The 120,861-nt window shown below is 41.1% G+C and overlaps 1 protein-coding gene across 9 annotated transcripts; it reads left to right on the forward strand.

The window, feature by feature from the left end:
- The first annotated feature begins 46,127 nt into the window (after window positions 1-46,127).
- On the forward strand, window positions 46,128-115,640 carry mef2cb (myocyte enhancer factor 2cb). 9 transcript variants are annotated; one of them, XM_085425289.1, is made up of 13 exons: window positions 46,138-46,244; window positions 46,336-46,394; window positions 53,459-53,598; window positions 77,608-77,851; window positions 87,181-87,384; window positions 101,015-101,158; window positions 101,341-101,478; window positions 103,928-104,108; window positions 104,946-104,993; window positions 109,282-109,454; window positions 110,988-111,117; window positions 111,436-111,571; window positions 111,868-115,640. In XM_085425289.1, the coding sequence occupies exons 4-13, from the start codon at window positions 77,798-77,800 to the stop codon at window positions 112,214-112,216; spliced, it is 1,557 nt and encodes a 518-aa protein (XP_085281415.1). In that variant the 5' UTR covers window positions 46,138-46,244; window positions 46,336-46,394; window positions 53,459-53,598; window positions 77,608-77,797; the 3' UTR covers window positions 112,217-115,640. The 9 variants fall into 9 exon arrangements, with proteins under 9 accessions (XP_085281418.1, XP_085281417.1, XP_085281423.1 ...); XM_085425292.1 differs by having other exon boundaries at window positions 46,128-46,394; window positions 111,964-115,640; XM_085425291.1 differs by having other exon boundaries at window positions 46,128-46,394; window positions 103,931-104,108.
- Window positions 115,641-120,861: the final 5,221 nt, after the last annotated feature.

Here is a 120,861-nt window from a genome sequence, read left to right on the forward strand (position 1 = left end):
ATATAGATATAAAAGGACCCACACTTGAACAATCACGACCGACACTAAACATTAGAACAACAGAAAGCCAGGCAGATGCATGAGAGCCATTCAAGTTTTTGTCTCTGTACAGTCTGATAAAAAGTCCCTGTGTATGTGTGTCTATTCGTGTGTGTGTTTGTGGCTAGGCCTGCTACGGTGATACTAGAAGATGACCAGGTTGAAATGATGAATATACAATATATGTGGCAAACTACTACTGTATTTTAAATAAGTTACACAAAATAAAATGTCTTTAGGTGGAGAGGAAGTTTAAAGACAAAAGGAAATGACTGCCCCCATAATGTTGCCCTACTCATGAGAACTTTCCAGAAATGATTCATATAATACTGATGACGGTTTTTTAGGCTAATAGTTAGGCTAACACACTTACCTCTCATCTTTTTTTTCCTCACAAAACCGATAGATCCTCCACTTCTTTTAAGTGTCTCCCAGCGCAGTTCTTAGCATATATTGGTTCCTGCAACTGGTCCATCGGGTTATTGTCTCCCCAGAAACACTTCCCTTGTGCTTTTAGAAATCAGTTTTTTTTCTATGTCTATTTTGTTTTTTCCTATTTCTGTTGTCGTTTTTCCTATTTCCGTTGTGCTTTGTGTGCTTTTGCAGCATTTTTCGTATTGCTGGTGTTTTCTTAAGTTGCAGTCCATTTGGCCTCTCAGGGCCACTGTACCAGCAAGTACCAGAATGAAAACTGGATAGAAGTATACAAGAGAAGTCTGGCCCACAGTAAAAAAGATACAAACAAAACAAACAAAGAAAAAAAAGCATGATTGAAATCATTAATCACCTAATATAAAGTCCTTCAGTAAAAATTTCAAAGTAGAAGAAAATCTTTAAATTAACAGATAAAAGTGTAAAACTTAAGTTATGGTTGGAACGAAAGCTTCAGTACATTTTCGAAATGTATTTGTTTTGTTTTTTTGTTTTTGTTTTGTTTTTTTTTTGGGGGGGGGGGGGGGGTGACCAATAAGATTTATAGCTATTCCCTGTATGGTTACACTTTTGGTAAGGTTACTTAGCCCTGCACTAGCCATAGCTGTAGTGCTCATGTAAGAGAAGCATTGCTGCTTTTATAGTAGTGGAGCAGGTGAAATTTTAATGTCTATTATTTCAGCCTGTTTAGTCGAGATGCCTGAAGCTTTTTCTCCACGAATACACAGCACTGGTGAGTAACTGACTTAGCCGACAAAAGTAAGGTTTTGTGGAACACGGAAAAATTTGAAGAAATTGTGCCCGAATTGTATCAAAGTCTCGAAACAATCTGACATTCATCTCTGCAATGACACCTACGGTCTGCTTTTAGTATTGCCACATCTTACTATAACAATCATAGCATATGTATGTATATACTGTACGTCTGTATGTACCCTTAATGGGTTTTTGACCTAAACTTTGCAAGAAAACTCATCACACATGCTCCAATTATTAATATCTATATGTTTTTCTGTTTTTTAACATCTATTTAAAATCCCAGTTAATTTGATTTTTGTGTGTTACGTTGTCTGTTTGGACATTCAGCATATGTCAATAGTACATAATAGAGCAGGGCGATATGACCAAAAATATTTATCACAATATAGATTTGAAAATTTGCGATAATAATATAACTGTCGATATAACTGACACTAGAGAAAATACTTTACAACTCCACAATTTTATTAGTGCAAAAAAAAACCCCATCAATGTATTTTCACTTAAACAAGCAGCTGTTTTTTTACATTAAAGTTGTATAAAAACGTAACAGTGCAAATGCAAATTCCTTGCTGACAGTTTAACCAAAAGGCATTTCCAGTGGAAATTGGCCGACATATCCTCAGCATAACCATGTATAATATCCACAAAACTTAAAAAGAGGTTATACACACACACAATACGGTAATATTATGTTGAAGCACAGTACGTATCACTCCGCGAGGCACCTGCCTAATATAGCCGTAATGCTCCGACAATCCATCAAGCGGTGCGGGTTCGTAGCTTAGCAAAGTCGTACTAAAACATTTGACAGATTTTCGAGCGCCGTGTAGCACATAAAATCGTTTCGAGGTCAGTAAACACAACCAGAATCCAAACATAAGGCACACGGGATTATAAGGGGCACTGTCGATTTTCAGAAAAATCAAAGGATTTATTTTAAGTGTGCCGTATTTACCAAAAAACATGGTAATAACGACGGCCCGCTAGCATGCTCTACCAAAAATAGTGCTTTGTTGTGTATCTGACGGACGAAAGCTAAACCAGTTCCACATCACTGAAGTTGCAGCATTTTTACAAACCAATTCTGGTTCATCCGTTTCATTCAACGATCCGCTTTCGCCCTTCTCATTCTCCGTCGCTGCCGTGCCTTTTTCGCCATGTGCGTATGAAAACAAAGGCACTACTCATGCGCGTTTTACCCATATTCTATCACGATTTTTCATTTTCTTGTCGTTGCCCAACATTATACCGGTATTACCGTGAACGGTATGATATGGCCCAGCCCTAGTACATAACTTAGCGGACACCATCTGCAAGGGAATTGAGTTTTACTCACTGCTACTGTGAAATGAAGAAGTTGAAAAAGTGTTGGGGGCCCGGCAAAAACTGCTCATAGGGCAGATTTGTACTGGTCTTGATAATGCTGTTCTGTTAAACAACCACATAGTAAAGCATTTCACAGTTTTAAAATAAAATATATTTTTAAAAAAAGATTTTAGGTTGATTGTGATAACCACAGGTTTTACAGATTTGATTATTGCCTAGTTTGTGGGTAGGTTAACTGTAACTCAATAATCTTACTGTAGGTTACATTAACCTGGCTGTCTAAAAAGTTCCTACAAGCTGTCTTTTGCTGTGATTGTTTCTGCTGTGCTGGCTGCTGATTCTTAATTCTTAAATTTTTCAGGAATTTGAGGTGTCATCGGATGTGTTCTGAATTCCATCAATCAAACAGCAGGTGAGCCACCTACTGAAAACGGGTGTTGGAGTTTAGTAGACAGAGCACTTTTCCCTGACTTTCCAGATGTTCATAGAAGAATGATAACTTTCTCTTGTTGGAACTTACCCTTACAGTCTGACTACCTGAAGTGCTAGAGGGCAAAGTGTGATAATTGAATATAACCAGAGTATCATTTTAACATTGTTGTGCTTGTATTATGGTTGTCCATCCTCCTGGGTCTTGTTGTTCCTACCCATATGGAAAAGATATATATAAATCTTATAAAGTTTGTATCTGTCTTGTGTGAAACTTGTATGAAAAGCATACAAGAGTGAAAACAGATATAAGATCCCTTGAAAAATAATATAAATGAAACTTGTATGTTTTGGATACTTACTAAAACAATATATGAAAGTAATAAGAAAGTGGCCACTTTCATGAGTAAATCATATAAGCCTTATATGATTCACTATATGAAGTAGGCCACATCTTATGCAAGTCTTTTATAAGTTTTTACTATTGGGTAAGGTTTACTGAGAGCTTACAGGATTAGAAAAAGCCAAGTAGATTTGGGATGTCTGTGGCTCGGGTGGTACAGCAGGTCATCTACCAATCAGAAGGTCAGTCCCTAACTCCTCCTGTGTCATAGTTTCCTTGGGCAAGGTATGAACCCCAAGTTGCCCCAATGCATCTATTTTGAGTCAAAACTTTGGACAACTGGGCATCAAATGATAGACAACAGTGAATAGGTTATTGTTTTGGCCTATGGATATGAGGGATTTTATAGGATGCTTTTGTAAATCCTGCAATGTGTTAATACTAAAACATCAGGGTGTATTAAGACCAAATGTTGTAGACTTTTACCTACTTTATGTTTTGGCTTGAAATGTAACTTTGGAAATATAAATATAACTGCAGTTTAAAACACATAAAAGCATGGCAACCATCTTTATACTATGTAATAAACAGTAAAATAATAGATGCCTGCCTCTAACAGCTGGCACTTTTAGCTTTGTTTTAGCTCCAATTCTTCCAAAAATCTTGTAGCACAAATTCTGACGAGAATAAAAGCACATTTTGTGAACATGCTGGGAATGTGAGTAGCTTACTGAAATCAGAGAAATATGAAAATATTGCTTGATTGTCTATGAACATTTGTCAGCTTAGTGCTCACAATTAATTTACAGTCCATCCACTTACAAAAACCAAACCCCGTCTTCTTTTGTCATCCGCAGAAATCAATTTAGGAACCAGAGAATGGCCTCTTTGGCCCACTCATTATCCTAGCATACGATGTTGCATTTGTAATTCTCATGTAATCAAAATTGTCATTGATGTGTGCTCTCGTCCCTCTGGCAAGGCAATTCATGAAACACAGAGGTAATCACAATAACTGTGTAGTGACAGAATATGCTGATTATGTGATTAAGTGTGCATGTAATTGGCATTATTGTTATTTTTAGCTAGAAGTTAATTGCTAATGGAGATCCTAGTAATTGGATCACCGAATGGCAACACTGCAAATCTATTAGCTCCCAATAATTGCTGCAAAGTGAGAACAGAAAGAGTGGGTGGAAGGTGTTTATGGGGGGATAAGTATCTGTCTCTGTGTGGAAGTGGGGATACAGATAACTTGTTTAAAATGTACAGCAATGCACTTAAAGTGGGAAAGGTGTATAATGAATAATGTTAGAAGACAGATACCTTTTTTGTTGTCATTGTTCAATGTTTGTACTCTCCAGTAATATGTTATTGCGAATATGATCTGTGGCTAACAGCAATAAAAAGAGAAGGACAGAAAAAAAAGTGTTTTGCTCAGCATAGGAGAATGAATATGTATATTTCAAGATGGCAAATAGACGGGCTGAAGACAGAGGAAGGAAAAAAGAACTGAATAGAAAACAGAAACAGAGAGAAAGAAAGACAGGAGCCTGTGCTGTATCATTTGACAAGGGACCTCTCCAGTGCTATCAGATGGAGGCGTCAGAACGATCAGTCTCTCACACACACACACACACACACACACACACACACACACACACACACACACACACACACACACACACACACTGTCTACTTCCAGAGCAGGGACCAGCCGCTTGCTGATAGAACAGGCCCATTAGGATCCTGCTATCGCCCTCCGCAGTGGAGAGATTGAAAGGCCCAGATAGCTGCTCTGCAACCCTCAGTCCCAGGAAAATCATTCTGTATCAGTCATTGGATCCCTAACTTGAGACAGAAGGAAGAGAGGGAAGAAGCTACCACGCAGAAAGGGAAAATGAAAGGCAGGTTAGACACCTACTGAGAGTTAAAGAGGGAAAATTCGAAGGAGGGAAAGCAGAGGGGGAATGACAGAAGCTGTCAAAGAGGAAGGAAAATTCAGAGAAAGACAAAAGGAAGAATGTGCGGGTCTTTGTCTTACTGTCGACATAATGTTTACCAGAGGAGACAGCAGCAGATATCAGTAGTCTTTCTAAAGTCAATGCTTATATTGTCTGACAGAGATGAATCCCATCCTCCAACACAAAGTGTCCAACACACTGTGTCAGGATTTTATGCATCTCACAGTGACACTAAAGATTTCAGATGTAGACAATGGTGTGCTCTCCTCTAGTGCAGTAAGTCAGACTTCTAGTGCACTGGCCATTATCTCCTACTAGCTTCCCATAGGGAAAAACCAGTCATTTAGGCTGCAGGGCAGAGGGTCAGGCCAGAGCAGAGTGGAAGACAGGACAGGGGAATAGGGTACAAAGGCATGTCCTTTAATGGGCAGACACTTGACTGGCATGGCAGAGGCTAAGCTTGTGTATGTCCTCCTATCAGCTGGGACTCAGGAGCAGCTAGATACAAGGCACTTAGTAAATGACTTCCAGAGAAAAGGAAAAACTTTGTTCATTTGTGTGATGGTGTTAGGCATAAAAGCTATGTATGTACATTCATGTGTGCGTCTGTGAGTGTCAAAACTGCCCAGATACAGCTTAAGTGTGTTTTGCCTTTCTGTTTGTATGCTTCACCTGTGTGTGCGTGCATTAGTGGTAAAGCAGGCAGACTGAGGTTCATCTGAGTCACATTTCTGTCGTCAAGAAATTGGACTGGGAACGAATGACTGATTGACTCATATAAGGTGGAAACCAAAGAGGTCTGGAGGAACTGCCTATTGTGCATCTGATTGAGTGAATGAGTCATGCAGATTGAAATAGGCAGTCTGAGCTGGCGCTGACTTCACTTGAGCTGAGTGACTCTGGACATAAAAACAAAGTTTTAAAGTGCTGTGTGTGCACATATAGTGACTATGAATCTGCTGTCCTCTGTGTGGCAGGATAAGAGGCAAAAAGACAGTCTCTTGGATTTTGGCTGTTCTAATAACACCTTGCCATTGGGAGGCTAATGAAGCATGTCCGCTTTCTTTCCAGTGACAGAGAATGAGAGGGCGGACACAACCATTCACCAAAAGCACATGGAGTGATGCAAATTAAGAGCTCTCCTGAGGTCACGACAGCGAGTGTAACTTTTGCGCATCAACAATAGAAAGCAAGGAGGAGAGCCCAATCCTAGTGGTGTTCTTGCTTTGACTGTAAGGGTCGGTGGGTTTGTGGTGCTTAGACCTCAGGATGCCTTCTATTCTGCCCGGGGGGCCTCTTTAAAGAGCAAGAGCTGATGAGGCTTCACTTTGATACCACATAGTGGTTTAACGGTGCAACTAATATGCTCAATTCCCGGAGTCGACCCAGCCAAAGTAGCAATTCCATGGAACGGTAGATTTCTATTAATTAAATCATAATTGGGTTTTATATATTTATTTGGCGGCGACATTGGCAGGGAGTAAGAGTAAGATTAGGCAGAGATTTGCATGTAAAATGTACGAGCTTCATTACACTACCTTGGCAAAGACGAAATAATTCGCCTGCCTGCAGGGCACACAGATGGCTCTGTATGTTTGCTAATTTGCTCTCCTTTCAAGGTCATTAGTTCTGTTTGGGGAACTATCGAAAAAGTTTATTTGAGGTGGGTAAGTTCTTGAAATGCTTGCAATGTGACAGCTCCTTTTGTTGTAGGACTAAAGAGTAGAAACAAACTTCGACTTCACCGCAGCCAGCCACAGCGTAATACTTTTTTATGTATACCAGAATGTTGAAGATGAAGCTTTTTTGCACTGCTTTCCATGACTCAGTGGTCATATGCAATATGTTATTTTCTCCGCATTTTGTTCTCACCAACGCTAATGAGTGCTGTACAGACATAGTGTGCTACCTGGATGTTATCTAAACAACACCCAGTCATGTCTCTCAAGCTCATTACTCAGCAATGGTCGGGTAAGCTGAATCAATTTTTCAAAATACAATATTTACCATTTTCTCTTCCCTCTTTACAGAGGTCCTGTTTAGTTTTCTTGTGCAGGAAATTAGTTTTGACATAATGGGTTTTTGCCCTGCATTATATAAACGCTCAATGCACTGGCACAGACACAGCACGTGTTGCTAAGGCTTTGTTTGCCCAAAGACCTAGCGGCCTTCTTGTCACCCTTGAATGGTTGTAAATAATCTAGCATGTGTGCGTGTGTGTAGGTAGGTGTGTTCAATTTATTTTAAAAAAAATGGGGGGATGGGGTATTTTTTCCTCCTTTCCTTTATAGTTTCAGTATAAATCAATGACAACTTTCTCTCGCCACATTGTCTGAGATATTTAAGTGACTCCACGCTGCAACAGGACCTAAGATAAAACACAATAAAGCAACTTCATCCAAGAAAATCAAAGCTATGTCAGCATATTGTGAATATATGTACATATGTGGCTCTATATTTGGTCACGCCTTGTTAGTGGAACTGATTTATAAACCCAAGAACACAATAGGATTCCTTAACGAGAGAATGAGAGCGATAGTTATAGGCATAGATCTTTTGAGTATATGGCACTACTGTAAGTGTGATAATTCAAAATTAGCATGTCGAATTCTCTGTCTTCTGAGATAGGCAACATCACTGAGTCTTATAACACTGTTTCATTTAATAATGAAGCAGACAAGGGAAAAAGTTTAATCAGCCGGGTATTATTGAGGATATAGTGCAGACAGTCTTGCATAGTAGAATAAAACGAATCACTTTTATTACTATCTAACTGCAATTAGTTTAACCCTTTTATCTCTCACCATTTGTAACGCTATTTGCACCATTTCACAGAGCCTCGAAATTTGGGCAGTAACAGTGAAATTGATATAGTGCGGAAGATACCATCCGCCCAGAGGGAAGGGTCTGATGGGGAGCGGGGGGCCCTGCTTATTTCACAGTCTGTCCTTACAGCTTAACTGCAGCAATCCAGTAGTTGTGGTGGAGTCACTCTTATACTACACCATTTCAACATGCATAGCATTTTTGCGTTATTGAATCAAGGTTGGATGAATAGTATTTTGTATCACCACACACTCGTACTTGCTGTTACAAATTGATAAATAAACTTACAAGCAGGACCATCTCAGTGCCGTATGGATCGTATGTCCTGCAGTCCTACATCTAGCCTAAATGATGGTCTATGTTTGACAGGCCCTGATCTGAAACACCTCCTGTTCTTCTTCGTGAGACTCAGGAGATGGAAATTAAAATATTCTCTTTCCGAATATTAATATGACTAAGACATCTCATTAGCATACAGTGCAGGGAAGAAGTCTTTAATGAAGGTATCAGAAGGATCTTATTGTCTGGGGATTAACACTTTCTTTTTCTTAAAAGCCATTATTCAACATTGACTAATGAACGTATTGTATTTATTTGTGTTATTTTTGGTCTTTTCTTCATGTTAATTGGCTGTTTTCATATTTCTGCTTTTTGTTTTTTTTCCCTTTTTTTTCAAAATAGGGCATTGCAATTACTTCATTTTTTTCCTGTATAATTAGAGGTTAGAAATATTTGTTTATTTCACTGCTGCTTTAAACTTGAGATTGACAACAACTGAAAGAAATATATATCGGCGGTGTAGTTATTGATATTGACACTTTAGACCCCCAGTAAAATGAACAATTACAAACAGCACACTCTCCATAAACATATATCAGGTATGTCACCTGAACCGGAATTTTCTATAAATAATTTCAGATAGTAAAACAATCCGCTTTCATGCTAAAATCAGTTATAAAACACTGTACACAATCAGTTAGCCTGTGTTACTCCGACATTACCTCTTTCCCTGCTATTGATTAATGATTAGTCATGCATTAGTTTGTTAATATTCATGTTCATCAGCTCAACAGTAGTTCTAACTATTTTACAATCATACAAATAAGTTACCTTAAACTCCGTTTTTGAAACCAAGCTATCAGGAAAACAGATTTAAAAGAAAATTAAAACAACACAAATACAAAACCAGGTGTCATTGTGACAAAAAAATTTCCAGCAAAGAAACTTTCTTTCTTTTTACTAATTACTATCTACTAATTAGTAATTAACCTAACTCAGAAGTTCTGACTTTGAATTTAAAATAACTTACACTTATTCTGTCTTAGCAGTAACAGGAAACTAAGGCAAGGCACAAGCACTGCCCTGATAAAATCTAACTAATTTAAATATCTCCAGACCTCTGCTGTTCAAGAGGAAAGTGTGAGCTTAGATGTTTGGTAGTTGCACACAGATGACAAGATTTGCAATTCTTTCACTAAGTAAGGAGAATGTGTCTTGATCGTTGGCAGAAAAAAATGAGCAAGGCATCGTGCCACATGGCCAAAGACTGTGAGCCCAATGTTGGCAGCCTCAGAGGAGATGGCTACCTTCCAATCAACACTATGGGCTCCGTGGCTCATAAATCTTAAAGCAATATGAATTAGAAAATGTGAATTTGAAATGAAAAAATAAATAAATAAATATTTTTTAATAATTGCATCAGGTTTAAAGACATGTCATTTCTATTTTTTTTTGTTTAGAAAAATTCAGTGTCTGAAATAATATAGCAGATCTTTTCCAAATGCTACTGTGTTCAGTGCTTGAGATGGATTTTAAAATTACATTTAAGTCATTCAAAAACTACGTAAATTGAGACTAATTACTTTTAGACTTATTGAAGTCAGCTAAACTACCACAAACTCATCTGCCATTATATATATATATTAGTCTCAAAGCATTCGCGTGGATGCTGAAGCTATATTGAATGAATTGACGTGAACATTACCAAAACATAAAGTTTGGATAAAATTAAGGTGTCATGATTTTAAATGCCAGCTCTATTGCATTCAACTACATTTCATCCCCACCCCCAGCCTCCAGACTCCCAACCTGGCAAACCCCCTTTCGTCTGTTTTTCAGACCACAAAGAATAAAAGCGGTGGACTGGATCACTTCCACCCTGTACGTCACACAATAAACCACAACTGTCTATTACTAATTATTCTGCTTTTCAAAGGAGATTGTTCAGATACTATTGTGTAATCAGAAACGGCAAGAAATGAGCGAGTCATGTTTGTAAAGAAAAAAAAGGGGAGTTTTTGTAACCTTGTACTTCCTAAATATTTTAATTTTCCGCTTGAGAAACTCCCGAGACTCTCTGTGACTGGGGAAAATATAGTGCACAATGATTTATTCTTGTCTGGGGTCATATGTTAAAGACTGCACAAACTTCCTGGTTTGTGAGTGAACCAGAAAAAAACATAACTCTCACATACTTGTTGCCTCAAAAGGCTTTGGTGCAAATCTGGAAAAACACAGACTTCATTAGTAAAATGTTCATTACGTAAACCTATAGATTTCATACCTTAAACTGTATCATGATAATCTACAGTGTATATATGAGCTGTGCTTTGACGCATTTGTGTGCAGTTTTTCATGCCTTGTGTGTGTGTATGTGTGTGCTTGTGTGTCTGACCAGCCATGCTCTAATGGGTTTGTGTGTGAGATTGGCTTGACTGTACTGCTCTGAAAGCAAAGAGAGGATAACAAGGAGATGCAGAGCAGAGAGAGAAAGAAACATAGAGAGGGAGAGAGAAAGAGAGAGGTACTCAGACACTCATTAGCCACCAGACGCTATCTGGAGTGTGTCAATAGAGTCATGTTAGTGGGGTGTTAAAGCATTGACCAAGATACGCTAAGAGAGGCTGAGAAAGACAGGAGAGGGGGGCAGAATGGGAAGGATACCAAGCGCTCCCCCACCATTGCAGCACCTGTCACACCTTGAGATAATCATCCATCATGTCTCGCCAGTGACTGGAGAATGTGTGGTCCTTTTTAATGGTTGCCATTGACACAATTCGTCTTTCCACCACCCACAGCCTGTCACCAAATTGCTACTGTTGCAGCGGGGATACATTTTATTGCACCTGTGCTAAGATGAGATGTGTGCATTCTTGTCTCTAAGAAGTTTTGTGTAGGGGTGACCAGATAGCCAGCGGTTGGGGTGCAGATGTCCTGAGCAACGAGTCCTTGATTTGATTCCCAAACTGTGTGGCCCAGTTACTGAATGTTGTTAACTTTTTTACATTTACTAATGCTCTAAAGTGAGAAATAAATAGGACGTTTTGTCTAGAAAGGTGCTGTTTCTGTGAGGGTAAAGAAACAGCACTTTCTGTTGTCAAACCTGAGGCAACTTGGGCATTCCTTAACTGACAAATTCAATGTGTGACATAAGAAAAGTATTTGAGGTTTTCTTCACTCTACAGGATAAAGCCTGTAGCAATTCTTCATTCAACAAAAAGAGACAGAAAAATGGCATTTTGATGTGACAGCTTTTGATTTTACAGTCTGCTGAAAATGAACGAGTTTGTTCTTTTTATCTAAGTCATTACTTCTATAATGAACTCTTCAAGTAAAAACTAAAGTTACTCTTTTACTGCAAAAATAAATGGCACTTTGATGTGCAAAAACAAGCTCAGGAGACATGTTTGTAACCCTTGAGAGCAAATATATCAGATATCCAGGCTTCACATAAATTCAGCTTCATTTCTTTCAGACAGAGGCCTAAGTCACGCAGGCCTAAGGAGTGGTCTGATAAGTACCAGTCATGAGGGAAAAATATGTATTCCCTGACTGTTTTTATGAAACTTAAATGCGAATTAATTCTAGAAAGGACACCCTGGAAGAGTGTGTACGTCTGGAGGTTGTTGGCAGTGAGGTATATGGTCCAGTATCACAAACCTTAACTACTTAGGGTTTAGGGTTTCACTGTTTTTTTAAGTTTCACTACGGCTTGGAGAGTAAATGGTGAGCTTTTGCAGGAAAGTCTTCCATGCAAATGGCAAGTAATTGCAAAAATATGCTAGTGACCAACGCAATCACAAGCAGGTTTCTGCTGCAACACTTGTTTGCAATCACTTACATTACAGCCAGCAACCTACTCCATAACTACTCTGCAATCAGTTGGGGACTGCACATTTTTCAACAGGAAGTTGCTGACCAGTCTTTAGGCCTGTGTGACTGAGGCCTCATATATGAATTATCACAGTTCCTGTAAAACACTTGCACATACATGTTACTTTGTTGAGCATGTGTTAAGAAAGCAAATTAGAAGTATTGGTTCACATGTGCACATAATTTTGTGATAGATTGCATGACTTTGAGGATATATACCTCAGCAGGATTTCCCCAGGGGTCCCTCTGCACATGATGGTTGTTCCCAGTAAAACTGTGCAAAGGTGAGCTCAGACACTGGAAGAGTCATTACTAGTGCATCTAACACTACTGGATGTCCCATGGTGCAGTTGGGCACACGAACGGAAGGGGCCTACCTAATGGGAGGACCTCAGTGGGAGGGTGGCACACACCCAGGGCTTCTGGCGGCCCTTTAATAGAGGACCGCAGAGATGCCTGCCTGCTGTGGTTTCTGGGTTTCAGATGATTCTAGTTTCAGGTGACATGCCTCATGCTCTATTAGCAGACTCTTCCGACCACAGTTTTCTTTGGCAGCCTCACAGGTTTAGACTGCAGCGGCTAGGAGCAGGACTGGCTTTCTACACGCAATCTTTCTCCTCCTCAATCATATACACACATATGCATAAATAAACGTATGCAGAAACACACACGTGGGCATGCCAGCATATCCAAGTCAAAATCTATCTTTCACTGATATATATATATACACATGGAGACGCATAATCAAACATCATGTACAGACACTGACAGACAAGTCCTGCTGCTAGTCTCATTGGTAAATAGTCTGTCGGTGTACATATAGGGAGTCTGACACACAGACATCCATATATTTTGTCTGAGCCAATATTGTAGGTCAGCCCTGACATGGTTGCAAGACAGGATTTAGGCTCCAGTGGTGTTTGTTAAGTACAGAGCTGTGTCCAAACATCCTGCTCATTCCTGTGAAGTGGTCGGATGCCGGCCCCTCTCTCTCTGCCCTTTTTCAGCACCCTGGCATACATTCTGGGTGGCATCAGGTCTCAGGCCTCAGTGAAAGGGCTGTCTCCTTGGCTCATGCTAGTCTTTCTTTCCCTTTGCCTTCTCTGACCATCTCTCTGTCTGCATCTCAGTGGAGTCACACAGACTGTATAACTGTGTCCTCCTTCAGAAGATCCTGTGAGACTCAATAATGCCAAAAGGAAGCAGATCTTTTATCTTCTGTACTTTGCATGGCAATCTACAGAGAAATGTGAAATCGAGTTTTCCCTTCTGTTAGAGTGCTGACTTTTGTCTTTTGTCATTGTGACAAGTGAGTTATAGCCATATTTTTACATACACAAAGGCGTGCTTTGTACTGCTCAAATCACAGTTCTTAATGTTATTGTTCAGCGATATTACCAAGAGTTTTTCACTAGTTATATGTTAGTTATCATCTCTGTTGGATATTGGCACTCAACTGACTGTTGAAAACTGTATTGTCTTGACTCATTCAAATCATCCTCAGTCTAAATTTGTAAAACACATTTCCATCTGTTTAAATTTTAAAGAGCAACTTTATTAATGAAATCATTGTCGCAGACAGACATTTGCACAGTGAGTGCTTTATATCAGTTCGTGTAAGTCTTGCCCCAAGAGGTTTGGCTGATACACCTTATTAAACCAAAGGGTTTAGAACAACCGCTAATGGAAAGTCCTGTTGGTTTTCAAGGTGATTGGTACACTTTTTAGGGGAAAGACGTGAATCTATGTGCTTACACGTGTCAAAACCAAGACTGACTAAGACATATAATGGAAGGAGCAAATGAGTTAACAAGAAATTTGGGCAAAAAGGAAGGTTTCTTAACAACAAGCCATGATGTAAAATGAATAATCTCTAGTTAACACATTTTTCTAAAACCCTTTGAAAGACACTAAGGTCTTTGAATATGACCTGTGCATTAAATCCATGTCAGGCTCTTATTCATAATGGGTTCTGGCGTGCCGTGTATTGAAATCATGTATGTCAAAAGCTGATGAGACATTTATTTAGATTTTTTGATGGGAAAAGAGATCATTTTGACAATGATAAGTGTGTTTATGAATCAGTGCTCTCACATGTGTCTGTTTATGTCTGCCTGCTGTATGTTTGCTGTGTAATCCGCATGGAATCAGATTTTCAACAGAGGATATTTTCATCCGGGATGATCTGATTTTAATGAAAGCTTCTGTCACTCACAAGGCCAACCTGTGTAATTTGTTGCATACACTGTGACTTGAGGGAAAATGGCAGACAAACAAGCCCATAATGTTCAGGTGAGACCTAGCACTCAGAAGAAGCAAACATGTGCACACACAGATTCTGTGTTTGTAAAGACCAGAGCTGACTGGATTCTTATGGCTTTACATCTTACAGTTAAATGCCTAATACCAAGCCTTACTGAAAGAATCCTAAACTGCTAAGCTAAATCTAAGTCTAGTCATGACTCTAAAACCGAAATCAAACAAAATTATATAAGACGGCCATATAGCTGTAGCTATTCGTCTAAAGTGTTTTGAAAGGTCAGTAAGGCAAGAAAAGCATCATATAAATGCCAGTCCACATATTCACTGTGAAACCACCCACTGGTTTGTGGATTCAACATTTTTAAGTCCCAGTTTTAGTTTTATGGACGGTACCATTCTGCTTTTTTTAGATTCAGAAGTGACCTGATTTAGAGCTGACTTATATAGCTAAGCTATCAGCTAATGCTAACAAGATTAGTTAGCAAGGTGCAATACAGCCATATACTGTATGAACAGACACACTAGTTAATATTAGGTAACACTGAGTTCTTGGTTAGTCTATTAATACAATTAAATACATAGCAAGTTTAATTATTTGTAAGGAATTTGCATTAAAATGCTCCAAATCAAATGGAAAAGCTCTAGTTGTAAATGCTAGCACGTGTGTCCATGGCTACAAATGTACTCTGTGCACTTGATATAGTTATAATGCCAAAATGCAACAGTTTTACTTGCACAGAGGCCAAAATCTGTTTTGTTTCCTTTGAAACTGGCCACCCTCAGCTGACCAGAGCGGACCAGCACGCTCACGTGACAAACTTTTGGCCATGATATTTACATTCAGCTCATGGTGAGCTGTTTGCTGAGAGGGATAATTTGACAGTTAGATAAACAGACAGACAGACAGACGGATAAACAGAGTGTTGGCTATGGACAGAGATCTCACTGTCAGTCTCACTGCCACTCTGTTCCTCTCTCAAGCCCAACAGCCATGGGGCAATATTTGAGCAGACAGTCAGCAAGTCTTCCAAATATTGAACAACATGCAGTATCTGTTTTTTTTCCAAGTGCTTTTTGGACTCGCTTTCTTGGTTGTGTTCTCCTTCTCCTTGTGGCCATGGGTAGCTATGAACAGCTATCTCCTTGTTATTTATTACTTTTTGTCTGCCCTCCTTTTTAGCTTTTGAGCTTTATCATTTACGATTTTTCTTCTGTATTGATAGAAGCTGTGCCAAAAGGGGCTTACTTGCTGTCAGAATATGGTGAAAATACATTATATCCACAGTATTTCAGCTGTGCTTTTTCCAATTTAATTAATTCCTCTATATGATAGGATTGACGATCACACATATCTGTCTTACAGCATTTCTAGCGTCTGTTTTGTGTAGGCGTGACAGTTTAGCAATATCAGATGGTCTTAGTGCTCATCTTTGTCTCTGTCTTCAGAGTCTGCCTGTGCGCATGTGTATCCATTGTGTGGACATGTGTGTACTGTAAGGATTTGTGCGTTTGTGCACTTACATGTGTGTTCAGCATTCTACGCCTGCTGCATCCAGTGACGTTGTCACACCTCTCTTGGTGTCCTGCTGTGTTTCCCGCGGCGTCCTGAGGTCCTGGATGCTGTCTCAGTATCACTGCTAAGGATGGTGGGCGTCTGGCACAGATAACACTCTGATAGCTCTGTGATGGACAAGCGGGAAACTTTATTTTCCTGTTGATCTCCTTTCCCATACTCCACTGACACTATGACAACCTGCTGTAAATGTAGCTCAGAGGTGTCTGTATACGCCTGCATTTGCGTTTATGAGTGCAGTGAACAAAACACTCTTTCTGAAAGTCGCAGAAAAAAAACCCACAAATAAAAAAAACTTTTAATAAAAAATGAGAATAGGAACTTCCTTTTATTCCCCTCTTTTTTCCTTTGTATTAGTAGTTCTCTGTGTTGCTTAATTATACTATAACTTCACATGCTTCTACATAACTTGAAACATAAGTTTTCAGTGGCTGTTTGGTTTTACGCAAATGTCATTGGCATTCTTTGATTCTCCCCTTCTGGTGGCCTGTGGGGGAAAGGCTAATATCTTGTGTGTCAATTCACAGCATGAAACTTTTAGATCTATATAAGGTTACTCACTGCAGAACTTATTTTCTAAGAGAAAAAAGAAATCCATTATTTATGAACATATTCCCAGTCCATGGCTAATTGTTTATTTTCTTCACAATTGCTTTGATGTAACCAGCTAGACACTTATAGAAGTCTGTCGAAAGCTGAATATTTTCCATTACGCTCTCTTAATATATAATTATTGTGTGTCATTGCACTAAAGTTTATTTTAGCTTAGTGTCTCCCACATGTGAATTTGGAAGGATTAAGTAGATATTGTGTGTCTCGTGCTCTAAGATGTGCCACAATGGTCTCTTCCTAAAGATGTTCATTTTTTTTTATTCCATCCTGAAAAAAATATTTCTTGTTTTCTTTCACTGGTCCTGCTTGGCAGTATTACACCCATTTATTTCCTTCGGTTGTGCTTGTGGAAAAACATGACACTGTTTTTTTGAGTGCGCTAGACAGACCGTGCTATGTTTTTTTGTTGGGGTTTTACGCACCAAGTTGCCTGATCAGCATTCTTCACTCTAGAGGAATTTAAACATTCATAAAATCAGATTATTACTAATACAAAGATTATGACCTCTAATAATTATATTAGGGAAGCATAAAACATAAAAGAAAGCAGGGTTGTGTATGAGCACCCTGCCAATCAATAAATATCCACATAGTGCCCCGCAGTTGTTTTTGGATAGTAAGGGGAACTGAGCCATTCCAGTGTGCAGTAGTAGTAAGTATAAGGTGTTATTTTCTGTCTTTATCTATTTATTAATTCCATGTGAGATTAAAGGAAGTTTTGATAATTTTTTGCATATTTGGAAACAATGTAACCAGCATCACATGACACTATTTTTGCAGTGTACCTAATAAAAGCACTTTAACTGATGCCAACCAACTGCCCTGATTACTATCTTATGTTCTACATACAACCTTTTAGGCATGATCAGTTTCATACCAGCCAGCTCCACCTGTCTAGACTTAAAGTTTCCAGCTGGCAGGCTATAGGGGAATGGCCTTCTCGCTGAGGCTTTACACGGAGCAATGTCGTTCAAATGCCAAGGTGCCCAGTGGCGGGATCTGTAGCTCTGTTCTGGATATCAGCTTTCATAGGATCAAAGCACTGGCAGCGATATCCTCCCCCTCATCAGCCGAGCAGCAGTGCATATACCCAAGGGATATGATCGGTGGATGGGAGTGAAGAGAAGGAGTGAGGGAGAGAGAGACAGACTGATAGACAGAGGGTGGTGGTGGGGGTGCTGCTGAAGAAGGGGAGGGCTTAAGGAATGGGGAGACGAGAGCTAGGTTAACGGCCTGCAGGGCTGGGGAGAAAGGGAGTGGGTGAGAGCGGGTAGGAGGATGGAGAAAATGGTTGTTATGGATGTTTGAAGACAGCGGGGGGAAGTGCTGATGGGAGAGCGATGCAAGGAGGGTGCGTGTTGGGGGGGAGTTCGGTGGGTTGGTGGGTATGAGTTGGTGAAACGAGACAGATACAGCATTCTCATCAACGTATAGGCCCTGAGTCTCTAGATGGAGCCCTAACAGCTGAGTTTCCCCCAGCACAACAGCATCTGTGCACCCCCACCCTCCTCACCCCTTTACCCCATCCCTTGCCTCACCTACCTTCACCACTCTTTAAGCCCATGAGTCTATTTACTCACCCGTTTGTTTGCCGAGAGCGACAGCATGCTACCCCTCCTCCACCAACACCGCCAACCCAGACACCCTCTGCTCCTGCTCCTTTCCCCCCTTCTTCCTATCCCCTCTATCATCTTCCTTAGAGATATGAGGAGCAAGGTGCAACACTTTCCTCTTCCTGCTCTCCTCCCTCTCTCCAGGCGCTTTTTGATTTCTCCTCTCACCTCCTCTTTTTCTCTCCCTTTCATATCCCACAGTGCTTCTTTTCTTCTGTTCGTCTCTTCCGATCGCAAGTTCTCCTCAAGGTATCAGTGTGTGGTATAGAGTTGTGGCGGAGTCTTTTCTTAAAAGTGCTAGCTCATTAAGGAGTGAGAGTGTTTGGATATGCGTAGTTTGTATTTTTAGTGTGTTTGTTTGTGCCGCTGTGCCGGGGCTGTGTTCTCAGTTCACCGTGTGTGTGCCTGTGTGTGCATGTGCGTGGTGTAAAGCAGAGGTAGGAACAGTGCTGAGTCTGATTCTTTCTGTTCCACTGTGGCGTTTGGGAAACAGAAACTTTATTCCTGTACAACAATAACATCTGTTTACAGTGTTGAACATACCGAGCACCAGGCGAGGTGAAACAACAAGATGTTTAAAAATCTTACTGCATAATGTAAGGATGCGATGGTACAGTAGATGGTGTTGGATCAAACTTTGTTGTAAACCCAATTTCCTAATATAGATGTAGGCAACAGTGATAGTGCCGGAATAAAAAAAAAAAGAAACGTGCTGGCGATATGTTGTTTTTGACAGCGAACAATGAAAGACAGCTTGATTAAAATTAAAAATAATCTGATGGAATTCCTAATTATAATAAAGTAATAAGAAAATGTCAGAAAAAGTTTCATTTATGCAAGTTTGAATATTTACAATTCTTCTTACAAACAGGTACATTTAGGGCCATGGAAAGCTATAAAACAAAATGCATAAACAAAAAGTCCACCTAAGCTTTGGTTGAGTAAAAAAAAAACATTGCATAAACTTTCATTAGTATAAATAATATTTTTGAAATTGTTGACTCTAAATTGCTACATTTTATCTATATTTTAATTTTAAAAAACACTTTAAACAGGCATCCTCCACATATATACATTTTAATTACTACCGATTGACATCCTGTAAGGGGTTCAGAGAGAAGCCGTAAAATGTGTGGGAGACACAGCTGTAGCCTTATTAAAATGTGCTACAGAGCATATGCAGCATCGTGTGTGAGTATTTCATGTGAAAGTTACCACTCTCTCGCTACTAAAATGCTTTCCTTTTTATCTTTTTAATAAACTGTACATTGGTTTCTATGCATTGAAATTAAAGTTTGGGTGGTGGGTTTGGGGGAGTATACACATTCGACAGTTTGTCCCACACTCTTAGCATTGCTTTTAAATTTCGAGCTAAACCACCCGCCTTTGAGAAAATACCACATGATGACGACTGAAAGTATTTCTGTGGCATGGTGTCATTCTCACGAGCGGATACATTGGAACAGTGTTAGCTAACAAGTGCGCTACTGACGAGCGTATGAAATTCACTGAACAGGAAAGGGAATTTCTACATTCGAATGGTATAGAATGTTGTTGAGTGAAAACACTAATGTAGGTAATATGTAATTTACGTACGAGATAGATGCAATTCCTCTGCTTTGATATATAAAAGATAGTAAAACCACAGCAGCGATTTTAATAGGAACATCTGATGTTTTGTAAAAAATAAATATATATATATATATATATATATATATATATATATATATATATATATATATATATATATATATACATATATATATATATATATATATATATATATATATATATATATATATATATATATATATATATATATATATATATATATATATATATATATGTACTTAATTCACCCAGTACCTGACTATGTACATGAAAATGGACCTGAACTTACACAGATGCATAAATAACCTTGGGGTCTGTGGGTTAGGGCCGATGGTTTGTAACCATGCATTTGCAAGCAGACCCAAAATGGCCACGTGAGTGGACCCAGTTGCTGTCACTTCACGTCCTGAAAACAGATTATATTACGCACACACACAAACAGACACATACACATATACAAACCAGGAAGTTTAGCTGCTGTTGTAACGCTCAACCCAAGCATCAGGCTGGCACCTCCCAGTTCGGTCCCAGTGTGATTATGTGTGATTTTGTGTCTGTGTCTATGTGTGTATGATAGTCTACCCCATAAATATTTCAGCCTTGACCCAGTTCCCCAAAGTACTGGGATGTGTTGTCTTCACCAGAGGAGACGTGGTGTCATATATTCCAGGTGGTTAACTGAGTCACTGTGTGCGCTGTGACATTTCAACCCACTCTCACCTAATTCATTTGCAATCACTATTATATTGTGTGTTGACCAATACATGTGCAAATGACTTGAAAGAGTGTTTAAAAAGTCAACGAAAGAAAGTGCAATTATTTTCAAATCATTTTGTAACAAATCAAATGCCCAAAAGGGGAAATTTGGTTGTATGGCTGTAAATCTGATTTAATCTGAAAATTTAGGCTAAGGGATGACAGAACACTGGAAAAGTTGGGAAGTTGTAGGAAATCAAGACTGCTGAGGTTAATAAAACAATTAGGTATAAAAAGAGCATCCAAGAGAGACAAAACTTTTAGAACTAAAGGCGCAAGAGTTTGAAATTTAACAAAAAAAATCTTTCCCCAACATCAGATTGAAAGACATTCTGGTATTTCATCATCTATGGTACATAACGTAATTAAAAGACTCAGAAAATCCAGAGAAATGCCAGTAAAAAGGAATGAGACTGTTCCATTAAAACAGCAGAGGAGTGGAAATCACTGCATGGGCTCAGGAACACTTCCAAAAATCATAAACACAGTTCGTCACTGTGCCACGAATGCAAGTTAACTCCACCATGCAAAAAAAAACCCAAACACCCCAAACCAAAAACCCCATACAAACAGATAAACAAGAAACAAGAGACATCACGCAATACCTTTTTATCAGATGCGCTTATGTTCCACTATTATGCACATGATGTCCACCAGCTGCGGCAATATTTTATTGGCTAGAGATAACAGCACCATTTTAGTCCACAGAGAGGTGGCACTGGTCATAAGTTGCAGAGTTATGAGCCATGAGTCTGTGATTTGCCTGACGTTTGACCGTTGCGTTTCGCACTTAGTTCACTTTTTTTGTCACTCAATTCTGAGTCTCACACGCTTTTTACTTTGACTTTCACCCCCTGGTTAGGTTTAGGCACTAAAAGGTGCTTGGTTACATTTAGGCACTTAGAACCATACACTCGGGAACTTAGTTGAGAGAAGGTTTTGAAAAGAAGAGGGCATGTCCCCCTCTTCTTTTCAAAACCCAGCTTTTTTTTTAATGTGTCAAATGAGTTTGAGACCCCAGAGTGAAGATGATTTACAAAGTACATATATTGTACTTTGTATACATATATTGTATAGCTAGTATAATATACAGTTTACACAACTTTGTTAACTTGTCCATGAACACACACACAAGCAGGGTACAGTGAGACGCCTTAAGGTATATCCTGTACGTGCAGAGTCTTCCTGGAAAGAGGAAGGTAGCAGTAGCTGGCAGGCTCACTGCTCCAAATCAATACGGGACTGCTTTTACTGCTGTTTGTGGATGCCTCTTCACCATTGTGTTATTTGATCCTTCACTGAGCTCTGTTCATTTGTTGTTCATTTGCTCTGTTGTGTTGGTTCAATAAATCTTATATCATTTTTGTTTTCCCCTATTACAAATAGCCAGCTCTCCTCTGCCAGGTTCTCCACAGTATGTCTGCACGTTATTGTCTTACCAGCATTATAAGGCAGGCCCATCTGTGAGCTGGGAGAACAGATTTGGTGGAAGCATGTCATCTACAAAGAAAATCTAATTTGCACACGCTGAAATCACACATAATATTCACATATTAGGATTGTAGTAAGCAAAATTGGCGTTTCAGACCAAGCCCCTATTTTGTTCGTTTGCAGGCTCTGGCTGTGCAGCAAAGCCAACTAAAACTCAGACTCAGACTCAGTGTGTAGTGACAGTTAAAACGTTGGTGTTTAATAAAATTACAAACTGGTTTCCAGAGGGCTAAGGCACTGTGTTTACTGCTTTAACATTTTCATCCATCTGTAAATGTGATTTACACTCTGATAGAGTTGTGCAGCTACACCATGACCTCAGTGACCGATGATGTTAGATAGCTTGCCAGTCAGAGAAATATCTGGCACGTTTTCTTTTAATGTATTGAAATATTATTGGGAGATTAACAGTACATTTGGTATTGCCATTTCACAGTATCATGTCAGAGTCCTCTGTGTATGACTGACAGAACACAATTTACAGGGAGCAATTCAAAAATAGCAGCTAGGCTAGAAAAGGTGCAAAAGTATGCAACCCAAACAGCCCATTAGAGTCTGTGTAAATGGAATTATTAACGTCATAGATAATACAAACACAAACACACACACACATACTGTACAATGGCCGACCTGCCAGCAGCTCCATTTAGGTCACAGTCACGGTTTGCCAGACCACAGGTGGTCTTCCTGTCACAAACCAGTGGACCATGACTATGCAGGATTAGTGCAGACAGGTAATCATACTCATAGAACAAGACAGTTTATATTAAACAAGAGACTGAGAAGTTTCAATGAAAACAATAAAGGACAGTTGTCTGATGTTTGACTTTACAAGGAGGACAGCAGAAGAGAAGAGAAGAGACTGAGTTTCTGTGTCCACCAGGTTTTGTGCATAAGACTGTGCCAGCCATGCCAGGAAGCCTGTCACTGCTCTGAAGCCCGAGAACCCTGGTGCCACCCGCCTTTGTTTATGTTTTATTCCACTCCTTCCTTGCCATGGCAACCTTCTATGTTTTCTCCCCCCCAAACCATGATTCTTCTCTTTGGTCTCCTTTTCTCCACCTCATCACCTCTTTTTCACCATGTAAAGTGATTCTCCAGGTGGAAGTTGGCCGTTTAGGCTTGTGGACTGGCAATTGACTGGTGCGTGGTTTCTCACTGAACCCATGCTCACCCCAGGGACTGAAGCCCGAGGGGCTCTTGAAGCTCTGTGCGGCTGACGTCCAGCTTCTCCTCATCCAGAAGGACTGCCGCCTTGGCATACTTAGCGCTCCCAGCTCCAGACAAAGACTGCTATGTCCTGTGAATGCTGTCAGAGTCAGTTAGGATTTACAATGAAGCCTGATTAAACTGTGCAGATTATTTCCCTCCAATACTGGAGCCAAAAACCAAACTTGGATATGGAAAAAAATGCATGACCTTGCCATCATTCACAGTTTTGTGACATCTGTGTCTATACATCAATGTAACAACATGACATTCCAGTCTCTCTGTATGATGCGTTAGTATGTCTGCACACTTACATTGTCTCTGCGTGTGCATGTACCTGTGGTGGTGTCTGTTGCCAAAGAGAAGATCACCTTGACTGTGGTCAGTCAGAGAGAGCCATGGGCAGCAAAACTGAGAAGGTGGGGTTGTACTGGCTCCCAAAAGGCCGTTCTGTTCAGCACAACAGTCTGTAGCCCCCGCCCCTTAAACTCTCTCTCTTTCCTTTCTGTCTCCCCCTCCAGCTGGGAGGTCCCAGGAGATAGTAAGGCTCACTGACTGATTAGGTCCCAGGTAAAGCACTGCCCTGGAGCCTGTTATAAAGCCAAAGTCAATGATGACGTGCACAAGCACACGCACAGCTACAGTAAACCTCTCTCTATGATTTTTTTTTTTTGTAATAGAGTATGCAGACACACATACAGGCACACACATGAGTGCACACCTACTGTCTCAATCAGACAGCTGCTCATGCAGCCTGCTCACCACTGGGATTTCCCTGTGTTGTATATGATATAATGATATTATTCCCTCTATTTGCTGGGTAGTTAGGCACTATGCCAGGCGGCTCTCTTATAAAATTGGGGTACCATTATGATATTATTTCAGGATATGAAATGGCTGTGGAGTGGGTCTGTAGATATAAAGAGTCTTATTTAAAATCTCCACATCATGTTTCTATTTTAATTGCCTCCTTTTCAGTCTTCACATATCTTGGTTACTTTTCTCTCCGTCTCTTCTCGCCTCCAAGCATTCTTTGCACTAGTTTTGCCTTTAACAATAGCTTTCATAGCATTGTACCCACATTTATAAACAAGGCACCACAGTGCAAATAAGGAAGTTAGTGGACAATGGCGGTGACCCCCTCCAATCCACAGGCAGTAAAACGATAGCAGTCTCTGATTCTATTCTCTGCTCTCTACCATTTTACAGTCTGTCAGCCTGTTAGTAGCTCTGTAGTTTGAAGCTCAGACCGGAACCCTCCAATGCTATTTCCAGCCTGTTTCTGAAAACCCGCTATTGTGGAGGTATAATTACAGGCCTATACGCTGTGCTTAATTCTCAAACAATAGGGTATACTTTTACACAAGGACATGAAATTACGCTCCATTCAGAATGTACTTGACTAGACAACAGAGCTCTTCATGTTCAGGGGGACATTTATGCTTCTCTAACAATACTGTGCAAAAGCCAGACTGTAAGTTTCTTCCTGTTGTTCCCTGTTATTACTTTAATGTTCTCCAACAAAACAATGACAGTGGTGTTATCTATCTATCTCTCTATCTATCTATCTATCTATCTATCTATCTATCTATCTATCTATCTATCTATCTATCTATCTATCTATCTATCTATCTATCTATCTATCTATCTATCTATCTAACAGTAAGTCCTATGATTTTTCTCCGTGTGTTGCCCATCTCATAAACCAGCTGTTGTTTCTGATGGGCTACGGGACAAAGGCCATTGATGGGCTTTTGCGACACAGCGTCAAGCTGTGTTGCATGGAAGTTAGATCTCCCTCTATTTATGTCACCCAGTTCAAATCTGTGCCAGTTTTAAATTTGCTTTTCCATAAATTTTGCAAATTGCCGTTTGGCGTGAACACTTATTGCAGCAATGGTGTTGGTTCGCCAATTCTCTGTCAGCCTCCTCTGACAGCCACACAACTCCTGACTCTTAATGGGTGGAAATGCTAACAGCATACGATTCTGGTAAGATACTTTTTATTTATTTTTTTTGTCCGCAATATTAGTTATCCACACGTTTGAGAGCCATAACGTCATAACCTCAGCAACAGACTGGACCCTGGCACTGTTCTGGAGTAGCTGCCACTCAGCATTACTTGTCAGCCTCACAGAAGAGATGGGGCTTTTCATTTTTTTTTAAAAAGAAGCATTTTCAGAGTCAAATAAGATAATAAGCTTATTTGCGACGCCACCAAAACACACCACAGTAAACAGTCCTATACTATTGACTAATGTTTTAGTGGATGAATTTTGTGGGCTGTTAACTTTCTGTCAATACAATGTCTGTTGTGAAATGTCAGTATGCTATTTCATGTAATGCCATTTGAATTCCCAACATTTCACTGTAGGCTTCTGACAGAGAGTTTTATGTGTCTTATGTTAGTCATCTCCTCCTCCAGTCAGTACTCCTTCAATCCTTTCGTATTTAACGCAGCCATTTTATCGTTGTAAATAAATTGAAGGATTCATTTATAATGATAATGATAAAAATTGAGCCCAAATTTATCTAATCATGTAAGGAAATATTATCTTTCCTGGTTTGTGAAATAGTTACTATTTATTTCCATTTGTTTGCTTTTTCTACCCTTTAGTTTAATTTGATTAAATGTTGTAATTTGTAGACAACAGTGTAGACAAGATATAAATCCACTAGGCGCTCATGGTGATCATTTTTAAACATTTCAAAATGTTTTTAATTTAAAATTTACACCGAATAAAATTCCTCTACAAGTGCTTATGTGTTTAATAATAAAGCATTTGAACACACAAATCTCTTAAACTGAATTTTTCATGAGCTGGACAAACATGCACACATGAGAAAAAAAAATTGTAGGAATAAAGTAAACACGCATCGTGGTTCCTGCGAGATGGCATTCAGTCCACACATCACTTCGTATTTGCTGCTATTTCATATCCACACCTGAGAAAACACAATGATAGCCATACAGCAGAGGAGGCAGCAGAGGAGTAAACAGCATGAGGGCACCATTTTCAAACTGTGGTGACCAGTGGCTCCTGTCTGCCTCACAGCCTTGCCTCTGCCCCAGTGGTTCAATGCAGGTATTCACAAACTGGATTCCAGTGGCCACCAAACCATCTAACCCAAGTGGACACAGTGACTCTTCTCGGTAAATAGTGGCTTGTGCCAAAGTATAAACCATACAGTCTCCTTTCCTCTGTAAGTATCTCAGTCTCATTTTTTTGTGCTCCGTGGATTCGTTTCTCTCTGAACCCATCACAAGATTAAAAATGAAAATGAACATGCTGTTTAACAGACCTCACAATTCATGTCCTGGAATTAAATGCTCCCAGTCAGTAATAAATGTAAATGCTGTGTTGGCTCTATTTTCTCTCTAGAAAAGGAACTAATGATGGTTTGGGGGAAGGTTTACTTCAAAACTATATTTATAAAAAAGATTAAAATGACATTAAGTTGTAAAAAGAACAAACATGTTAAGCAGTTGAGAGTCATTTTCTTTTCTTTATTGAAATTTATGTAATTATTGTTCTGCACTTAATATCTCACCTAAGCAGCTGTGAAACATGCAAGAGACTTGAGGATTTGGCATGCTCTTGGTAGACACAAAATGCAAATATGGGCCTGCAGAAGAGCTCACTGGAGAACAAACCACACCACTGAGGAAAAATCAAACCAAAAGCACAGCTTTATGAAATCAGAAGGCCGTATCTCTGTGCACACATTGCGGTAGATAGTTTCCTTTTGTTGTTTACTTGCTGTTTGACTGATTTGTTTCTTGGATTCCAGTCAGTCAGACTCTCGGTGACACGAACTGAAATTACATGCAATAGTTTCAAGGAGTCCCTGTCAACCTAAATGTTGGTTTTGAGTTCTGCATTTTGCAGCTTCAGTATTTGGGTTTTTGCTGCTGCCATGCTATGGGGGTTTCTGTTGTTGTTTGTTTGTTTGTTTGTTTTACCTCATGTGAATGAAAGAGTGCAGTGTTAATTTATCAGCTAAAGCTAGGACACTTGGTTAGCAAGCTACATTCATAAATTTTTTCAGTGAAAGCAACAGACTGTTAAAAATACAATTTCAATCACCAAAACTCAAGCACAAATTCCTTGAATAGTCTAGGAGCTGATTTAGACTTCTCCAGGGAATCTTTGTAGAGTCTACGATGTAAGTAGCCGATGTTGGCGGCATTTGTGCTTGTGGGTGCTGGATTATGTGTTAATTATCGTGTGGTCATACCCTGGTGTTTTACATACGATACTGCAGGGGTTTTTTCCCTCTTGTTCCACCTCTTTGTTGTGGTTAGTTTCTTCAAGGTGGTCATAGCCCATTTCCACTAGTACCTACTCGGGTTAGCTCGGCTCAGCTCATTTTTTAGGGTTTTCCATTAGGTCGACATACCTGATACCAAGCTATCTGAAGCGATCTGAAAATGTGACGTCAACAGACTGCATGCCACCGATTGGCTAATCAGGGGCATCACTCGATGAGTAATGAAAGCATTTCTTTCACAAAAATCAAAACCGCAATTTTTAAAACCTGACAAGGAGGGAAATGGCTACATAAAAGAAACAAGGCTGTGGTTCCCAAGCCTGATAAACAGCCATTCACCAACCGCCAGGTATATCATCACTTAATGTCCTTCATTTTTGTGGTGTTCGTGTTGCATATGAATGACGTTACTGGACATTCGGCTGCGTTGCCATGATGACCCTACACAATTTAGGTGGTACTCGATTATAATGGAAAACGACCAAAAGAAAGTCGAGTCAAGCTGAGTAGGTAGTAGTTGAAAAGTGCTGTCTATCAGCTACAAGGATAAAATGAAACAAAAGACAACGCTCACCAGAGATGACAGATCAAGTTTCATGCAGCGAGTTTAATGCGTTTAGCTGTTATTGATGTTTCTTTAAACTTTATGTGATAAATGCAACCAATCATTTTTTTGTCCTTCCTTTTCTGCTTTTACTAAGTATGTAAAAAGAAAAAATAATAAATGTGAGTAGAATTAGAACCTCTTCTTGCATTTGCATTTGTGGAAAATATGACAGGTTGGCTTCTTGTACCTTCTCTTTTAGGGCAGTGCCTTCCCTATTGCTCTGTGTATGTCTCCTTTGGTGGGTGTAGCTGAGCGACTTAAAGGTGCAGTACACCTAAGCAGGTTGGGCACTGTGAGGCAGTGTTGCCAGAGCTTTTTGTCTTCTCTTAGTGTTTCTCTTCTTCCCTAGGCTGGCTGGCTGACAGAACGTTTGGTTTTCTCTTTTTATTTTTTCTTGCACTCACTTACTCATACACTTAGCACGCACATGCATATTGAACACATGCTAATTTGATGACATTTCTTCTTGATCTAATTAAAATACCTAACGTCATGTTAAGACTATATGCGGTCTCCTTTTTTAAATTTTTGAGCCACGTTGTGACCAAAAATGACAGTATGGAAAATGACCATAACATATTTTAATGAGCTTATATGCATTGTAATTTTATTATGTGCAAGAAGTAAAATCTGTTATATCAGTATATTGTCATACATATATAGTAACGTAATACAACATTATAGGCCTATTTTTGATTAAATTGTCTGCTAAAATTTGAAAAAAAGCTTTATTTATATGCTGGGAGGGTTTAACATTACAAGCTAATAAAATCCATATTTTTGAACTGTTAAAGAGAGTTTAAACAGAACTCTAGGTGGTGGTATTCATCATTAATTAACTGAATGCCATTGCCAGGACACACAACATCTTTGAAGAACAAACAACGAGAACAAAGTAATTCCTAGAATTTTGATAGGAACTTAAAGACCTGCAGTAGGTCACGAATTGTACTTGAATAAATATTTTTTTTCCTCATTAACCTTTCTACATGATTTATTGGCTGTGACATAAGTAGAGACCGGTGTATTTTTGCAGGAACCTAAGCATCATCTTGCTATGGCAAGCAGTGGTCTAAAGGCTTTCCACATTTATCAAGCATAATTGCTGCTTAAAGTCTTAAATTATTTATTATTGTGAGATCTGACAGTGCTGCTCAGAAGCAAATTGGGATCATCTTCCATGACCACCAAGGATTTGCAGATTGGAGGCAGAACTAAGTTTATTTCCTCAGCTCTGCTTTTATCCCTGCAAACGAAGCGTTTAAAAGGATCACCCGCGACAGATAACCACGTTACTGTACAGACGAATAACGTCGCTGCTCTTAAGATCCTGATTTTGTCTGTGAATTTTTTTCTCTCTTTCCTTCACCCTAGTCTAATTGTGCTGATGCTCTCCCCGTGGGTTTTAATGTTTGACACGGCGAAACGCTCTTAAATCCTCCTCAGTGCTTCCTCCCTTATGAGACCCAGTATCTTAAAAGCAAAAAGGATGTATGTCTAATTCACAAATTTATCACTTTGCAAAATGATGCATTAAATGAGAGGGGACACGCTCTGATTTGAAATGCTGACTTTAGAAAAGAAGTTGTGATTTTCAAAATTAGTTTAGATGGGCTCCCTTTCACCCCTCACCCACCCGGCTGCCTCCTACGTCCTCTTGCTTTCGCAGTTATATCACTCTTGACACTATAGCACACAACACACACTCAGTCTTGCTATGTATACTTGTGATATACATATATACATATGTATTCTGTACATGCATTTTTTTGTTTTTATTTTTTAAAGAATATTCTGACAGGATTGCCTTCATCAGATTATATTTGTTGTTGAGGACAAGCCATAATCTTGCTTTTCTAAGCCTTGAGTGCTTTTCATGTTTTTGACCTTGAGAAACTGCTCAAATTCTGCTTAAGGCCAGAGTTAATATTTCAGACTTACTGGCAGAGACTTCCCAGCTGGTTTTTCACTTATATCGTTCATCACAGACTTTCTTTCATGTGCCCTTCTTCATTCTTTGCTGTAATAATTGAAAAGAATTATTCACTAAAGTGCTACTCCGCAGTCTTAACCCTTGTGTGGTGTTCGTATTTTTGTTACTCAGCCAGTGTTCATGGGTCTGGTGGACCCGCTAGAGTTTTGGCTTTCCAAATTAACACTATCAAACAATTTTATGTTAAATTACTCAACAGATGTTTACTTCATCCCAATTACAAGACATATGAACAGCAAACATGGTTAATTTTTTCCCTTTACCTTTGTTAGATCACATTTATGAATTAATGTGCTTCTCGTTTTTCTTTTATATAAAATGTTATAAATAAATCAGTTATAATCAAGTGGAGTGAGTGGAAAGACACAACACATTTACCCGTGAAAAAATAATTAATTGTTTAATTTTTCTTTTGAAAAAAACTGAACACGGGTCTCACAGACCCGAACACCATACAAGGGTTAATAAAACAAAAGTGAAGTGATTTCATCAACAAATTAAATCTTAAGGTGCTGTGTATTTTTTTCTTTACAATTTTTTATTATTGTATGTTATAAATATATTACCATATTCTCATGTTTGGCATACGTTGGAAAAGCTGCTCTCTGGAGTATTTTGAGCTCCCCAGAGGTTGAAACCAGAGAAACCATTTTTGAATGCAGTTCTAAAAGCTTTTGAACACAGCTCAACTGGCTGTGAGGCACCCTGGGCTTCCTCTCGACAGGTCAACCTGCCAAGAAACAAGTTTAAAGAGAAGAAGAAAAAAAATCAGTGTAAAAGAGTAAATGTAAATGTCTGCTCAAGAGAGAGTGATCCCTGGAGATGTGTTAAAACAAGGGTGAGGACTAAACTGATGACAAGTTCATCCGCACAGCCTACACTGTGGCGGGAAATGGCATGACAGGCTTCGTTTTAAGAGCTTTTCTTTTGACAGTTATGTTATCACCTATGCTATGTTCTTTGAACGTGAGTTGCTAGTGGGCAAAAAAATAAATAAAAATGTCTTTGTATGCTGTGTTGTGTCGTCATATTAGATTAGTAAATACAAATACAGTTACACAAGAATACATGTAGATTAAAAGTACCAATTGCTGTTGTCATGTGTGTGTATATATATACACACACATGCACATTATTCCATATGCATGAAAGTGAGGCAATTTTCAGTGTTGCAGTGTTCCTGTCACGAAATAACACATTCTGAAAGATAGCATTTCAGTGAGAAAACCTAGCCGTGACACATGCTGCCTTCCTTTTGGTATACTACACAGTGTAGGCGAGTGGGTCTGAAAAATAGTGTTCATTGTAAAGTTACCAGGCAGTCAGAGTTCTTTGGCTACTTACCAGGCATAAAGCTGTAAATCAGAGGGAGTCAGCAGATTACTGAAGCGTGGCGCGTGGTTACAGGCTGACTGCAGGTGCGTGTTCTCAACACGAGAGACGAGAGAGAAGTGCAGGGAAAGCCAGAACAGAACTGAGAGCACATGTGGTCTATGGTCACTTCTTCAACTTTCCAGGTGCAGGATGGCATCACTGTTCTACCACCCCCTCCCTCACTTTTTCTTTATTGTGTATATAAGAGATGAAAGAAAAATGCACGTATCCATACATATGCATTGCTTGAACTAATTGGAACAAGGGCCGCTTCAAAATACTGCTGCTCTTGTGTTCTTTTTTATCATTTGATTAAGATGCACAGAGAGAGAGAGAGTGCGTGAGTGTGTGTTTGCGGGGACATGAGTACAGTATGTGTCCCAGGGGTGCATCATGCTCAATGTTACACACTATTTCATCCCTCATCATATGTGACTCAAAGACTGTTGTTCCTTCCATATATATATATATATATTTTTTTTTTTTAAATCCCACCCTCATTAGAGAAACACACACGCACACAAATGCATGTAAGCACATGTAAGCACTGGTGTAAGCACCAGACGTAACACACGCAGAGTCGAAGGTGAGGTTTGACTAAAGTAGCTGTGAAACTCCAGCCTCTATCAAAGGCCACATATAATGAAATACTCAAAGGAATAAACAGCTCGGACAGTTCTAGACGAATGTTTTACAGTAATGCACACAAAGGCACACAGATACATCCATACTTTCACAGGAATTTCACCTGTCCAAGACATTGTTACATCTGCTCATATCTTATAGATTTGCAAGTATACAGACAGCTGGTGTTTTCTCAACTTCATCTGAGACAAGGAGGAGTGCGATAAAAATCTACACAACCATTCTCCATGAACCCACTGGGTATAAAGAAGGGGTGGGGGGAGAGTTTGAAGAGAATGTAAAGGTGAACAGGTGAAAGAGAAAAGCAGAAGAGTGTAGCTTCGCCTGCCACCTCTCCGCCCTTTGTTGCTCCCCCATCCCTGCATCACCTTGCCTCGGGGGGTTGAACAACTGCTCTTGATGGGGGGGCAAGTGTTCTCTCTGTTCTTTCTCAGTGCCTCTGGGTGTACTACCAACTCTCACTACCCTGGCGATCTCCTGCCGCCTCACACTTTCAGAGTTTCACAAACACCGAAATACAAACACACATACGAACACACAAGCCCTGTGCAACATCTGAACCCTCTTCACTCTCTGCTCTCTCTCTCATCTTCCTATGTGGGGCTCTTTGTAGCTGCTGTGCCTGAGCTTGGTGAGGAGAACAGGGAGAACAAAGCAAGGGAAAAAAGAAGGATGGAGAAAAGAGAGTCGTGGTGGTGTTGCAGAAGAGAAGAAGGGAGGGGATGGATGAGAAAGCAAGGGAAAGCATTAATGTTCCGAACCTATTGAGAGTGTTGCCTGTTGTTGCTTGAAGAACGTAGGTCTGTGAGCCTTTGCGCACCACAGCTTGATTTGGGGGTTGTCCCCAGCTGTGCGTGGAGACAGCAGTAAAGAGATGTGGCAGAGACTCTAATTAGATGGGCCTAAGTGTTCTGAACTGAGGGAGAGCCCTGGAGTGCAAGCAAACGCTGCTCAGCCCCCCTGCAAATAGAGCAGGAGGAGACCCCCAGCAGTAATTACAACGTTTCACAAACCAAGCAAGACACATCCAGGAAGTTTTCAATCAGAAAAAAACCCCTCTTGCACTCACTGGGGAGCGGGAAAGGGGTTGTATTTCATTAGCCCTCGCCATAGGATCCTTTAAAAGAGGGTGCGTGGGGTTAAGCTTTGACTGCGGAGGTCATCCTGTTGCGTCTGCTGTAACGTGAATGTGATTTAGCACTGTTAGTTAAAATATATTAGACGCAGCATCTCAAGAGACGGCTGCAATATCACAGAAATACTCACAATGTTTGTATATAGGAAACCTGCTTTTTTACATACACGCTAAAATCTTAAAAAGTCGTATTAGAGTGAAGTCTGTTGAAAAGTTACATGGCTGCCTGGAAATTACCAACCATCCAATTAGTAAATTTTTGAATATGTGTTTTGATGGAATATTGGTGTCATGGGGAAAATAAATAATAATTAGTGTGACTTTGAGTGTGTTCTCTGATTGGTCAACTATGTCACATAGTCTAATTGTATTCAAATCAAACTCAAGCTACATATGCACAAATAAAAGTTGATTCATATGCACAAAGGAAATGAGATGATTATGTCATTTTGTTTTGTTTTAACTAAGCCATATGTGTTACTGTTCTGTGCGTGTAGCGATTGTGTAAGTATGCTTTTCTGTGTGACAAAAACAGCCACAGCAAAGGTGTGAAGGCACTCTCACCTGTCTAAAGCCGGAAGCATCTGAAACCTACACAGACACACACTCGCACACACACATACACAGATGCATACAAACACTGTGCCATGTGTCACCGAAAAAAAAACAAAAAAAAAACAGATGCGCTAGGAACAACACTGCATCAATTATCTCACCAACTTCACTCAGTAAATTAGAAAGGGATAATTATGTCGTACTTATTTTCCTACCGTGTCTATCTTTTTCACTTTTTTGGTTTTGGCATGAGAAGTGGCAGTTGTCATAGAGTGCATGTAAAATCATCTGTGCAGGTATAAAATGTCTAATCTATATTTTTCCTGTTGGGATTAGCCAAGGATGTCGTGCTATGGCTGTCACAAAGTATTAGTGAGAAAAAAAGAGGAACAGGAGCAATATGGGACACCTACAACTTTCCTGCCAGACCAAATTTGGTATATATATTTAAAGAAGAAGAAGAAGAAGAAGAAGAAGAGGAAAGAAAATACATAACATTCAATAACTCTTTGAATGTCATGTTGTTAATTCTTATTATATTAATTATTATACCAATAGCTAAAGACATTATGTGCTACTAAGATAAATGCACAAGTAACCCTCTTTTCACATATGTTTTCCTGTAAAATATTTGCTTACATCAAAAACATAAATATGTATTAGCTTTATCTTGTCTTTCTCTCTAAAATCCACATGCATTTACTTCACTGCAGAGATGGTAATTACAATCACACTAAATAGGCTTCAACCGTATCAAAAATTAATTTATATCAAATTTATTTGGGTTATCCATTGCTAAAACACATGGTTTTTGCATGCTAATGCCATATATTTTGAAACATTCCTGCAATTCAATTACTTGGGAATATCATTAAAGGCAACAAATTTACAGTTTAATTTGTGTGGACTATTTAAGACGCTCCAGAGCTACAGAATCCCCTTCCTCTGTAAGTGGATTAATTAATTTGAATCAATAAAGTCCCTTAGTCGGTTTGCACCACTCCCACAAAAAATAACTAACTCCACACAAAGCCTTATCAGTCGCAGTGGAGGTCCAAACCCTCCCTTTTCGGCTACAAAATGAAGTTTTGCTGAGACAATTACTGGCAGATTTCTGCACTTTATTTTGCTCCTTAAGCTTTTTGGAAAAAAAACAACTTTTTGAAATGTGTTAATCTGTTTCTAGCGTGAGCTTGTGTTTGCAGCACATTTTTCCTTTTGAATACCAATAATAACATGTCTGTATATATTTTTTTTAAAGTTGGTATTTAAATATTTTATCATCTATTTCTTTAAACCCAGGCGTTTCAAGCTTTTGTTTTTCTTGGAAATCATAATATAATTCAAAGAAATTATCATTTGAGATTTGAACACTCATGAGTGATGGATATGACCAAGATGCATCTGGAGGAGAAATTCGTCTCAAGTCTTCTAGTTTTATTTTTATTTGTTTATTTATTTATTGTTTGTTTGTTTGTAATACGCACATTTAGAAATGTTCGTTAGATGTGCAGGATATAAGCTTCAACTACCTTCTCCCCTTTCTGTATCCTATTACCAGCTCCACAGCGTGGCTGGAACGTTCAGCTTGTGAGTCTGTGTGTGTGTGTGTGTGTGTGTGTGTGTGTGTGTGTGTGTGTGTGTGTGTGTGTGTGTGTGTGTGTGTGACAGAGAGATCCTGGTAAATATTGATCCTGTTATACCTACCATATTAAGGACTACCACAAAGGTACAGTAGGTACTTTACAGGCCTGGTCTGAGAACTAATTACCACTGAATGTGTCCCATTGCAAGATAGAATTTGTAGTTTTACAGCTGCCTGGTTTATTAACAGCCCATGAATAAACAGTAGTTAGTTTTAGCTCAAAGAAAGATGAGGATGTTAACTGGAAATAATAGTTAACTAGCGTGTCACATACAACCCTGAAATGAAAATCTGCAATCCAAACACAGATGAAAATTCAAAAGTTGTGTTTTCATTGAATAAGAAATGGAATAATCTGGCTACCTAGTGGAAATGTAAGTTAAGCATAAGAATCTGTGGATTTAAAGAAAAAAAATCTCCATTTGACAGGTTTTGTGCAAAACAGCAGGAGACCGAGTTGGTTGATGAGTCACTATGACAACCCTTCAATGTAAAATTCATGTAAAGAACAATATTCAGCCTCCACATGTCAGTGTTAAACATTGGTTTTGCTGTTTTAGTGTCATTTTATATTATTGGAAATGCATAAAAGTGCAGCATGTTGCCTTACCGCAAAAAAGAGAGAAAAAAAAAGAAGCACCTCCAGTGGATTACCTCAATTTCTGTGTGTTTCCTTAAACTTGTAAACAAGATCATTCATGGTACATTTGATTCCTACTTTCAATTAAGGAATTAGTTCAGCTGTCTTCAAACATAAAGATTATAATGTGTGATTTGTGTCAACTTTCACTCCTGGCTTCTAAGAGGAATGCCCAGTTTAGTGTTCAGTTTTGAGAGCGCGTCTGAAAATAGTGCTGACAGATGACTCTTATTCATAGCAAGTTGAGAGTGTCTCGTTTTAAACAGGCTGAGAATAAAATATTCATCAGTGACAGGTAAGAACATTAAGAACATATTGTTCGCACACAAACACACGCCCATACACACACACACACAATGTCGGGTTTTCCTCTCATACTCACTTTCTCCCACACTCCTTTCCTCCGTCATGGTGAGGAATCTGTTGCAGAGGTGTTGCATTTCTGTTTGTGTACGTGGCCGTCAAAAGTCCGGTGAGGAAAATATGAACAGCTACACGTATAAAGAAAGCTGTTCAGCAAGGACAGCTTATGTTGCATGTATCAGTGCAAGAAGAACACAATGGTGTGATGCATATGAGAGCGTTACACTTGCATGACTTGCTCAAAATGATCGGTTTGTTAGTGTTTCTGTCTTCAGCTTCTCAGAACCTGTTGGTGAAGTTTGCGCAGCTGGTGAAATGTAATATCTTTCCCGTTAAATTTCCTTTTATTTTTATTTTTTTAGCTAACAGTAAGAAGTTTTTTTTTAATAAAAGTGTTATCAGTCGTTTTAGTAAAAACTCAGACCTTTGCAAAATAAAATGTGTCACTCAACAATATCACAGAAATGAGGAAAATTGAAGACATCAAATATAATATGAAGCACTGGATTAAACTGCTCTAAACAGATGGTGACAAAAGATGGTCTCTGTCTTTTAAATTGCCACATCTGTGTTGTAAAGCTGAAGCCAACACAGATTCTATCAAAGTCACAAGCTAACACAATTCAGAAAAAAAAGATTAGCAATATCTGTTTATTGAAAAAAAAAAAAACAAACTTGATTTTAGTTGTCTGCTGCTGCCCGCACAGTGGTTTGGTACAGATTCAGTTCAGCCAATGATGAGTAACCTGGAAGTGCCAACCTCTTTTTAAGCTTACTGAATGCAAAATAAATTTGTTTATTAATTCCTTTTCTTAAAGTTTTTTATATTTCCAACAGGTGAGATGCATTTGTTTCTAATGTTTATAAATGATGCTGAAGCCATGATGCCCATTAAGATTGAAAGTGTGACTTTGCATGAGGCAAGTATTTGAGCACCTTGTTTTAAAAAATGTGCCCATAATGTGTATTACACATTATGTGTATAACACATCATGGGCTGGGGTCAACAGAAAGCAGGAGGTTGACTGCTCACTTGTAGTCGCATGATAAGGTCAGGGTAAATCGGGAATGGAGATGTAGTGTCTGACAAGATCCATTCAAGCATTGGAAATTGGTGTCTGTGTCATTTTTTCAACAGTGCTAGTTAAAACTGAAAACGTAGAAGATGTCTTACAGGTGCCAAATGAGATGCATTTATATTTTTGCCTATTTCACTCAGTAAATACCAGCTTCAGAATCACTGAGGCTATGCATCACGTGGTAACGAGGCCTGCGAATCAGTATGAACACATAAGCATAGGAAAGGACGAAAGATAGCCAGGTGACAGCAATGGAGATCACGTGGAACACAACAACTACCATCACCACCGGATATACTCACCATCAAAGGACTCTCAGTCAGAAGTGGACAAGAATGGAAAAGTATAAGAGGAAGTGTGTGTTTCTTGCACACATCTTTTGAAAATTACTGTGGCACTCCCATTTAAAAATGTTTTTTTACATTGTCATTGTCTGGCAATGGCAACATCACCGATTAGATTTTGTATCAGTTTGCAAAGTGTAGTTAACTAGTGACACAGTCTTAAAACATTTATTTTTTTCCCTTTGTTTTGAATGTGCCACTAGCAAGTGAAACATGTTATGGAAATGCAGATACTATTGTGAGAGACAGGAAACGTGGATGTTATGTTTTCAAGTTCCATAATTCCATGATTCAGGTTCCAAGAAAAAATAAATAAATAAAAAGCACCATAACCATATGTTAGGAGAGTGGGCAGTTGGGCATTTTAACCTAAAACACTGTAATGGGTGACACCTCAGAGTTATACTCGCACTCCATGTCCATCTACTCAGAACAGCACTACCAGAAACTAAGCACAACCAAGAGCTGCCCTTTCAAAATGCTTTTACCCTTTAATGGCTCTACACAAAGGTACTAAGTTCTAGACTCGTAAAATGACAGAAAATCAATACTGAGGAGAATCTGAGCTACAGCAAGCCCAAATAATGTGTTAGACCAGAAAAAGTAGTCAACCTGGGTGATGCTAAACCTCTGTTTAACCTACTAACAATTTAGATGTAGTAGTCATTTTGTTGTGTGAACTGATAGTGCTCTATTTTTTTCCCTTTCTTACAAATGCTCTTCCAGAAACCAACTAGTTCGGCTTTGCTGTTATTTCAAAGTGGAATGCATTGTTGTTAACAAACAGAAAACAATCACTGGTACTTCCCATAATAATAACTAAAATCCAGCCGGATGTGACCATAATCCACCAGTGGTGCCAGGGCATATGGAAGATCTAGAGGCATGCCTCTCCATCCTGGTGGATCCATCTGTCAGTCTTTGCTGGTGCTTTGCTGCTTTCTCTGGCACATTTGACAGCCCCACGCATCAGCTAGATTAGAAAATTATATAAATGTAAGGTTGGAAAGGTGTAATTGAAGATGGCAAAAGGGCTGATTGGGAGACATTTAAATGATTATTCTTTAGTGTTCAACACGGAGGGTGTGTGGCAGAGGCCGCAGTGAGAAATACTTTGAAATTATTACCGTTCCTGACAGGTGGATGACAAGTCTCGCTCTATCTCTTTCTCCTCCTGTGAACCTATGCACAGTATCAGTATGTACATTTATATAAGTTTGTGCTCACAGTGCCTGAGTTTCCGTGCTCCGCTTGTAAGCGTGCGCTTGTAAGCGTGTTGTATAAATGTCTTTGTGTGTCTTTGTCTGCATTCACTCATCAGGATGTGTGAACTTGGATGTGATATTGCTGGCAGGCAAGAGTATAAGCCCTGTGGAGCTTCTTACTCAGAGGCACCACAAAGCAGAAAAGCTTTACATCAGACGGGTTACAGTATCGCTACAATGACAGCATCTAATGGAAGAAATAAGACACCTTGTAATGAAGATGCTAATTTAAGAAATATCACACTGTTCTCTGAAATATAAATCAGAAGGACAAATATAAACCAGACGCAGATGCAACAGTGGAAGGACGACTTAGCCTGAGAAAAGGGATGTTCCACCTTAATTAGGTACATTTAATATTAAATATGAAATAAATATTTTTCAATGAAACCTTAACATATAATGCCAAAAAAAGGAAAATGAGTTGTTTTTTTAAAATAAAATTATGATGAAATTGTAGAGCTCGACTAATGAGGGGTTTTTCCAGCTAATACTCATATTTGGAGATTTAAAAATCAGATATTCAGAATCAGCTGGTTGTCGTGACATAGACAAACTATGCAACATCAACACTCATAATGTTGCTGAAGGTCGATTATCTTGTTTGCTGTGACAAATGTTAATAGTGATAAATTAAAATTTTAAATGTTTAAATGTTATTTTTTACAAATCTTTTAATAACGTTGTTCAAAGGGTATTTATTGTACTTACAGGAAAGTTTTATTGTCATCAGCTGGTTGTTTTGCATAGTATCACATTCAGAGCAGATTGTAGATTATGTAGATTCTCATAGATATTCTGATTCCAATATATATCATAAATCTGTATGCTTTTGATTCTGCAGACCTCTACTTGCAGAAAGGTTTTTTCCTGTCTCCTGCGTCTTGATGATACACACACCCATGTTTACCAAATGGCTGAAACCAACTTACACTAAAATCACGAACTGTGCATCATAAAATTGCCATTGTTAGTCAATCATGAGTTTTGTGCAACAAAAAAGGACTTTTATCTTGTAAGTATGTAAAGAAAATACCCTATGCATTGCATCGTCCGAATCATTGTAGAAGAATAAGATTCTTACACAGGAAAAATTATTCTTAAAATTAGAGCAGGTTAGGACCTTCACTCTGTTGCATGCGTGGCAATCACACAATGCCACAATGAAACAACTGACATATTATTTTTTCCCCTGACATAGTCAGACGTTTTCTATCTCTGCGGTTTGAGTCAAAGTTGTGCTCTGTCATGTTAAATGCAGTTGACAGAAGGGGCAGGCAACACCCTAAACCTCTGGTCTGAGACTTTGTTTTCCCTAGGCACCAAAGCACAATACTTAATCAGACTTTGGTCTGTGAACTGCAGACTGTGGCTGTTTAACTGTAGTCTCTCATGTCACGTTTGCCATATTCTGAAAGCTCGTAGGAAACACCTTAGCCAGATTACTGGACTTGCTAGAAAAACTGAAGTAGTATACGGGACTTTAAGAGTGTTGAACATGAAAAGAGGAGTATTAGTGATTCTGATTTGAATTTAATGATGTAAAAATAGCAAAGACAGCTGTGAACAGTTTGTGTTTATCATTATGACTAAAAAAATATATATGACTCAGTTTGGGTATACCACAGTTCAAATGACCCAAGACTGAGCTCAATAATTAGGTCATGAAGGTTTGGTAATGAAAGAATCTGCATAAGAAGATAAATAGGTTGATTTTGGGGTTTTTTTGTTGTGTTGGTGGTTTGCTAACTAAACCTTAACTTTTGAAAGTGATATATCCCCCCCAAATAGGAGAAATAACAGCTTAGAAAACTTGACAAACAGAATGAATTCTTTGAGGTGTTTATATCCGAAAAACAAGATACTTTTTTGCACACAAAGATCACAAATTCTTTAGTTTACCTTTATGTACCTAGTTTACCAGGTACATAAAGAATGTCAACTTAACTTAAGAAATGATTAGTTCATTTATTTATTTATGTATGCTTTCACACTGATTAAAACTTCAGGGTTTAACAAAATGTTATAAAAAAATGTTGCTATTTTGTATATTGACATCCAGAAAAAGTGAGCATATGTAAATATACGACATACGCTCATAGAAGCAGTGTCACTTCAAATAATGAGGTATCCTACTTAAAATGCAGTCAGTAAAAAAAATAAACAATTAAAGAGACAGTCTTACTGTCTAAAGTAAGAAAAACCTATCTTCCATTAACTGAAACAGCAGAAGTATGGTATGCACTGCTCTGAATCTACAAGCAAAAGACCTGCTGTTTATGCTCATGCTTAATACAGTATAGTCTTAGAATGGGGGGGAGAGAGAGGGGGATGCCCTCTTCCATTGACTTAAATGTGTGAATATTAATCAAGTTTACATTTGTGATACTGTGAGTTTGGTCTGATCGACTGGTCTGAAAGCTTATGAGATCTCCCTAATCAAGAAATAAATCATCCCATTTTCCCGCCTTTCTTACTGCGCTAATATCTATGATGTTATCCCTGCATTGTAAATATAGGGCTGATGTCCTATATTGGACCACATGTCACATTAGGCTGATTTAAATCTTCTGCCACTTGCAATCGTCATACAAGTTCAAAAAGCATATTATATATGTTTATTTTACAAAATGTATTTAGGGTGAATACACTGTACATTGGCTACAGTAACAAGAAAATAGCCTTCCTTCCCAATTTACACTCAGCCCCATGGAAACAGGGTGAAAAACGTGGGGGAGATTTATGTGGAAGTTAAGGCAAATACAGAGCAGTAAGTGCAAGGAAAATTGCTTTGCTTTGTTACCATGGCCACCTGAAAATGCTTTGTGTTTTTCTCCAGCACAAGAGATGATGAACAGAGAGGGGAGCGTGCGGCAAAATATGTGTTCATGACAGATCTGAATGTTAGTTGATTACATACAAGATTAACTGTATTATGCGTGAAGATATTTTCATTTATTTCTTTCATACAGATTTAAGTGTATTTGACATTTTTAACTTCTGTGCCTGATTTATTTCACTCATTAAACTGAAGATCATGACTACATGTGATGTATATTTTGAATTCCTTACAGTAGTAACAAGACTCACATTTATTTCATGTACAACTACCCTTTTGGAAAAATGTCAGACTGGAATTACAGAAGGAACAGTGTGGGCTAAAGAGTTAGCCATGGCACTGGGCATAACCCACCTTTCAAAAGAGCCAGATGGAAAGGGTAAGGTTTCAGTCAAAATATTGTTTTTGGATTGAGGTGTGTAAGTGTTCCCTCACTCTTGCACTCTTTCAATCTCCCTACGTCCTTGTCTCTCTCAATCTTTCTCTCTTGTGCTTTCCAGCACTCCTTCAAATCCTCCTCCTGTTGTGTTTTATCTGATCTTGTCAAAGGTCTCCCCTATAAAACCAACGAAAGCTCATCAGAGCAGACCTCTGGAGACCCGGCTCGGTAAGTCCTGGTTAGGTTGCGTTCAGCTAATATTTATCAAAAATGCCAGAGTGCCGAATAAAAAGTCAGCACTTCAAATCTTTTTTTTTTTCGGAGTGATTCACGATGAAATGTATGGTGAAAGGCACCAGCGGTCTTAAATCAGCAGTTTTACTCTTAGACGCTTGATAAACATGCGGCCCACAGGTTTGTGTCTGGCCTGATGGGGCTGTGGGGCAGAAAGGTATGTGCTTAGTGGTGATTGTGTGCCATGGCCTCCCCTCATTCTCCAAAGTCGAACACACACAGAGTGACCTTGTGTGGAGCAGAGGGGTGGGCAGACACACTAAAATCAGCTCACGCCACGCAGTACTGTTGGCAAAAGAAAAAGATGATCCTTCAGGATTACACACACACCCACAATTACTCACTAAAAAGCATTAGTTCTACCCGACTCTGCATTATTATCTTTTTTTTAACTAACGCTAAATACACTTGCACGTATTCCTACATGATTCTCATAATCATCAGCTCCAAGTGAGACTGCAGGGTTGCCCCAGACTACTGTGGACTTGTTATACAAGCACCCATAAATCCACCCAGAGTTACATAAACCTGTCAGTGAGTTCATTACAATAATTATTTTAATTTTCTGTTGATGATTTAATGATAAAGCAACAGAAAAAAATAGAGAAAATAAAAAAACAGTGAAAGCAGTTTTCAGAAGAGAGGCCATGCCATGTTTCCTGTTGAACACTTGTCGCCTTCCAGCTGACAGAACACTTTGTGTTTCACTGCTGGCATAGCCCACAGTGCTGTGAGCCATAGCAAAGGAACACCTTCACCCTCACTGGCACGCAGTTAGAAGCATATACAATATATACACAGAATATATGCTTAACAGTCCACATGCATGAAAAAGCTATGAAAACATCATCATCAACCCAGCGGTGATGCAAATTAGGATTACCATACTTTACTGTTAATTTAAATAAAAATAAAAGCAATACAAAAAAAAACCATCAGTTCCTGGGTGAGAATACTTAAGTCAGACCAACAAAGAATACCAGCTCAGCACAGACATCTGCAGCCTGTGCATACAACTGATTAGCAATTATAAATAACGTTATGAAACCACCTTCGTATAGCCTTACGAGAATTAATCAGAAAAATATAATAAAACTCAAACTTAAGCATCCACATGCAAAAAAAACAAAATCAGAACATTGTCATATAGCTGCAGTGTGCAATGCTGTGGGGTTTTTCAGGTTTCCCGATAAAACTAGCACGGAGTTTGTTAGATTGTTCCAAAGGTATTGATGAGGGCTTGTCAAAATCAGAAGAGAGTTAGTGCAACATCCAATGAAAGTAGAGGTTACTGGAGAGAGTACTGCGATACCTAAAGGAGACATGCAACAGCTGCACATCACGAATTATGATTTTGTTCACTTAGCATAACTGCTATGATTGAGATATTGCTAATTTTACCCGTTCAAATCTAAGACGACTGTCCTTGACTTCACTGAATTGTTGTGGGGGATGTTTTTGGTACTTTAATCAGCTGCTTAATCTTTACATATCTCCTGACACTCACTCAGCAAGAATAAACATTTAGCAGAGTATCTTTCCAAAATATCCACCAGTGCAGAGAGGTACCCTCATTCAATCACACACAGCTTCCTCTCTGCCTGAGCAGCTGACACGTCCTCATACAGTTTATTATAGCTTATAAAGTGACTTTTGTTTTTACTCTCCCACAGATATGACTTTAAATAAGGTAAAGCACAAAGCTCAGAGAAAAGTACAAACTGTTTTTTTTTTTAAAGAAATATAAAAATTTCTAAAATTAAAACTGTCTCATTAGGACAAGATACACATGTAAGGGTTTTGTGATTGTGCTACAGCTTTACTGGTACTTGTGCTCCTTTCTTACCATTTTTCTCCACACTCATAATCAGACAACCAGGATTTGGTCATCTGTAGTGCACTCTATTGATATTTGGGGGGGTGTACTAAGGGGAAGTCTTTAACCAAAATACACAATAATATAATACAGCACGGTCATATCATCTTCGATCAAGACACTGAATCCCTCATAGAGGTAGGTCACAATTAAATGAGCTCCCCCCAACAACCCGCTCCCCACCCAATTCCCTTCAAAAAAGATTAGTGAATTCCTGCTCATGATGTCACTGCAAATGTACCGATGTATAGGTACCCTGGATTGGATAGGTGTACAGGTAGTCATGGTGACAGAAAAACTTCCCCAGATAAACAGATTAGTTGATTATCTGTGCCCAGAAACATGAAAACAATACAACTAGATCAATACAAACCATATTTCACTGTCAGGAGTGTGAACACCTATCATCCAGGGAACACCACTGTTTTATCTCGTGTCTCAGTGGATCCACTCTTTTGGATGTATTCTGGGAAAATACCAATCTATAGTCTACTCATCTTTCCTTTGTGCCATCAGTCTCCACATTAGCAAATTGGTTGACTTAAGAGGGATATATAAAACACTAATTTAGGTGTATTGTTCTGTCATTATCTACATTAGATTTTGGCATCAGGTATGAGAGCGTGACTGGAAAATTTGTGATAAAATTACAATTACCCCTGTGCCACCCCCGCAAAACTCAGCTAATGTACAAACAGTCACAGGGGATGTTATGATTTAAGCTTGTTGATTCCTACACCCTACTGAATGTATCATTTAGAAGGGAAAATGGCTTACAGTCTGGATGCCAGCGGCTTTGGGAAATTCAGAAGTTTTCTTTTGGATGAAGATGTATGATTTTTATCAGGTAGCAATGAAAAGGAGAAACATTTCCTGAGTAATATGTTTCTTTTAAAAAAAAACCAAGACTGTAGGTGGATTTTAGTCATAGATAAACTCAGCTAAATGAGCTTATAATTACGAAATTATAGGTGTATACCACTGCACCTGGTATTTTGACATTGGACAAGATGCTATCAATGCTGACAAATCCCTTCCAGTGGCTCATTTATTTGCACAATTACACAGATTGGTTATGCAAAGAGTAGGAGTATTTGTTATGTAAAGTTATACTGTATATGTATATATACGCATACTTTTAAGAAAGATTAAAAGAGGATATTGAAAGTTTGTGTGCAGCAGAACTGTGGATATGTGAAGGGGCAAAAAGGGGAGTCTTTTTTTGCCACTGTGGAGGTGGCAGCATTCTTGGTAGGGCTTATATGCCAGTGCTGACAAAGGTCTGGGGCATGTGTATGCATCAGGGGAAATGGGGGGTGGGGGGTGACACTGATCCCTCAGAAGGCTATATTTACCCAAGAGTGATAGGGGCAGGTGGATTCAGCTGGGATAGAGGGGTAGGGGTGGTAGAGATGGTTGGAAAGAACCGGACCTGGTTTCAGTTCAGTCAGAGACCGGGGGCAAACAGACAACCCAAATTGGGGGTTCTATTCAAAGCCAGCTGGTCTGGCTTTATTACATGCAGGACATCTATTTAAGGTCATTTGTGGCCTTTTGTTTTCTTTTTATCCATTATCACGTTTGTTTGTTTTTTTCTCTTTTTCAACTTTTTTTTACCTGTTTGATTCAGTCGGGCCTCAGCTGGTGCTGGAGGGTGTAGCTTCCTGGAGAAGCAGAGAAAAGGCACGGGTGAGTTTATAAATTACACCTATTCCACTTTTTTTTCCACCCTCTAGTCTGAATCTCATTCTCTTAGTGGAAAACCTGTCTCTGTCAGAACTTCAAACACTTTGCACAGCAGGTCATGACATGTTTAACAGATTAAGCCATAATTTGGATATCTGAGCTGCACAATTTAAACCATTCTGAAATTTATTTTGCAGCCGCATTGCCTAATTGTTTCATTATAGCTTCGCAGGATTTAGTGAATGATGTCTTTGTCATGTAACCCAACACAGAAGTGCCTATACCAGTATGAACAAGGCTAGAATATCTACTTAACTGCTGTTTACATTTAGATTTCCCTGCTCCTGAAAAAGTAGAAAGACACCAAAAAAAAAAAAAAAAGAGAGAAAAAATCTCAAACAGTGTTGTAGGAGGAGCGAGGTCCCAGCTGGTGCCAATCACCTCTGTTGAGCACTTGGGGAATAGCTGATTGAGGCTCCTGGAAGTGCGTGTGTGTGTGTTTAGTTTTAGGAGTGTACATTTTTATGTCTCCAAGGCAAGAAAAATGGTTAAAGTCAGTAAAGTGGAACTTTATATTGTGCTGTTTCTCAGTTTCTAATTCTTCACAGTCAGTTTAGGTTACTTGTACCGTTATGGGTAATTGCTCAGAACATCTCATTGCACGATCTGGAATTATCAGTGAAAGAAAGAGCGTGGCCTTAAAGTGTTGTTTGCTTTAGAAATGACTCATTCCCTCAAGGTGGCTGCACTAGATGCAAATACATACTTCAGATGAAACGTGTGTTTCCCATTTTGGTGTCTAAGGAAGACATACTGGACAAACTTTTGATTGACAGAAAGGGAACTATTCGTCACCAGGGGATGTAAGAATATGTCATTTGTCCCAAACTGCGTAAAAGGCTTTTATTTTTTAAGTTTGTTTCCACATTAGATTTAAATTTGTTGATGCTTATAAATTTCATATCTTTAAATTTGAAGTTCAGGGTATTTTAGACTATTTATTAAAATCGTTACTAAGTCAACTGTTGACACAGACAGTGGATATAAAACTTTAATATACTCCTACTTGAAAATGAAAACAGTTTTATTTTTCATTTTTAATATACATCTAAACTTGAGAAGTACACATGCACACATGTCATATTATTCACCCAAAAAGCAGAACAGTAGAAACTTTGACCCAGTTTACAGGAACAGTGCAGTCCTTACTTTACTGCTTCTCTGCCCCTGAATTCCATGGCTTTGATGGTCAGCGGAGTTGAGGAAACGCACTGTTTTCTTTCTCCGTAGGGTGGTGAGCGCTCTTGTACAGTTGCCTCTCTGCCTTTGAAACTCACCTCATCCTGTCTTTCCACCTTCCAAGTCAGCTATTGGTTTCATTGTTGCTTCCAGTTTTTTGTTTTGTTTTGTTTGTTTTTTATGTTGTATGAATAGTAAGTAAATTATAATTATTAATACATTTTTAACTTAAATGGTAATGTCTCAAATGTGAATGTCAAAGTTTGGTCAGTGATAATACGAGCACAAATTTTCCCTAAAAATGTAGCTTTTAGTTTCAGTGTTTCACTTTGTCTGGTGTTAAGTGGAAGGTAATTCAATGCAGATATGCATTTTGTGGTTTCCACTGTGTCACAGTGTCTTTGTATAAATTAGAGGGAACGTTAAGATACACTGTAGAAGTAATTTGCTGATTTGTTGTTACTGTGTAGCTGCTGCTGACAGAAAGCATTGGTAGTATTTAGTTTCCATGGTTATTTTGTGGCACCACTGATCCAGATGCTCCCGAGTTACTGTAGAAAGTGCATTTCATTTTTAAAACAAATTAGAACTGAACCAAGACCAATTACACATATGGGAGTGATTTCAATTGTGATGCATGAAGTACCTTGGTTCTGTAATGGCTTACAGTAACAGCGTAGTAATTCTGCTCTTATTTTTTTCCTTTTCATTCCCCTTTTTATTATCTTTATTATTTAATTTTGGAAGACTTCCAGCAGCGGTCCATCCTTCTGTTTAAAAACTCTGTTTCCTTCTAACCCCCTGAGCACTGTCAAGGCCAGAAAACAGTATGACGCTCCGCCGCCATGATACAATGCTTGTGTGCCGGGGCCGCCTAAATCTACAAAACACGAGCGCTGGCGCTAGGCAGCTCTTTTGATCTGCAGCTAATCTCAGTTGCCTGCCTCTCCTCTGATCATGTCTGAATAAGAATGAGTTGGGGGTGATCCTGGAGGCACAAAGAGCTTTAGACATCACCGCTTGTCTGCCAAGCTCTACTGTGTAACACAGGTCTGCGCCGATGGTCGGCCTCGCTCTCATACATCTGAGCTGGGAAATCCTCGTTTAGATACGCAACGTATTCCATTCTAGTTGCTTTTCTTCGCAGTGAGACACTATCAGCTGCTTGGTGAGAGTGTGGGAGAAGTTGCAGAGCCATGCTGAATGATTGTTAATTGTCAAGAGAATTGGCTGAGGTCAACAGCTGCAGGAGGGACTTTTGCTGTGTAATAGTTATTATGGGAAATCAAAACAAAGCTAACTGCAGACTTTTGTGCTATAGTTGGATGCATTGCAGCTGGTTTTTGTTATTCAGGAAGTGTAAGTGCAACTTTTTACAAACGATCATCTTTATATTACTCTTTATATTGTAATATTCTGTTAAAAATAATGTAACTTTACTTATTCTTCAGTATTAAAAACTGCTTTTATTGCTCAGCATGTAACTATATTGCTTCTGCTGCCTCTAATTAAACCACCAATGCCAGTGACCCGTATTAATGCTTTCTGATTTGCCTCCTTTGTCAGCAGAACAAGTTTTGCCAGTTCCTTTCTAAAATGCGCTTATGTTTAGGGAGCGATCATGGATGTGGTTTAAAGAAACCATAGTTGATGGTTAAATAAGAAAGAAACAGCTGTCTCCCATCACATGTTACGCTCAATATTATTTACAAATACATAACAAAGCCAAACTTCAGCTGTAATTTAAGTCTGCATTTCTTCTTTGACATGTTGATCATGGCACTTTGCTCAGACGTGGGCTCTGTTCCACTGCCGCACATTTAACACTAATAATGTTGTTTCAGAAACAGCTTTTGCACCACTTCAGGAAACACCGGTGGGCACCCCTTGAACTGAGACATAAAAAAAAAGTATCACTGGCATCTCTCTTTTATAGGCACAATTAGAGAAAGGGCAGCAAGAACAATGGAATAACTGTGCCTTTGTTGGAGCAGTTCATAGGGAATTACTTTCCAACCATTCAAAATGAGGAAAAATCATTAGCAGAAAGTGAGTTTCTTTTCCCTCCCTCCCTCTCGCGAAGCAATCTGCTGGAGACAAAGAGAACTTTGAGCCCTTGATATACAGACAGTAAGCGTGGCAGTTAAGCACAAAGAAGACACGGGGAGAGGAGGAGGTGGGAGAGAAAAAACCACCAGGGATTAGAATAATGAAGGAAGTAAATTAAAAACAATTAAAATATTTGTGGGATAGCGGTTAGAGATATTTAATATTTGTTTTGTTTTTTTTAATACTTGGCTAAAATGCCTAAACAGACGACCGTGTTGAAGTAGTTTAGGGTAAAAAGTTGGTTAAACTTTGGGGCACAGAGAACACCTCCAGTGAACCCCTGTGCTAAACTTCTCCATTCCCCTAAGAAGGGTGCAGACCTCCCCTGCAGGCAGCACACTTAATTGCAGTGCCTGTACACTGTGTTGTTCATATATAGCAGATGGCACACACTGATGGCACCTGTCACATTAATGATATATGTGACATTAAAGCATTTTGATTGTAAATAAAATAAGCAGGCAGTCAATTTGCAGGTATCAAGGCTGAATAATCCCCTCTGTAGTCGACGTGAGCTATTTTTATTTTCTTCCCAATGTGATCATCTTATTGAAATTGTTTATTATCATCCATTCGACAGGTGGCACGGTTAGTTCTTCGAATTAAATATGTGGAAGACGTGCTTGCTTTGTGGTCTGTGTCTCTGCGTGTCGAAAAGCCCACGTAGATGCAATATAACAAAGCGAAGAAGCAACAGGTCTGATTAACAGCGCGCCCAGCATCGCTGTGTCTCAGTGTGCCAGTGCAGTCACAGACAGGACCATGGAGCTTTTCCTGTGATGTAACCAGAGAATCAAGAAGAACAAAGGGAGAATTTGTTGTTCAGCTTGTGCCTCATCCATAATGCAGGAAAGGTGTACAGACAGAATAGTGTTGGTTAAACGCAACACATGCAAATCACCCGAGCTGTCCCTGACTGACACTGCTTGTTAAGGGCTTGTTATATAGCCATTGCAGTTTTGGATGATAGATATTATTAAAGATGTAGCCACATGGTAGAAAAAAAATGTGTTATTAAAATTAAAACCGTATACAGTTTCACTGAAATATATCAGGTCACTTCTCTTGTTATTTATTACATTTCAAGATATAACAAGTAAAACTACAGGATGTAGAAATATTTGACACAACAGTTTTTAAAAATCTGTTTTCTTGTAAAGTGATACAATAGTGACCTAAAGTTATGATGTAGATGAAATGAATATATGATATGTGTATCTTGATCAAGTCTTTTTACATTTGCATACAACTGATTCTTGCAGAGGCAAAATACCTCGAGGCATGAGTGCCAAGTTAAGGCAGAACTGCGTCGCTGCTTTCTTTCAGAAATAAAATGAACAAGGAGATATTGCCTAATAGCTGAATTGCATGTTCACATATAAAAAAAAAAAAAACATTCGTAAGTGCAAATAAATACTTCCTCATGGTTATATGACTCTCTTTGTTTTATATATATTATAACAAGGAGAAATATGATTTCAGTTAATTAAACCTGATTTTCTAACCTTTGCTCCCTTAATTATAAAGTACTGTAGTACAATTCCTTCGACTATAATTACTGATGATATTGCCCTGTGAGTTTCATTATAATACTTATTAATAAGGAGCTTCAAATGATTTATAATACCACGCTTTAGATGACTTACCCAAAGACCAAACACAGATCAGCAGGGGAATGTCTCTCATTTTCTAAAGCAGGTGTGTTTTTCCTGAGAACAGAGCCCAGATGTTGAGGCTGAGTGAGAACTGTATGGCTTAGATACTAGGAGTTCAAATGAACAAAGAATGAATGACGTTATAGTTTAATAATTGTATAAAATAACGGACCATGTTATGGATTCCTCGATATTTGTGCTCTTGAATGTATACTGTCACATTACATACACATAACACGTGCAAATGATTCACAATTATGAATAACGTTTTAATTATTATACAGTTTTTTGGGTTTTTTTTTCCAAATTTCTTTAATCAATCTAGGTTTGCCCTAACCCTAACTATAATGATACATAATATGTGATGCATTTCAATAAGGCTGAATAAGAATAATAAAAAAAAATTTTTTTTAAATAAATATGCATTGAATTTTTAGCATTATATACCAAGTCAAAAAATGTTGCTGTGATTGCCCTTGAAACACCCATAAGACATCTCCACCTGCAAAAGGGAGATCTGTGGATTCCCAGCTGAGCATGTGAGTTAAATTGGCCTGCAGGTCTTTCTGTGCTTTCTGTGAAGCCTTTGGTCGTCACATCATGTAGCATCAATCTATTGTCAAAAAAACAAACGTGTCTAAAATTCATTAGGGAACGAGTGCAGGAAGAGAAAGCGGTAAATACCAAATAAAGCTGCAAGCATCTTCAGACATATCCGACATACAACAAATACTCTGCGTGTTTCGTAGTGCTTCTGTAATCGCTGGCTAATTCTCAGGAGCAGTGAGGCAGAGCGCTTGACAACATCATCTACTGTGACAGGCAGATTGTGTTTTCACGTGAGCATGATCGACAACAGATTGCACTGAGCCCGGGCTGTTCTTGTTTGCCCTGGAAATGTGTTTGTGTTTATCTTTTGCTTGAGAGAGGCATTTCTTTCTTTCTCCCTCTGTTACCAAAAACAAACGGGCGTGCGCGCACACATACATTTTTAGGCAAGCTGTTCTGCACGTGTGCGTTCGGTGCGTGCGTGTGACACATGCTGTGAAGTGGCTGCCAGGAGAGGCTTAAGAAACAATCCAACCAAGATCAATATCAGCAAACCGCACTTATATGTTTGACTTAAGATCCAGTCGCAGTTTCCCCTGTTTCACTTTTTATGCACAGCCGAAGCCAAACCTCACGAAACTGAATTTACCCGAAAGCCTAAAGTCTGTGTTTATGCACACTGTGACATATTTTGAAATTACATAATTGTTTGGCAAACTCTTAAACTGATTTTTTTTCCTCCACCAGGCTTTGATGAGACTGTCAACCCACACTCCAACACACTCTCAAACACACTCCTCAGAACACAAGTTCAGGATTCATGTAGGAGGGAGGGACAATGGCTAATGAGTAGGTCTGGGAAAGTTTCAGATGGCAAGAAACTAATAATTTCGCTCATTTTGATTAATGAGAAAATAGTTTGTCTTAAGATAACACAAATGCCAAAACATATAATATTTAACTTACGACGCGCTCTGCTTATTTGCACACAGTCATTGTGTAACTAACTCTAAATTTATCAGTTTTAATAGCACAATGTGGCACACCTTCAGCTCTGCAATGTGGATTAATATCAGCCTGGTTATAATGCTGTATATAATACATATAGATATAGATATTTAGCCTTAGCCCTGTGCTCAGTAGTCTCAAGAGCAAAATATACAGCAGGTCTTCCCTATTTTGCATTAAATGTATGAGAACTGAGGGAGGCTGTTAGTATGGTTTCACCATAGGTTTATCCCCGTAGACAAGTCAGTCATTTATGAATAAGCATGAGCCAGTGTTTGCCTCATTTAATGATTTTTCACCATTCAAATGTATTCCACATCCCCCCATTTTTTTCTCTGTTTCACATGGCTATCATACACACACACACACACACACGTTACACAGATGTTAACATAGATCTTTGCACACTATGTGCAAGTGCCTACTCTTACACAGAAGCAGTAAGCACTTCACTGGCAGGTTCACTCTTCTTCTCACCGTGCCTGCCTACTTTGCTTCTCCTCTCAGGTGCTAACCAAATGACGACCTCAAGCACTGGGAACACTGAAAGGACCTCTTCAGTGAGCTTCTCGCAAACAGCATAGAAAGCTACAAGAGGGAGGGCACGAACAGAAGAAGAAGAAGAAGTAGAAGGAACACTGCATGTGGTATGTACAACCACATAAGCACCCACAGCTATCCATATATTTTGGAGACTTACTGCAACTGTCAGGTGCGAGCACCAGAAGAAGTCTGAAAGGAGGAAATCATGTCTGTTGAAACTGTGACTCTGTGAACTCGCCGTTTCATACATGCTGACATGTAACGCCGTTGATATCTGCCGTGTCGCGTTTATGAACTTGCTGTGTCCAACAGCGCCTTATTGATTAGTATGGAGGTCTAGGGACCAGAGGAAATGCTATTAAAGATTAAAGGGTCAGGTGATGTGAAGGTGGCATTCAGAGTCATCAGACACCAGCGGCTTCGGTTACAGGCTGTAATGTTCACCCGTCAAGCAGATTAGCCAGCTTGATTTATTTATTACTTGATGTCTTACCATTTCCTACCCTCACTGACTGAATAACTGATTGACTGGGTGGCTGACTGCTTGCATAGCTTATGTGTCGTAGGTGAACTTCAAAAGGGAAGATTATGGAGTCACTCGGCGTCTATTTACACAACACGCAGTCTGTATTGCTTTTACAGTGCAAAGCTAATAAAGAGAAAGGGGTTTGCTGTTTAACTGTATATAGACCACAAGTGTTCTTTGGGGGGTTTTTTTTGGTTTGTTAAAATATCAGGATGGAAGAAACTTTTGGAAGCCTGTGATAATGTTTTCCCTTTTTCAATGTTAAATTGATATAAAGTCAACAATGGGGCCTAACGGTGTATTGTAGCGTAACAAGCTCCATTCAGGGCAGCCATTAAAAATCCTAAAACCGTGATACGGCACCCATATAATGTGAGTATAATAGAACTCTGGTATTATGAGGCCTATCTGGTATACATCTCTGTACAGAGAGCCAGTGCACTGCCTGTCTGTGTCTTATCTGAAGTGGCAAACTTGCTGTTCTAATTGTTATCTTCACACTAATAGAGTGGATGTTTTGAAATCATTTGGTTGGACGGATAAAGGCTTGGCAATTCCCCAATGCTTACTGTCTCTGTCAGGGCTTATCTGTAGGAGATAGCTGGGTCCCTAAGAATGATTGGCGGGGTGCAGCATGTGCAAAAGTGTTGCAGTGTCTGAGAAAGGAGGCAGAGCAGACATCCAAGGAATTGTTGAGAATTAGAAAATGGCATTATTCGGGAGTTGCTAAAGTTGCTCCTACTTTTCCAGCGAAATCGCATTGAGGGAAGAATCATGTCATTTAATGTGATAATTAATCTTAAACTCTTATTGTTAAAATAATGAGTGATGTTGGATCATCTGTGAGTGTGTGTTTGTAGAAAATGGTGTCTTTTTTGAAGTATTTCTAAAAAAAAACAAAAAACTAAAGGTGCTGAAACACGCTGAAGTGTTTTGCTTCTTGCTACGACAGACTTAAGTTTTGGTGTACTTGGCATCTGATGTGACTCGCATGAAACAATTGGCTGGAAACTTAACCTGCCTGAGCGAAACACAACTTTCGCGGTACGGGTTTCATCGCATGCTGTCGCCTGCAGACCTCGGGGTGCTCTCCGTGACATCATTAGTTAAAGAACACATGCCCCATCTTCATCCTCCTCCTCCTCTAGCGGTCCTCTCTCAGCACTAATTGTGTCCACTCCGTCGGGCCTGGCGCAATAATAAAGCGTTAAGAGCCTTGCCTCGTTTATTAAAGTGGAGTTGGGAAATGTGAGACCGCCCCCTTTCAGGAGTTTTTTTTTTTTTTTTTAAAGAAAAGGGGTAGAGAGGAAAAAATCGATTATTTCTTCACGCAGGAGAGCAGAAGGTTTAGGGAAAGACTTGGTCGGGATTGTGGGGAGGAACAGAAACAGCTTCGCAACATCACTATTAAGCTTCAGACGTCCAGTACTAATACCGGCACCACCTCCAACACAGCCGCTCCACCGAGTCCCTCGCCGCTCACCGGTACTACGCACTAGCAGACCAGACGGTGCGTCCTCAGCGCCTCCTGAGCGAGCTCTGTCGGATCAGAGAGAGAGAGAGAGAGAGGAGAGAGAGAGAGAGAGAGAGAGGGGGGTAGTTTTCTCTGACATTATAGGGACTCATACCACGTATTGTAGGTTACTTTTTTTTTCCTCTCGGCGCCGTCCTCCTGCTTAGTTGCGCTCCTGGATTTTAAGTGCGTCTCGGCGAACTCCGTCCCCCATCAAGCAGCGGCTCCAACCTTCCTGTCAAACGGCCGGACCAAACACCCGGCGGACCGCTTGTTGTAGCCTTCTCTCGCTTCACTCGGGACAAGATTTCAGATAAAGTAAGTACCGCACTTGCACCACTTGGCACTCACTGGCAAACACCTCACTCCATCGTATGGTTCTTAAAAAAATTATTATTTATTTTATTTGAAATGTTCCGTAAGGGGAAACTTGAGGGTCTAGTTTGATGCGCGTTGTCTCCCCTGACAAAGTACAGCAACTGCGTGTATTGATTTGTTGTGACCCCCTTTCGACTCGTGCCGGTAACAGCAATGTAATATAGTTACCGAGCGACATCAAATCACTGGTTATGGTGTATTAGGAGATCCGTGTGGTGATTTTAGGTGTCACTGCTGTGTCGACCTTGTGCAGCTTTCTCGCGTCCACATGCAGGCGCACAGTCCAGAAGCCAATGAACAGGCTGGTCACATTAACACTATACTTTATGCCCTCTTTTTGCGCCTTTGGGCAGGGTGGCATATGAAAAGTTACATTTGGGTTGTAAAATGTAGCGTTCAGTCTACCTCAAACAAAATTACAAAGGCAAAAGGAGATGCACAAGTTTTTACATCTCAGATTTCCATCAAAGCAACAGATTAGGGAAACAGTGATCCTAGTTTGTGGATATTCTTTGCGCACGAAATAAACGTTCTAAACTGAGGTGAACTGATGGCAATTATGCCGTGCTAAACTTTAAACCGGTATATTATGTAGGAAGCTTTGATAATTATTAAATAAATAGCTAATCATATCATCGCTGCAATACAGGGGAAAACATTCTTTTACACTTATTTGGATGTAAATTTATGTAGATGAGCGACACGGCGGACTGTGCTGTAAATCAGTGTTTTACAGGAGGTTTGGCTGTTCAGGCTCAACTATAATTTCTTCTCTGTGCCTTTGTGACTGAGACTGACTTATTACAAGAGAGCAAGTATGATTAAATTCATATTGCGAGTTTGGTTAAGCCTCACGTTGCTCAACTAAACCTGTTGCGATGAGAGGAAAAATCACGAGGCTACAATTAACTTGTGGCAACTTTTCTCAGGTTTCAGCTTTGGAGCTAAAAATGGATTCTTTGTTTTACACTTAAAGTGTACGGACACGAGGCCCACCATGTAATGTGCAGAGAAACTCGGGCTTGCAGTGACATTTAAAATTACTATTATACATTTCATTTTCATTTAGATAGATTTTGGGATTGAGTTGGCTGTGGACAAAAAAACGTATGCCAAATGTGAGGATAAACGTTTATCTCTTTACTTATATTGAGCTGAATTAGTTCTTAAGCTGAAACACAGTTTTGTCTGTGAAATAAATTATATAAAAAAGTAAGAAATGAACAGGGCTTTAATGTAGTGATAACTGCTTGAAATTAAATATAATTAATGTAACTTTTAGAGAATATTTTGAGATTCATTAAACTATTAAATTAATTTTAAAATAACAGCTATGTAAATGAGGTATTTTAAGGCACTTACAGAATGGTAAAAGTGTTTCTGTGTGTAGCTGTATACCAGCTTATTTAATGTGTGCGTTTAAAACACACTGCGTACCGCTTGACTACATTTCTCAGTTCACTTTCAGGAAAAAAAGAGAGATGCTCCGTGTTTTAAGACGTATGTAATTTTTAAGATTTTTAAGAACTTCTGAAGGGAACGTGGTGTCCAGTTGTCCAGTAACCCTTTATTAAACTTTTATGTGAACTTTTTAGTCTTAAAAAAGTCAGAGTGCATTCATTTATATTTTTTTTAGAAAACAACATCATAAGTGTGGCTTTCCTTTTCTGACTATCGTCAATGAAGTTGTTCTGTGTGGCCTGTCTGGCCTGTTGCTCTCTTGGGATTTAGCGATAGGTTAATCCGCTCAGAGGAAGGTGAGCACTTGCATGTGGACCCACGATTACACACTGAGAAGTCTGTCAGCCAAGCTCTGTAATCTAAGAGACCCTCTACACACACACACACACACACACACACACACACACACACACACACACACACACACACACACACACACACACACACACACACACACGGACACTTGTATGCAGTCGTGCGCAAACACACACAGGTGCACAAAAGCATGTTCTGTCTCCTTTCTCTCTCTCGCTCTCTCTCTCCCTCCTTACACACACACTTTTACACACATGCATCAACACCCACACTATTTGGCCTGCGCTGCTTTTGTTTCTCTTATTCTCTTAAGACCTCTCCATCTTGACAAATCATTTGGGATTTTAGGCGCTGATTCACAAAACCAACAGCGACAACACACTCTTACCCTTCTCACAGAGAGGGATTAGAAGGTCACGTGTCTCTGTGATTGGCCAGGGCATTGAGCCGATTGTCAGGGCACTTTGCTGTACGCCAGGGGCTCAGTAAAGCTTTAGTTAAGTGAAGGAAGGGAACACATTGTATGCCACGGTCAGGGTAATTCCATGTGTTTTCAAGGCACTGCAACAAAATCAGCATAATTAGCAAATATTTGTCATTTGAAATGCCTAATATATTGCTTATAAATGTGTAATTTAACACCCATAAATTAGTTTTACTGGTGGTAACTTCTATTCCTGCTACCAAGTTTCCATCTTCAGGGGGGGAAAAGGTGTAAACTATACCACTGTGCTCCCTGATCTCTGCTCACATAGACATTTAATACTGTACAAGAGGCACATTTCAAAGATCCCCACCTTATGGAAAACCAGATCTATGAAAACATTTTTCCTTAATGGAGACAACCAATGTATTTATGTTTAAGCAAACAGTTTAAAAGCCCCTTTAGCTGTGCTTTAAAGTTTTTGTTTTTTTTCACTAATGGCTTCAAATATTTTGGAAGAAGTTTGCAGAGTTTACTCAGTTAAACATCAGTAAAACATTCATTTGCAGATTGCCGGTTGGCAAGATCGTGAGGTAGACATTGAAGAACTCTTAAGTGGACTTCATGCCCTTTGGCTCAAATGAGAGGCTGATATAAGACTCAGATGTAGACATTTGTATTTGCCTCACATGCAATGCTTCATAACGTAAGAAAGCGTCTTAAAATGCTGCGAGACGACCTTGTGTATCCCGCATGTGAAAACGTTTAATTGGTTTAGCAGCATATGTAACGCAATAAAGTGCAGGCTGTGTGTGTAGTAAAATTTGCCTCACATAAATAACAGAAATATTAAGGCATTTGTTGAGAAAACAATTCTTCTTGCCAATTTCTAAGCAGATGAAAATGCTTATGTTTTATAATAACTTAAAGGCTTCTTGCATTCCTGTTTATTGCACATGGCAGGTGTTCTCTAGTTGCTGCATGGGAGGAATAGTCTCCTTTTTTTCTCTTTTTTTCTTTCTTTTTTTTCTCTTTTCATACGTTTTATAGTAGCAGTGAAATACGCAGGGCTCAACCTCACCATGTGTTTATTTACTCGTCTTCAGCAGATCTCGCTTTCATTGTCCTAACTGTTGTGCGTGTTAGAAATGTTTATCCAAATGCATCTTTGCCTTAGGAGCACTGTCTGTGTATCTTCTCATAAGAGCTGCAATTACTCATAAAACTTACCACACGCACACGCACACACACACACACACACACACACACACACACACACACACACAAAAATCAAAAAGTAAATAATGCAGTCCTTGAATGGTTTTTTGGTGGATTGAATGCATATATTTGAATATGTCCTGGTTTTTGCATAATGATGCAAAGTATTCTTCTGTCTCTATCTAGTAATTAGCAGTGACGTTCAGCAACTTTCTCTGTATGCTGTAAGTGGATGGGGGTGTGTGGGGTTTGTTCACTGGGGTGTTAAAGATCACAGAGGAATATATCAGCCTTTGATGTTTAATTGTATTGTAAAACACACTTTAGAATATTTCTGCATAAAGTAGACTTCTGGCTGTGCTGTGCTTTGTGCTTGCTGTTTCTTTTGTGTGTTTGTCTGTCAGTGTGTGCTGTGTGTCTGGGAGTTGTGTGTGTGTGTGCGTTTTCAACTTTGCGTCTTGTCTCTGTGTATTCGTGCGCTGGAATCTTTGTGCTTTTGTGTGCGTACGTGTTTTTTGTTTTTTTCCCTTCGTCTGAGTTTTGTGAGGTTGTTGCTGGTGTATATTCAAATGAAAATGCTTGTTTTTCTTTTTCTCCTTTATTCTCACACTGAAGAGGGTAGGATTTGATGTCTGCGATGATGGAGCAGTCTGGAAAACAGTGTCAGTGTGAGGGCTGAAAAGGCAAACTGAGAAGACAGATGCACATGAACACAGAGAGAGATACGCGCGCAGAGAGAACGCAGATGGAAATTTATTTGAGCAGAGGTTAGTTAAGAGCACGCCGACAAAGTGTTCGGCCTCCGCTCAGGTAACCCTCCGTTAAGATGTCGATGCGTTCGTGATGTCATGTTTAACACAGTGATCTAGATGAACAGGATGTCCTGCCCTTCTTCATCCTGTTTCCTGTTTCCTGCCTGGCCTGTTGGCCATTATTACGGCAGCAGCCTGCTGGGTGGTCTGTGCTCGGCAGTGCTGACCGCACAATCATATCATCAGCTGCAGCCCACCTAAAGAGACACCCAAAACACCTCACCATACTTGAGGCCTGCTGTCTGAAATATTTGGACAGGGAGAGAGAAAGAGAGAGAGGCCCGGGAGGCGAGAAGGCTGGAGGAGTGCAGGAGCAGAGGAGTCTGAATGATAAGACAAAGAGAAACATTTAGAGTAGAGCAGAGTTTGGGTTTCTTTGTCCAAACATGAGATCATTCCAATTAGGTTGAAAGCCTCCAACATCAAGACTTAAATGTTCAAATGAGAGTTAAATAAGAGTTTTCAGGCTTATAAACTGGCACATTAACTTCCCAAGACTTACCCAACTTTCAATCCTGAGAGAATTTTTCTTCTTCTTTTCCTGCACAGTGCAGACAGTTTTAGGGGTAACGCAAACATGACATCTGTAATGCTGACTTGAACCGTTACGTGGCGAAACCAGAATTTATCTGACAGATTTTTTAGAAGCCAGTTTGTCAGAGAAGTGTTTCCTGTCTGTTTATGGAAATGTAGCAGCCAAAGGCATTTTCTTTGATTAAACCCTGCTCCTGACCCGTAAATAGTTAGGAGCAACTTCTTACGCCCTAATATTATTTCAGAGAGAGATGCCCCCACCCGCCTTCACCATATTCCTTTGGTGTGGGACGCATTTGGAATCCACCCAATGCCAAGAAAAAAAAAAAGAAAAAAGGAAAAAAAAAAGAAGGTGTAGGGATGGGGAGAGTGAGGAAAAAAAATGTAGAAATGTTTTCCAGTCGCTGTAATTTATCTTTGTCACAACTGCAACATAGCCGAGTCATTGTGCAACAGAGTCCTGTGAGACGCACAGAGGTAGCTCTGTGCCTTGGCCTCACACAAGCTCGCATCCATCTGAAACCCCCTGCTCGCTCGGCTGCCACAATCCGCGCCGCTGCCGCCACCGCTCCCCATCCGCGCTGCTGCTGAGCGTCACGTCGCGATCGGATATTTATAACAGATCTTGTGTTCACACCGAATTCAGAGGAATTAGGACTTGAATTCTACCCCGTCAGGCTTTTTATGTGAAGTTGCTGTTTTTTTTTTCCCAATACAACAACGCAACAGTAAATATCCAATAATAGATGGCACGACTGATACGTCTGTCTCTCTTTTTGTGCTCCAAGGAAGAATATCGCAGACTTTTTTCAAATTTTGTGCTTGTTTTTCACCACAGCTTTAGAAATCTGGACAACCTGTGTAAAATAAGGAGATCCTCTGTGTCGTTGAAAATGCTGTTAACACTTTCTAAGTTGGGGAATAAATAAAAAAAATAAGAATCCATGCTCTCAGTGCTCTCCCTTTTCTGCAGAGCACACTGCTTAACCAGCCGGTGTCCTGCCAAAGCCCACACCAGTGTTTCTTTCCACTGTCATCTGTGCCATTCCCACACCAAAGGCCAGCCTATGAAATAATGTGCAACACGGGACTGTTTCGAAAACGTAGTTTACTCAGCTGACCAAAGAATTAAGGAGAAAGCGGGACAAAGAAATGCAGAAAAAGCTGAACAATAATAAAAGTGTTTAAACTTTTTCAGCTAATGTGCATCTGAAGTCAAACTTAATAAGACACTATAGCACACAGTAGGAAAGGCCCTGGAGGCGGTGAAGAGTGAAACAGCGTAGACCTCACGCACTCTTTTCTCTCTCTCTCTTTCTCTGTCTTCTTCTTTTTTCAGCCCGGTTCCTTCTGCACTGTGATGTATGGCTTTTTCCTACAGTGGCTCTTCCAAAGTGCAGCTCGTGATGTCATTAATTTTATTCATACTTTATGGATGCTCTGTCTGGAAAAAATGAGAGAAAACGAAGAGGGCCGATGTGAGAAGAGAGGGAAGAAGATAGAGGGAAAGAGAGAGAGAGGCCTGGAGAGGCAAAGTGAGAGAGAGAGAGAGAAAGAGAGAGAGATGTGAAGAAGATGGCATTGCGGAAGGAGATTTTCAGTGCAGTTGCATGTATAATGAATGAGGGGGCACTTTGTTTGAAACTCCAGCCCGGCGCTTCACTTCAAGGTTTGCTGGGCAGAGTGAGGCCTTGTGCTCTCACACCAGCCACTCTCTTTATCTTGCCAATAGATGCTTTCACCTGCCACTGTGGTTCGACCCAGTGGAAAAACAAATAACCTTGGTGTGTGTGTGTGTGTGTGTATATAAGAACAACACAGAGAGAGAGCGAGAGAGCAGTGACAATGGAACAAGGGGTTGGGTGGAAAGGGTGAGGAGCGGGCGAGAGAGGAAAGAGGTGAGTTTGTATAACTGCAATGACAGCCAGACGATACTGAGGAGAATACTGGCACTTTGCCCGCACTTCCTAAATAGTGCTCTCTACAGAAATAGCTCAGCCTTGATATTGACTTTTGTCTGTTGTGTATGTGCGGATGTGCACATCTGTGTATGCTCAATAGCAGGACATATAGTTTCATTGTCAGGTGAAGACCTTTTTCACTTCTTATCTGTTGTTGTTTGTTGGCGGTGTGCGTGGATACTTTTCTGTTTCTCATATTCGCGCGCGCGTGTGCGTTAACGTGTGCGAGTGAGGGATCTTTATTTGCTTTTATTGTCATGGGCCAAAATGGCCTCTGTTTTATTTTTGGCCCATCTCCGGACTCGTGGTTTTAAAAATAGCTGAGGAAGTGCGGGGGATACCTGCCGTGGCTCCAGCCTCCCCACAGCAGAGTCCCAGTTCCTCCACGTCACATCCATCCACCGCCGGCCCACTCCAGGCTATGACAGAGCAGCCCCTCTGGGGCCCGTGCAAACAGGATTGGACTCAGAATGAGGGTGTGAGAAAATCAGCCTCTGGAGTAAAGCGCAGAAAGGGCTCGCAGTTTAGTGCGAGAAGTCTTAGCTGACACTGTCAGATTTTGTAACGTACAGATTAGAAACCCTACAAGCTAATTCCCCTTTTTTTCTTTTCAAATGTAGTCGAGAGTAAAGATTTTAAGGGGAGTGTGTGAGAACTGGGTTTTTCCACAGTTAGTTCATGTGTGGAAGGGCACTGGCTGGCTTGCTCTCTTATCTGTCATCTGAATGCCGAGTTGTCTTGTTGATTTCATTTCTATGTCTTGCCTATGGGGCCTAACTTTGAGTCTGATCCTCACTCCCTTCTCATTGTACTCTCAATTTCTTATGGAATCATTCGACTGCAGATTTGCGAAGGCAACGAGAGCATTTAATAAATAGGGTTAGCTATAGGAGCAGAACTGGATGTTATTTAGATTTTACCATTTGACATTCATTTATTGTTTTCAAAGATTCACATTTTCCAGGGTCAAACTCATTTTTACTGTCTCACTTCTGTGGGTGGATGACTACATTTATTTTTGATTAATTCGGGTATTCTTTACAGGGCATCGTGCTCCTCAAGCCCATATCTAATTGTTTGCTTTTGAAACGACATTATTATCCCGAGATGCTCTTTCATCTGTAATTCTTTTAAACACGAGTGTCATCACTGCTACACTCTAACCCAAGATATTGTTCACCCTTTAAATGAGTGACACTCTGCATCTTGGCCCCTCATAATAGGGACCCCATAATCATATTATAAGTGGGACAAAAAAAGAGAGAGGGAGAAATCTTTAAAAAGCTCCACTGCCCTTGGTTGACTGTCTCTTTACACAGCGAATGAGAAATCTTTTTTTTTTCCCGAATGCGCTTTCACCCACCCCCCACCCCCACCCCTTTCTCTGTGAAGAGAATTGTGCTGCCTGTTATTAATGTGCTTTTGACAGCTTAATTTGATAAGCGGGGTACTTGTTAAAGAAACCTTGGATTGTTCTCACAGCAAGAACGTGTTTTTTTTTTTCCCCTCCCATGTTCTTCAAAATGGTGCCGCACAATCTGTCGATGACCCAGTTCTGAGAGATGGTCGAAAACAAGGAAGAGCAATGCAAAATCCACAGGGAGAAGAACGGAGAGAAGGCGAGAGGGTAGCAGGAGACAGAGAGAGAGAGAGAGGGAGAAAGGATACTATAACTAAGAAAGGCACTTGTGGGAAGTTAACTTAAATGATTTTCTTTCTTCTCTTACCCTCTCGCTCTTCCTCCTCCTGCACCGACCAAGCAACCTACCTTCTTGGGCTCCACTTCCCTGTAGCCTAATCAGAAAAGGAACGCTGGGAACGATGACGGGGATTAGCCTCCACTACTCGCCAGTTCCCCTTGGTTAAATACACGTGTAATGAGTTGTTTATAATGCACAGTAGGTGCTGCAGAAGGCCAGAACTGCCCTCGCCTCCCTCCGCCGCCGCTTACGTGCACGCACGCGGGCCCGCAGCAGATAATACATACATATAGTGAACATATAGCCCAGCCAGTTATGCAGAAATATAGACGCAGCATATGTGGTGTGAACACTGACGTGTCCAGGTATGTGCTCATACATACATTCACACACTCAATCCTCCTACAAACACACCCTCCTACTCAGATTCCCACACACAGCTGTGATGCAGGTCACTCGCTGTGGCAAGTTGTACAGAGGGAGAAAAATGGGCAGTTGCAGTTAAAGGGTTCATCTAAGTGTGTGTGTGTATCTGTGTGTGCTTTCTTGTGCATGTTCTCAGGCCTTCATTGGGTCATAAGGCTGGGGGATTTTTCTCAGGGCAGAGAAGGAGTGGAGGGGTGGAGGGTGGGTGGAATTGAATGATATGAGAAAAAAAAAATCAAGGGAAAAACCTTAAGAAGGAAAAAGGGGCATGTCGTGCCCGTTGGTCTGTGCATGCATGTGTCCAGCGCTCTTGAGGGCGTGCACAGCAGAATATGTGTGTATGTACGTGAAGTGGAAAAAGCTGTTGCCTTGCGGAGGGGACGTGCTCTGCTATCATTAGCGGAGGGGGTGAGGGGCAGGGGTAGGGTGGGAGGGGGACATGCGAGGTTATGTGAACGGTGCAGCTGTGCTCACAGCAGAGGGATTTGAGTGCAGGGAGTGGGTGGAGGGGTGGGGGTGGTGGTTTCTCCAGGCGGCCAGGTCCTTCACTGATCCACCAGCTCGCGAAGCCGATGAGAGGAGAAAAATTCAACCAAGAAACAAGCCCAGCGAAGCAAAACACAAACCCGCCTCTGCCCCTCTGTTCACTGTCCCTCCATCCCACACTCCTCTGCTCCTCCGCTCCGCCACTTTAGCCCATTATTTCCCCAAATAGGAAAAATAAATAAATAACGACTGATGGTCGATGGCAAGGATAAGAGTGCAAAAGAGAGAAAGAAGAGAGGGGGGGAGCAAGTCACGATTTATATAGAATGCCTGTTCTGCTTTTCTGCCATCCGTTTATGCATTTTCATTTCCGATTTTCAATTGAAAAACGAGATAATAATGATGAAGATGATGATGATAAAAAATAATTTATAATTAAATGTTCTCAAGTAACTATACAAGGAGTAAAGAATTGTTTTCTGTCTTTTTTTTATTCAGGGGATTTCCCCAACAACTTAACATTCAAATTTGTTTAAAGCTAACTCCACACTTCTCTTCCTTTCCCCGGTGGAAAACGAAAAGACAAAAAACAAAAAAAACTTGAAGCCCACGTAGAGAAAAAGATGGCGACGCAGACGACGACCCAAACTCGCTTGTCAAGACGTGTGATCAGTCGCCGCAGAGAGCGAGACAAGGCAGAGGTGGCTGAAAGACGACAGAACACAGAATGGCATCAGCGCGCGCTGCTAATGCATTCAGCATGCCACCGTATCCAACAACAAGGCAGAATATCACACAGCTCACTTCACAAGACATCCCCACAACAACAACAACAACAGACGCATAAACGCGCGTGCGCTTGCCGAGGCGCAGTCATGCAGCCGCACACAGGCATTCACACATGCATAAATATCGGCGCGCTGCACGTTTTAAAACCAACCATGAGGAACAAGAATTTGAAAGCAAACAAACAAGTCAGAATGTAAGCAACTGGTATGAGACTTTGTGACAGAAAAAGAAGAAAAAAGTATAAATGAAATAACAGCTTTCGTTTCATGGGAAGACAAAGAGTTAAAAAGGACAAAAAAAAATTCCTGGCAGAATCTAGCGTAAGTGTGAGCTACGTCAAAGACAATGGTGAGCGCTGAGCTAAAAATAGAGTGTGGTCAAACGGCAGTGGCGCTTTGGCGGGAGTGGCCAGCTCTGTGCGATAGAGCGGCCTTCGCAGTCGGCCACATATTGAGAGCAGAGGCACTCTGCCAAAGCTTGTAGATTCACAGCAGTAATTTAATATTTGTTTGTCTCTATTATTTCATTCTTCCCCTTTCTCCTTGTCCCTCTCTCTCGCTCTTGCTTATGAGGGTTAAGTAACAGTATGCTTTATCAGATTACTGGGTCTGAGGTCTCTTTCAAACCTCACTTTGCCATCTTGATGTTGTGCAGCTGTGCAGACTCTTTAATCACACGCTATCTTTTTTCACTCACCCTCTCCTCCCTTCTCCTAGTCCTCCCTCCTCCCTTAACATATGTTAATTGGCTGCTTTCTGTGACAAATTACGAGCGCTCACTTTGATGAGGTCGGTTTGTGATGGTGCTGGGAGTGGAGTACAGTGGAACAGCCAGACCCTCACCAGTTCCCCCTTAACCACTCCAAAAAGGAGCGCGGCACCCAGCCGATGACTAATGAGAGGCTTGGACTGGGTCTGGCCTGGCTCGAGCCTTGGTGGGGCCACTCCCCTAAACAGAGGCTGATCTGTAGGTACCGTATGCCGCCACACGCCCTCCACACTCCATACAACCTTTTGCCTCATGCACCCCACCGCCACCACCCTTCCCCTGGGAACTGTAACGCTCTGTGAGAGCAGAAGAGTTCAGGCTGTGTGGTGGAAAAGACTCGCGTTACGCAGTTGTGCGCGTTACACGTTATATATATGTATGTATTGTTTTTCTTTTCTTTATGAGACTGGACACATTTTCAGTGCTTTGTTTCACTTTTGCGTTTACGGCTGTCTTTACGTTCGAGGCTTAAAACAAAAGCCCAGTAGTAGCATAAATTATAGATGCGGCACATACAGCTTGTGTCTCAGGTTTACATTGAGCAGCGTGTGTGTGTGCATGTGTGTGTGTGTGTCTGTGGTGAAAAGGCAGTGCCTGGAAACATTAAACCAGCCATGCTTAAACAAACACTTACAATGGAACAATCTCTGTTTAATGATGCTCAGCATCAACAGGGAAACAATGCTCACCAATAATCAGCACAATCAGCTTGCGGTAACAAAAAGAAAGAAAGAAAGAAAGAAAGAAAAAAAATGACATCATCCAAGTAGTGTGTTCTGTATTCTTTTTTTTGTGTGTGTGTTCTTAAGTGTTGTTAGTGGTAGGGTGTAATAATGTGGCTGTCTCCTGCCAGTCTGTCATGCAGTTTCGTGTTCTCGGTCTCTTTTTCTACCTCTGTCTCTCATTCTTACTCACTCTTTTTCTCCCTACTTTATGATCTAGGTTACTTGGTTTCCTAGCAGAGCACAGGGACCGGAGGAAGAGAAAAAGAAAAAAGAAAAACAGAAGGTCGAATCTATGAAGGACATGCTTGTTGAAGTGTGCAACCTTCTACTTCTCTGCAAATTACCCACACACTGTGCATAGAGTCAAAGCGGAGCTGTGGCTCCCATTTCAGCTCCGCAAGGCTGTGACCATGACATGTAACGCTGCTGGGAGCATCGCAGCTACGGGAGAGGTGCCGATGTACCGTCAGCTCCGGCGCTCGTTCGTCGCGGAGGACAAAAATATAATCGTTTTATATAATGGTATCGTTGTGGACTCTAAATTTGCTGATGAAGCGAGAAAAGGAAAAATAGTAAATTCCACAGCTTCCTCATAGGTCTGCCTGTCTGTACATGCTGACTTAGTTCCAACAACCTCAAAAAGGGAAATTGTTCTATTTATCTCTTCCCATCAACAAAATGCAAAAGAGATAACAGCCCATAAGCGACTTCTCATTTCCATAGCTACCAAACTGAAGCACACACACACACACACACACACACACACATATATATATATATATATATATATATATATATATATATATATATATATATATATATATATATATATGTACACACAAACAAACTGGGTGACAGTATGAAGTTGGTGAACAAAACTGCACTCGGCCCCTTGCAGTTGCGTGAGGGTTAGCCATGTTAGCATTAGCCTGAAGGCCTTAATTGAGGCCAGGAGGGAGCATTTAATAATTGCTGTCACAAGATCAAATTTAATTCTCCTCTCTTCACAGCCACCACTGCTGTAGGGTAGAGTGAAACAAATTGTCATCAGAGATTTCTAAATGAACAAAGCTTTTAATTAGGGTGATTAGAATACTGTGGCATAGAGGAAGACTAAAGGGTGGGGGGTGTGATGAAATCATCAGTGGATTGTCTTCACCGTGATGTGTGGCTTTGATACAGTGTGGGGTGAAGAGTTGGGGCACGCGACTGCTATGGGAAGTTGTCTGTATCTTATAAGTCAGCAACTCGTGTCGCCCTAGAAATTATATCCTATTGGAGCAAATTCTTTTACCGCTTTCAGTGTGGAGCGAATTAAATCTAGCTGTTCAAGAACTGTATTTTTTTATGAGTGCTGCAAGAGCTCCTAACCGGCGCTGACATTTTTTCTGTTCAACCAGATCGATACGTTTTGCTAGTATCTAAAAATACACATAAAAAATTATTAATGTAATATTTCCTCAATTAAAAGAGGATGCTCTATTTAAAGCCGTGCCTCTGTGTCTGCTGAGCGGGCACCGCCGCAGACAGGAACAAAGGCCGAACCCAGAATGTTGGCCGGCCGTCTCTCACCTTAATCTTGTTGCATGTTCACAATAAAAGCCTCAGTTAAACAAAGTAAATAAATAATAGGTTGTTTCTATTAAAAGAACTTTTAATTTGAAATGGCTGCATGATGTGTTTAAAATTAAGCTGGCTGCTCTGTGTCGTATACAGTTCAGCTACAGCTGTTGTGTGAGCGTGGGGGCGATCGTGGCTCAAGAGTTGGGAGTTCGCCTTGTAATCGGAAGGTTGCCGGTTCGAGCCCCGGCTTGGACAGTCTCGGTCGTTGTGTCCTTGGGCAAGACACTTCACCCGTTGCCTACTGGTGGTGGTCAGAGGGCCCGGTGGCGCCAGTGTCCGGCAGCCTCGCCTCTGTCAGTGCGCCCCAGGGTGGCTGTGGCTACAATGTAGCTTGCCATCACCAGTGTGTGAATGTGTGTGTGTGAATGGGTGGATGACTGGATATGTAAAGCGCTTTGGGGTCCTTAGGGACTAGTAAAGCGCTATATAAATACAGGCCATTTTACCATTTTAGGTCCCTTGGTTGATGACCGTCTCTGTGTTGGTAGAGATAAGCGAGTGCCAAGTACTCAACTGTTTTTCTGAGTTTTATCCAGAATGAGTCACTGTCCTCTAACAGACTGGTGAAGTAACTTTAACGTAGTCAAGGGAAACGAAGGTTTGTCTCATTAACAAGCCTGCTTCAGACAAAGACCTGTTACATTCTGCGGCTGAGATAAATAAAGGAACCGGGTTAACTTTCAAATCTTTACTGACATGTCCAGCCAAACAGACACTATTTCTTTCTTATGATTAGGGGCAAAATTTTCTTCAAAATGTATTCACTATTAGAAATTACTTGTATATATAAACCTCAATCCTAGGAGACAGGGTTGGAGTAAGCATAGCCCCTACAGTAATGAGGCCTTAGCTTCAGTTTGAAACCTCTTGACTCAAAACACACATACACACAGTTTCTGCCCTTCTCCCCTCCCCTCCGACAGGAGAACATTGCTAACATCCCGAGACATTGTCATACTCGGCAGAGTACATAATTGGGTGAATATGTCAGTGCTTTGTGTTCTTAGTGACATGACTCCCGGCTGTTCCTGTGGGGGGCTGGGTGTGCTCACTAAAGGGGTTCTACTGCAATTTTGTTACATTTGGCTTATTGTTCATTATGGTTTTACTTGTATTCTTCTAAATCCAGATAAGCATGTAACTCCTTATCCGTGCACGCAGACCTTGTCCTGTGACAGTGTGGTCATTTAAGCACGTGTGTGCATTAATTTTCTGTTCCTGTACCTTTAGTGTCAGCAGTTGGTCGCACCTGGGTCCTTCGGTAAACGTGGAAACATGCGAGTTGAGACAGTGGTTAATGCTGACTGAAGGGCGAGAGAGGGGGAGAGAGAGATGAAGAAGAAGTGAAAGAAACTGTGGTGGTGATGATAAAGTGAAACCTAGTGAAGTTATTTGTGTTTAAACATCAGATGTGTGTATCGCCACAATCAGCACCACTTCCATATTCAAAACCATTTTGATACCTCTAATTTCAGCCTCTCACACTGTACACTGATCTGTCGGGTACTTTGTCACCTCTTTTAAGCTAATCTTTCTTTTTTTTAAATATATAACTTCTATCTATGCATTATGCTTTAATTCAGCCATTGTCACTTCTTATGCTCGAGCCACGGAAAGACTGAATGTACGAAATGGTGATTCACTCCAGTCTTTCCGGGGCCTCTCCAAAATGTGGCTTGCCTATGCTTCTGCTTTTTCTTCTCTTCTCCTTTTTTCACTGATACCATTTTTTCCAGCTTGGTTCAAGAGTATGTTTGTGGCGAGCCGCGGTCCTCAAAATGTATTTATATATCTCTGATGTTCGTAAGTCACAGTCACAAAAAACAAAAAGCTGCTGAGAATTGAGCCACAACAGCCAGTCCATCTCCCTGTTGCTGTCGAGCTAGCTTTACCTAGCTTTAGTGTGGGCCTGTTTGCTCATCTACCTTTGGCCTAGCAGCTGCTGCTTACAGCCCTTGGCCTCCTTTCAAACAGAGGGGTTGACGCATCGTGTCAAATCATTTTGTCCTTGGGGCAGGCAGCATTAGGTTATGGAAAGATGGCTCTCACCTGTCTCCGTACTGGCTCTGACGGATGGCTACCTATCTGCGTTGCAGCTCTGATGGCCCAAGGCCTGCATTTCCTGGTGCTGAGTGAGACGTACAGCTGCCCAAACGAAGGGCAGACCTCTGTACACTGTCGCCTCCATTTCTATTCACTCATCATATCAATGTGATACTTTAAAATTTTAGAAAAATGCAAAAGTGATTATATAGACACATTACTTGTGGGAGCGTCCGTAAACGCTTTCACAATTAAACATGTCTGTAAGCTTTCTTGTAGTTTACACGAAAAACAGACACATCATCATTTATGCATTAGTCCTCCAATTTACATTCACTCTCTAAATTATTTTATAATCCTAATGCCTTAATTTAATTTGAAAATGTTTGGCAAAGTTTGCTGCTGTGATGAAAGCCACAGCAAAGTAAACAGAGAATGAATAAAGAAGAAGAATGACGTTCACCGCATCAAGGTACTTTTCTTCATGGGGATATTTTGACACTCCCCTCACAGGTATGCATTTATCACAAAAGATGCTCAGATGTGTTCAAAAGTAAAAAAATAAAAAAAAAGTTTAGGGGGGTGTGCAACCAAGAACAACTAAAAATGCACTCATAACAAACCTGACAAATTCTTTTGTTCAAAAATGTTGAAACCAGTGAGTGTTTTCGTCTGATGCGTCACAGAAAGATTATGATTTCAACATTTATTTTTTTGCCTTTTGCTTTGATTCATGAGTTCCTGCATAACCCCCCACCCTACCCCGCCCCCACACTCCTTCAAAATATGTCATAGCCTTACAAAACCAAGAGACACGTTTTGAGGAACTAGAAGTAACTGAGGCCTGAAGTATTTCGTATTGAGAAAAACATGGTTTCTGTTCATTTGTCCTCTGGAAATGAGAGGGGAGCGTAGCAGTTGAGTTTTGAACCCTAATTCTTACCCTGCGATTTGGGGAAGGAAAGACCTTCAGCACCTTTGATTGTCTATGTCTGCTGATGTCACATCCTTCCCCCTCCCCGCGTATCTGTGTTTACTTCCCGTCTTTCCGTCGTTCGAGACCAGGCAGTGCTACTGTTGTAAAAATCAGTTTGAAGTTTGAAATTCAGGTATTAGGTTTTAAGTTAAAGTGGGGTTGGTAAGGAATTGAGACGTCACCTTGAGGACTTATTAAAATATATTTATAAATATTTATTTACTTTGTTCTATAATGTCTCTCACACTATAAGTTGCTGGGAGAGTGTCTAAAACTTGTGCCAATCAGAGACTAGTGGCTCACTTTGCTCCTCATCAATAGACGGGTGTCTCAGTTCTAAGGCACCTAGAGATTGAAAATAGAATACATGAGAAAGCGTCCCTGTCTCGGTAATGATACAACTAAACCATGATCTAATAGAGAGAGACAGGTGAAGACATATCCTCCAACACACATATACGTGCACACTTACACAGCAGCCTCTCAGTTTCAAGTTTAGCTCGAATGCTCACTGGGAAAAAAAAAAGAAGAAGAAAAAAAGGAATGAACACATTATAAGATGATCCACCGCTATCACTCTAATCCCCAGATGTACATGTTGCTAATCTCTTTAGCTGCTAACATGTTAAATTAGCCCTAATATCTGCTGAGATTCAAAACCATAGAGGCCCACCTACGTGTGGGCTACCGCCCAGGTTTAGGTCACTCGCCTCCCCCTTCACTCAAAAAAAGATACAGACTCTGGAGGGAGGGGGGGGGTGGCAGTGATAGCCATTCGTCACCCTGCCTATCTTGCTCTGACAGATGGGGAGTGTGGCGTGCCACATAGAGGAGTCACTGCCTGTAATGACATTAGAGGCACAATGAGACCTGATACACATTTTTTTTCCATCCTGCCTAGCCATCAACTTGCTCCTTTGCTTGATTCTTCCCCGCCTCTCATTTCTGCTGCTGTTATGCCTTCTTCTCGCCTTACAGAAGATAAAGTGTTGTCTGCTGCTATTTCCAAATCAAAAGTACAAATGCACAAAGTGCACATTTAACATGCAAACATGCACATAGCTGCAGCAAAAACACAAGAAAGAAACCTCCGAAAAATCTACACTGAAAAAATGAAAACAGTTTCTGAGCCAAAAAAAAGAGTTTCCTACATAACAGAAAAACTCGCGTACAAATCGAGCACCGCGAGTGTGTACTGACGTTGAGATTGTTTTGTGTAAAATGGTATTAAAACATTTTTTTTTCTATCCTCGTCTTCCAGGAAATGGGAGTTTATTTAAAAACGAGAGCGTTTATTTAAATGTACCATACACCTCCTAAAAGGTTTACTTACTGCAGTGTAAGATGTTATTTCAAATTCTCACAACCACATTTCCCATGAGGGACGGAGGACACTGGCATTGCACTTGTGCACACAGTTCATTTACAGTTGCCCCAGTTTTGTTTTTACGTTTCTCACAGAAATTCTCTGAATGCAGAAATAATCTCAACAGATGGTTGTGCACAACTTTAGTTCTTGGAAGTGGATCGTGTGTTCATTTCTCCTTATTTATTGCCACGTCCATCCACCTCATTCACAGAAAAAGGGGGGGAAAAAAACACAAACTGAAACTGTCTTTCAAAATGATGAATTAGCCCTGAGCATGAGTTAAAGTAAAGTTCCTGTTTTTTGTTGCCCCCTGATTCAAAGAAGTCATCTTCAGTGTATGTCCTCAATAACAAAGCCACATTAACAAGCACCCTACAGACGTCTATTAGAATGTGAAAAAGTGCCATGTGCTGTATATTAGTTTTTAGTGACTAAACACTTGGGAGAGGCGACCTAGAATCAAGCCTTGTGGTGCACTGAGTGTATATGTTCTCATTGTCCTCTCAGCTACACTTCTGAGACACAGAGAGAAAATGCTCATTAGATCTATGTGCTGAATTGCTCCTCTCTCTCCATCTCTCCCATCCTCCCCCAACCTTCATATCTCCCTCTCTGGCTCTCTCCCTCTCTCTCTCTCTCTCCATCCGTCTGCTTAACAGATGGGAGGGTCGTGGGCACAGCTCTTCCCCTCCCCCTGGAGAGGCCTGGTGCCTGTTCAAAAGATCCCTCTTTATGCTTCTCTCCATTTCTCTGTTTTTCTCCCAGTGCTCTTCTTCTCTTTTTATTGTCACCTTTAAAGCTCGAAGATACGATAAAACCGGCAGAGGCATAACCGTCGTCCTTCAGCACGCTCGGTGCCGGCGTGCCCTCTGACCTTAGCATTTGCCCACCCCGGCCTCCTTCCAGTTACCACACATTAGTGTGAATACAGGCATACCGCTAGTCAACAAGTCTACAGAGTATAACGGAGCTCTTTTGTTTATTCTTCATCTCCCACAGATTCATTCCCTATTTGCCTGCTTCGGGATTAGTAAATTGGCTTAATGTGCAAGTTTGCTAGGTTGGTTTTTTTTTTCTGCTGTCTTGCACCATGTGTCTTCATTTTTTTGTTTTGTTTCTTTCTCATCCTCTTTGCCCTGTCAAGGTCAGATGTCAGTGTCGCTGCCTTGCAAGACATTCCTGCCAAGGACAACTGTGTTGTCCCACTTGACCACGTTCACTAAGCAGTGCTTATTTCCTGCTTTCCCCTCCACTTCACTGTCTTGGCGTCACGAGGCTAAATTGGATTTAGTGATTCACTGCTAATCTGTTAAGTTAACCGATGATCTCTCCAGCGCTGGGGAAGGGAACGCAATGGGGAAGTGGGCACTTGTTCTTTTTTTTGTTTTGTTTTTTGTTTTTTTTACCCAGGAGCTGCCTGGCACCCATAAGGGACGGGGGTGGGTGTGAGGAAAAGTGAGGGGTGGTGGCAGGAGTGGGGAGGGGAAGTGGGGGGGGCAACTTGAGTTGTTGTTGTTGTTGTGTAGGAGGAGGTAAAGGAAGCAGGAAAAAGATGGGATGGGGAAGGAGGCTGGGTGAAGTTAAGAGGCACCAACATGGGGGTAAGCAGCAGCAGAGCTTCACCTCAGGGAGCGTTGGCTGGTGCTCAGAGCCAAAAGCGGGGATTAAATGTTCAGGACACGAGCTTAATCTTAGTGTTAATGTTACGTAAGGCCTAAGGTGTTGCCCCAGCGGGTGTTGACATTGAGAGGTTCAACTCTGCTCAGCGTGCTGTGGGAGGAACACGGAGGAGGTGCAGGCCAGGAGGCAGGGATCATGAAGGTAACGCCTCCTTGTTTGGAGCGATGCCCGGACTGGGTAGTGTTGAGTACAAAGACTGGGAGGGGATGATGCTGTCAGCCTGTGATTGAGGTACGCTGGCTTGATTGATATCCTTGTCTGGCTGTCTTGTGCCAAGCGCCTTAGTGTTGGCTTGTAATCCTAGTTTGTCTGACAACATCCTTTTTTGTTTTCTTCCACAGGGCAGCTCTTTGTGTGTCTGTCTACGGATGGGTGTGTTTGCACAGAGCAATGCTAAAATGTTTTGGATAGCCTCTTCAGAGCTGCCACAGAGTTATTTTAGATCTTGTTATTATTATGATGGTGCAGTCCGGCTGTTGTCCTAACTGCCAAATGACGCATTTATGTTCGTATCTCAGTTCTTCCATGAGTGGGTGTATTCCAAACCATCATCTCAGGAAGTTTTTTGTCATGCATTTCATTATTGTTGAGACTGTATTGTCTCACTTTTTTCAGTTTTTGTGTGATGGACATTTTTGGCAGGCAATCTTATAAAATCCATAAAAATCAATGCAATGCTGTTTCTTTAATACAATGTAATATACTTACCAAATCCGTGTTTCGCATACATACACTGAGAAGGCCTCAATTATAATGCAGGATTCTAAATTTTGAGTCGTGAATAAAGCACAGAGCCTGCATTTCATGCTGCAAATGGAAAAGATAGCTACAGCCTTGCTTGCGCTACAGGCCTTGGTCTGTCATTAAGAGCCACTGCATCCCTGGATGTCTCTATTATGAGTTTTCATTATCAATGTCCTACTCTCTAGCACAAAAAGGTCAAGTGCATAGCAATGTGCTGCATTCACCTGAGGGGTTCAGATCTTTCTTGTGCATGTTACTCAATAAATACATGGATTCAGGTTAGCAGGAGGTAAAAAAAAAAAAAAAAAAAAAAAAGGAAAGGAAAGGAAGTGCATTACAATGTGCAGGTATGTGTGCAGGAGTGCGCAAAGGAGAGAATATGAGAGAGTGAGGAAAAGAGCAAGGGTGTTTGAGAAAAAGGAGAGAGAGAGAGAATGATAGAGAGAGAGACTGAGACTGACATGTCTTTTGGTGAAGCGGTGTCGTCTTCCACATCAATGTCTGATGCTTGTGCTGCCAGGTGCCGGAAATCTGGTTCAGAAAGGAGAGAAGAGAGAAGAAGGGGAAAGTAGAGAAAAAAAGGCAGGGTAGATGGAGGATTTTTTTATTTTTTTTTCATGTGACGGCGTTGACAGCTCCCCTGCATTGCACTGAGCTTAAATAATGGGATGCTCATTTGCATAACGAGGGACGTTATCACCTCTACTGTCAAAAGAAAACACAACAACAGTTCTTCTGCTCCTCCCTGAGATAGATTGGGTTGGCCTACTTTAGCACTCTGGAGAGATGCACTGGAGCTCTGGCTTAGCCAAGCTCACACAAGAGCACACAGTTATGCGCACGCACACACACAGATGTACATGCACACGTGTACACACACACACAGTCGCTCAGTCATGCAAACTTTTCAGAGCGCAACTCTGCTCTTCCGCCCATTCAGTCCGGCGCTTCAGCTGCTGGCCTGCACCTCTGGAACACAGGTACACTCACATTAAACTGTGCACGCGTTTATTGGCTACTCCGATATCTTCCGGACATGCAAGGGTTTTTTTCTCCAAGAAACCATTGTGTATCAAACTGTTATGTTGCCACATTTTACTTATTTTTACAAAGGCTTTGTTTTACCAGAACATGGCAACACTCTTAGGTCCTCGTTTTTTACATCTGTATACTATCCTAGCATATCGCATCTGCCATTTTGGAGATGAGCTGCAGATAGAGTAGAAAAAAGTCGCGGCTGGCAGCTCCACTGTCAATACAGTGCAGTTTCATGGGAAGAAACAAAATGTATTTCTCAGTGTGGAGGTAATGTTACAGTGTTGGTGATTAGAGCGTTTAAGTTAGCGGCACTTCCAAAACACTGTCAAACTCTCTGTGAACGAGGCGAGATCCTGACAGTGCTGTCTCCTCTCATAGTCGGTGCCTAGGAAGAAAAAAAAATGCAAAAACTGATTTGCATGATATCGACAGTGAAAAACACAGCGGTTCTCACAACATTGTTGACAGATTCTTTGTCTTTCTTCACCCTCCCTTGTGGCTGCCACGATGCCACTTTTATTATTTTTTTTTCCCTCTCAGTATTTTGCCATATTTCATTTCATTTAATGCTTATTCTCCCCGACCCCTCCCTTCTGTCTTGCAGGTACAGATGCTGGAATCTTTGAGTTGATTGAAACAAATAGAAAGCAGGAAAAAAAAAGAAGAAAAGACAAAGCAAAGGAAGAGCTGAAACGTGAAGAGAACCGGAGAGAGAGAGAAGAGAAGAAGAAAGAGAAGAGAGAAGAAAGCTTGAAGTTCTTTAGAAAGAGGAGAGAAAGAAAGAGACGGGGACGATGGGGAGGAAAAAGATTCAGATCACGCGGATTATGGATGAACGCAACAGACAGGTAAGTCCCGGGGGGATGGGAGGATGGATGAGTATGAGGATGGGGGAGAAAAGGGTGGAGGAGGGAGGAAGGAGAAACACCCTACACCCCACATAGCTCTTAACAATGAAGGTTTCTGGGAGTCTGGGCAATATGCGAGCTGGGAGACAGAGCAGTCCTTGCAGGGAAAGTACAGATATTGCTTTTGGTGGAGGAGTTCCATCAGCTTAGAATAGCAATGTTTGTTTCCCTTCAATCTAACAATCCAGTGTGAGGACACGAGGAGTGTACAGTGTTTCCTAAAATGGATTTTGCTTTAAAACTGTTGGGATTTTTAAAGCACATTCTGCATATCGCAGAGAAGTCTGAGGGGTGCAGCCTACGCTCAACTGAAGCACCCTTCACACACCCAAGCCCTCACACCATGCCACCCTGTTTAGCTCCCTGCCAGTGGAATATTACCGGGCAGAGGGTGGTACCACCAGTGAGGCAGGGTGGAGGAAAATATAAACAAACAACCAAACAGAGGGTTCGGGATGGTCTGAAATGACACACTGGGACGCAAACACTGAAATGCTATTTTTCTCGAGCTAAATCAGTAACAGTGGAAGTGCTGTAGCTTTCCTCTGCCTAGAATAATACACATTAATTTAAAACAAAATGTCAACAACCAATGTTAAGAGTCAAAGAATCCTCTTAACGACAGCTGGCATCACTTGAGACTTGGGATAATAAATTGTGGACACTACTGTCTCAGGCAGGAGACAGAGCTCTCTCACTGCCCTTGAGGCCCACAATCGATCACTTCCTGTGGCATAGCTGACCACTGACACTTTGTCAGCTTCCTGGCAGCCCAATTGGATCCATACGTTGCTAATGTGGCCCCCGGATCACAGGTCAAACACACACACACCAGCACACACACAGTTCTGAACACAATCCGTTTCAATGCTGCTTGAGACTTCTACACCGCGTGACATTCTCAATAGTATTTCTGAGCCATTTCACAATGTGCTTGTTTCAAACAGTCATATGTGGCCGGAGCAAAGGCTCGGTGAATTGATTGGAGTGTGCCGGGGGAGTAATTGAAGTAGATGTTGGCCCTTGTCGTGACTAAGCTCAAGTGTGTTTGCAAGAAACAAGAAGATAATAGGAAGTGTGTAAGAAAGTTTGCGTGCTGGACTCGAAGAAGGTCACATCAGAAATGTTGTTTCTCAGAATCACAGATGCAGCATAAAAAGAAAGAGTGTAACCAAGAGTCATGTATAGAGACAGTTTTTGAAAAGTATGGAGGATGTGAGATGGTATATCTTTGTTTGTTATTGAGAGAGCCAGACGGACAGACAGGCAGAGAAACAAAGAAAGAGCAAGGAAGAGGTCACCGAGTTTTAGATGAGGACTAAAACTATCGTGTTTCAGCAGCACCCACACTTCCTCCTTGCTGTTATCTCAGCCCTCCTCTCTTATCCCACCTAAGAATGGGCCCGGGCTCTTCGACTCCTGAGGAAAAGGAGAGAAAGAGGGAGACAGGAAGGACACCTGAGGGAAATCGATGCCTGAGATATCCGGGCTTCACTTACAGGGAGAGGAGAAGGAGGCAGGAGAAGAGACTGAGGAGAGAGAAAGGGTTCATTGGGAAAAGAAAATCAATATATCGCAGGATTTTGTTGTTTTGATCCTTAAAACCATAGAGTGCTCGTTGATATTATGTACTCATTGTTGCTTTTAAGCGATTTCGATTCCTCCTGATATTATATCATCGAGTCATGTGGAAAGCACCACATGTTCTGTGGAGCATAATGTCATAAAACCTACAGCCTAAAATAAAAATGACATCACCGTGTTTTGAAGAGGCGGATATCACAAGACAGGGACGGAGACAGACACAGAAACTTAAATTTTCTTTTTTAAAGAAAAAAAACCAGAAGCTCAAGCTTTACATATTTTCACTTCCTTTTTGAGGAAATGTCCCAGAGCCTGAGCCAAATAAACACCAGAGGACTTTTTGCAGTGTTGCTTTTGACCTCACATTCTTCACATACTTTCAGTGTTTTACGTGTTTCTGAAAGCCCTTCTACAGCCTTAGCAGGTTACGATCTTGTTTGAATATTGTTATAAAATAAAATATATTGTTATTTTCCATAATATTCATTTCCAAAAGTTTTGGGAGTTGCATAAAAAACAAAACAGGATATGGCGCAATTCCTACATTGTCCTTTAATACAATATATAGAGCGACTGTAACATTTCCTTGGTTATGACACTCTTTCTAACGCAGCCGTCTTTGGAGTGGCACCACTCTGTGTAGCTGTCAACGCTACCTTTCCACCTACAGGGCTTTAGTGCCTCCTCACCCCTGCTCTCCATGCAGCTGCACCATCATATTGGGCACAGGGCCTGGCTCTCTCTGGGCGGCCACTTTGGGCTGCCACCTCCAGGCCCCGAAACACTTCCCAAGAGCAGTGGCAGAGGGGCCAGGCCTCCCTGGCGTTGACTGGCTGCCCGGAGTGCTGGACAGTGGGCAGCAGTGTGTGAGCCCTGGCTCCAAGCCGCCCGACCACTCAGACCCTCTCCTAGCCTCGGGCACATGAAAGAGCCCCCTGTGTCATAAACTCATGGGCTGTTCACAAAGAGCAGACTCTTGAGCCAGCTTGCAAACGCGCACAGATGGACAGGCGCACACAAGTTAAACGTACAGGTGTGCGCACGCGCCCGCACGCGTCGACACCATGGGCGTAGACCGATCGTAGCACACACCTTAGACGGTTCATTTGGAGCCTTTGTTAACGCAGCAGTGACAAACGCATATGTGTATGCACATGTACACATCTAAAAACACATCTATCTCTCTGGAGCCCGTGTTGTGCATCGACTAATTTGTTGCAATTGGCTCTAATTAGTGTTACCTCTCCAGCCAGTCTGCTCAGTGGGCTTAATTTAGGATGACTTGTTTGTGTGAATCATTGTGTTTGTGTGTGTGCGTCTTTGTGTCGGACATATGGGTTTCATGGGGGAAGGGACCCGAGGCCAAAGGTTAAACATGTATCAGGTCATCAGTGACAGGAAGTAAAACACGAGGATCTCCCAACTCCCCCAAACAACAGCCATACCAGCACACACTCGGCCAAAAGAAGCTTTAAAAGTGCGGTGACTTTGTTTTTTGGTGTGTTTTTAAAAAAAATTTCTCTCTGGTGAAGAGAGCCACGTTAACTGCACCGCTGTCGCTGTAGTAAGAGGGTCTTTTTGTTTCTACGACAAAGCGTTCTTCCCTCCAATCAACAGTACCAGGGTGAGAAAATGTGCGAGTGACATTAACAGCAGGAAAATAATGAGGCCCACAGGGTAGCTCCTCACCCCTGCACCCCTCCTCTAATTCCCTGTTTCCCACCTTCTACCATCTCGTTCATTTACCACACAGAGTGGCACTCCTTTCTATCATGTGTTCAGCTAACCTGTGGGCTCGCTAAGCTCTCACCTTCACTTTGTTTCCCCCATTTTTTCCGCTCATTTTTTTTTTTGTCTCATCCGCCAGTTCGTCACTTCACTCTAACCACTCTCCCCACTACAAAGCATCAATGTTATAGCTTTCGATAGTTCCTTTCCTTTGTGTGCTCTGGAATTCATCCCTTTTTGAGCTATTAAAAGAAATCTGTGTATTAATGAAAGCATATTTTGCTGGATAAGTAAAAAAAATTAAAAATAGAGGGCATACCATAAAAAGTTTGTTGCTAATGACACCAGCCTTTTTATTTGGCCTTGGTTTTATTCTTTTTTTTTTCATCTATAACTTTCAGATGAGCTCGTAATCTGCAGATCATTTGCACTCTCACCAAAATGTTCTCATGTATTAATAAAAATAAAAAATAAAAAATGGGGTAATGTGGTTTTCTTCCGAACTGATTACCGGAACAATCAGACACACATGTAGATAAAGTGAAATGAGTTTAAACCAATTAGTTCCCTGTTTTTACTTATTTTCCTATTGCGAAAATCTGCTAAAAGTAAAAATAGCATCCTTGCATAAAGTATACAGCCTCGGCCTCAGTGCCACACTGACAGTTTATACCCTTCAAATGGATGACAGCAAAGTTATTTTTGTCTTTCTGACCACTAACTTGGGCCTTGCAAATGTGACATCCCCTTTTTTTAGTCAGCGGGTATATCCTTTTCCAGTTGCGGTTTTTCAGCATAAACAAGAACATGCTGAGATGTAATTACTTGCTCGGCTAAGAAAAACAATCTAAACTGGCGTGGACTTGAAGACATCTATGGTTGTACCTGCCATTATTAAGCTATCACCATTCATTTTCACACGCAATTTTTTAACTAACGTGGGATTAAGATACAAAACGTTTGGACCACACTCTCTCCCGCTCTTCGGTGTACAGTGCACCCTGTGATAGGATGACGAGTGGGGTTTTTGAGGAGAGAGAAGAGCACGGCATATATTAGAGGTGGGACAAAGCCTCTTTTGTCGTAATGCCTGTCTTAACAGCGTCTTGGCTGTGAGGCAAAGTTCAAGCCAAGGTCTTCGGCTCCTCTTATTCCTTTTGCGTAAGCTCGTGTCTTCCTGCTCGGCCCCTGACAATGGGATAAGTGTTTGTTTCAAGTCAAATCTCGCTGCTCCATAGGTGACTGACATCTATGTGTGTGTGTGTGCATGTGTGTGTCTTCACATGGCCATGTTTGGTTTGCTAACCAGCAGTTTTTTGGTGCCTGTCTCCCCACTCCTCCTCTTCCTTCGCCTCCTCCTCCCCCAGGGAAGCAGGCAGGAGGTGGGAAGCAGAAGCGAAGCCATTGTGAAGGGGAAGCCACTGGCCTCTTCCTGTTATGAGAGGAAATGCATACAAATGTGCTTCCTGTGCGTCCGCCCCCTCTTTTCTCCTCCGTCTTTCCCCTCGTCTTTCTCTCACCCATGTGGCAGAGATTCAGCCTCTCTCCCCTCCTTTCTCTGTGTCCCTCTGCTTTTCCTGGGTGTTTCTCTCCATGTGAGCCAGATCAAATGCAGCAAGCGGAGAAGAAATTATTAAATTTTTATACATTTGTTTGAATTACTTTTTTTTTTGTTTTTTTTTCACCAGTCATTTTCTGGTGATAGCACACCAACTCACAAGCTGACAGAAAAAAAAGAAAGAAAAACAAAAACAAATTAACTCAAATTTGTTCAATAAAAATTTACAAAAGAGAGACTTTAACAGGGCAGCTAATGGTAACGCAGCTGAGTGGTTGCTGGGTTGTCTGTTTGTGTGTGTGCATTAGTCTAAAGCTCTCCTGGGATGGGTTTGTGGAGGAGGATAGGGGTGAGTGAATAAGATGTGTGTTGCAGCGAGTGTACAGTTTACGAATAGTTTAGTTCATGTAAATAAATGCCCAGAGTAGTACTTAATAATTGTTTGTAGATGCTGTGGAAGTGTGGGGATGATTTAGTGTCCTTCACAGGGTCTTTTGAAGGTAGTCGTTGCCGAGATCTCTTCTATAACTGAGTAATCTCTTAGGAGCTTAAGCTTGTTGAAGTAACATTTGGACTTTCTGATACTTGCGAGGTTCCCCTGCACATGCATTCATTCAACCTTTGCAAGGTTCAGGCCAAACTTCCTAATTCTGTCTTTTTCTTTTTTTTTTAATTGAAGAACGAAAATCAGAAAGCATCACGTTGAGACATCACTGAGATTTGAGTTCTGATAAACTCGTTTTTTGCATATTTTATGGGAAGAATTTATGTGTCAGGGTTAGAATTTGAATATGGTTAGACTAGCATGCCAAGACATCTGTAAAGTAATGTGTCCCATTCCAATTGGTTTAGGTCTTTACCTTCAACGATGACCAAAAATAGTCAACGCATTTTTCCTGCGTACTTGTATGTGTGCTTTTATGTGTGTGAAGATAGGTTTCACACTCTCGTTACCAATATACTGTGAAAAGACACAGTTGGGTTCACACTCACACACTCGCACTGTTCCCTTTTACCAGCATGCACGGCACTGTAATGTCATTCTCTCTGTTATTAACATAGTGATGTGACTAACAGCACCCACTGACCAAGGAAACAAAGATTAAACCCACACTGACATATGGGTGGTTTACAAAATGTTTTGTGTTTTAACAGCAAAGACAGAGGACTCATTGAGTAAAAGAAATGTATCAGATTTCAGATCCATCCATTTGCATGTATAGCAAATGTAAATGTTTATGATTTTTTTTTAAAGTGATGATTTGTTCAGTCCATACAAACTTAGAAATAGTAACACAAGGTAAGGTACATTAGTGTTTGGGTTACAAATTAAGCGTATTGTTCTGATCTTTGGTTACGAATATAGCATGTAAGTGTTTAAATATTGCAAAACTTCATCTTTTATCAAGTTTCTTCAAAAGACTGTAAACCAATGACACCTCACATGGATTTAGTTTTAAGTACTTGGAAAACAGGTTCATAGTACCTGTTAACCGCTTCTGTTTGGGCCTAGTGAGATGTTTTAAGCCTGCACAGGAAAGACTGGAGGTGACATAAGCAAATTGGACGTTGATAGGCTAAAAGTATTGCAAGATGACATCATATCATGCCAGGAAGTCACAACAGAGTTATCTTGAAAAGTCAACTATTGAGCTTCAAAACCTGCATTGATACGGTGCAAATCAGTATATCCTCCATGCCTTGTAAGACCTTTGCGGACTTTAAGCATTCACTCTCTTTACTTGCGTGCATTTGTCTTATATTCGTGGATGTATGCACACAGCGTAGTAGTATGTGTTTTAGAGGTAGCATGTTGTACGTGTCAGGTTGAGATAAGGCGCGGGGGGGTGTGATGTGATATTTATGTAGGTGTTATAGTTTGGTCAGTTAAAACTTTTCATAATCGCACCCATTCTCTTCCCTGTGGTGCTGTTGAAGACAGACTATGTGTAAATTATAATATGTGCGAAATGCTTCTGCACGCAGTTCCTCATTTAAAGCATGAGGCTAAAGACAACTTTGATTGAATTCCGCTCTTTGTTTTCTGCATTTTGAGCTGAGAAGCCGAGAATGCGTGTCTCTGAAAAGTACATTGAAGCATTTGTATGAGTGCGGTGAAGCTCGCGGCAGTCCTCACCTTTGAGACCGGCTGATCTGGACCTCTGAGACCCACACCCCTTCCAACTGTGCGTCCCATCTGCACTTTTTTTTTTTTTTTGAAACATTAATGGCCCCAGCAGAGTGAGTGACTGAGTGAGTGGCTGATAACAGAGCTTGGCCGCCAGCTAGCTGTGTCCTGCGTCTGCCCCCGGTGCCCCATGCATCAAAACACCAAGGGAAGACAACACTCTGCTTGTCCTGTCCCTGAAAAGCACGCCTTGACCTTATGTTCTGCAGTCCTGTCATCTTATTTACCTGCACAACTTGTACTTCAGCCTCACTCTTGTAGGGCTTGCAGACCCTCTTTTGGGGTGCTCACTTTTCAGTTGTGAATAAAGAGCGCAGAGTGATTTGAACATGACAATTAATCCTATTGTCACAAGATGCCATTTGATCTTAGACTATAAAAGTGAGGCTTGTTTTTTTTTTGTTTTTTTTGTCACTTTTCAGCATGCCTGTATAAATGTCAGCATGGTATTTAGAGCCCAGGGGAGCGTTTTTCTACACATTTCGTCAGTGAGTCACACGTGTGTGTACCGAGGTATAGAACCTGACACAGTGCTTTGTAAGGAGGTAGCACGCCGCATGTCCGTGTCTTTGGTTTCAGCCTCTGTTGTCTGACGAGATAGTTTGGCATGAGGCGGTGACATCAGTGGAAAACTTTAAGATGGGGTGGGGTGGGGTAATGGGGTGGCAGCGACAGGGTCCAGGATAAGACGGTCCAGTCCTGGTAGAAAGGCAGAGCAAGAGAAAGTCAGGGTGGAGGTTAGGGATGGTTTGATGTTCCGTTCCCCTGGTGCATCCTGGGAGATATTGTTTCAAGAAATTCAAAACTATCTATCAATATCTATTCAAGCCTATCTCCTCTTTCAGTTGTAAAAAGAAAATGTGAAGGGCAAGGCATGATAGGTAAATGCCAAAAAAATATATTCAGGATCTATCACAAGCAAGGCTTTCTTTATAAGGGCCTTATAACTGTATTCGGAGATTGTATTTGTTCTGCATTCATCTGGTATCTTTGGCCCACTTAAGTGCTAGAGTAGAATGGGCAAAAATGCAGTTAATCAACAAACTGAGATTGTTAGTTACCAGCTGGGCATAGTTCTGGCAGAATTTCCTCTTTATTAAAAAAAAACAAAAAAAACTTTGTCAATACAAGTCTCCAATGTAAATAATACACACAGTCACAGAGGAACACAAGAGACAGTTCTATTAAAAAAAAGGGGAGGAAAGAAACATGATGCTGTGTTAAGAGAGGCAAGCTGGCAGTGGAGCATTTTCTCTTTTTTTCCCATTCAACTAAAGAGTGCGCACACATGGCTTGGAAAAGAAACCAGGTGCAGCTCACTGGCATTAACTCACTTTCACTGTTCTAGTTTTGATTCAAACAATAGAGGAATAAGGCTGTTCTATTTTGACAGTGTTGGTCCTTGTGTGCCTGTATTACTAAAGGTACTTGTCTTGGGCTTCACACACATACACACACAGATATATATATATATATATATGAAGGAACAGTAAGAGAGAGGGGAAAGAGACACTTTTTGTGGTTCAAGTTAAGCGCGTTATCACGATCTGTGCGCTGACTAAGTGCTTTAAGTATGGTCGAGGAAGCTATCTGTTATTTATATCACTGCTTGTTATTTGCTATGAGACTCGGTTAATTGGGCAAGACAATAACCGAGCTAGTGTTAATGTCGCTACATGGAAAACGGTTAATCTCAGCTCATTTTTAGATGAAAATAGTGTGTGTTTCTTTTGTGCAGAAGCACACATTCGGACCATCTGAAAAAAAGACAATTTAACTTGACATATGTTCCAGGATGAGACTCTGTGTGCTTTGATGTACAAGCAATAACTGACCTTCTTTACCGTTATCTGACTGAGACAGAGTATTTTCAGTTCCTTAAATGCAAGCCCAGCTTCTTTTTTTCCTTTTTCCTGGTATAGTGGATAGACTGTTACAGTCAGTGGGTGTTAAACCATTAGCAGACTTCACTTTCCTTTAATGCCATTTCCCTGAAAACTCAAAATTTTTAAAGAGGAAAGTTGCGGTGTCAAATTCCTATTTATTCTCTCATTGCAAGCGAAGCGGTTGAGGGTGGGGGATTTTTTTTTTTTTGTCATAATCAAATTCTTATAACAAGTCAGATAAAACAGCCTAGTTTGATTGTAAGTGTGCCACAAAAGTAAACTAAACACAAATCCCTCTTCTCCCTTCTTCTCTTCTTTCACTCAGGTGACATTTACAAAGAGAAAGTTTGGCCTGATGAAGAAGGCGTATGAGCTGAGCGTGCTGTGTGACTGTGAGATTGCCCTGATCATCTTCAACAGCACCAACAAGCTGTTCCAGTATGCCAGCACAGACATGGACAAGGTCCTGCTTAAATACACTGAGTACAATGAGCCCCATGAGAGCAGGACCAACTCTGATATTGTGGAGGTAAGCTATGAGAAAACACAGACGGCACACACACGCGTGCACGCGCACAGACACACAGGAGCGCACGCTCGGGCGCAGACATGGACGCTCATGCAAACGCACAAGCAGACAGATGGTTACAGCATTTGTGACTCATTCAGCAACCCTTACTTCTCTCTTTTAGTCTTCACACCTAACATAGTGTACAAAATAATTGCTCCCATAGTTTGTCACTTTTCCCCAAGGGTTCAGTACCACTATCAATCACTGTTAGAAAAACTTATTTTAAGACTCACAATAAGTCATTAATTTCAAGACAGTGTGTTTATTCAAATTGTTTTCTTGTGTCGCCTGCACTTTGCAGCATAAAAGAAGTAGCCTATCATTGATCTGGGCCTTTTAGACTGTCACCTGTGGTGTGTAATCACCACGCTGTGCCCTTGGTGTCTTGTCACCATTGATGTGCCTGTGAGAGGAGGATGTTGATCGGACTTGCTTTGGACACATGTCGCTAGAGTGGCTCAAGGCGATGTTAAACAGCGCTGTCAGCCACGCCACTAGGCAGGTAGATAAAGCAGGAAATGACGCTAGCACCCTCCTGAATCCTTAAGCTTTCAACGTGAACCTGTTATGCAACATTCACTCTGGAGCTCTGACCTCGTGGGCCACACACAAACATGAATGCAGTCATGTGAAGTTTATCCCTTTCCCCTGCTCTCTCTCTTAATTACGCTCACACTGTGCTTTGCAAATGTAAGTGTGCCTGCCCCACAAAGCAATCCTGAATGGATATTACATATATGTATATATATGAACATTAGAATCCCTGCTCTTTGTCTTTATTGTTACACAGAATCCTTAAATATATAAATCCAGATTTAATTAGACTCATTTTACTACAACATTTGCTAATTCCATACATTTGCCTGCTAACCAGAATTAAAATCCTCTTTATGTTTGATGTTTCCAATTCTACCCACCGACCAACACAATAGCACAAGTAGAATAATATGTATCCCATTTTAATTTTAGAGCAATCTATTGTGACAGTAAATACTACATAAATACTGTTTAGGACTTTGAGGTTAAGAAATGAGTCTGTGTCCATATATAATCCCCTATTTTTAAATCAATTGTTATTGTAGAATACAACTGATTCACAACATATTTTGCTTGCAAATGATCAGTCACCTGGTTATGTTCATGGAAGATACACAAAATAAATAAATAAAAACATTAACATTATGAAGCGGTTGGCCACTCTAACACAGGACAGAACAGTATGAGACTTTTTCCATATGGCTGTTACTGGGCTTCATGCCCATCTAACATCAACTGGTGTTCACATGTACATGTACATATTGCCCACGTTTTCTACATGTCATGTTTGGAGTTAGCCAAAATAAATTATGTGGTAAGAAATGCTGTACTACTGTTGTACATTAAGTGCATTAGGCATTAGCTAATGATGATCTTTGTCAAACACTGTGTGTAACCACAGCTTATTTTTTAATGTTACTAGAAATACTTATCAATTGCCGGAGTTTCATACTCCTTAATTGTATGCCTTTAGTAATTTTTGCATACTTTTATCACCAGTTTGCCTCTCAGCACAGGTGTCCTTTGCTCACCAAGTCTTTCACTCACTCTGTAGTCAGTTTATTATCCTTCCCCAGCTGAACCCATGAAGAGAGTGATGTATAACTAGTGCTTGTGACAAGAGCTCCCTGCTTTGAAGCTCTTTCTCTAACTGTCTCCATTAGAGAGCAGAGGATAGCTAACGTGTAAACAGCCATGTCAGGGGGAGATGGTAAAGAGCCTGGTGGGGGGAGAGTGCTATAAAGCACTACATATAATGTGATCCCTGGAGAACGGAAGCTCTGCCATCTCTGAGAGACTCACAGCAGGAGAAATCGACCTGAAGAGGCCTTTAGCCTGAGCTGCGGTGTGCTAAAGGGATTGGCCACAGGATTGACACTAGCACGTTTAGCGTGGGTGGGAGGGAGGAGGGGGGGGGGGGTGATGGGGGGTACAGAGAGGGAGGGGGAACAAAGGGGAACAGCATGGTCAGATCTTTTCCTACAAGCCATGTGTGCCGACGTCAAAGCTGCAGTAACATGGGTGGCGTGTTGAGTTTTAAGTAAGGAGCAGAGCAGACTTCCTCTTGAGATGGCAGGATGATGAAAAGGAAAAGAGGAGGTTCTTAACAAGATGAGGCGCTGATTTTAAAGTGTAACAAAACAAAGCAAAAAAATAAAATAAAAATCTTAAATATGAAGTCGTATATATGTCAGATTTAATTTCAAATTTGTAGAAAGCTCTTGTCTCTGCCACTATGCTCAAATGCATGCATCTCTCTTCCTCTGTTGCTGCTGTGCCTGAAGGTGTAGTGGGAGGAGAGGCAGAGGTAGGGGAGCGGAGCTCAGAGTGTGGGCGGCTGGCATAGAGGCCCGCTACATTAGCAATAAAGCTCTATGTAATTAGCATGTCTTTGGTTGATAATTAGCGTTGTTGAGAGAGTGGCACTGAGTACGTTGCACAGCCTCTCTAGCAACAGCATGTTTACAAGAGGCTGGAGGGCTTTTCTCTCTACCTCTCTCACTCTAGTCTGCCTTTCTCTTCTGTATCTATTTTCTCATTGGAGTCGCTAAGCTATTCTTTTTTTTTTCATTATTATTATTATATAGAATTTATGTTTGGGTCAGTGGGTTTATTTATTTGAAAGACAGAAATAGGAAATAGAAAAAAGAAAGAGAGGAGTAGTAAAGAAGGTCTGATGACTCACCGCAAAACCGTTTCATCTAGGAACAACACTTGTTCAAATATATGAGAAAGCAAAAGAACAATAAACCAAAGCTAACCCTCCTGTGAGAGAAGTGGTGAAACAAAAGAGACATCACTAATGGAAATTATGTTCACAGTGCACAGTGTCTTTTATTCTGTCTTTCTCCCATCACCCCCAATCTGCTCCTCCCTCCCTGGCTCTGACAGAGGTTTCTTCCTGTTAAAAGGGAGTTTTTCCTTCCCACTGTCACCAAGTGCTTGCTCAAAGGGTTTCTTAGACTGTTTGGGCCTTGCTTTCTATTATTGTAGTCTTTATCTTATAATATAAAGGCGACTTGAGGCGACTGGCGCTATATAAATAAAATTGAATGAACTGAAAGACATATACTAATCAATAGAGTAGCAATTAGAAACAAAGTGAGGATTTTTTTTTTAAGTTAGTCTTATACACTCTTCAATTTAATCCTATTTCATGTAGGACCTGTTAGCCCACTCAGACTCCAGTGACTGGATTAAATAAAAACATAATATGTAGCTCTTCCATAAAAATACGGAGAAGTCCACTTAATTAATGCTAAGTGTTCAAAAACACATCCAAGCTGATCTCTCTCTAGTAGCTCGATGAAAGCAAACACAGAGGCAGACCCTCCATCATTTGATGTCCGTGCAGGTTCCAAGTGTGCCGTCCTGGCAGGTCTACAGCACACTCTGAGTCTGGCTCCGGATAAAACAGTCAAACATGCAGATAGATTTCCTATACTCTCTGTCTGCCAGGCCAGTTTCCTGTACATGTGAACAGCATTAGAGGAGAAATGGTAAGCTGTGTTGGGAAATGACAATAGAATAGATTCATCACTCGCTTTTTCGCTGGTTTTATTCATGCTTAAGAACAATCACTTTGAGCCGTTACTGGTGATTTATATTCCGGTATGGGGGTTGTTAATTGCAATAGCACATGAAAGAGTCCTTTCTTCCCCTCCTGATGATTGCAGATCTATCCCAAACCTAAGAAGCATTGGCTGGGTCTTGCTGTGATCGAACAGCCCCAAATCCAACAACGCACTTCGGCTTTGCCAAATCCCTCTTCTACAATGTGCTTGTTTTCCCCCGCTGTTGAAACAAAGAACACAGGTTTTTGAAACAACTGAAGGGTTAGTGAGTGTGTGGTGATCTGAAGATATATCACCTCAACACCTAAAAAAAGAACCCAAAAAAACCTGCAAATGAAAAAGTGTTTGTGTGCCTCTATGCACACTTATAGCATATATGTGCTTAAACACACAAAAACACAGTAATGTGTTTGCTGTGTAGGTGTGCTCTCACAGTGGCCTCACTGCATGGGTGTATGTGTGTGTACATACACAGTGACAATTGGCTCAAACCCTGCAGCACTAATGGCATTGTGATGACCTCAGCCAGGGTCACACGCTCCGATGCCATTGGCTCAAGTATCACATGGAATAGCACATGGCTCTTGGTACTGAAGTGACCTGCATGCTTGCCTACCTGCCAGAGGATGGCCACTGGCCAATCCCATTTCCAGCAGATTAACCTAATCTGAAAGTTCAGCTCACCCTGTAATCTTAAACAGCAGCAGCAGGGATCTGACTCCCTGCCTATCCTCAACTCTTTTTTTTTCACTTTCCCTCCCTCTGTCCTTACCCAGAAAAAAAGCTATTGAATGAGAGGGGGACGGGAGGGACAGAGGGATGGATGAGTGTGAGAAGGAGGGAGGGAAAGAGGGATGGCAGGAGGAAGGCTGGTAATTATTTCCAAAGGTCATTCTGTTAATGACTACCTGCTTGGCTAATGAGATTCAGCAAAGCTCCCTCACCATGTTTCACCCTGCGTATGTTTCACCCGTGTGCCGAGATGTGCGAGAAGCACAGGTGTGATTTCAGCCCAGTGACAGTACACTTGAGGGAGGGAGAGTGTGAGAGAGGGGGTGGTGTGTGCTGCTGGAGGGGTGTAAATGAAGAAACATAAAGAGAAAGTACATCAAGCAGGTATATGCATTCCAGCTCAACGCTCAGCCATTTGGAAAGAACATCACATTACCATACATTCTAAGCACTGCTTAGCCGATTCGCCATCTCCTCAAAAAATGACTTACTTTCTCAAGTTCTCCAAGCCAACCAGACCTGAGCTCCCTCTCTGAAGTGCTAGTATGCTCGTGTTCTGCCTCGCTCTTATGAAAATATTTTCCAGCTATTCTGCGTGCTTATTTGGTTTCTAAACAGCAACGAGAACATTAGCCTTGAGCGGTTTTTCGATGCTGATCGGCTCACTGAATGGCTTCTTCTCATAGCGCTTAAAACTGTATTAATTGCTCCAACAAGAATGCAATTTATACCCTATTGCTTTTGCGTTGGTCGCCTCCAAGAGAAATAAGGCCGTCGTATCATATCTTGTGCTTTGGTTGTCCACGGTAATTGAGTGTGCAGTCATTTTGTGTTTTTTGGAAGAGGTTGCATGTGGTGTGACATGGGAAGGGGTTGTCGGCACGAGGCCTCGGTGTTTACCGGGGATGAAGCGATTGACAGCAAGGCTTGTTTGTCCTGATGAGCTAAGGATTAAGTTCTGAAACTGCTTTGAGGGACTAAGTAAATTAACCTTGTGACACTGACGAGCTCGTAGTAAAGCGGTTTGTTAAAACAAAGGCTCCCAATGACAGACTGTTTACATGCTGTAGCAGGTTGTCAAAAATTCCTTGTATGTGGGGTTGAGTGCATGTTAATTAACGTTGAAAAGCAGGAAAGAGAAATTGTACCACTTTCAATACTGCTTCACACATCTCTATCATCAGTGCATAATTCATATTTACAGTGTTAGCAACAATTCATCTATTAATTTACAAGAATACTGGACTAGTGTAATAGCCTGTTGCCAGATGTCTCTGGCCTCCTTTGAAATCAACAAAACACATTGCCTCTTTATTCATTCAGTTACGCAAGACGTTTTTTCAACCCGAAGCTTGAGATACAAAAAAATATTGATCATTAAATGTACGTACTTTCAGCTACTCCACTCCTCTAAAATGTATCGAGCTCACCACTTAAAGCAACAGCCTAAAAACAACCCACCATTTTCTTTAAAATACCCATTTCTTAATAAATTCCTCAAAAAGTAGTTGCTTTCTAAAAATAGTCTACGGTGAAACTAAATATAGACGTCTAGCTGGCGGTTCTTGCTGTGAAAGAATAGAAGAATAAGACTGTCTCTGTCCCCCCCCCCCACCCCCCCCACCCCCCACCCTTGTGTTTTAAACAAGGCTGGGTGGGGGTTGTTTCTGAAACAGAGGAGTGAGTAAGCAAAGTGTCAGGATATTCATCCAGTTTCTCTCTCTCTCTCTGTTCTTGTTGATCAGTTATGAAGAGTTGCCCTCGGCGACCACATTCATAAGACCACTGGTTTGAGACCCTGAACTGCCTACAAACATTTGGTCCTTTGAATGAAATAGTCTTTTTTTTTGTTTTGTTTTTTAGTGCAATTCTCTTGTTGATCCACCGCCTCATTCCACCAAACAGAGCCTTCCTGTCTGCTTTTCAAAAACTTTTCCATTACAGAAAAAGGAAATTAATTTCTCTGAATTGCTATCATATGTTTGGGCCGATCTGAGTACGTTTTGATCAGCAGATCTGCTTTACATACAATTGATCAGCCCGGAGAACCCATATGTCTGTGGCTTCCACCCTGCATCAAGGCACAAAGAGAACAAATTCATGCCCACCCACCCCTTTTTTGAAAAAGTGGTTAAGAACAAGATTTCAGATAATACAGCATATGTGATCCACAGGCGTGGCACTTTATTCCACATCACATGCCCGCTGACCAGAAAAGCAAAAGCTAAGGCAAGAAACTATATTTCTTAGATCGCTGTCAGAGGTGTTTTTTTAAGGTCAATACTGAAACGGAAGTCTGAAGTACTCACACAACAACAAAAGGTTTTTAAAAATAGACTGTTTGAAATGTGCCAATATGTGGTCCCCGTGGTGAGGAGCAGTGAAAAAGGCAGGCCACTTCTGAGGCCACGCTGCCAAAAGGCAAGACTTTTCCACTACACACAGCCCAAAACAATTCACGCCAGCCATTAGGATGAAATGATGCCTTGTTCTTTGAAACTATTTGTGGAAAATTCAGAATAAAGATCTATTTTTACATATGGCATTCCCTTCCCTGCCTAGAGCTTCCTCTTGGCCCTACCTCCTCCACCCCCACCATGGTTACTGCTTTGGGCAGGGTGTGGAAACTCAAGGTCACTATAGAGGTCAGCCGGCTGGTCATTGTTACTGAAGGCCTCCCCCCGGCTCCCTTTTCCTGCTTTGGCACCACGCGATAAGAGACAGAGAGACAAAAGACGATAAGTGACGATTTGTAGTGGTTGTCTTTTTTTGTTGTTGTTGTTGTTGTTGCTAAAGGGTTGGGGGTTAGGTGGAGTTTCAAGAAATGAAAAAGAGGTTGGGCGAAGGAGGCTTGAGGTTTGTTACCTGATGCTAATTTAAAAGTATGTTCATTTTTGATATGATTCATGGTGTAGTACAGTCACATGATGACTGTGGCATAAACAGGCCACGTGCAATTTCACTGTACAAAGTATGCAAAGCTAAATACGCGTGGAAAACGCACAATTTAACCATTGCGAATCGATTTCTACATTGCACCAGAAATACATATAGACCTGCACTCATTTCTCTCATTTGAATAGAGAAGCGTTATTCAACTGCAGTGTAGATGGGGATGAAAGATGGCTAGGTTAACAGCGCAGACATAAGTGCCCTCTTTATCCAGTTTCACTGAGCTGGCATTGTGTCTCATTATGTCTATCTGGCTAATTATACAGTGTGGTGACAAGTCTGAATGACCACTTTGTTCCCAGGGCCGGGATGCTGCTGTAACAAACAGTGTTGGATTCTGACATGTGCTTAGTGTGTGTCTCTTCCATATGGGAAACACTGCACCATCTGGTATTCTGATGTGTACTGGCTAGCTAAGGTTGTGTGTCTGTGAGTGGGCTCTCGTCTGCAGTGGGCTCTTCTTAATAGTGATTTTAGCACATGCACCATCAAAGTGGCACAGTTTGGAGAAATGTGGAGGAACCTTGTTGCACACAGTGCCCTTTCCCTCTGTCTTCTTTTCTGCCTCTCTCACTTGCCTTAACACTTTCTCTCTGTTTGTTGCTATATATCTCACTCCCTTTTGTAATGTTGAGTAAACTCTGTAGTCTCTAGAAAGCTAATAATCACATGTTTAGGCGGTGTTATTACAGAATTTACCACCAGGGATGATGGATCCCAGGTGCCAACGTCTGATTACTTATTACAGTGCAGCAGGGCAGCAGGGGTAAGGGGCATCAAAGCTGCTAAAGCACTGAAAGGCCAATGATGCGATAGTTTCTTAAACAGTGAATAAGGATACAGAGATAATGACTTTAAAAAAAGAAGCAGGTGGGGACATTAGATGGGACATTAGGGATTAGAGGTCCTATTCCTCAGATTGGTAACCTACAAAATAAACTATCTCCCCCAAATCGCTCACACACATACACACTCCATGTAGCCATCATCCATGGGCATGCCCCTCGACATGGTCCTGGCATGTTCAAACCACGCTTCATGAAACTGTGGCCCTCTTGCCTTTGGTCTGCCATCTGCTTCCAATAAACTAAGCCAGCCTGATCCCTCTGATGTTCCCTCCACTCTGAAAGGCAGACAGAAAGGACGGGCGAGCGAGAGAGACAGCGAGCGAGGAAGAAAGACAAAAATGGGAGCAAGTTAGATTGAGGCAAACGAACCCAAAAAAAGAAGAAGAAAAAAACGAAAGAAAGAGGAAAAAACTTAGAAGAAGAAACAAAATAAGAAGAATAAGATCACATCTCAGACATGCTATTACCTCTTCCCTGCCGCCAGGAAGACCACCCTGCTGGTGCTTATTGTGAATTGGCGCTGAGAGGTCTTAATCCACAGTAGGTCCACTTCATGACTACCTCCATCTTATTTTTGATAAGAAAGACAATGTTTCTATTTGTCTGTGCACCCCTATGGACACAAAACCCCTTTGCTTCTCACCAATGTGACAAGAGATGGTTTTCTAAATAGATACACACCCCAGCCTACATTGACTCCTCACACTTTGCAAAGTACGATATATACAGTCTGCTTACTGAGAATGTTTGATAGCTGGAATAAAGTAAAGCCATTTTTAATAGTGCAACATGGCAAGCTTGGAGCCTTCTAGACAAAAGATTTCATTTGAGTGCCGTTTTATTTTAGTTTAACAGCACAGCAATCATGATTAACCATAAGTGGCGCTGTTACTGATGTTTTTATGTTGCACTTGTCTATCACAGACTTGTTTCCCACCCACTGCTGAAATATGCCACAAACCCCATAAACTGGGTCCATTTATGGTGGGAAACATTCCCGCTATTATATATTATTTTCTTTCTGGGTTTAGCTTGCCGTAGTGCATGTGCGTTGAAGATCACACAGTGTTGACAGAGATATAAATGACCTGTAATACACTGGCTGTTTGGCGGAGCGCCTTTGCGCCGATGCTCCCTGTTATTGGGTTGAAGACACTGAGGAACATTCACTGGCCTGACCGTCGCCAATAGCTATAAACACAATATTGAATGTGTCGTAGCCTTCAGCCACTGCCAGCATAACTACAGAGGGAAAATGGTCAACAATGGATCTCTTTCCAAACACAAATCCTCAACTGCCCAGAGTCTATCAGAAATAAAGATGTACCCGTCAAGTCAACAGTGTTTGACTGAGCTTCTGTCGAGATGTGGTGGTTTTGCAGAAAATTAGGGGACTAGCGCAGAGGTGGTGAGACAGAGACAGACTGAGCAACAGACTGAGACAGAAATATGGGGGCAGAAAGACGGATTGAGGGATAGAGAGGGTGAGCAGGGTGGCAGAATGCCGAGCAGACGGATCCTGGTATGGCAGGAGCTCTGGGCAGGCGTCAGCTGTCCCTAGCAGACTCCCTGGGGCCACCCGGGATTCACACCCAAATACTCTCCGCTGTTTTTCTCAGGAGCTAAATGAAGTTATCGCTCACACCCCCAACCTATGAAGTGAATATAGAGCAAGCGTTTTCCTGCAATTAAAACATTAGGGAACGGCAAGCGTGTTAGAATGTGAATCAGTTTCTTTGTAGCTCAAGCTGGCCTCGGTCTCAGCTCAGGTTACCTCCGTTAGGTTTTTACAGCGGCATCCTGCCGTTCCTCTTACACCAGCCCCAGTCTAGGCTAGCTTAGCTGAGGGTGTGAAAACTGAAGGGTACCAATGAGACGGGCGTCTCAAGTATGTAGGACACCTTGTCTATGCTGTGCCTGCCTCACACAGGCCCTGTGAGTCAAGTCATGAGGGAGCATCATGAAGAAGGAGTTTAATTAGGAGCAAGCCTCCAAAGGGGCCAGAGAGAGAAACACAGAGCCAAGCAAGAAGACACAGCTTTTTTGCTGTCTTTGCTCCTCGCCATACTTTATATCCCACCTTCCTCTTTCTCACATTTACAGCACGAACTCTCTATAGCATTCTGCATGACTCTTTACATCGCTGTAGCATTTTGCTGTCTTCTAACCTCCTTCCTCTCACACTTTCTCCTCATAATCTGGTGTCCCTGTTTGGCCATTTCTTTCTTGTGATTCACAACACGGCAGCAGAGGGTAATATTTCATGTGAAAAAAATGTCAGTCATCGCAAACCGGGGTAATAAAAACGCTATAAACTTAAATAATGCTCATTTATGCCAGCAGCCAAAAGATTAGCTTCTTTTTTAAGAATACAGAAAGAAAATGAAGTTACTTAGAATATTGAATAATTTTAATTTAGGCATGAGAATGTGGGGGAATTCTTTGTGTCCATAAAATTATTGCCACAAGTGAACTGCACCAAAGTGTTTTTGTTTAATCCTCATCCTATTACCGTATTCCCCAAAGACTCCCTTTTCATGCCAAGTCTTCATTCCTGTACTCCTGTTTCTCTCAATATTACAACAGCAACCTTTTTTTTCACTGATCATTATTCTCCCCATTATTTTGAAATATAAGTCTTGGATGTGCCTTATATAATGGTGATGTTACTGTATAACAGACTGAAAGTTTGGAGCAGCACTCAGTGGCATATTCAAGGAGCAGATAAAGCAATGGGCTATTAGAGGAGGGTAAAACACATAGGATGGCTTGAAAGTAGGGCAGCAGGATGGTGAGGTGGAAGGCTGAAGAGGGAGAAGTCCTTCTAAGGCTACATGAGCTCTTCAGCAGTTCTGATTGGTTGCTGGGTTGTATGCTAGGCCTTTGGCAACAGGTGTGATGCCTTTAAACAGGTGGGCATAACTGAGATGAATGGCATAACATCTTTGTACTGCACCCTAAATAAACCGAGGCCGGCTGGAAAGCTAAGCCTGGGTCAGTCATGCAATACTCACACCCTGGCTAAATGCACCTCCATAAACACACAGGGCAACTATTGCCCCACTACTGCTACACCGCCAGCTCAATTACCCCATATGGGTGTCACCTTTAACTCGGCCCCCGTTCTCCTCTCCCAGCAATGCTCCACGGCTATTCTTCCAAGAATGGAAGTAACTCTCTCATGGACTCATGTGCTGGTGGCAGTAGGTGGAAATCTATGCAAGTAGGAAGAAAAGTTGTTTTGATTTTTCTTCTTTTTTTTTTTGTTTGTTGTTTTTTTTTCCTTGCATGCATTCTCATGTGAGCGGAAAAAGGCCAGTGGTTCAGCTCTTGTCAGTTCAATATGATACATCGCCAAGGCCAGATTGGAACTACGCAAAAGAAATAGCAAAGTTTTACATCTCACGCCTTTGCCAAAAAAGACAGCATGCTAAACCTCTGTGCCCCTTTTGTTCTCTTGACTCATCCTCCTCAGATAGAGCAAGAGTGCCTGATTCACTGTAGGTCTATTGGAAGTCAGATCTCCTGCATCGCCTAGCGTGATTTGTTTGGTGTGATTTCCTGAAGACTGTCAAAGATGTGAGAGATGCTTTCAAATTCAGAATTCCAGATTTCCACTCCAGGGGCCAAGTGAGGATTCAGAGAGAGAAAAAGGAGAGCCAGCAAATGTTGACACACTTACAGTAGCTGCCTCGCCACGAGACGCCTCAGGAATCAAACAGTTATCACACAACACACAAAAGAAGCCCTCTAAGTTCACTAAAACCACACTCAAAACAGGCCTTTGTTGTGCTGACATGAGAGATGACTGGATTTTTATTTGTTTTCTAAGCAGGCAGATCGCTCCTTGTCACTTCTGCTGCTGGTTGTGATGGAGTAGCTAGCACTCGTATCTCTTCTGTGAGTGAGTACTGACAGAGACAAACAAATGAGAGGAAGAAGTTCACCGAGATTAACTTATCTTAGCATCTATCTTCCTCCTTTCTCCTGCTCAGTCGCTCTTTCTTTTTTCTTGACTAACACCCACTCTCACACACCCACACATGCACACACACACACACAGACTCATTCCCCTCTTTCCCCACCCACACACACACACACACACACACTATACAACATATACAGAGAAGCGCACACTCTCACACACTTGATCAGCATCAAATACAAGGTGTGCTAAAGTAAATTTAATTACGTCTGTCTGATATGGAGCTTCAGATGAAAGTAGGAGAGCGCAGTGTGAAGCGATGACTGCACAGACAGGAGCAGGCCCGTGATATTCCTCCCGTAGACTAATCTCCCTTTATTAAAGCCAGGAGGAGAGAGGCAAGGGGGAGAGGGGGGGGGGGCATGTGGTGGAGAGGAGAAGGAGGAGGAGGAGGAGGTGGTGTCTTTGATGAGATCTCACTAACTGTCAGCTACTGTACTTTTCTTCTCTGCCGCTCGGTCTTTGTCTCTCTCACTTTTGCGAGGCAAATGAACACAGCACCTATCGTTACATGCCCACTTGCTCAAGCAAACATACCCTCGTGCTATCACACACAGTAATGCGCTCTGAAACTTATCCCTGTTGTTAAGGTTGTCAACAATATCTAAAAAAGGACAGAGACAGCTACAGATACAGCCCCCCCCCCCCCCCGCGCCAACCACCACCACCACCACCACCTCTCGTTTTCTTATTTATTCCAATGCTCTCTTTGTCTGTCTCTCTCCTCCAGTGAGAGGGAGTGGTGATCGAGTGGAGAGTGTGCGTGCGCTTTTTTCCCCTTCTTCTTTCAGCGTGCTATTTTCTGTCCACTCTAATGGGGGCAGGTGGCCATCAGGTGGCCAGAACAGAAACTGCCACATTTAATAGCACATACACCACACTCGTAAACTTGTGCACCTCGGCTGTATTTTAATTCTATTTCACGGCCCGCTGATAATTATGGTTGTAAAATATGTTTTACTTTTATGACTGTTCCCTTTTCTGTGCAATTATGAGGTTTTAAGGTCCCCCCTTGATTTGTCATTCTGTTATGTCTTGTTATTGAATGTGATTGAATCATTTGTGCCTTTTTTTTCTGTGTTTAGCGGCATGTTTACTTGTTCATAAAAATAGGCCGTGTGTCCTCACCCCATACCATCTTGTTAGAGTTCATACCGTGAGCGTTTTTTTTTTGTTAAAGCTTTTTTAAAAATTAAGATAATTTGTAGCAAAGATCTCATTACCCTACGCAGTAAGCCAGATTTGTTCTTTGTTTTTTAATTTGATATAAAACCACATCGGTTTAAGAACTTTTCAAAAGTGTTTCTTTTTTTTCAAGATGTCCTTTAATCAGACTTACATTCGAAAATGAACCTCCTCACACTTCATTACCATTATGTCCCTCCGAAGCTGTTCACCTGGGTTTCTCTTCCCTACCCCCAAAGCCCTTCAACTATGTTGTGCAACTGCTCTGTTTGCAGACATTGAGAAAGAAGGGCCTAAACGGCTGTGACAGCCCAGATCCCGACGCAGATGACTCGGTTGGCCACAGCCCCGAGTCTGAGGACAAGTACAGGAAAATAAACGAGGACATTGATCTGATGATCAGCAGACAGAGACTGTGTGTAAGTACTTCTTGTTAAACCCAGAGCCTTCTTCTCACCTTTTCTTTCCTCTCTCTCCCTCCCCCCACATGCTTTCTGTTGCTTCATCCCTGTCATCGTCATCTGTTCCTACCGTCCATCTCTCCGTCCCTTCATGTGTGTGTCTCCCCTCCATCCTTCTCTGTGGTTGTGGGACCTGGCAGGCATTGAGCAAGAAGGAGAACAAAGGTGGCGAGAGCCCGGAGCTCGAGTCTGCGCTCATCCTCACCCCGCACACTGAGGAGAAATACAAACAGATTAACGAAGAGTTTGATCACATGATTAAAACTCATAAGATACCTGTAAGTACTGGGTTATAATCAGCAGGCTGACAAAATGCTGACTGGCAAGTAACTGTTGCGCTAACCCAGCTAACCACCATTGTTTGGAAGCAGACTAATTACACAAAGTGAGAGTGAGAGTAAGATCGGGGTAAAATTGCACTCTGCAAAATTACAGATCTTTGAATTTTCCTGTTTACAGTAGAGGAATGGTCCTTTAATTTGACATGTCTGCAACCATAACTAGTAGGCACGTTTGCTGATTTAACAGCATAGTTTCTTTTATGACAAATTTTAACCTCACCCGGTTCCCACCTTGAACCCGCTCTACCCATAATGCCTTGCCTGGCTCTCAGGAGAGGTGTGGTCTGCATGCGCTTTTCCTTTTCCTGCACCAAAACCCAGTGGTCTGTGACCTGCAACAACAGGGACAGACAGTGTTGGCAGTGAAACAGCTGCAGGCATTCGAACACTCTTAATAAGCCCGTCTTCCTAACTCAAAAAACTTGCTTATCTCTCCTCAGGCAAACGCCTTTGTAGCTTTGTATATGCCTAGATGTGTTATCTGCTGGATTTATATTATGTAGTGTCAACTTTACAGAAGACTTTAACCTATAGCTAGTTGCCAGGAACTACAAAATTGAGGCCTTCTTTCTATGTAAACTGAGCTTGCCACTCATTCAGAGAGCACATTATAGAATGGTTAGCGCTTCGGCCATACGGAGCAAAGAGATAATTCCACGGTAAATCACTCAGAGAAGAAGAGTAGTGTCTGAGCCGCATGGAGTAGTAGAAGGAGATGTGGTTAGAAGCGAGGCAGTGGTTGGTGAGCTGGGGTGGTGCGTCGGGGTGAGGTGGGGTGTGTTTGGGATCGGAGAATGGGTGGGGTTGAGTGGTGGTGGGGGAGATGGAGGGGGTGGGGTGGGGTTCTGCAAACAACAAGTGGCAGTTCAGTGTGTGGTCAGAGTGGCTGCCAAGCACTGGGCCTCTGGATTGCAGGGGACTGTTGAGGGGACTGCGGGGAGAGGCAAAGGAGGAAGATGAGTGAAAACAGGAAGGATGGCACCAGTTAAAGGACAGCTCAGAAACGGGGCCCTTACACCCAGCAGTAGAGTGTGTGTGTGTGTGTGTGTGTGTGTGTGTGTGTGTGTGTGTGTGTGTGTGTGTGTGTGTGTGTGTGTGTGTGTGTGTACACATGCAGAAATGTGCACGTACGACGACAGCTCACGCATTTTTAAATAATAGTTCACCGGGACCAATTAGGTCAAAAAAGTCCACCAAAGAGTCAGAGATGGAAGAAGTAATAGGGTGGGTGGGAATAAAAAAAACAGAACCAGAGACAGACCCTCAAAAAAAATAGCATATATAGGTTTTGGCTAGCCACTCCCGTGCAAAGTCACAGTTAAAGCGAAACGTGGAGAGGCCCATAATGAAATATGGTTAGAGTAATCATCTTTGTACATTGAAATAATATTTGGCCTGCTAACAGAACATTAGCAGAGGGGAGAAAATTAAAGAAGCTGAGGCACATCGCCCACTTCCACATGAGCCAGGCTGATGATCTCCCTGATGCACTCCCTCCATGGCTCTGAGACACATGGCAGTAATTTAGGGCGCTATTTTCTACTTCCTAAAACTAACAATGCAGGATCAACCACTTCCAGGGCACTCCCAAGGTTAAACCCTTATGCCAAGTGACACAATAAAAATGACAAACTAGATGCCGGAGGCTTTTCATGTTCCTGGTGAGACTATTGACTGATCTGAGTGCGTCACTTAAAACACTTTACATAAGCTCCATATGATCTGAAAATAAGTGATCCCCCATTGTGTTCTCTTGTGCCGTTTTACTTTTGCAAGATATTCTGCAGGCTTGTTAGTGAGGTGAAGATAGACTGAATTATCTTAAGCGCTGGGACAGTGGAAAACGATTGGCTTTGTTCCCTGTGAACCACAGCCTTCCATTTTTTTATGTATGACTGTAATGACTTCAGCATAATATTTCCTTTGGTCAGCCTTTTGACTTTTACAATGGCAAATGTTACAAGATGTCAGGGCCAGCACTTGACTCCTGCGTAAAGACATTAGTAGCCTCCAAAGTAACTCGATCACACTGAAATGAAAAAGTACCGCCAGTCCATTTATATTATCACTGAGGCAATTTGAGTAACTCTGAAAGGAGTTTTCCTTTTGTCTTTCATGCAATGCTGCTTTTGCCCAACTCTGCTATCTTGTATTTTTATTCTTGCTGTAAGGAGTTCAGTTCATCTGTCCATTAGTCCTATTGAACTTCACTCTTTAAGTTTCTTTGTGTTCCTGGACTATTTCTGACCTGTCATGCTTTTTTCCTCTCTCTTTCTTTCTGTTTGTCTCATACTTCGCAAACCTTGTTTTATAACAATTCAAGCATCAGAATCATTGCAATCTTTAGTCTAATCACACCCATGTTTATGTCTCTCTATCGTCTCAGCAGGCCGTGCCCCCATCGAACTACGACATGCCCGTGTCCATTCCTGTTAGCAACCAGAACAATCTCATTTACAGCCATCCCGGTGGATCCCTAGGCAACCACAATCTGTTGCCACTGGCACACCACGGCCTACAGAGAAACAGCATGTCTCCTGGAGTTACACACAGACCCCCCAGTGCAGGTAATACAGGTCGGGTCTCGCACGCACTCATGCACCCATGTACATGCTGTTATCCCATCTGTCTATCTTCTCAACTGTGTGTACCTGTCTGTCATGATAATAGAGGCGCACATAGAAATGTGCAATTTATTTTATGACAGCTACCCACAATTTTCCACCTAAAGGCAGTTAATGAATCCTAAGTCGTCCCCTCCCACATATATTCACATATTGCCTGCTCAGTATTCTGTTCAAAGTGAGCTGATGATTTAATGCAATATAAAATCCCAAGCCACAGGCCTGCTGATTTAGTGTTCTGTTGTACACACAGGACGTCTGGCCTTATATATAGGCACCGAGTTGCTGGTGACATAAGCAAATTGGGCCTGTTGGTTTGTTATTGTTGTCCAAAGTCCTTTTTTTGTCCCTTTGGTCTGAAGGCTGCTGCCCACACCCTCACCCTGTCATTACAACTGGATGCTAGAAATGCCAGCGCAAACTAAATATGAGTTTTGGCGCTTGCAGCATCCATGCCAAACCGCACACGCTCTGGACCCTCCCACTCATCCACCTCTTATGCCTTAAAAATAATAATGTGTCATTTTTCTTGGACGGCAGCTTAATGCATCCGCTCGTAGTGTCCAGTTGCTAAGCGTGTTCAAGTTGGAGTGGGACGCTGCGCCGCTTCTGGTGTCAGTGCACATATGACGGCCTGACACGCGCGCACACACACACACACACACACAGCACATTGTGATTAAACCGAGCGAGAGACAGAAGGTGCAGTGGAGCCAGTGTGGGTGTCTATCCTCTAATGGGTTTCTCTCGTTTTGCTGCGCTCTCTATTTCATCTTACAGGTGGCCTCATGGGTGCCGACCTTACCACTGGCGCAGGCACCAGTGCTGGTAAGAAAGCCCTCCTCTTCTCACACACAGATGTCTGCTAACATGCACACACACATACACCCACTCACACACATACATGGCACCCACTCACCCACTTGGGGCCATAAAATGCATGACTAACACTAACCCAAACCCAAGTGGAGATTTTGTCCATGATGTGTTGAAGTTAGTGGTCGTGGAGTTCATCTGGGAATGTTTGCTCAGTGCCTGGGCTGTGACACATCCTGCCTGTGTTCATCTATAAAATGGTAGAGCAAGTGGGGGGAAGAGAAGTAAAATGGCATTATATCCTGAGGCAGCAGATATAACAGAGATATTGCTAGATTCTTTAATGTACACATACAAATTTGTCTTGTTGTTTCTGTCACCTCTCGGATTTCTGTCTAGAACCAAATTAATTCAGTGTTTAGAGAGTCTCACAGTGGGATAATGATCCTGCCGGTAGCTCAGCAACACACATTTGGGAAACACGTGTAAAACATCTTATGTGTTAACTTCTGTTTGTACATGGGTATGTCCCCGAGGACATGTGAGGCCCGCGTTTATAACAAAGAGACTCCCTTTTAAAGGGTTGAATTTTTACGACTTCAGCGTACGGTGCAGAGTGTAAAAAAGAGAGAATTGGGGGCGTCAGTGGGTCACAGCTGGGCAGCCTTGTCTGGCCCCCGAGGCTCTATCACAAGGGGTCAGTGCCTGGTTTCTCTGTCTGGACAGTCATCGCACACACAAACACATACGCGCGCACAACAGGCCCATTTGTTGTGGCGTGTGTTCCATTGACTGCGTTTTGCAGTGCATCCTTCAAAAGTAGCCTTTGTGTCACTGCGCTGAAGGAACAGAGGCACTCTGTGAGCGCTGCGCGTCGCTCAGCAGCGGCGAAAAACACAACGTGGAGAGAGAGTCATGTGGGAGCTGAAAGATTCCATTCAGTGCTCTCTTAAATCTCATCTGGGGTGGAGTGGGGGGGGGCACAGTGATGAATATCCACCAATGGTGGAAGCATGTGTGTAAAGGAGAAACAGAGGGGGGAACACAGATGGAAGTGTTCTGCGAACTCGGTCAGCCATTTTAATGATGTTCCTCTAAAATCATCAGTATGAAGTGGCACAGCCACTGTGGCACCTCGAGGACTGTTTTAACACTCCTCTTCTCCCCAGTGTAAGTTTTGATAAGATGATTGTACGAGTGGCCATCTGCCCCGTGTATGTGTCATCAGTCATGTGCCCTAAGTAACATAAGAGGAGCCTTAAGACACACAGAAACACACAACTTCTTTTGTGCTTCTATGAAAGAAATAAAAGAAATACCTCGGCTGTTTCTCTCAGTGCACAAAGATATGCTGCGTTGAGTCATATCTGTACATAATCCAGTGGATTATGCCTGTATATTCAACTGAAACAGATCTGCAAATCAGCCACATGAAACCCAGATGTGGGGGGTATATTCAAATCACAAAAGTTCCCCTGGTGATTCTAGTCCAGTGTAAATAGGACATGTTACTGAAGGGCTGAGTCATCGTAGCTTTCCTATGGAAAGTTTTCATGCCTACATCTAAGCATATGTTTTGATCTGTCAATTTGCATGATGAGAGACAGAACGTGAGTTGAAAGAAAAAAAGAGCACTCAGGAAAGAAGTCCGGATGGAGGCCTCGGCTTGTGAAAACCTTTCCACCAGAATGCGTGCAATTAAGCAAGTGTCATCTGTCCACACGCTTCTCACCAAAGCACAGCGAGGAATTAACAAGAATCTCCTCTCACCTCTCACTCCGCTCGTGCCTTGATTCCTCCTTTAAATGAGTTGCATAGAAGGTACATCTCGAGGACATCTCTGATCGCATTCGTTCAAGTTTTTTTAATAAAAAGGGAACACACACACACGCGCTCACATATAGTAACTGACAAAAGGTCAAGCTGATGAGTGTCTGCTTCAGTTTTGGCAGCATCCTACACCAACTGAACAAGTGTGACACCTTTGTTCAGTTGGAGAATTCAGGGTTGAATGCGCGTTTGGCCAAACCGCAACGGAAGAGTGTGTGTATGGGGAATAGAATGGAGCGCGCCTGTTAGACCACAACAGGACATCAGAAATTTGTTCAGTAACAGTAAAATCTACATGAGTTTAACCACACCTCTCCTTTGTGTGTGCGCTTTGTGTGTGTGTAAGATGGAAAAACACAGAGAGAACACTCTGATGGGGGGATGGATGGGGGGGAGTCTTGTCTGTCACATGTATCTCGAAGTACCCTAGCTAACCATGGAGCCAGATTGTAATCATTCAGCTCTGACCTTAGCTATCCCCCCCAACCACACACACACACACACACACACAACTCAGCAATAGCAAAAAAAACAACCTTATTTATCTGAATCTGAGATCAGATATTGTTCTCCCTACATCGAGTTTAACGCAACAGCCAAAAAGACTCCCTGCTGGGCCGTGTTTAATTTTGGTACTTCCTCTAAACAGTTGACGCCAGCCTGCGCCGCACTTCGACTGCGCAAAATAGTAATAGAGGAGGAGAGTGGAAATGAACTCTGGTTATCATCTGTCTCTTTTGAATGCGTGCGCCCTAAAATCAGGTTGATCACGCTGCAGAATAGAACGATTTGAGTCACAGTTCTCGCTTCATTAGCTTAATTGGCTTGTGATTCTACTTTTGAAGTGCTAAAGGACTGGCCTGTGCCACTCATGATTAAAGTCATCCAGCATATAATTGACTGGACTGCAGCCATCTCCACAGGGTAGCAATACACAGATGTCTGAGTGACTGTCACCAAGATGAAGTCCGTGTCATCTTGACCAAAGTGTGTATTAATGTCTTTCCATTGCTCACTGTCTTTTTGATTCATCTGTACAGAAACAGTGATGTACTTCCTGCTGGGTTATTTACTAAAGTATGTGTATGTGTGCTGGGAGGGTGTGTGTTATGTGTGTGTGAGATCTCATTCATCTGTCTCCACATGCACCCACTCGATCTCACAAAGGGCCAGCCATGAGAATGAGAGAGCGGGAAAACTGAAGAGGCAGCTGCCTCTTTGCTAATGTGAGACTGACATTGGAACTAAGAGGGTCCAATACAAAACACACATGTGCATCCATATACGCCTGGCTCGTGCAGAAGCAACGTTTCTCACAGAGCCTCAAGTCATACGGCGCCTATAGCGTGAAACATTGCATACAGCAAAACATACAGTGACACGCAAAGTCTGCGCTAATATCAGGCATCACGCGTCGGCACACACATCAGCGGCAACAGTAACACAACACTATTTTTCTCGTTTTCTGTCAGGCGGCCTCATTTTCTCTCGCTGCTAGCGGTCGTTTACTCTTCAGATTGTTCAAATTGAGCTTTTGAGACTTTTCATTTCAAAACAACAAAAACCTCGCTCTCAAATTAAACAAAGATCAGCAGGGGAAATTGCCCAGGAAGACATCTGTGACTCATTTTCCCCTGGAGTATATGATTAGGAAATTCATTTATGTCTAACGTATAATTCCTGCCCGTCTTTCAAGTGGGAACGTCCACACAGTGCCCTGTGTTCTACCCCTAGGAAGAGGGAAGGAATGGAAGGGGGAAAAAGCAGTCTGTGGGATTGGGTTAGAAACAAAGACCATGTTGCTTGCAATAAGTCTCCACTTTCAATTTTTTAATGATGTTGCTAGGACTACCTTTCTTCTTTTTTTCTTTTTTTTTTGAGGGAGAAACTGGTGCTGTATGCTTGACCTTCCATGCTTAGAGGAATCCAGGTCTAGTGACAAGAGAAAGGCACGACTTTTGTCTAGAAGAGCCTCAGAACTGTGTTTAACTACGATTTACCCAATCCCTCTGTGGTCTCGCTACCCAAAATTAGATGTTTCGGTAAGATTCGCTGGCTGAAACGGGAACAATATAGCCTTCAGTGACGGTAGCAGAGTTTTAGGGTGAGGTGCTGTCGTGTGGGCACTAAAAACTGGTAATGAAGACGAAAACTGCACATCTGCTCCGCCAGCAGTGTGCACCGCTTCCATGAAGCACCATTTACAAGTCTTCTCTTCAGGACGGTGCGCTAATAAATTTCCTACCACAGGAAGTGAAGATGAGGCAGAAACACTGAAAGGGAGTACAAGGTGAAAATGGATTCCTGTAGTTCATAATTAGGTCACACCGTCACGGACAGCAGGAGTTTTGAGATTCATTAAACTTTTGACACAGGTTTAATAACATGTAAGTGCGCCTTCCTAGAAATACCAAAGGAGAACACTGGTGTATTAAATGTTTCTCTGCCTTTTTCCTGTGCTCTCTCTTAGGAAATGGATATGGGAACCACCGCAACTCGCCTGGTCTGCTGGTTTCTCCAGGTGGCATGAACAAGAACATGCAGACTAAGTCTCCCCCACCCATGAACCTGGGCATGAACAACCGCAAACCTGACCTACGTGTGCTCATCCCCCCTGGTGCCAAGAACAACATGCCGTCCATTGTGAGTAGCGGTTGCATCCCTCTCTCAACCTGCTTCCTTTCCTCATCCACTTTCCCTCCTGCATATCCTGCTACCTTTCTAGGGGTGGGGGGGGGGGGGGGGGGGGGGGTGGGGGGGGTGGGGGGGTATCCTGTCAGGTTTGGCTGTTATTGTTTATTTCCTTTCATGTCCTCTCTGCTGCTTTCATCCTATCGTATCAGACTTGGGTTGATGAGGTTATGCTTGTGATAAGTGTGACTTACGGTACACGTTTCTCTGATTAGTCTTGGCAGCTTGTTAAACCAAAGCCTTTCTTTAAAATGTACTTTTGGCCCAAGGCTGATATTCTGGCAGTTACGGTGTATCACTTCTGCTGTGTCTGTTTGTGTATGCTGATGCTTCTTCCAAAGGTCCCCCTTATTTCTTTTTCTTCCCTCCTATAAATGAGTGTGTTACGTTAGTAGAGTTACAATAGCTGTTAGCATCCTCTTTTCACATTAGCTCTGCTTCCGTTGGCTCAATTCCAATGCAGCTCCATCCCTAGATCCACGCCTAGCCACCACCACTTGTGTGTGCTCACCTACACTCACTAATTTGAATGTATTACCCTCCCCTTTCAATGCCATCAGTCTGAGGATGTCGATCTGCTATTGGTAAGTCAGACTGCAACTCAAAATCAGAGATTAAAAAAAAAAAAAGAACAACCCTGAAACAGTCGAAACATTCTGAAGCTGTCGAGTTTTCCAGTAAAGAAAAAAACCTCTAAGAAGCATAATGATCCTAGAGCGATGCAGTCCCCTGATACTAACCTCTTAATTTGAATCCAGTTTTGCTTTGACTAAAGGGCTTATTACTGCAAGAAAAGCCATCCTGACTGCAGAGAAACTTTCACCTTTATTGCTGCTGACTCTGCTGAAGGCCTCAGTGTCGCCTCATGCGATGTTTTATGAGGGCACATGGTGCCATCCAGTGGTGTGCCAGAGTAAAAGCAACCTGGCCTTTTTATTTGTGTGTGTGCGTGTGTGTGTGTGTGTGTGTGTGTGTGTATCCATTCCTCCCTTTCTTCCTCATATTTTTTCACCTGCATGGAGAATTGTGTGCTGCACATGTGCAACTCACAGAACTGCTCAGAGTGTAGAAATGAAAGGCAACAAAAGAGTACACTTTCATGTTGCATCAAACCTCCATGATTTTCTGACAAACCCTCCCCTCTGCCTCACTAAAGTGCCTTTCCTTTGCCTTTGCTACCCCGCGTTGCCATGGAAACCGGCGGTGTTACTATAGCGACAGTAGGCCCTCGGAAAAAGGGTGGTAAATGATAGGGTTGGCAGGGTTCAGCCTTGCCGCATGTCAAGTGATTAATTTCTCCAGAAGTTGGCATCACATTCATTCTTTCAGCATCTGTTGAGTGAAAGAAAGAAATGAAAGAAGGAAAAAAAAAACTTTCTCGGTTTATTACTTTTTTTGTTTGTTTTGTCTGGAAGTAGATTTTATGTTCTCAAGCCTCTCCCATCTTCCCCTTTTTTCTCTCTGTCTTCTCTTCCTCTGCCACAGAACCAGAGAATAAACAACTCTCAGTCTGCTCAGTCACTGGCCACCCCAGTGGTATCAGTAGCAACTCCTACTCTACCAGGACAAGGCATGGGCGGTTACCCATCTGCCATTTCTACTTCTTATGGTACCGGTACGTTGCCCAGTGTGTCTGTAAACATAGAGTTATTTTGTGCAGTGTGTATAGTTTTGCATTACACGCAAAATGACCCATCAAATCCAAATTTATTTTTAAACTCTGTATTGTGTATACCAAGCTTTTCTTTTCTGTGTGCAAATGGGTGTTATACAGCAATCTAACAGCAGAGGGTGATATTGTCCCACCCAGTGACTTGAACACGTTCATGTCACAGCAGGATTTACCAGAGCTCCAACTTTGTCTTTTTTTCACTTCATTGAACAAACTATAATGTGAATCTTCCTCTTCTTTTTCATATGTGTTTGCACACAGAGTACTCCCTGAATAGCACAGACCTCTCCTCCCTGTCTGGCTTCAACAGTGGCAGCTCTCTACACCTTGGTTCAATGAGTGGGTGGCAACAGCAACACCTTCAGAACATGCAGCATTCAGCGCTGGGCCAGCTAGGGTGAGTGCACAGAGCTTACTCTGAGGTGTTGTTGGGAAGTGCATGAAGTAACACATGAATTACTCCCAGAGATTTTTTATTTTTTGAAATGCCACACTCATAAATCTACTTTACTGTTCTCAATCTTCACTTGCAAGATCGAACACAAGTGACACCTCACTTTTTTTTTTCACGAGTGTGTATGTATGCATGCTGGCATGTGTGTATGTGTGCGTGTTACGAGCTGACTTTTAAAATCACTTTGTTTCTTGCTCTGTAACTCTGTAACCCCTTTGCGTTTCCTTTCCTTCCAACAGAAATTGTTCTAGCTCTCACTTATGTCAGGGTTCAAATCTGTCCCTGCCCTCTGCTCAAAGCCTCCACATCAAGTCCGAACCTGTTTCTCCTCCTAGAGATCGCACCAGCAGCACACCGGGGGGCTACGGTGGCGGGGTGCCACCTCCCCAGAACCCCTCGTCCCGCCAGGACTCGGGACGCTCCCCTGTTGATAGCCTGAGCAGTTGTAGCAGCTCCCATGAGGGCAGCGACCGCGATGAGCACAGGAATGAGTTCCACTCACCTCTGGGACTGGCCCGGCCCGCCCTGGATGAGCGTGAGAGCCCCTCCATCAAACGGGTACGCCTGTCAGAAGGATGGGCAACATGATTGCACTGTCCACTCCTCTGCAGTGCCCCAAGTTGCCCCGAGCTCCCGACAATGCAGCATTACGATGCCCCACAGTCAGCTCCCTCTTCTTCCTCCTCGCACTCGATCTCATGAGTCACTCACCGCCCAACCCCATGGCCTCTCTCCTTTTTTCTCTTTATTGAAGGAAAGCAAAGGGACAACCCTTTCCAAAAATCTGTTTGTAATTTCTTTTCCTTATTTTTTGTTCCTTGTTTTGATTTTGCTGAGTGTGCGTGTGTGTGCGTGTTATACATATTGACATTATATAAAGCAGTTGGGTGTTGTAATGGGGGCTTGGGAGGGTAGTTGTTGTATGGGATGGGATCTGGGGGTATTTTTGTTGGGGAACTATGCATAAATTGTATTGTGGAAAAAAAAAAAGAATCATGTATGCATATATCTTAACACGTGTAACACGTGTCTACAGATGTGCATATCAACAAATACAAAAAAAAGGTCAGGTACTCTGTTTCATAAAACGTACTTACAATTTGCCCCAGTGCTATATCAGTGAATAGAGACAAAAAAACAACAAAAAAACAACAAAAAAAACAAGATGAGCGTGATTGTGTCCAGTGAAAAACACCTTAGCACTTGAGTTGGACAAACAATACATGTGTACAGTATCAGTTTCATTGCTATAGACCTTCTCTGCAGTTTTACCTTGCAAAAATGTGTGTTAACATTAGATGATGTCATGTTGCAGGTTCAACGTATTTATGTAAATAGCGGGTCAAAGGGGTAAAAGGGCCTGGGGTCAAAAGTCGCCAGACATTACAAGATTTATTTACTCACTAAATGAAAAAGCTATTATGCAACATTTGAAGGATTGTACAGGTAAACGAGAAAACCCGATGCTAGATGTGTGGAACCCTTGATCGTTTTCGTGCTCCCCTTAAAGAACGGAGTGAGGACCACTCTTTGATCTAAGAGCTATGTCGGCGTAATCAAGAAAATCTCTGGATCTAGTATTAACTATTCAGTATTGATAAACAAAAAAAAGAGAAAAAAACAATTGTACAATACACTTGCTTATATTTTCATATGAAAGGAATAAAATGCAAAGCATTTTTGTGGCTTTTTGTAGTTTCTATAAGCCAGAATGTGTTTTTTGATAGCTTTGCCAATAAGAGATGGATAGTTCACCCAGAGGGGAAATGACAGGGCTTCAAGCCCCAAGCCATGAAAAACAGACTGAGATCCAATGCTTTGCTGAACTGTTTAATCTTTGTAGAGGTTTGTTTTTAAACGTGTATTTCTTATTATATATAATAATGGTAATATTAAGAATCTTTTAAAAAAAATCTGTGAAATTAACATGCTTGTGTATAGCTTTCTAATATATAAATATATATAATAATGATTTTTTTTGTTGGTTTCTTAGTGAAGTTTCTATGTGCTGTTGCACATGTTGTCTGGTTTGTTTCATTTTAACTCTGAACAGGGCTGTTTGGGCGGGGTGTTTAGACTAACCTTAAAAACCAGCTGGAAAGCATTGCCAGGGTTGAAGCCTGAATGCTGAAAAACCTCATTTCTAGTGGAAAATGTCACGAGGCTGAATCTGGAGACCACACAGAAATAAATGTTGACACGTAATGTACACGATTGTCACACTGATGAGGAAATATGACAAAGCCGGAGTCTCCGAATACATTTTTATGCATCCGGATATTTCGTTAGGAGTCCAAATTATTATAATTTAATAATCGTAGTCATAAAACATAGATTTGACCTCATCGATTTTGAATACCACCTTCAATTTTCGACCCAGTCTACCTTGTGTTGGAGATGTCGCTCAGACGCAAACTGTAAAATCTTCCTTTGAATCGCATTAACGTAATGCGATTTATGCATCGTGATTAAGTACTCTTGTTTTCAAACCTAATTTAATTCTGTGTCGCTCCAGTCTCGAAAACAGGGTTCCACATCCTTTACCACACTGTCACAGACAGTTCAGCGTAAGACACAAAAAAGAACAAACTGATCATGCTGGTATGGGAGAAGCACAATTGTTTATTCTTGATGAATAGCTTTGATTTTCTCTTTTTTAAACAATGAGACTAGCCACATATCTCTCCGCCTCCCACACCCGTATCTGCTGTCACTTAAGTGTTATGATATTTCTATGTGCATATTTCATGCAGGATCACTAGGTTGTTACTGTATACAGTCTGTGTAGTCAAATGGGGCAGAGCCTCTATAACAGTGTTTTTCTTCTTCTTCTTTTTTTTAAACTTCAATAGAAAAAAAAAAGGTTGGGAAAAAAATAAACATGATGTTTCAGGCAGCATAAGTGTGGAGAAACCAAAGCCAGTGGCATTTCTGTGTTGTAAAGTCAGCTTTTATTTTCACATTCATATATGGGTTTTTTGTTTTTTTTTTGTTCTTTTGGTTTTGCAAGCATTGAAACAAGATAATAAAAGATTCTGCTTAAATTCACAACTGTTTTCACATTTCACTTTCAGTTAGTTATTGTAGCTTTAGCCATCAAACTGCATTGTCCATAGGAATCGTATTAATTTACCTGCTTTCTTCTTCATTTGTCTCCCTGTGCAGCGTATCGAAAAAGGTTACATGGGGGAAAAAAACAAAAAGGAAAGGAAAAACGCATTTTCTATTTACAATTTGTTACTTAACTCGGAATCATTCAGGCCCGTGTGAAAGCTGTACTTGTTTTTCACTTCATCAATCAACATTACACACTGCTTGCTCGCTGAATAAAATAATGCCAACATGTCCTGACAGTTAATTAGAGTGCTATAGTTTTGACAGTATTTTTAACCAAAGACATGGAGAAAGCTTGTCTTTATATCTTTGATGTTGTTTTTTCTTCTTCTTCTTTCTACGTTTGTTCAATTTGAAGCCAATTTTTTTTCTTCATCTGTTGATCAGTTGTTCTTTGTCATTACTATATCAGACTAAATGTTGGTACCTCAAAATTGACCCAAGCAGTACCTCAGCTGATTTTTTGATAAGTCACTTAACGTGCAAAGGGGAGACCATTCACCTGTACAGCCATGTGTAATAACAATTGCTTAAGGTCCCAACATTCACATGCTACGGGATTCTTTGTTGCTCCTCTGTGTTTGTGGTTTATTTAAGTTGTACTCAAAAGCTGAAATTAAAAAAAAAAAGAGTAATATGTTAAAATACTTAAAAAGTCAGTCTGTAGTATCAATGTAGCTTGTATAAACCTGATGATGGGGGCGGACGTTTGTAACTAAGGTTTTTTGGAGTGCAGGAGCGGCTTTCAGCGGCATAAGCTGGCCTTTGTCGCCACTTGAGACTAAGATGGTATTAAATTAAAATCACATCTCTGTAACTCAAGGGACTTGATTCAGCTGTATGTAGTGAAAACGTATGGGGATGAAATAAAAGTCTCCTCTGCAGGAGGGAAAGGCTATTTGTATTTTGCAGAGATTTCAGTAAAGTTACTGGCTTTCTTAGTTATCCTGATGTGACTTGGTGTGATTTCATTGTGTTTGACTTGTTTCTACATGCATCCCATACAGCGATTGCTTTCATACCATGCAGACTCAAAAAACATATCAACACAAAGAGCTTCCATGAGGAAATGAAGGGACATGGTGCCATAGCAACTTCACTCGCAGATAATTTGTCATCCACATTTTTTTCAATAGGTGCATTTTTATATTTATAATGACAAATAAATAATAATTGTAAAAAAGCAACAGCAACATTTATTTAATATTTTAAACAGTTTTTTTAACAGTTGGCCTCACAATTACAGTTACATCGTCTTTCTGAGTAGTAAATCAAACTACATTTAAACATGAGAGCACAGAGATCCTAAACAATGCAATCACAGTCGTATGCTCCACACCACAAGAAACAAGGTAAAGGTTTAGGCCTACTCCTGTCCTACTCGATTTTTCTTCAATAAAAAAAAGTGGGAAAAAAGCAAAACAACTCAGAAGTCTGAATCAAAGAGAGAGTGGACAGCTTATTCTATAAAATACATGACAGTCTTTATTTTTTTCAGCTTTTCTTATAACAGTTATTTCGCAATGACTGACCCCCAAAATATAGCTTAACTTTATTGTAACAATTATTGGGTTGTGTTGTTATCAAAACGCAAAAAAGGAAGAAATTTTCCTGACTGTTCATGCATTTTTCTGCAGGCAGTACAGGTCTGTATAGCTTACCTGAAAGAATCACTTTTTTCGAATGGAAATGTAATAACATTAGTGAATACCCATATAGACAGGCACACACAGAAAGAGAGAAAAAACAAACGAATTACAGTTTTACAAAAATAAAAAATAAATCCATCGCGAGATTTCGAACATTTTGTAATGCCAAAGAAATCCTTTTGATAGCGTTTTTCTTTTCATTTTTTTCTTCTATATAAATCTCTCTTTTTTTAGATATATATAATATATGTCTACCGTCTATATTTTCTAAAGGCCCCTTTTCTATCTTTTCTTGTTAGTCTGAAGTCATTGTTCCTTGAAGTTATCGCTTCTTAACGTTAGCGTTATTTATTTATTTACTTACTACATGCAGAAAAATTGTGAATCGATATGAATAAATATATTTTCCAGGAAGAGAAACGTTGCAGTGGGTTGCTGTGAACATAGGCCTGCCTGTAGGATGGTTTCAGAATTATCGAGAAACTAATTGCAATTAGGTTTCGTTTGCTTTTCTACCGTTTTGTAGTCTACAATTTGGCCGTCGTTTCTTTTGCTGAGAAATATGTTTTTGTTTTTTTCTTTAATAGGTAACAAGAAATGATACATAAACTTGTCACACGTCATCTATTAATTGCACGTATTTAAAGATGGCAAATCGAAGAAACAGATTCAACACGTTTTGGATATTATTTTATTTCACAAGTAATTGCTACATCAGCAACATGTCTACATGCATCACTTTAAATATGCTTTAAACAATTGTTCACGATCTAAAAGTAACGGAGTTACTCTTTTAAGATCATATATAACAATGAGGCTAATGCTTCGATGTATTCTACTGACTTCTTCACTTGTGCAGACTGGAGCAGGAGTGTGCAGATGCCGGCAAGTAACAGTTTTAATGTTTACAGCATCTTTATTGACACTGTTTCCTAAACGGTCTAAATGTTCACATTTTCTTTCGCCATTACATTAATACCAGACACACTGAAGTGATTTTGAAGAGTTTTCTACCAGTAACGTGTGAAAGAAGGTTTGTAAGGTCACTGCAGACCAAACATAATGAATTATCTATCAAAAATAATATACTGTGACAACAGGTTTCACAGTTTTCAAACTGATGCAATAAACCTGAATCTGCAAACGGGCTGCCACTTTTTTGATAAAAAACTATAGAAATGAAAAAAGGAAAAAAAAAAACCGAATTGTAAAAAAATCAGCGCCTTCAGGGTGAATAAATTAAAATAAATAAATTAAAATCAAGACAGCACTTGTACATTTACAGGGTGGGGAAAACAATATCTAAAATACATTCTTAGCTTAAAGCCCAGTTAGGGCTTCAGTTGCTGCTTTTGTAACATTAAAATGAAAGAGTTCTGAGGGCATGTGTGTTTCCAGCATCAGGCTTATTTTAAGATCATGAATGTACATTAAATTGCACGCATGACGTTGGATTGCGCAAGTTCAGTGTGGCGTTGGTAGGAACAGATACTCGTTCACCCTTGTAGGCTGCACACTCGTTCACCGTGAGTACTCAAACTAGAAATCACCACTAGATGTCACCGTTTAGCTGTTTAGTCGATGCCCTCACAACCTGGATCTTCCTCGCCGTCTTTCTCCAAAAGAAGCTGTAGACCAGACCCTGAATGGTCCCGTGTACTCCACCAGCTGCTTCATCCATTTTTCTTTGAGGTAAGTGTAAATACATAATACACTATTTATTATCATTTAATTCTAACAATTACTGCTTAATATCCGATTGTGAAAACAATGATAATGTGTACTCTGTTGCAAAGAAAAGAAAAAAAAAACCCAACAACTGTGACATAATAATAATAATAATAATAATAATAATAATAATAATAATAATAATAATAATAATACAGTTTTTCTTATAACTATAAGAGAAAAAAAGTTTTTATTTTTGAACACAGCTGCAAGAGAGACCTCGCACTTTTACAGTTTCAGGTATTCAGTTTAAAAAAAAGCTTGGCTGGTTCTTTACCTTGGAGGTGTTTCATTACGCCAGTTTCTGAATACCGTTTTCATGTGCCAGACAAAGCGCCCCGGGTCCTCTTACAAACTGCATCGTAGGCTGACGTCTACCCTGGCCTCAAATTGGAAAATAGGCAATATTTTTTATTTTATTTTGTTTATTTATTTATTTTTGTCTTTTCGAAGATCAGTTAATGTTATCTGATCCAAACTGGTTTCGCTCATTGATTTGCTCCCTTTTAAACGAGGATTAAATTCAGCATGTTGAGAACCGAATCACTGCTTCATCTCTCAATAATATTTTTTTTATTCCTAAAAACGACATGCCTTTCGATTTTCTGTGCCCCTACTTGAAATCACATTGTCTCATTTGCTGGGGATCTGTTGTCCTGATAAGACCCGAGATAAAGGCTGTATTATCCACGCAAACAAGTGATTTTACCATGAGGAACAGTGGGAATCCACCATGAAGGTGTCTCTTCTATATACAATTCAAATGAGGATGACGGAACAGCGAATTGATCTCCTCCCCAACTCCGATTACAGAACTGGAAAGTGTAAATGTAAGTTCGTGCCCAGAAACGTAGTGGTCTCCCAATTAAAACGTATAACATCATAAGCTCTTTCTTTTGCTTTGTCGAATTGCGCAGATCCATTTCTTTTTTTCTTTTTCCGTTTTGGTTACACTAAAAGGATAACAAGTAAAATAATAAAAGGTTACATTTGTTTAAAAAAAGAGAAAGCCTCCTTTCCAGACCCTTTAGTATAAAAACCTTTCTTCACATCGTCATCATTAAATCACAAAATAACTATTACCGCAAGAATCGTTCATTTTGTTCAAGCTATAGCACCAGAGTGAACACTAAACATTCTTAAAATTGACCACTAATCAATATGCTCAGTTATTTATCATTTCCAACGATAAAGGCCTACGCGTTACATTTTGTTTTTTGGTGATGGTGATGAATACGTGTGTGATGCAACAAAGGATGATGAATGGATTCCCAAATATTCTAATATTTTTTTTATAACAAGTAATGTTGGGCTGCTTTCTAGTTAGAAGCCACGCATAGGTGTGGTGACGGACTCTTGTGGCTTTGAATATCTTTACGTGAGCCAGCCTGACCATTGGTGTTGAGTCACGAGCAATTTAAGAATAAGGTTCAATGACAAGGGGAGTAGCCATAGGGGCTGCATCTGCTGTGGCTGCTAGAAGAAAGTTTGACCTCCCGGAAAACGTCCTAGCAACTTGATCGAAAAGTGACCTATAACCAAACACAAATTAACAGCAGCAGCAGCAGCAGCAACAGCAGCGCTGGATTATGATAACTTGGAGGTAAGTGGTCAGATTTTTCATTTAAGACCCGTGCGGAAACACAATGAATCATAAAAAGAGGGAAGGGGAGGAGAAAAAAGGTGAAAACTGCCATGTTTTAACGCATTTCTACGTGGTTTCATATAAACATGTGATCATGTTTGTGGATATTTTTCTCCAAGAGCACTTGCATTCGCGCTCTCGTCCCTGGCGTCAGCTCTGTGCGCGTGCACGGACACTAAGGAGACAGGCTGAGCAATTGCAACCTAAATGTCAGCGCTGCGTCACTGTTTTTTTTCCCCTCACAAACGGGACAGCAGACTTTTTAGTTATTACTTTTCGACACTGTCAGTTTCTTGCTCTGAGACAGTCGTATCAGTATCACCTCTATGTTATCACCTATGCTGAGTGCCCATTGTTTGCCCACCAGAGAGCTCTTTGTTCATGCATGGTGCATTTACGTATTCAAAAGACATCGCCGATTTACATTAAGAGCCAGTGTATTATTTAATTCTTAAGCACACAGTGACGTCGCTATCTTCGCTGTCGGCTTAATATAAGCCAGCATTAGTCAAATAATTTGATTACTGCATTTGAAAAATAAAGGAAATCATCGCTACGAAGGTGCACAGGAGCTCTGCACAGATCTAAACGGTCAAAACATGAGGAAATGCGTCGCAATAAACACAAGCAAGAAGTGTGTAATGCAAATCTACCCTCTGAATATGCATCAATATTAAAAATAATACGCACACCAGAGCCAACGGCGTCGGAGAATTGAGAATGGCGGAGCGGGTCGTCTCATTACGCATGGGCGGTTTTCCACGCAGGAGCCTGGGTTCTCCTTCTCTTCATGTTTCCCTTTAATTCTGTCTTGCTCACATTAGGGAAGCTTCTTTGGAAGACAAAACAAAGCTATGTTGGCTTTCAATACGGCAACGCACCAAGAACAGGCTGAGGGGAAATACTCCGACTGCGGCCGGGCGGACTATGTAGTAAGAGGGATTTGCATATTTTGATGCGCTAATTGCCTTGATGTATTTAAATATGGCTGCACGTAGCTGATATGCTTGTCTACGTCATTGAACGTGCCCTCGCTGTTAAACTAAAACGTGAATCCGGTTGAATCTAATGGATACGCCTGCAATTAGGCAAGGGAT

The sequence above is a fragment of the Rhamphochromis longiceps genome, linkage group LG12, assembly GCF_057381845.1.
Source record: "Rhamphochromis longiceps isolate RC_006_pf linkage group LG12, R_longiceps_female_GT1.1, whole genome shotgun sequence".
Lineage (NCBI taxonomy): Eukaryota > Metazoa > Chordata > Actinopteri > Cichliformes > Cichlidae > Rhamphochromis > Rhamphochromis longiceps.

Coding starts and splice junctions, on each gene's coding strand:
- mef2cb (XM_085425289.1), top strand. CDS start 77,798: ATGGGGAGGAAAAAGATTCAGATCACGCGGATTATGGATGAACGCAAC. Junction 101,159..101,340: donor TCAGCAGACAGAGACTGTGT/GTAAGTACTTCT, acceptor GGGACCTGGCAG/GCATTGAGCAAGAAGGAGAA. Junction 104,994..109,281: donor TGGCGCAGGCACCAGTGCTG/GTAAGAAAGCCC, acceptor GCTCTCTCTTAG/GAAATGGATATGGGAACCAC.